The sequence below is a fragment of the Marmota flaviventris genome, chromosome 7 (genome assembly GCF_047511675.1).
Source record: "Marmota flaviventris isolate mMarFla1 chromosome 7, mMarFla1.hap1, whole genome shotgun sequence".
In the NCBI taxonomy this organism is placed as follows: Eukaryota; Metazoa; Chordata; class Mammalia; order Rodentia; family Sciuridae; genus Marmota; species Marmota flaviventris.
In genome coordinates, this window is record NC_092504.1 from 59288037 (window position 1) to 59432215 (window position 144179).

The 144179-nt window shown below is 37.9% G+C and overlaps 1 protein-coding gene and 1 pseudogene across 1 annotated transcript; both read right to left on the reverse strand.

Annotated features, from left to right (window-relative positions):
* Positions 1-40550: 40550 nt before the first annotated feature.
* On the reverse strand, positions 40551-40801 carry LOC114096265 (small ribosomal subunit protein bS21m pseudogene; annotated as a pseudogene).
* Positions 40802-53247: 12446 nt separating this feature from the next.
* Positions 53248-106717, reverse strand: Btc (betacellulin). Its single transcript, XM_027939777.2, has 6 exons — positions 106654-106717; positions 78092-78190; positions 61758-61875; positions 56113-56259; positions 54562-54672; positions 53248-53322 (listed from the first exon to the last, which is right to left on the reverse strand). Exons 1-5 carry the CDS (start codon positions 106715-106717, stop codon positions 54564-54566), a joined length of 537 nt encoding a protein of 178 aa, XP_027795578.1. The 3' UTR covers positions 53248-53322; positions 54562-54563.
* Positions 106718-144179: the final 37462 nt, after the last annotated feature.

Here is a 144179-nt window from a genome sequence, read left to right on the forward strand (position 1 = left end):
GTTAGAAACAATGAGCCCTATGCTAACATGAAAAGAATTAAGTCTCACACCTACTCATCCCAAATCACCCGAGAAGCAAATACTCCATGGCACTCCAATAATTCCTCATTCAAATCTGATGGACAGATGAGAAATTTTCAAGTAGGAGTACCCAAGATAAATACATTCTTTTATGAAGTTTTCCAGAAGATTCTACAGTAAGCTTGTTGAAATTCATTGACAATTTCCTTTCTATCAAAACTCTAAATTAAAAGCTCTAAATAGTCAAGATCATAGCCTCTTTCCACCCATTGTCATCTGGCTGACTCCTGTTCATCCCATACCAGTCGACTAAGAGAGTGCTTACCTGACTTCTCTGCTGTTTAGAAGCCTCTCTGGTTCTCCTGTGTGGACCCCTATAGAGACTTAAACCTGCCCCAGTATAACCACAGCCTGTGTTGCCTACCTGTCCAGACTTCAAGGTCCCTTAAGGCAAAGACTTTCTTATTCTACTTTAATTCCTCAGACTCCAACACAGAATCTAACACAGAAAAAGTGCTGAGTAACTCTTAGTGCAATGAATAAATAGTTGAAAGAAGGAAGAAAGGAAAGGACAGTGGGAGGATAGGAAGAGAAGGAGAAAGAAAGGAAAGAAGATAGAAGGAAACTAGAAATGTCCTCCAGAGATCACTCTCAACATGTCTCTTCAATTTCAATCCCTTGGGCAGAAAGATACACAGTATAGTAAAAGCAGTTACTTCTTTGCTAAAAATAAAGAAGAAATGAGTAAATCTATTACTTTGTGTCCCTAGGATTATAATGAAGTTGAAATTTTCCACACTTTTCCTTTTATTTATTTATATTCCAAATAAATTACCTTTTGTTCCAGTTAAACAATTTACTTACAGAAGAGATGGCTAGGAAAGGGTAGCAATGCCCCCCAGAGGCTAACAGCAGTAGCCTGGGAAGCAGCCAATCCTTAGTTCCTGCCCACAGAGTGGTCCGAAAGATTATCATGAGGGAATGGCCAAAGCAGATGGTGGACTTGTGTACAGAATGGTATTTTGAGGGGACAGGGCAGAGGGCAGGGAATCAAGCAGCACACATGAGGCTACTCTTTGCACTTGGCTTGTGCTAAATGCAGCTTTGTAACTTGTGAAATATAGTCTTAGTGGTTTTCAATTAAGCAGTAGAACAAAAGATGTTACAGAAGAGAAGCCTAAATAAACTGAATTGAAATTAAATTAAAATATTCCACATGGGATACACTTGAGGTATTTAATTTCAATATTAGACATTCATCAGATGTTTTGGATAGACCCCTAGGTCCACATCCACAAAAGTTTTCACACCTTCCAGATGAAGACTGGGTTTCCTATTTCTGAGTCCTCATTGACTACCAGAGTGCCTGACATACAGTAGGTGATAAACAAATGCTTGGTGAATGAACGCATGCATATGCCTATATATATATCATTAAGAAGAAATTAAGCAATATAGATAAGTGCACCCGCTTACCTGACAGGTAAGGTGCTTCAGCTGACTAATGTGCATCCAGACCTTCTTGATTGGGACACTATATGCTGAGCCTTCTGTTCTCAGCATCACTGTTTATTATGCTTTCTTATTAGGAAGTTAAAACAGCAAAAGAATATTAACAATAATTAGCCTTAGAAATAAGACTAAGCCTACGCACAATTTAATGCTTACAGCAGCCTATGATAAAGACAGAGATCATCAAAAAGTAACCCATTAGGTTGAGAGTATAATTGGCCACAGAAACACTATCTCTTTATCTGAGGGCATGAGTCAGCCAAAGGACTTCAGGGGTAGCATTCATGTGTGGAGGCCATTCCAGTGTCTCACGGCCTCAGCTCTCCTACCCATCTTTGCTCCCTTCAGCTCAGCACATGACCTTCACATTTACTTCACCAACAAAGTACAGGTTGTGGGTGATTTTTGCCTCCCACCTGTGCTGAAGAAATACCCAGAGATGGCCTGTCTTCCTTCCCTTGTCCCTGTGGTTCCTAAGGAAGATGAGTCCCATCCCTGTGCTGCACTCTGGATCTCTTTCCCCTGCAGCCTCCTTTCAAGAGGCATAAGCTCTCACACTGCTCCATCTTCCTTCCCAAATCTAGCTCTTCTCTGGCTCTCCTGGTTCTTTCCCCAACAATGCCTATGCTTTTCCCATCCTTAAAATCTCCTTGACTTCTCTTCCTTCCTGGTTTTCTCTTCTTTCCTGAACATCCCAGAAGGAAACTCATGCAACAGGTCTGCTGTTCCACCCTTTCCAAATTCCTCCTCAATGTACTGCACTCTGCTCCTGCATGCACCTGTCCACCCAAACTACCATGACTGATACTGCTGAGACTATTAAAGTAGTAGCCCGGTGAACTGGTGGTTCTGCATTCATCTTTCTGGACATAGTCCTCTATGTCTACACTGCTTCCCTCTCTTTCCCCTGAATATTGCAGGATTCAGAGAAGATACTTCACACAGTCTCTCCCTCTCTCACTCTGCTCTGGGCTCCCAGACTGTGAATTCACCTTATATTTGAAAAACATTTCTGTTTATGCATTTTTCAAACTATATTCTAATTCATTTGTTTATACTTCTGCCTTCCTTTTCAGGTTGTAAGTTTCTTGCAAGAAGAGAAAATGTTTGAATTACTGTCTCATGACCACCTTGCCTAGCACCTGGCACATAAAAGTAGATGATAAAACTTAGAAAGAAAGAAAGAGAACTAAAGAGAGAAAGCCTGACAGATAAATTGTACCCAAAAGAGGCATAAGAATGTGTTGATTCATAATACTTGCATATATAATGCAAAAAAAATGTATCATCCTATCTCCCAGATAGTTCTCTTAAAATTTAGGCTTACAGGACTTCGAGTTACCTTCAGGATTATCACTAAAGTGAAGAAAGTGAAGGACAGAAAGTATTTGTTCAAACTCGTACAACTAAATGGTGGAAAAAAATAAATCTAGAACCCATGACTCCAAATCCAATGCTTTGCTTATTATACTACATATCGACTTTCTAAAAATTAATTGCTTAATTAACAAATTAATAAATACATAAAATATTATTTTAGTACTTTTAAGTGTTAAGGTTGTTCCACTTGCTCAAAACATAAAACAATCTTGGTTCCTGTTCTCATGGGGTGAACAGATGATAATACAAGTAATGAAATGTCAGATAGCAACTTGTACAAAGAAAAATAAAATAGTCTAAAAAGACATCTAGTAAGGAAGAGTGTGTTTTTCTATAAGGGTTAGTGCTATAGTTTGGATCTTGAAAGTTTTTCAAAGGTCCAGGTGTTGAAGGCTTGTTTCCAAAGCCCATAACATGATAGGGAGGTGGTAGAACCTTTAGGAGGTGGGGTCTGGTGGGAATTCTAGTCCCTCTTCTTCCATTCTTTCACTTCGCCACCATGATGTGTGCAGTTTCCTTTGCTATTATGTGCTGTGCCATCATGGTACCAAAGCAACAGGGCCAATTGATCATTGATCCAAAACTGTGAGCCAAAATTACTATTTCCTCATTATAATTTAATTATCTCGGGTATATTGTCATAGTGAAGTAACATTTACTAACAAAATAAAAATCTTTGAGGATATGAAACTGAACAGAATATTGAACCCTTTTGATAATTCAAGGAAAACACCATGAAAAGATGTAGGGGAAATGATCTTGGTGCAAATGATCTTGGTGTGATCACAAGAGGTCCACGAAGGACAGACATGAATCATGATGTCCATGATTCTGGCAGTGGTCAGATCACAGGAGCTCTTAGCAGAATACAGATTTTGGTGTTCCATTGACATTGCAGGCTTTTAAAGATTAGTTCTATCTACTAGGAGAATGTATTGTAAGGGGGCAAGAGATGAAGTACACAGATCAGTTAAGAGGCATTTGCAAAAAGAGCTCATCTGAGAGATCAGGGGTGGTCCAGGATATAGAGCTTGGGAGGCTGGATATTGTCAGTTGTAGGATTCATTTCAAAGGCAGAGATGACTGATGTCTCTTAGATTGGTTGAATGGTGGGTGTAGGAAAGGAGGAGACCAAGAAGAATTTCTAAGTGTTTATCCAGAGAAGTCAAATGAATGGTGGTATCATTTCCTGAGATGAGGAAGACCAAAGCAACAATGGGTTTGGTGGTCACAGAAGTAATTCAGGAATTCTTTTTGGGACATGTAAAGGTTGAGACTCTTTCTGTACTTTTTTCTGTGCTTTTATTTGTTGCTACAAACAGGGCTTCAGTTTTTTGTCATTGTAACTTTATCTTATTGGCTCATTGACTCCATAAATCAAAAGTTAAGAAGCTAGCTTTTCAGAAGCACTCTCCAACAGCCAAGAAAACTATGCACTCAAGGCCATGGACAAAAGCAACACATAAGAGATAGCTTATCCCCCAGTCACATAACAAGAGGTTAACCACAGTACAAAATACTTGTTAACATTTGTTTCTGCGGTCCTTTAAACTCCATTTACAGGGTAATTTTCCCCTCTCCCTGAATGAAAACTTGGGCAAGTCCACCACTTTTCTAGTGACTCTTAGACAAGATTTCAGAACAATTTTCATGTAAAACAACTTCAATTCAGAAAACAAAAGGTCCAGAGTTGTGCAATAATCAAAATTCTGAACCCAGATTTGAATCTCCTCCCATTTTCCCACTGAGACCTGGTTGTGACTACTCAACACCAGGGACCCAGCAGGGGAAGGGAAGATGTAAGGAGGTTAGGAGGTTCTCATTTGGCTGAAGGCTGTAGACTCCTTGGAGCTAGCTGGAAGCTAAGCTCTCTCTCTCATGGGAGGGTTTGCAGGTGTTCTTCAAAACTTTCCCACACTTTCCATAACCAAGGTAAATGCTCCTCCTGGTGGGCTGGGCACTTGCAACCCCTTCCTCAGCCCTTGGGCATCCAGCAGCCACCCTCCTTCTCCCTCTGGATTTCCTGGTGGGAAGGAGTCTGTTTAGTTTGTTTCCACATTCTAAGCACCAGACCTCTGTGTCATCTGACTGAGAAACCCATTTCAGAGTTCTCCTGGAAGCCTCCCCAGGTCCATTCCAGGCTAAGGTTTGGATGATAGTCTAAATCCATTAGATAAATCTTTCCCATGGAAAAGAGGATGAGAACTCAGAGCAGAAATTCTTAGTAAATAAGAATTCTATTTACTAATCTCAGGGCCGCATCCCTCACCAGTATCTCCTCTCTCATCTCTGACCCCTTTGTACAACCCTGATCTAAAAGAAGAGGCCAAAGGTTTTGGAGTTAGTTCTCTTTGAGATCATTTTACTTGTAAATCTTGTGCATTTGCCTACTGAGCATGGGAAGTCAGTCTCACATTTAACTGGATCTGATACCTTCTTGTGGGGATGTTCTCACAGTACTTGGGGATGCATAAGCTGATGTAGGAAGAATGAATTCACAGGAAGTGAAGGTAAGGTCTCTTACTCTGACTCTTCAGACTTCCTCTTGCATGTTTCATCACCTGCTTGCCCTCCCTTGATTTGCCCAGTAATTATCAATTTTCATCACCCAATTTTGAGTTCTTAGGAAGGGGAAAAAAAACACTAAGTACTTAATTTAAAAGACTTAACTTATCTCCATATTATTCCACCCTTCTCCAGGTTTTCTACCTTCCCTTCTGCCCAGTAATATCTGGAATAGTGGCGCCCTCATGTGGTCACATGTAAGTCCTGCAGAGGAGGACACCATGACCCTAGGAGTCTTTGAATCATTTATTTCCCTTTCCAATTTCACTCCCTAAAGGGTGTTTGAGTTTCACTTATTCATCCTAGGTTTAAACTTTAATGATAGGAGCCTTCTTTTTTTAAAGATGTATTTGGAATTAAACTCAAGAATGCTCTACCCCTGAGCTACATCCCCACCCTTTTTAGTTTTTATTTTGACACAGATTACTATTTTGCCCAGGCTGGTTTCCAACTTGGAATCCCCCTGCTTCTTCTCCCAAGTTTTGAGGATTACAGACATGCACCACCATTGCTGGCTTGATATGAGCATTTTTAGTAACTCTATTTAAGTCTCTGTGCTTCAAATAATTTCTACCATATAAAACAAACATTTACTTATCTCTTGCTTCTGGCATTAAAAAGTAAGTCATTTTTTTATTTTCTAATGACTTTACCTATTTTAATTAAACTGTTTATTCTGAGACCATTATAAATTAATATGCATTTGTAAGAAATAATAGAGATCTTGTATACTCTTTACCCAGTAGCAGCAGATGATGATGTCTTGCAAAACTATAGTACAATATTAAAACCAGGGTGTTGAGATTACTATAGTAAAGATACAGAAAATTTCTACCACATCAAGAACCCTTCATTCCCGCCCGCCTCATAGCCACCCCTGATGCTCCCCTGCCCTCATCCACTCCTTAACCCCTGGCAATCACAAATCCTTTCTGTTTCTATAATTTTGTCATTTCAAAAATACTATTATAAAATGTAATCATGCAGTGTGTAACCTTTTTAGATTAGCTTATTTCATTCAGCATAATTCTCAGATGAATCACCCAGGTTGTTGTATATGCCTGTCGGTTCTTCTTTATTGCTGAGAAGTATTCCACGACATGGATAAAACACAATTTTGAACCATTTAATCGGTGAAGGATGTCTAGATTGTTTCTACTTGGAGATATTACAAATGAAAACTTCCATGGACATCTGTGTACAGGTGTTTGTGTGAACATAAGTTATTTTTCTAGAATAAGTGCCCAGGAGTTCAACTGCTAGTTTGCATGATAGGCTCATATTTAGTTTTTTTATATTTCCACTACAGTGTGTGAGGGATCCAGGCTATAAATCCTCCACAGCATTTGGTGATTTTTTACTTTATCCATGCTGATAGTTAGCTAGTAATATCACACCTTGGTTTTAATTTGCAGCTCACTGAGAGCTAATGATATTGAATATTGTTAATGGGATTATTTCTCATCTATATAGCCTCTCCAGTGAAATGTCTCCTTGTCTTTTTCCATGGTCTAGTTGAGTGGTGTGCGGTTGTCCTTTAACTGTTGAGTTCTGAGAATTGCATATGTTTTACATGCTAGTCTTTTGTCAGAAATGTGGTTGGAAAATATTTTATCCTAATCTATAGCTTGTTTTATATCTTTTTAACAGGGTTTTTAAATTTTAATGAAGTCCAATTTATCCGTTTCTCGTTGGAGATGTCCTGCTTTGGGTGTCAAGTCTTAGAATTGTTTGCCTATCTATAAAACCCAAAGATCTTCCTGTTTCTTCCTAAAAGTTTTACAGTTTTATATTTAAGCTTGCAATCTTCTTTGAGTAATTTTTTAATAAGGTGTGAGAATAAGGTTGAGATTCATTTTTTTGGTGGGGGGGCAGTCTGTGAATGTTGAATTGTTCCACTACTATTTGTAGAAAAGGCTATCTTCCTCCATTCAATCACTCTTTGTCAAAAAACAAAACAACAACAACAAAAAGAAAACATTTGAGCAAGGAAACAATCAACAAAATGAAAAGGGAACCCATGGAATGGAATTTATAAATCCTGTGTATCTGATAAAGGATTAATATCCAGAATACATAAAGGACTCTGACAACTCAATAACAACAAAAATCAATTTAAAAATGGGCAACAGGATTATATAGACATCTCTCCAAAGAAGGTGTACAAATGTCAAAAAATCATGAAAATGTGTTCAATATATTTTTAATTGTTAGGGAAATTAGATGCAATCACAATGAGGTAGAACTTCAAAACCATGAAAATGGTTATTATATGTTCTAAAAATAAAAGAAAAAGAAAACAAGTTTTGGAGAGGATATGTAAAACTTGGAACCCTTGTGCACTGTGAATGGTAGTATAAAATGGTGTAGCTGCTATGCAAACAGTATAATATTTCTTGAGAAAATTAGAAACAGAATTGCCACATGGTCCAGCAATTCCTCTTCCAGGTATGTAACTTAAAAAAAAATTGAAAGCAAGAACTCAAACAGATATTTGTGTATGCATATTCATACCAACATATTTACAAAAGTCAATAGGTTGAAACAACCCAAATGCCCTTCAACAGATGAATGGATAAACCAAACACAGTGTGTGTGTGTGTGTGTGTGTGTGTGTGTGTGTGTGTGTATAATAGAAAACTACTCAGTTTGTATAAGGAAAAACAGATGGACATAGAGGATGTTATGCCAGGTGAAATAAGCCAGTCAAAATGGGACAAATACTGTATGATTCCATTTATCTAAGTACCTAGCGTAGGTACTTGCTATCTTCCTGTCTCAGCCTCCTGAGCTGCAGGGATCCCAGGCATGTACCACTATGTCTGGCCATCTCTTCCTTTTTAAAATGGAGAACATATCAGTATTGAGAGAATTAAGTGCCACATCCCAATCTTAGTTCTTTCCCTCTCTCCAAAAGCTACCATTATCCTGAATTCTGTAGGAATCCCTTCCTTGTTTTTTTTTTTTTTTTTTTTTTTTTTTTTTTTTTTAACACTCAGGGCAACAAAAGTATATACATCAGCACTATAGTTTAATTTTAGCCATTTGAAAATTATTTTCTTGTAAGTATCTTTTATAAATAAACATTTTGTTTTGGAATAGTTTGGGTTGTACATATATTTGCAGAGATGATGGAGTTCTCATGAACTCACTGAACTTTTCCTCATTGTTAACGTCATATATTAGCGTGACACCTTCCTGGTGGCTATGGAGCCCACACTGGAGCATTGCTATTAACTGAGGTCCATGGTTTATTCAGACTTCCTTAGCTTTAACCTACCATCCTGGAGATCAGACTCAGCAACATACTACCAAGTGCTCTAAAATATTTTAATGTCTCAGCCAGGATGCCCTATTACATTGCTATCATGTGTCATTAGGCTCCTCTCAACTGTGGCAGTTTCTCAGACTTTTCCATATTGTTGGTGACCTTGACCATTTTGAGATCTGTTCAGGTATTTTGTAGAACATTCCTTATTGGAGTATCCTGATGTTTGTCTTACAATTGAACTGGAATTGTGGGCTTGGAGGAGGAAGACCATGAGGTGAAATTCCATTCTCCTGGCATCACACAGAGCGTACATACAGTTCCTATTACTTCCCACTGTTGAGGTCGACTGGATTGCCTGACTAAGGTGGTGCTCCTATGGTTTCTCCACAGTAGTTTCTCCCATCCCTTTCCATATGTGTTCTTTGAAGAAAGTTGTTCATGTTCACAGTTAAGGAGTGGGGAGTTATGCTTCCTAACATGAGGGTAGAGATCTGCATAATTTATTTAGAACTCTTTTCCATAGAATTTGTATCTTTTATCTCTCACTTATTTATTCATCCAATCATTTATTCATATCTGTATGGACTCACAGTGGCTTAAATTATTCCATATTTTTAAAATATTTTTGCTGTGTCTTATAATTGTACATAATGGTGGAATTCATTGAATTATTCCAGATTTGACCAGTGGGTATTGGTTCCTGTGTCCCGTTGACATCCCCATTGTAGGGTTTTGTTTGCTTTGTTTTGACTTTTTTTTTTTTAGTTTCTGGCATTAAAAGGTACTTCAGGCTAATACTGTATATTTCCTACTACAGTCCTAGAATCTTTCTTTTTTTGTAAGAATCCTGTTTCCTTATACTGTAAAATGCTCCTAGAAACCAAGATCTGGGTGCTTCTTTCTCAAAGTTATTTCTCATTGTTATTCTGTGGTGTTGTTTCAAGGATATCTAAGCTTGGGCATCAGGTAATATATGTGTCTATACTAATCCCTGTATGTCCATATGTCTATGAATATTTCCATATGTAGCCACCTGTATCAATATAAATGTAAACAAGAGTTCATATGATGTCTCCAACTCCAATCCATTACCACATCAATTATTCTAGCCTTCACCCTCCCATGTCTATAACCTTCTACTCCCATAGGGAAACAACTCATACTGCATTGATTTAGTAAATAATTTTGACTGCCTAGTATATGCTGTGATTGCTCACTATCTGTTCTCAGGACAGAAGATAGAACAATTAAGAATTAACAGACACCATTTCTGCCCTTGTGAAACTTATGTTCTAGTAGCCACTAGAAATAAATGCAAACCCAGGCCTCATATTTTGCATTTCTTCCTTGCATTGTAGCTCAGTAATATATTTTAAAAGCTCATTATTTTTGTATTAATCCAGTACTGTTTTCAGCAAGAGGCTTGCTCAAAGTATCTAACTTGACACATTACCAGAAATAGAAATTAGCAAATTCTAAAAAGTGAATTCTTTTTTGAGGCTCAAATTTCCAATATAATACCTGGATTTTCAGATCAGCCCTCCCCACATAAAAATTTAAGTGTATTTACCAACCTAGCATGATATACTAACTCTTATGCATTTCCTATCATTAATTCCACAAATTAAGTCTTTCTGTTACTCTGCAAAAGATACTCAGTGAAAAAACAGAAGCAACATTAGTGGAATAAAAATGGACAAAAGAAAAACCTATGTGTTAAGGGGAGGAGATGCGTAGTTTTATACTAAAACAGACTTTCAGTAAGCAAAATGGAAAGTCTTTAGGAAAGTTAGACCAATTGGGCCATAATAAAAAAAAATGGGGAAAAGAATAAGGAGAGAATCTAACCATCTCACCCTCTCTGTCCCTCTGAACCATTAAAAGAGGAAAAGAGAGACACCCCAGGAGGTGGGGGAGATGTCAGGGATTCACTGAGCAAGGAGCAGAGGCAGCACTAGGAGCCCACCCTGCTGGCGGCTCAGGCCAGTGAGCCCTGTGGACACCAACCACTGTGGGCTCTTGGTTCTTCAGAGGAGAACCAAAGCTCTTATCCCTCGCCCTGGGGAAGGGGCTTCTGCTGGGACGTTATCTACATGATGCTTGTGTATCATCTTCTAGTACCCAGACCCCAGGCTTTACTAAAGCCCATCACACGGGGTCTGGGTACTAGAAGGGTGGATACCACCACCCTTCTCTCAACCTCACAGGACATACAGAGCAAAACAAAGGACAAGGCCCTTGATACCTAAATGAACAGTGGGAGTGTGGGAATGGAAGGAAGCCCAGCATGTGTCTGGAAGGAACTGCACATGTACCTGTATATGTTACATTTGCATGTGCCAATGAGCACACACACACACACACACATATACATATATACCTTCTTCGCTTAGGCGTACAATAGAGACATACACCATTTAACTATATCTATTTTACCTTATTTTAAGTAAGAAAACTTTAAAACAAGATTGCAGCCATTTATTATTTGGATGAGAGTGGAGAATGGCCCTGAGAGAGGGAAACTAGTATGCATTCTACCCCACACTCTGAGCCCACTGTAGCTAGCTAAGTCCTGTAGCAAGCACTTCCTAAGATGGACAAAATTCCTCATACTTTAGAAAAACGTTTAACTAAATTACTTATGATTATAGTCTTTAAGATTTAGTCTCATGACAGACTACACACCAAGCCTTTTAAGGAGTAGGAAGGCTCCAAGCAACAGCGAGACCCATGACATCAGATGCCAGGACTCAGGCAGAAATCCCCACAGCAGGGCCAGAGTCGGCCGCTGTAGCTGTTGACTAAAATGGGTTCTCCTGGAGAAAGGGACTTTCACAGCAGATGTGAAGCTTCATATTCAATAAAAGCCATCCTGCTGCTCTTTACTTTTGCTAACCATGGGCTAAAAATACCCAGCGAATATCAACAAGCCCACACACCTCATCCATCTCTGTCCCCACAGGAATGCCTGCAAATCTACAACCAGCCCAGGGAAACATCTGACCAAGGAAGGGAGAACTCTAGGATGCCAAGAGCAGGAGAAGGCACTTTGGAAATCAGCTCTGGACAAAGATTTTTTACAGAGAAAAGATTTCACCAAAAATTCCCTCCTTTTTAAAAATATCTTTTTGTTTGTTATTTTAAAATTTCAATAATGGACACATGGCAAAACACATGCACAAACAATTGTGCACATATTTTTACAATGTGGCATTGCAGTGCATGTATATAGGGTGTAATGATCAGATCAGGGTAACTGGCATCTATTCCATCACCTCAGACAAATGTCATTTATTTTCTAGATGCGTTTTTAGCCACTGATATATTAATGCTTATAAATAAGGAATCTCTGCAGAATCTTTCCATCAACAACAGATGGAAGTTTGTGGGCAATTTTTAGAAGTATTTCACCTCCAGAGCTCACAGCTCACCAGGTAAAACAATCACTTTGGGGCATTCAGGTATGTGTGGTGAAGAGATAGTAGAAAGAGCTTTCCCACAGGCAGGACCCAGGAGACCACAGAGATCTGCGGTGGACAAACTAGTTGTCACTGTCCTTTTTATTTATGAAGTACTTACCTCATGCAGTGCTCTCTTTCAGTAACTATATTGTTATTCCCTGTTCATGAAGAGAAACCTTTATACATAAACAACAGATGATAGTATACCCAAAGAAATGCAATAATAGACCTTTATCCCCATTATAATCAGAGCAGTGGAGGTGAGCTATGGTTTGAATATGTGTCCCCCAAAGGCCCATATGTTACAGGTGCAGTCCCAGGGTAGCCCATTACAAGGTGGTGGGGCCCTGTGGGAGATCATTAGGTCATTAGAGGCATGCCCTCAAAGGGACTGCCTTAACCTAAGAGATGAGCACTATAGATGTTCTTAGATGTTGTAGTTCAGCTAATCCAAACATACTCTATATCCCAAGAATGTTCCTCTGATTAAACCAAATGTGGATGTGAATCACTACTCCTATACTTTATTTAAAGATATATCTCAGAGCCAGGCATGCTTATCACTGCCAAGCACTCTACCCCGTGAGAGTTGTTCTCATTAAAACCCACTTTGTCCCATCCTTCCAGATGGGGAACACCTAGACAAACTGAGCAAAAAATAATGACCTATTTTAATGGATCTGTGTGACTAAAATATTTGCAGAATTAAAAACTTGGGACTCCATGGGCTATGATGAAAATAAAGAAAGAAAAAATTTCCTTATCATATATAGTTACAATTCAGTTTCTCCCAAAATTGGGGGAGCAAAGCAGGCTTACTTTTGCCCTTTGTGTTCCACTCCCTCTGAACACTGGATACCCCCTTTCATCCCATCGCCTGTGCATCACAAGCCACATCACCCTGACTCTTGAACTTCATAATGAATTTCATGAGAAAATTCAAGAACTGAGTTGTGGCGTGCCGAAAGCTTGCACTGCTTCAGGTGCCTTTTCAATGACAGACAATACAACAGATCAATATGAAATTAGATACAGGGGCCTAGGAGGGGCTCATGCAAATGAGGTGCCCCAGACTCTAGACTTCTTCAACTTCCCTCACTCCTTGTCCATTTCCACATTGCTCTGACACTGTTCTTCAGTCTCTCCCAGCTACCAGCTCTCAACACTGCATTTGGTGGTGTTTTTCCTAAGACAGACACCATTAACCATTAACATAAAAATTGGAGAATGTAATTTTCTAGTTACATTTTTATTAAAATATTTGAAAACCTATGGGTTTTAAATGAGCCTAATTTAATTCCATGGTATTTTGTGCAGGAATTCTAAGATCTGGTTTCTCTGCTTCTTCTCTCTTCATCCTTTCTCTACATATTTGCATCGCCACCTCCCCAGCCAGGACATATCAGTTTTAGACTTCACCTAGAATATAGCTCTCTAGATTAAAGGAGCTGGGATGTATTGCTAGCTGGTACTGGCAGCAATTGCATGCTCATGGGCATGAGCAAACTGAGTGACAATTGATATGTGCTTTAGTCTTTGTTTGAACAAATGGGAGCCCAACTCACTAGACAGAAAAATTTTTAAAACATCAGGTTGGGGTGATCAAGACCTAATCAAACAGTTATAACAGTGTTTCTCAGAATCCTGTATTTAAGGGAGAAAGTTAAATCTCACTTAGTAGGGAAGGTCACCATTCTCCATGTACCCACCACCATCCCAGCCAAGATACATCAAGGCATGTAACTTGGCCAATCAAGGCCAGGCCTCCAGATCTCATGAAGGTTCGCTGATCTATACCTTCTCACTAATGATAATAACAGTCATTTTTTAAAAGACAGGATATCAATCATGAACAGCTCACTTTCAGTAGAAACTATGTTAAGTACGCTGTACAAATTTGTCTCATGACAAATTTGACAGGAAGGTATTAGCTATTCTATATTTTATAGGAAAGGAAACAGAGATTTGGGGAAAGCCACATATCTCATAAGTGAAGGACACTGAATTCAAACCCTATATCTCTTTCACTTGAAAACTATATATTGTTTTGGCTAAAACACATGAAATTGCCATTTTTGTATTTCAGAAATAGATATTGGTGATTTCATAGGGTTCTCAGCATGACACATACTCAACTATCAGTTTAGCATTATTAAAAGTCTGAGAATCATTGCTCAACTCACATAAGGTGTTTCTAGGTTTTTACAATTAATATCCATAATGACCATGGAGTAGCTACGACCCTGAATAGCTCAAGAGCAGCCACCTGAATGGCGTGTCGAAGGTGAGTTACAAAGTTGGAGTCAACTTCCTGAGTCATTTAGGGCAAGCAATGTTTTCAGCCTGCAGAACATACTGTCTCTGTTGCCCAGCTCAACTTGACATCACTTGGGAAAGCAGCCACAGACAGTACACAGACAGACAGGCCATGGTGGTGTTCCTGTTAGACCTTCTTCCCCTAAACAGGTCATCTCCTGATCTGGAGTGATGGTTTCCCTGGGTTTTCTTAGCGAGACTAGAGCAGGAAAAGTATCCCTTGTACTAAGGGAGAAACAAGGAGGCAAAGGGCTTTTAACAGGAGAGACAAAACAGCATGGTGGTTTATGGTCTTGGCTCTAGGGTGAACTGCTGAACTTCTGAATTTCAGTTAAGATGCTTGTTAGCCATATGCCTTTGGGTGAGGCATTCAACCAAGCTTCATTTTTCTTATCTGTACAATGGACTGATAATTATTTACTTCATAGGATTGTGAGAAATAAATGAAAGCATCTATGCAATGTCTTATTTGATGCCTGATTTACAGAAAACTTAGTAAATGTTGGTTGGGTATTCAAGACTTTCAATATCTTGGAATTTTTGTCTAAATTCCTCCACCAAAGACCCTAGTTATTAGAACCTACACTCTCTGAAGAGGTCTTCTCTTGACAATGTCTATGCATGTTATTCAAAGATAGCCAAACCAGTGCTAAGACCATCATTTGTCTCCCTAGGCTTTCTCAGAATAAGCAGGGCTGTTGAGAAGTGAATTCATAGAGGTAGAGTGGGAGAGCATTGTTTTGGGTGGGAGGTCTTACCTCCTTCTAAGTCTTCTAAGGGAAGACTTCTAGGACCCCTGTAAGAGAGGGAAGAGGAGGTGGACACCTCACCCTCTGTTCGCCAACTCTGAAATGCAAGTCTGGGTGCTTCCATTAGAAGAGACAGATGAAAAAGTAGGTGAGAGAGTTGTTGGAGGGAAAATCAGATAGATCCCCTTGAGTTTAGGAGTTACAAGAACATGGAGGTCAATACCTATTGTTTACATGAGAAAAATTGAAAACAGAAGAAGCACCACAATATTAGAGGAAAGCAGGACAACAAGAAAGGGGTGAGCATTTGGGCCAGTCACATTTCTACCCCTTTAAGGGCATGCATTTCTCCTGGGTAAGTGGTGGTCAAGACATAGCTGCTATGAGGGGACATGATTCAGAAACACCTGTGCTAAGACAGGTGAGGTGTACCTAACTGTCAGGAACGATGGGGAGTGGTAGTGTAGTAATAGTTCAGCCTGTGTGTTGCCCACGGTAAGCAGTAAAAGAAGACACCAAATGTGTTGCAGATGGATATGACCCCATACCTCTTCCTTTAACTCCTTCTTCTGCTAAATCTGGGGAAATCCAGAAGTAGGAAAATGTATGGATGAAAGAAGAGAGAAAATCTGTCAAGGGTCAGGCTTTAATTATTGGGGAGAGGGAAAGATTTTAATTAGATGTAAGACCAAAATTTTGATTACACTGTACTTTTAATATCTGAACATGAGTCACCCAAAATGACTACTTTTTAAGAGCCTAAACCAATTGAAAAGATGCTAGAGCTGCTCAAAATGTCATGTAGAGTACAGAAGGGAGATCAGAAACAGAATAGTTGAAGAGGGAGAAAACTTGAGCTATTTTCTGTCTGTGAGCCAATGACTTCAGCCTACTTAATGAGCTGGTCACTTTTGCTTTTATTATTGATATGGAATATGTGAAACAGAAAACAAATTTTAGAAAAATAATGGGATGTTTAATCAGGGTATGAGTATACATGTGATAAAAGAGAGTACAGTAAGCATGGGCAAATGAACTCCTAAGTTCATTTAAGAGCTGAGAAAATACAGAGTGGATCTGGAGAGATGAATAGGAGGTGGTAGTGCTCTGGTAGCTACTGTTCCCTGCTGTCCAGGGGTGATGGATATCTTACCTTATCTAAGGGGAAAGAGAATGGGTATATCACAGAGTTCTTCCATCAGGGGATGGCTTTGTAGCTGTGGATTTTTATACATGGAATTAAGCCCCCCCACCAAAAAAAAAAAACAGATAAGAAATCTAAATTTTTTAAAAACTGTCTGTGGTGGCAAAAGAATCTCATGCCTGGCTGACAGTTATCTTGAGGTGTATTCCTATCAAGCAAGATCAGGGTTCTTAAACTTGTATATGTGTGGGAATAGGCCAAAATGGGTTTGCAGTCTCCAGGAAGGGCATCATCCTCTTATTCGTGCAGAATAATGAATACTGAGGATCCTCAGTGAGGCAGAGCCTGGGGGTCACATGGGGTTATTCAGGAAGTACAGTCCTGGCCAGGTCAGATAGTAGTTCGATATTCAAAACCAGAAGGATTTGGTATATTTTCTATAGATCAGACCCTACTCTTTGTTTGCTATTTTCTCCCTTTGTTATATGAAAATTCTTGCTCTGTCATTGCGCGATGTCTATTTGTATAGGTCACTAGCACATGAGATGCATTCAGACTTGACCCAGAAGACAGCATGGATCTTGGGCTTAAAGCTTGATATGGTAACTCTATGATACCTTGGTATGATCTCCCCAGAGGAAAGGGAGAATGATGAGGCAGGGCCTCTGTTGATGTTGAGCTACCAAGGGAAGAGAAAGAGGCAAGTATTATGGTTTTTCTATCTTGAGGTTATTCACTATGCCCTTCCCCATGACTCCTTCTATCACAGAAACTGGAAAGCTGAATTACCCAACTTCTCAAACATGCTTATGGGTCAAGGCAGCCAAATGAACCAGGGTTGTCCAGTGAGGCTTAGGTAGAAAATACTGCTGAGATGTACAAGAAATATGATTGTATTTTAAGGAACAGACTTTGCTGCCATTCCATCTTCCTTGCTTCCCCTCTTTTCCCACTTATACAAAGTGGACAATACCTGGAAGTGTAGTGGCCATTTTGCAATTATGAAGATGAAACTTAGGTTGGTGGGACAAGAAGACAGCAGGGGCTCCAGGGCCTTGCTTATATATGAGAAAAATGAATTCCTGCCTGGTAAAACTACAGTGATTGAATCTTCTGCCATTTGGATTTAAATTTATTTTAACTGATATGATTACATGCCTGATAGCTATTAAAACATGTTATTTATTGAAACATTCTAGTAGATTTTAATAAAAATCAGTCCTGCTGTCAGTGATTTGGAAACACCAATTTAAGCAAGATTAAATAGCTTACTTTAATTAAGGAGGTGGAGTGCCCTGCATTTCCTAAACTTATATCATTATTCATCTAAATGCCTAGTTTTGCTGGAATTAATTTTGGAAAATTCTGTTTTATAAAATATCAATAATATAGGAAATAGTTAATGATTGTTCTCTTAAAAAGGATTATAAACGCTTGTGAATATTTTCATCTATGTACTTGTCTTGCTTTTCTATTCTCTTTAACTAAAATACCACTACTGTCCATCATTTATGTAATCAGAAAAACTCAATTAATACTGTTTTATCACTAGAATTCTGCTTGTCTGAGAAGAATGAACAGAAATGTCTTAAGTTCTTGCACATTGTAAATTAAATAAACAACCAAATTGCATTCCTATAATTTATCTGCCTGGATAGCACAACTATTCTAAGATATATGCATTATTTCCCTCTAATTCTCAGATTACATTCATATTTATAATGTCTGGCAAAGAACAATTGTTTGATAATCATTTTTTTAAAATTTCCTTTTGCATTTGCTGAAAGACCTAGGAAAACCAACCATTGTCCAAATAAATTACAGTGAATAATTGATATGTTTCATGACAAAATAGTTTTTTGACTGTATTGTGAACACACATAGGCACTTAGATTCATGTAGAAGGAATAATGTACTAGTGCTTTTAGTATTCCCTAATTTTTTCCTGATCTATTTTTACCATTTTGACAAAGCTAAGAGTCTTTACTCACCATGAGGTTGTTTGATTGGAGCTCACATAAGAACCTTCTTCAGAATACTATTAATGGAAGAGCTCCTATATTCTTCTTGGGACTATTTGTTGATGCCACAGGCTTGTCTGAGCTGAGGGTCCTCATTTTCTCAGGGACAACCAGAGCACCTGGGCCCCATATATTCCTCCCTCACAAGCCTACCTCCAAGTGCTGTTTTAGGCATGAGAGACAGAGCTGTGACCTATAAATGTGATCCCTGCTGTTACATGCACAGTCTAGTGGGAGTAAGGATAGAGAAGACCATCAAATGGTGATGTCACACAGTGACAAGGTAAAGAGTGATTTCAGGTAAAGGCAGTTACGGTAAACTTCTCTAACCAGAGTTGAAACTTCAGTAATGATAAGTAACTATGCCAGAACCTGCATGATTTGGTCCCATAGAGGTACTCAACCTATTGTCTTCAGATGGGGAAGGCTGTTCTGTGAAAATGAGAGTAGATCAAGCACTTCCTGTCAGTGCCCTGATCTCAGTGACAGGCTTCAGAGCATGTGAACACACCAGAGTCCCTTCAACTCCCTGCTCCTGTGGTTTATTCATGGAGATAAACAGAAGTCCCCCCAATTCAAGTACCCCACCTTCAAACTCAAGTAGAAGAGCTCAGGAAAGCATGACCTTGTGCTTCTTCGGGGTATTTTTTAAAGCTAGTTTGTGTGTGTGTGTGTGTGTGTGTATGCCTGTGCATGTGCGTGTGCGTGTGTGTGTGTGTGTGTGATCACTAGATTTTTATATAATAATGTTTCATAAGAATATTGCTATTTATATAATATATATATATAATTTATATATTTATATAATATAGTTATTTCATGCTCTCCTAACTAAAAAATTACAGTTCCTTTTACAGGCTCTATTAGGGCAATTATTCCGAAGTATAATTAAGGAGATAAAATCAGAGCAAAGGAAGTCCTCTGACCACAAATAGGCAGACTGCATTGCAATTGAATTGTCATGCCCCAAATAAAAGAAGAAAAGTGAAGTGATTCCAACTCTGATGACTTTTCTAACTACCCCCTCTGATGGTCATGAATTGTCCACTAATGTAAACTGTTCATTTTATTGCCATTTACTTTGAATATTTACATCAGCAAAGTTTTTTCACATGATTAATGCCTCAAAATTGCTTGATTGCAAGGTTTTCATGACTTAAAAATGGAAAAGTCCTAAGTTAGAAAGACTTGCTCACATTTATGTGTCTGTCTATTTGTGCTATAAATGATTTATCAAGTCTATATTTACATTCCAATCTCGGATTGCTTGCTGAGAATTTCCAAGTAGTTTCTATATTTGGTAGAATTGCATCAGACACCAAAATATGCACATTTAATTTTAAAAGGACATACCCTGTTTTACATATAATTATAGCTCTCTGTTCCCTTCCATTTTACTTCCACAGAATATCTGTAGCTATAAAGTTATAGGTGGCACAGTCCATCTGGCCTCAGACCAAATATCACTTGTGGCTTCCTGGAAAGACAGAATATTGGCTGCAGAAGGCTGATCCAGGAGCCTAGGACACAAAATCTGGTACAGAAGGGTATAATCAGCTCTGAAATCTCTTCCTTTCCCTCCCCATCTCATCTCTGGTTAAGGAACACAAAAGAAATGTCAAGTAAATATTCCACAATTAATAAGTATTCAAAGACTAATGATTTCTCAGTGTCATTCTTCCCTTCATCCTTTATATTCCTAGGTACTAGCTGAGCAAATGGCTTTCCATATATAGAGTATTTCTCTCTGCTTGGTGAGGCCATGTAAGGTGTTGGCCAAGGGGGTCTGAGTATATCCTATTCCTCAAAGAATCAAAGGGTGCTGCATGTCCTCCATAGCTCTGTCTCTCATCCCTTGGAATCAAACAATCTTTTTAAAATTTTTCCCTTGTGGTGCTGGGGATTAAACTTGGGGCTTTGTGTATGCTAGGCCAGCACTCTACCAGTGAGCCACATCCCCAGCTGAACCCAATAATCTTGACCTCATAGATGAAGACAAATTTCTAATAGTTGATAAAGCCAAGACAAAGTGTCCTGCCTCCTTAAATGACATTATGGAAGAAAGCCACCTACTTCCTATGTGAATACACCACATCATGAATCTCCACATCATGTACATCCGTAGTACTAGGAACCTAACTAGAATAAGACATAATTCAAGTTTGTGTAAATATGTCAAAATATACTCTACTGTCAAGTAAACTAAAAAGAACAAATTTTAAAAGTCACCTACTTTGAGGCTGTTACCTGATAAATAAACTACTTTGTTTGACCACTGTGCTTTTAAATTCTTTGTGATTACAGTTCCATTTGTATTCATACTAGCACCCAAAACAATTAATCCAACACAGTTTCAATGATTTTCACTCTTTGCACCAAGCACTGTACAACTCTTAGAAGGAATTATAAAGATAAGAAAGTACAATTCTTGCCCTCAAGCTGATTAAAAACTAGTACAAAAAGATAGATGCAGAAATCACTACAAAGCAAGGGAGCATACAGTAGAGCTTCAGAGAAGGAAGAGCTCAATAACCTGTCAACCTCTCAAACTGCCAACCAATAGCATTTCTCAAGCATCCATGTGTGAGTGATCAGCTGTCCTCCATAAAAAATGTAAGAGTGAAGGGCATCTGCACCCCTCTTTGCCACCTGTTCTTATTCCTTCTTCCCTCACCATGTATCCAGAGCCTTCATTCTCTTGTGGAGCCCCATCAGCTTTGGATGGATGACACCTTATGCCCATATTCCCATCAAAAGATATGCGTCAAGTATTCTTGTTCCTTGGGTTCTTACTGCCTGATGATTTAAAAAGAATTAATGTTAATCCACATGATAAGATACTCTGTTTTTCTTCTTTAATAATAATAACTAGCATTCATTACACATTTACTACAAATGTACCAGGTACTGCTTTATGTCCTCCCTGTGTAACTCACTTAGTATTCACTGCTGTCCCATGAGAAAGGAAACTGAGGGTGAGGTTCAGAAATTTACTCAAGCTCATGCAGCAAATTTGCGGTCATTGTTTGAACCTAGACAGTCAGATTCCTGAGATTCTAGAGACTGTGCTGTGAGCCACACATCGCACAACTTTTATCCTTTTGGAAAGTAAATCTTTTCTTTTTTTTAATTAGTTGCTCAAGACAATACAATGATCTTGACATATCATACATTTGATTCAAATGGGGTATGAATTCTTATTTTTCCACGTGTACAGACTGCAGGATCACATTGGTTATACAGCCACATTTATACATATAGCAATACTAGTGTCTGTTGCATTATGACTTCTATTACGTGTAATTTACTAAATGGAAAGTAAATCTTGAACGCTAAGTGGGGTGAGGGTAGCATTACAGCTGCCCTGACAGACCATTCAGAAAAGAGATCAGATAAGAACCTCCAAGGAGGGGCCACCACTGAGTCCAGGATCCTCTTCATAGGGTTAAATGAAGACTGAAAGGAAATAAAAGACACATTTCCTCATGTTAAGAACTTGCTACCTAGAAGTCACTTGCAGCAGTCAAGCTGTTCTGGAGATGGCTGGGACCCCTTAAGGACTGAGTGGGCTCATGTAAATAGGAAGAGCATCTATTTGGCCACCACGGTTTTGTAGGACAGCAGTTTTTCCCCAAATGAGGAGTGTTCTCATCACTTCCTCTTCCTCCGTTGAGGAGGGATCTGCACCTTGGAGGCAGGATACACAATAGCCATCAGTGGATGATTAGATCAGTTTTGAGTCACATGTGCTCAAAGTCTGGGAGGAAGACACCATGCCCCTCGGGGGCGTTGCTCATGGGAGCACAGTGAACATGCAGGAGCTGTGGGAGGCAGCTCTGTAGAACCAAGAGGGCAAAGTGACCCTCAGTTCCTATAAAAGGATGTGACTATTTGTTTAATAATCCTGCAGGCAGACGGGGAACTGAAGCCAGCCAGCGAGGGATGGCCAGGCGCTGTGTCTGGCTAATGTGAGGACAGTTACCTGGGTAGGGTCTTTATCCTCAGGAGTAGAGCTGGGGAGAGGAGACTGGGTATCTGTCATTCAAGTCCCTCTGAGTTTACATTGTCTAGGAGGCACATAACCTTGACTCTTAATTCTAGCCCATTGGCTACAAGGAAAGAGGGGGAGGCACAGGGGTGGAAAGGTATGTTCAAGGGAATAATAGCTACACCGATAAGCCCACTGAATCATCTGGTGGGAAGGTGACTCCCTTTTCAGGTCTTAAAATCCTCAGATTTTGTCAAGAAGGATGCTCTGGGGTCAATGCCAAAGTGCTTTCACCACCTATTGCAAATCTCCATTTCTCATGATAATATAGCAAGTCTGAAACCTATTCTGTGGGCAGTTACACCCTCTAGTCAGAATTTTAAATCCCTTTGCATTAATAGGGGTTATTTACCTTTTATTTATGTTTGGTAACACTCATTTTCTAATTATGATAATGATACAGTTGACTTTTAGAATAAATACAAATTTTAAAAAGGAATTAAAGGAAAATTGAGTAAATCATACTACAGATAAGAGTATGGAAAGAAGTAGAATGATTAAACAAGCATTCACACTTGGGAAATACTTCTGTAAGGGTATCAGTTTTTCTGGCCCTTCTACTGTGGAAACAGTTGTGACTCTTAACACTAATTGAATTGATCATGTCTGGATGTTTACACTAGCTGGGGAAGTTCTTTTTAATTTAAGATATCCAGCTGGTGTGGTGGCACATACCTGTAATCCTAGCACCCCTGGAGGCTGAGGCAGGAAGATTGTAAGTCTGAAACCAACCTCAGCAAATTAACAAGGCCCTAAGCAACTTAGTGAGACTCTGTCTCAAAATTTTAAAAAATATTAAGAAGGCTAGGGATGTGGGTCAGTGGTAAAGATTCCCCAGGATCAATTAATTCCAAGTGCAAAAAAAAAAAAAAAAAGACTAAAGATCTTAAACACTTGAATTACAAAGATCAGAACTCATGCAATGGAATCAATTATATATAGTTTACCAAAAAAGCAAACAAACACACAAATTGACACAGCAGTAATTTAATTAACGATGTCAACTGTTTTGGCCATCCTAGGACAGAAATGGATATGAATTTAGAGTGACAGGTCAAGTCACTGCCCTAGTTCTAATGCTTTTATTTTTTAGGCTACACTTTTTACTTCTTTGTCATATATTTACTTGTCAACTTCATTATACATTGATTATATATTCATTTCCTTTTAAAAAAAATTATACAGCATAGTTTATAAAAAAGAACATGGGCTCAGTGGCTAGAAAGACCTTGAGTCCAATAGTTGGGTATTTGATATCTCTGTGCTCGGTGACTTTGGGAAAATTACTTAGCCTATCTGGACCTGAACTCCTCACCTAGGAACTGAGGATTAGGTCAAATATTGAAATATTCTATAAATACTAAAGCCAGCACTTTAAAAGGATGGTGCATAGTACCTGCAGCCCAGTAAGTCCCCCAAAACCAGCAAATGCAGCAATTGCTCAAAGTTTGGGATTTAAGGTACAATGATTCTCTATATGAACAGTAGGTGACATCAAGCTTCTCTGGATTTCTATTTGCTGCCACAGAAATATGAACCCCAAGGGCTCTGGAGACATGGATATCCTTCCATGTTGATGCAGCTTAGCAATTTCCTTTGCAAAATGTCTCTTAGAAAACTACCTATCTCCGCCATAGGAAATGAGACGAGTTCTTTCACCCCACTGGATTTACACAGGGATAAAAAATTTTGTCTGGGCTTTTATCCATCATGAGCAATGCACTAGAGCTGGAACCTTTGGAAGGGTCCACAAGAAAGTTTGAGATCTGAAAAAAGAATCAATACTGACATATGCAAATAAAAATAGTAGTAAATCAAAATTAATAAAGGTTTAATTAAATAACTACAAAATATATCCTGTTGCAGTGGTCTGAATGATGGCCCCAGAGATATCAAGTCCTCATCTCTAGAAGCTATTAATGTTACTTTACTTATTAAATAAAGTATCTTTGCAGATATGATGAAAGTTTAAAAATTTGGAAAGAGGAGATAATCCTGGATCATCTGGGTGGGCCCTAACTGCTGTCAAAAGTATCTATATAGGAAATTATACACATGTAGAAAAAGGCAACCTGGAGATGGAAGCAAAGATTGGGGAGATGAGACCACAAGCCAAGCAATGTGGGACCTTCCAAAAGCCGGAAGAGGAGAGAAACATTCTCCCCTGGAGCCACCAGAGGGAGCGCAACTCTGCCAACACCTGAGTATAATCCTGGGAAATCGATTTTGCACTTCTGCCCCATTCATTGTGAGAGAATAAACAATAATAATTTAAACCACCCATTTGTTGTGGAAGCGATAAGAAACTAATACATATGCCAAGGTGACATCTGCAACTCAACTATCATATATACACAATAATAGAACAAGCTCTTATCATAAGACCATAAATTTTTAATAATTCCCAACTTTTCAAAAATCCTTTCATGAATTCTACAGTCAAAAATGATACGTAATGTGCAAAGCAGGTATACTTTAATATATTTGATAGGATGAGGAATGGAGCCTCCAAGTATAAGAGTTCCTAGGAATGTGAACATCTTAACATGTTCCTGGGCCTGTGGATCCCGAGAGGCTCCCTGCTCACTCAGAAACACTCCAGTGGCATCTCTCAGCAGAAGGCATTTGGATTAAAGATGATTCCCCTGTTTAACTACAGATCTATCCCCCACCCCACATACCAAAATAGGGAAGTTAAACACATGGCTAGAGAGAAAAATAATTGTACTTCTGATAAAAATAACTTTTTCCCCCAGCTTTATCCATTAATTAGTGTTTTCACAAGAATTCTGTCCAAGTTAAAAAATGCATTTAGATAATCACAAATAGAACAATTTGGTCTTTGTATGCAATTCAGAATGTGTTTTTGGTCCCTGCAAGCTGTTGTTCTCTGAGAAATCTTAAGAATTGAAGAAATAGAAAGACAAAATAATTGAACTCAAGAGGCAAAGTGATGTGAGGCTAAACGTCCTGGACCAGCAGTCTTTGAACTTGGATGCATTTGGCCCCATGAGCTCAGGAACAGACTCAGGCTGCCTGGAGACTTGGCATCCAAGGGGCTATCAAATAACCTTTAACAGTCTCTTTCACATCCAAAAGTCTAACTTTTAACATCAGAAAAAAGGTCAAAAGCTATTTGACATTACCTGACTTGTGATAATGAATGTCTTTTCTTTCCCTTATACTTTTCTGTGTGTCTTGAAATTTTTGAGCGAAAGCAATAATCTCAATCAAAATCAAGAAATAAGAGGAAAAAAGAAGCATCCTAAATTGCATTTGCCTTGCATGTATGTGCTAAAATGGAAGCCTGTACCTCGTTTCCCTTGCTTTGGTGCTTAACCTGCCATCAGAGTAGCTGCCTTTGCATGGACTGAGCCTCAGACCAGCTCTGGAGTTTGCTGCCCAGAACTTGCCTGCAGGAAGCAAGCTCTCTTTGTCTATCTTGCCCCTCTGGAGGGACATATGTGGACTCCAAAGGGCATCGTCCAGTCTGGCTTATTAAATTCTTACTGTGGTGAAGCCCAGCAAGACACCTTTGAAACATCTTTTAATAAAACATATCATGTATATACAGCACAATGTTTTTAACTGAGACTAGTTTTTTTTTTTTTTTGCCTCCTTTTGACTTGTGAGAAAGCCCAAGAAACTTTATTTTGACTTGCTTAATTTTAAGTACAAATTTTGAGTATTCTTATCATGACTTTGCATGTGGTCTCCTATTGATGTAGAGATTAATTCAAGAAGTTGTAGCTTATATAATAAAAAGAAATGATTTACCTTTATTACAGTTTTATCATCATGAGCATCATTAGGTCTCATCTCCAAATGCAATTAATGGAAGGCTCACTCAGCCAAAGCCACACATGCTAATGATTCAAAATCCACATATTCAGCTTGTGTCCTTTCTGATTTTTTTTCTCACCTACCTAGGTAGTTATGAAATGCAAACCCCAAAACATCTTCAGAAGCTGTCACAGATCATTGCTGAAGTGTAAACTACTCCTAAAATCACCGTTGCCATGGAGAGAGATTCCCACCTTATCTTTCTTTTCAACTAAAACCTGTCTGGAATATTTTGAGCAGCGGACCATAAAGTCTGTGTATTAAAAATTGTTACTAATTTGTGCACACAAGTTTGTGTGGGTTTCAAGCAACTGTGAATTACACACATTCTTGTGGGATAGGATTTTTTTTTAATGAGACTGTTTAGATCATTTTCACTATGTGAGTTATTTTCTTCCAAAGCTAATTACTAAAGGAAGAAAGGAAAAGTGAGAACAAAAAGGACCAAGCTAAGCAAGAGCAAACCAGAAAAGGCTAAACCGTTTTGTTAAGATGGGAGAAATTTCAGTCTTGTAGCAAATCTGTTTGTTTATTTATTTGTTTCTTTTAATCTGCTGAGAAGCTACTTTCACTGATTGGAGAGGTGATCCAGAATAAAACTGCAGTTCTCAGTCACTAAATTGTGATCACTTCTGATCCTCACAAGCCATAGTTGGGCCTGGGACCCTGCTCAGTGGTTTCCACACTGTATCAAGTGGAGTTTTGAGGGCTCTGGGCTTGTGCTTAAAGGCAACCCAAGTACCCACCCTTCAGCCTTCATCTGTGATATAATCACCTAAGATTATACTAGAAACAAGTCCTTTTTTTGTTTCTTTGTTCAAGAAAATTGAAAAATGGGACTAGTTTATGGTAACTATGATATATAGTAAAATATAAGGCGCATTTACATTTTGTGTTGTCTGACCCAGTAAATTCTTCACATCAACATCTATCGCTTCTAATCCTTGTGGCAATGCTGCAAAAGAGACAGTATTATTTCTTTCTTGCAGATAAGATTGATGACCCCAGACAATGTGCAGTCCCTTCCCCTTCTTTCAAATTCTAGCAGAATATCACAAGTTATAGATGAATGAATTGCAAAGAATGCACTTAAATCACCATCACTCCTATTTTTTTTTCTTTTCTCAACTCTAAACTCCTCCCATGTCTGTCTGCCTCCCCCCCCCCTTTCTCTCCCTCTCCCCCCCCCCTCTCTCTCCTGAGCTATACTTCTTCAGGACTGGCCCAATGAACCATTCCCCAGAAAATCCAGCCTCACTAACTATGAATCAGTGACCCAAAATAGACACTGTATATACAGACTCTCTTCTTTATTCAATACTCATTCATTCTAGAATGAGACATTGTGCCTTCAATATACCATAGCAATTACAGTAGATTAAAGTCTCCTTCCTCCTGGAATTTCTCAATCTTGAGCCCAAGGCAGTATATATGCCTGCCTTTGTAACATCATATCAAGAGCCTTCATGCTGAGTCCCATGAGCAAAGTGAAATCTTCTCCACAATATTTTCCCCAGGAGACCCTTTGGTTTTCCTGGTAAAGAGTTAATTAAAATGTTGTGATGTGTGTGGAACCATTAACTGTGTGGTTTGGTCACCAAACACTGTCATCCAAAAACAGAGTCCATAACAAAAAGGAGTTTAGATGTCACTGGATTTCTCAAGTTAAGGGAAAGGACACAGGGACCAGGACGATGTTTCTCAGCACCCTCTCATATGTTGAGTGATGTGCTGGTTTTACCGGAGCTCTCTGGAAAAACTCTTCTCTGGCTCTAGCTCATCTTTTCCTCCTTCTCCTGTCCCATGTCCTCCAGATTCTACATCACAAAAGCCCCAACAACCAGCATAGAAAGGTAGAAACCACCTCCTCAGGGAGTGGGAGAGAAGAAACTGGGGAGGCTAAGCCAGGCAGAAAGAGGGAGGGAGAGGCCATGCCCATCTACCAGGTAATCATGTTGCCACATCACAAGGGTACCAAGAATTCCTGCCCACCTGCCCCAAAGTGACACATTCTGGAAAGGGGGAATCCTTGCATTCTGAAAGTCATCACAAAGTTCCAGAATACAAAAAAAAAAAAAAAAATCTAAAACAAGATAACCAAATTGACACTTTTTGTGATATTTAGAAGCAATGGTCCAGAAATGTCAGTTATATATTCATAGCTATTCATAGCTCTTTTAAATCTGGAAGGATTATTAATGATATTAAAACAAGCCCCCTCAACTTACAGATAGGGAAACTGAGGACAAGAGACAAAAATACCTTGCGAAAGGACACTTACTAGTAAGCTAGTAAGGGGTAAAGCCAAGATTCGATCTAGTCCAGTGTTCTTTGGATAACCACAAAAGTACAAACTCCCAGCTCCAGGCTCATGTGGAGTTAGTGCAGCCCTTCGCTCTGTGAAACATTCAGTCAAGGTGGTCTTTCTTTTGTCAGTTGGTTGAATTTTATGAAACATCCTACGTGGAAATGAGTTGTGTCTACTTGTTAGTCATCAGTAGCCCTGCCTAAACTTAATTCAGGAAGGGTTTTCCCCGGGAACACACTTGTCACAATGCCTTGCCCAACCTGTTCTTCCAAACCCTAAACCTTTAATAGCTAGTTGCCTGTATTGTGGTGGAAGCAAACTTTCATGATTAAACTCAGATTAAACTCGCACAAGTCAAGAGCTCTGTTTCAGATGTAGTATTTTTCATGGTAAACTTAAAAATAGTTTTAATGCAGACCTTCAAATGGGACACACTAACATTTTACAGTATCTGCTTTTATAGACAAAAGACACAATTTAGAGACTCAAGGACAATTATACCTTGATGTAAAAATATGAAATTAGAAAGAAACTAAAATAGTATATTTCACGAAAATCTATTAGGAAAACTTCTTTTAGACCTAGCTCCACCTTCAATATGCATGTGAATTTGGACAATCCAGTCCTCTTAAGACTCTTAATTTCTTTTCTATACATCAAGGGAAAGGAAAACTAGAGCTGATGATTCCTTAGTTTCCTTCCAGCCTTAAAATATGAAGTGTTTGTGGTCATTGGCAGTCCAAGCCATGTAAGGAAAAGGTGGATGTGTACTCAAATATGTACTCAAAGTCTAAATTGTCAAAACTAACTTTGACCCTAAATGTGTATTTTTTTCCTGTGGTATAGCAGTTGTTTTGTTGGCAAATCCTAAAATCTATACCATTTTGCTACAAACTATAGATTTGTGCTTCAACAGTATAATAAGTCACTGGAGGGGAAAGTGTGTATCTGCTGTCCAGAAACAGCATGGCCAAGGTCATGCCTCCACTGTTAGACTCAATGCTCTTCAAAGCAAAGCCCTCCAAGAATGTTATGAACCTCTGCTGAGGTGCCCCCTCAAGTGCAGAATCCCAGCCCTTTATTTTGTCCATTCTATCAAAATGTCAGGAGAACCACAAAAAGAAGATAGCTTAGCTTAGCTGGAGCAATCGTAACAAAACACCACAGACTGGGTGGCTTCAAAACAGAAATTATTTTTTTCATGTTTCTGGAAGCTGGAAGTCCAATATCAAGGGCTGGTTTCTGATGAAGGCTTCTTCTTGGCTTGCAGATGGATGTCATCTTGCTATGTCTTCATGTGCCCTTTCTTCAATTGGAATTCATGGATATATATATATATATATATATATATATATATATATATATATATCTTTCCTCTTCCTATACAATGAGGAATCTACCCTTCTAACTTCATTTAACATTAATAAATTTCTAAGAGCTCTCTCCAAATGCAGACATATTGAGGGTTGGAGTTTCAACATATGAATTTGGAGATAGGGATGCATTTCAGTCCATAGGAGAGGAAGAATTGGCAATTTTAACAAACTGTCCTGGTGACTCTTTTGTACAGGCATTTAAGAATTCCTGTCTGGGCTCCAAGGAAAATTAATTTATCTTCAAGCAGAAAAATTTGAGATCACTTATCTTCTCCTATTTTCATATCATAATGAATAAGAGAAATGGAAAGAGAGAGAAACATACCTAGTTAAAATGAGATTGATATAAAGCCTGTCTTTCAAAAACTTATAAATAAACAAAAAACTCCATGATGAGAGGAGTATGTTAAAGGGACACAGGTGTCAACTGAAAGAGCTCTCAAAGCTCTACAATTTAAACAACAAAAGAGAGAAGTATTGGATTATAAATCTAAGTGGAAAATAAACATCCATGAATCCATATTGATATAAATAAATTATTAAATAAGTAAATGTAAGAAAATAAACAAAATTTTCATATACCTTACTGTAGATTCTCCACCCTCCAGGAGCTGGGGCATAGTTGTACATCCTTGTTATGGTTTAGATATGAGGTGTCCCTCAAAAATTCATATGTGAGACAATGCAAAAAGGTTCAGAGGAGAAATGATTGGGTTGTGAGTCTTAACCCAATCAGTGAATTACTCCCCTGTTAGGGACTAACTGAGGGCTAACTGAAGTGGTAGGGTGTGGCTGGAGGAGGTGAGAATTGGGGCATACCTTTGGGGCATATATTTGTATCTGGCAAGTGGAGGGAGACCTCTGCCTGCTTCCTGATCATTATGTGAGCCACTTCTGCCACAGTTTTCTGCCATGATGTTCAGCCTCACCTGGACCCCTGAGGAATGGAGCCTGCTGTCTATGGATTGAGACCTTTGAAACCATGAGCCCCTAAATAAACCTTTCCTCCTCTACAGTTGTTCTGGTCAAGTTCTTTCATCACAGAAGCAAAAATGCTGGCTAAAACAATCTTTTATGTGTGGAATAACATAGTGACTTCCATCCAAACCATACAGTATGGAAAACAGGAACAAAAGAATGACTATACCAAGGAGAAGACTTACAAGAATCACCTCAGCCATATGATGAAGATCCATATCTACACGGATAAGCCATGTTGGTACCTTTGATGAGACAGGATGAAAATGAAATGTGGTTCCTGAATAGGAACCTGGAACTGAAAGAGAACCCTAGGCAAACACTAGGGAAGGCTGAATAATATGTGGACTTCAGTTAATACCATGAGTGTTGGTTCACTAATTGTAACAACTGCATCACATCAATATAAGACATTAATGACAGGAGACACTGGGAGCCATGGCATGAGTGAATGTCTCTGCACTATCATCACAATTTTTCTGTGACTCTGCAACTATTCTTAAAAATAAAGTTTATTTTTTAAATGATTTAAATGAGCAAGACTAAATGCAAACAAATTTTAAGAATAATTTGGGGCTATGTCTTTTCAGTAATTTCAATAGTAATAAGGTAAGAATTCTATATCATGAAACATAAAGAAATTTAAAAACCTTATGAACAACTATAATTCCTTTTCAACCTGAAAAGCAATAAAGGACAATAAATCACAAAAATAAGGAAAAGTCTTCCTTTTTTATTGGACATCATATTGGAAGTGAATCTGTTTTCCAAAGAGTTCTATTTCTTAAGAGGCAATTAAAAATAATTTATGTGAAATTTTTCTTAGACTAAATTTGCTGTGAAACTATGGCTCAGATACAGCTTTATTTCTGTTTTCTCGAGTTCTTTCTTATCAGCCTTTTATTGGAGCTTCAAAGCATGGCAAATCCTTAGAAAGTAAAATTTAAAGTTTCTGTTACAGTACCCTAATGGAATCACATATTGTTTTGGCACAGATATGGTACAGGGTAAATGTTCAGTGAACTAACACAATTGCTTCTACTGCTTAATTCAGTACACTTCCTCTCTGACAATTTCATGAGTATAATTATCAGTTGTCTGATGCCTTAGCTTTCTTCTACATGCATTATCTCACAGCCTAATCCTCGCTGGAAGCCTGAATTATTGCAGATACAAATCTCTGTATCTTCTGGACTTATGTAGTTATTTATTTGGGTGTGTTAGTTAAATCCAGAAGATGGAAAAAGAAACTGCTACAGCCCATAGCTATTCCTGCAATATCACCGAATAATGTAGTATTCAAAGACATTTAGGGAACTTTCTCTTCTCTATTTGCTCTCTCTCTCTGTACAAACCCAACAAATATTGGTTAGCTTTTGCTGCATAACAAACTGTCTCAAAAACTTAGTGATTTAAAACGAAACCATTTCTCTCTAAGTTGTCTGAAATCAGTGGGACTTTCTTTACATTAAATCCCATCCCATGGTAAAATAGTTCATTCTTCTTCACATGGAAGATTCTCAGAGCAAGAGAGTGAATTCCAAAGCAGAAGAACTTTTCAAACCTCTGCTTGTATGTTTGCTAGTGTACAAGTGGCCAAAGCAAGTCACCTAGTGATTTGATTCAGTGTGTAGAAGTTTCCTTAGCCAGATCCATAGGTTCATTAGGTAATTCTATGGGTAGCACAGAATTTTGCCACCATAATGCTACTATTCATTTTTCCATCTAGTTACAACAGTTTCCACTTAGAAAGTGTTTTCAATGCTTCCAATAGTTTTCCTTCCCGATTTTTCAACCTTTACTAGCCACCTAGTCTCAAAGCCAATGCATGATATTTTTTATATTTTTTTTAGATTTGTATAATTGAAGCATTTCATTCTATAACCCCTTGTAGTCATTAATTTCTGCTGTGTAACAAGCCACCCCATGTACTAAACAAAATAGTGCTTGTTTTATGTAACCTGGTGACATAAAACAAGCAGCATTTCATTTAGCTCATAATTCTTAAAGTAGCTTATTTGGCTAGAATGACTGGGAAAATGCTCAATTCATTTTCTATCCTCACTTAAATAGCCCAGGTGGCTTTCCATGGTACAGTCTCAGGATCTCCAGCAGCAAAAGACATCAAGTTCCAATGTGCAAGCACTTCTCAGGTCTCATTGGATAAAGGAAACATATGGCTAGGCTCAGATTCAAGGGGTGGAGTAACAGACTCCACCCTTAGAGGGGGCGTGTCTGTAAATGATTGTGGTTATTTGATTTCAATCTACACACAGCCTATCCTCTAAGATGTCACATCCTGTAAAGAATAATTTCTAGTTTGTCTCTCTCTTTCTTTTTCTCCCTTCCACCCTCCCTTCCTGAGACCTTCGGATCTTCCACCAAGACACCTCGATCCTGGGTCTGCCTCCACCATCAAAATGCAACCATGGGTAAAATCATTGTATAGTTCAGAGCCATGACTTCCTCAATTATAAAAAGAAATGTTTTGACTGAGAACTAAAATCTTTCTACCTTTCAAAGATATTTTACCTACACCTTCATCACTATAGATGAGGCTTGAAATAGAAGGGAAACATACAGCTACCCCAAAATCAAACCATGTAGAAAAATATCCCTTTTGTTCCTGATCCTGGAATCAAGTCAGTTTTCTTCCCACTTAAAATGCTCTGGTTACCCATCTTCATTTTCCTAGTATTAAATCTTTCTATACAAGTGGCCTGACTTTCACTTGCTTTCATCTCATTTCTGTTTTTTTCTTGAGATTCACATCACTATTCTTGCAGAAATAGAGAATGGAACTTTTTGTCCATTTTAGATTCTAATGTTTATCAGCATCAACCTAAAAAAAGTTTGGAGTGCATTAATTTATTAAATACTTGGTGCACACCAACTATGTGCTAAGTGCTAGGGATAAAATTTTGAACAGGAAGAGGTGTAGTCCCTGTTTCCATGTGATGATATGCTGGTGTGAGAGGCAGGTGCTAATTAAGTGTGAATAAAGACAATAACTTAGTGACCAATAAACTTATGGTAGTGACCAATAAATTTATGGTCACTACTACAAAGGAAATGCACAAATTTCTAAAACTTCATCTAAAAGGAGGTCTAGCCTAGGATAGGGATTTCAGGGAAGACTGCTAGAAAAATCAACATTTAAATGGAGAGTGGAAGAATGATGAGAATTTAGCGAGACAAAGAAGCAGGTGAGCTCTGGCTAGAGATTAAAAGCAAAAGGGATAATGCACCTATGATTGTAGGACCACTGGCAAGTTCCTGAGGTTCAGACTCTGAGCTTGTTTCCTTCTCTGTACAGCAGGAGAAATACTCATACCACAGGGTTCTTATGAGGAATGAATTAGAGCGTATTCATAAAGTGCTTAACACAGTAGCCTGTACATGAAAAAGCACTTATTACATATTTTCTAGTACTGGTAACAATCTGGAGATGGACTTCCTGAGTTTGAATCCTGGATCTGCCACTCAATTAGCTGTCTGATCCTGGGCAAGTCAGTCACTTTGTGTCCTTTTGTTTTCTTAGGATCACACTGGGTTAATCTCAAGCATCTGCTCATAGGGTGGCTAGGAGGATACAGAATTCCTATGAGAAATTCCTGGCACATAGTAGGTGTTACATGAGTGTTGGTTTATATTAGGAATAAAGAATTGTCCCAATGTTCAATTAGGCATTTAGAAATTATTCTATGGCTTTTAAGGAAATTGAAACTCAAATAAGTATTTACCTATGTTTAATTAGCTAATAGATTGCATGATCTGAAATTCAAACACATAGTCTTTGATTCCAGGCTCACTCATGAGATCTCCCCAAACCCCAATAAAAATCAACTTCTGAGAATCTCAAGAAAGGGCCATTGGTTAATTGCCATTGACAAAAAATACCCCGTGGTCCTTTCCAAATCAGTTAAAGACAATTTTCTTGAGACATTTCTGAGCTGTGGAGAAATCTGAGAATTTGTCACTCTGAATTTTGTTTTGTCAGAATACTTTATAACACTAAGAAAATTATTTTTATTAACAGGAAATAAGTCTCAGATCTGAATATGAACACGAAATGTGCAGAGAAAATTACAATGGTCCTTGAAGCTCTCTTCGCCTTTTAAAGACATACTGAAAGCTTTTCCACTTACCAAACACATTGTCAAGATGACCTTATGTAAGAAGAGTTTGCAGGCTCAAAAGCTGATGGGAAAATATCTAAGCTTGACACACACACCCAGCTCTGTCTGACCCCAGATCTCTCATCCTGTGCACCATATGCCTGCCACCCCCAGGGATCATTTGCAATGGCAATTTTATGAGCTCCTGGAAGATGGAAAAGAGGTCAAGGAGGACTGGTGAGAAAACACTAAAATGTGCAGAAACTTACAGTGAGGGATGGCTGTAAAATTTCAGAGATGGAAGAAAATGTCACCAAACTCAAACAAATCCTTAATATTCAGACTTAACTTTCTATTGTCTTTTTGCTTGGTTTCCATGGTAACCTATATTTATGGAGAATTCCTCTCATATGTGCTGAAGGCAGGTGATTGCTTTCTGTCAGCCTTGGGTTGACAGAGAGAAGAGAAGCAGTCCAGGGATGATGTTTAGGAGAAGAAATATCATTCTATTTTGTGGGAATTATTTAAAAATAACTATTCATTTCTTAAACTTCTTAGTAGGTATTATCTGAAAGAGGAACTATTATCAATTATAAGAAGAGGAATTGGAGGAGGAAAAGGAGGAGAAGGAGAGAGAAGATGGAGGGGAAAACACACACAAGCAGGGTGTGCAGGTTTTTCCTGACCACCCGAGCTGAGTTCTAGCGGTTTTCACTGCTCACCTTCATAGCCACAGGGCATCTTGTCAGCTTTAACCTCTCTCCACCACGATCAGCTTTCTGCACTCTGATGTCTGCCTCTGCCACTGTATAGAAGTAGAGGAAAGATGCTGGCCGACTTGCAGGGAGGTCACATGCCGATGGCAACACTGTGGCCTGGACATCAGTTCTGCAGGTTTAGAAATTCACCTGCCTCTGATTTTGCGCTTCTCTGCCTGAAGGCTTTCTCCAGCATAGAAGGGGATTGCTTTTACCTGTGAGCAAGACAGCCCACAGGTGGGGGAATTTAACCCTGCCATTCAAAGTAACCCTCAACCAGTGAGAAGCAGGTGTCTGTGGAAAACACGCGCCATCTTGACACAACCCTGGTGGAACCCTCTGGGGTTGTTCCACTCCCTCAGACACACCCAAGCGGGATTAAGCTCAGTTACTCACAACAGTACCTCTCCCACCAACACACCCCTCAGGGTTCTCTAGCTTGTCCTCCTCAGCTTCCCCACTGCCTCATGTGCATTCTGGAACTAGTTACCAAAAAAATAATGGGTGCTGGAAGTTCATCATAAATTGAGGAAAATTCAAACTATAACATTAGTGTATCCCTTTCTTGGCATCAATGTATTTGAAATAATATTCATAATTATTAATATTGATACTGAAGTAAAAGGAAGCTGATATTCTGGGGGGCTCACCCTGCCCAATGCCTCACTCTGGGTTTCACTGGGGAAACAGAATCTCCCTAGGTCTCCAGGTAAAAGAGTTTTACTGCAGGGCATTAAAGTTTTAAGCAGCCATTGCAACACTGGGAATCAAAGGTCAGGAAAGCTATAATTAGAAACATGTGACACTCTGCACACTCCTGGAAACCATTGCCAACTTTAAGGCTGCCCTCTGTGTGGAAATTGGCTTCCAGTTGTCCCTGGAGACCTATGGCTTCTTTTCCCTCCCACCTTCCAAATTTTGTGTGGATTAGAAGATTCTAATCTAGAAGAAAAAGAGGAAAGGATTCTATGACTCCTGGTTTCTGCCTTGCAATGCAGAAAGGAATGCAGAAAAGGTAATGTTACAGCTTTAACAGAAAATGCTGCTCACTCAGGTAGAGTGCACCAGGAGAGGCTGCAATCCTGACCTTAGACTGCTAAATAAACACTGATGAATTCTTGCTAATCCATCTTCCTCCCAATCACAAACTCTATTATTTGCCATAATTGTGCAAAGAAGTCCCACTTGAGTTAAGAAAACCAGAGATTTCTTTATCAAGTCTGTGCTAAACTTGTAAACCTAGTCAACTTGACAGGTCAGGGATCCCATCCAAGCTTTCCAGTCAAACAGTCGCAAAACATCATAGTGCCTTCCGATCTTAGACCTTAAATAATTTTCACTACCCTCATCCCACTATGGCCACGGTGACTGCCAAATCCTGCTTCTCCTCCTAAGTTCTCTATTGAAGTTATGTCACTGTAATCAGTATATATTTATGGATATACTTGAAGTCATATATGAAGACTTGACTCTTAAAGCTTTACTCCAAGTGTGGCTGTATGCAAATGGATGAAAATCTGCAACTTTCTAATCCTTCTGCAGAATCCATCATAGCTTCTGACTAGGTGAATCCTTTGACTTTTCCTCAGTTTCATCTCTGTGTCAGATGCCACCACAGGACACCCTCTCCTGCTTGTCTCTTTCCATTTGTTCCTTGGTTTTCTTACATTGCACTTTTTTTGTTCTCTTCCCATCTCTGGGCTTTCTTTCTATTCCAAGGCTGGCCCCGTTTTCTCCTCGGTTGGGTGCTTCCTCCAAGGCCATATTTGAACTCTTCTACCTTTATCTCTATGGAGGTTCTGAACACTTAAGGGCATAACTAATCACTTTGAGATTCTGATAAACTCTCAAGTTAGAAAAATCCACATGGGCATGTATTAGGTGGAGATTAATTTTTCATTTTAATTTTCTCATTTTGCCTCACTGAGTATAAAATCCCATGTGAGTTTTCCTAGGCCATAATAGTCAGCTACTGCCGACTAGGAATCTTTGCTTTCCATTAGTGTGTGGAACGGGTGCTGCATTGAGAACTAGACATCCTGTCATGCAACCTGCCAAGGCAGGGTGCAATAATATTTCAAGGGATGTGATAGCCAGAGACAAGATAAGAGATAAGATAGAGGCCAACAAGATAGCAGAAATCAAATCAGCAGGGATGGGATGGTCACTGATCCCTGAGATCATGCCTGTGCCAAGAGATAGAACCATAAGGTCACCTGCCTCCAAATACAGTATTCAAAAAAAAAAAAAAAAAAATTGAAACACATGGCAGTCAGGTGGGCCAGGTACTGTGTCCCTAGATAACAATGGATGCCCTACCAAAATAATTTGGAAACCCATGGAGTTCTAAGCCCCTTTGCTCAGCCCCTGCACACTACCTTATTGAGAGACACAGAATTAAATAGAGACTCTGAGAGCCTGAGCTTTGTATTCCAAGCAAGCCAGGAAATTTTTGCAAGGAATGCTTTATGTTACTAAGTTGGGCTAAATTTAAACCAGATTGGATGTTTACTTTGTTTTTCCCTTAATGGCAATAAACATTCAGAAGAGAAAAAAGAACAGATTAGAAATGGACTAAATTAATTTATTAGATTCTTTTTCTACTGAGCTTATTTGGAATGTGAGTTCCATTTTTTTAAACCAAACACACACAAAAATTTGCAATTCGTTTCAATGTGTTCACAGCACCTCTGAGGGTTAATATTCTTATTCTATATTCATACCCTCAGAAATATTATTGACTTGTCATGATTTCCTCCCTTTGCAAAATCTATATTTTTAACTCTGATGTATAATTCATGCTAGCAAGATGTCTTAACTTTGATATTATATAGACAAACTGATAGTCAGTGAATGCACAGTGGAATCCTTCCTCCATCCCTAAAATCAACTCTGCCTCACCTTATTCTTGTTGGCTCATCTTTCTACGTCACAGTCTTCCTTGCTAACAGCACCAAAAGTACCTATGTCTCCTCCTTTTCTCCTTTGTTTCCGATTACACCTATGTCAAGTTCTGCCAGTTCTTTTCTTTGGAAGTCTATCTAGTGTCTCTGCTTAGCCCTCCATTCCCACATTCACTATCACTGTTGCACATCAAGGTACTGCCAATCCTCTCATCTTTCCATGAACCCCATATGGGTGCCCTTCAGTTCATCCTTCATACAATAGTTCTTTTTGTGTATAAGTGTGTACACCAGTGATTGAACCCAGGGGCACTTAACCACTGAGTCACATCCCCAGCCCTTTTTAATATTTTATTTAGAGATAGCATATTGCTGATTTGCTCAGGGCCTCGACAATTTGCTGAGGCTGGCTTTGAACTCACAAACCTCCTGTGTCAGCCTCCCAAGCTGCTGGGATACAGGAATGCACCACCATGCCCAGCTATTTCCTTCTTGTTTCAAAATTGTTTATATCTGTTGTTTTTAGACATACATGACAGTAGATTGTATTTGGACATATCATACATACATGGAGTAAAAATTTTTCTAATTAGGATTCTTGTGGTTATACATGAGTGGAGTTACACTAGTTGTGTATTCATATAGGAGCATAGGGAAGTATGTCCGATTCACTCGTCTTTCCTATTCTCATTCCCCCTCCCTTTCTTTCATTCCCTTTTGTCTAATCCAATGAACTTCTATTCTTCTGCTCCCCACCTTCCTTGTTGTGGGTTAGTATTTACATATCAGAGAGAACATTCGGCCTTTGGTTTTTTGGGGATTGGCTCATATCACTTAGTATGATAGTCTCATTTACCTGCAAATGCCATAATTTTGTTCTTCTTTATGACTGGGTAATAATCCATTGTGTATATACCACATTTTCTTTATCTATTTATCTGTTGAAGGGCACCTAATTAGGTTCCATAGTTTGGCTGTTATGAATTGAGCTGCTATAAATATTGATGGGGTGCATGTCTGTAGTATGCTGATTTTAAGACCTTTGGGTACAAACAGGAGAATGGGATAACTGGGTCAAATGGTGGTTCCTTTTCAAGTTTTCTAAGGAATCTCTACACTGATTTCTGTAGTGGTTGCACCAATTTGAAGTCCCACCTTCAATGTATAAGTGTACCTATTTCCCCATATCTTTGCAAACATTTATTGTTACTTGTATTCTTTTTTAAGGTATTTTGGAAGCAGAATTTATTCCAAATACACACATAATTCCTCTCCTCTTTGTTCAACGCTTGCACAGGAATGGAAGGAGTAGCTCAGTAAAAAGTAACAGATGTTTTTTCCCAAAAGATTTTGCTTTAGGGTTTATAAAAGTGGGTAGAAAATGGTAGGTATATGTCCCACCACAGTTTGGAAATTTTCCTCACCTATCCTAGACTTAAACATATTTATTGTAAATACTTTTATAAAAATTACCATTTTTACTTTTTTTTGCAGCCATCTCTGTCTATCTTCAGAATGTATTCAGATTTGCAAACTGACACTCTATGCCCATTAAACAATTCCTGATTGTCCCCTTCCCTATCCTTTGACAACCAACATTCTTCTCCTAGACTACTTTTGGACTCAGTTTCTCTTTCACTTAATAAGAAGGAGGGTCTGTCTACTGCTGACCAGTGGGTTTGCTTCTTTACATACAAGTTATCTTGCATATGGGTGATTTGCGTTTATTTTAGAAAAAGAGGTGTAGACAAACTAGATGTGGGCCTCCTATCCACATCTCAGCAGCCCTGTGATGGATCTGCCCAATTCTTTCACATCAAAAAGTTGATGTTTCAAGCCATTTGCATGTTGTAGATCTGCCAGCAGGTTTCATAGATTTCCTGCTGTGGTTTGAGGCAAGTTTCTCATAGTATCTTCGTTGTTTAATGTCCTCACTGGGCCCATCTATGCTGAAGATTCTGTTCAGGGTCTTGTATGCACCTTCCACATTCCCTTCCTGTATTATCACAATCCTGGCAATGAACTTCATGGTGTTTTGCCATGACCCTGGATTTAAGTCTTCACTCTTCAGGACCGGGCAGCCTCAGAACAGGTTCAATCACAACCCGAAGCCATTACTTGTATTCTTGATAATTGCCATTCTGACAGGAGTGAGATGGAATTTGAGTGTAGCTTTTAATTTGCATTTATCTAATTGCTAGAGATTTGAACATTTTCTCATGTATTTGTTGACCATTAGTATTTCTTTTTCTCTGAAGTACCTGTTCTGTTCCTTAGCCCATAGTGGGTTATTTCTTTTTTGCTAGTTCCTTCCTATCTGAGGGGAATTTCATGTTCCAAGATCTCCAGCAGATGCCTAAAACTGTGGATAACACAAAGCCCTACATATACTATTTTCTTCTATTTATGTTTATACAAATTTTAGACCTTTTCCATCCTAACTGAACACTTATATGCACTGTGCTGAAACTTTTGCAGTTTGAGGTACAACATCAGAACTAGAATAACTTTCTTTTTCCTTCCTCACAATTTCACAAGCAGATTCCTTCTTACCATAGATCTTAGCAACCTCAGCACACAATATTTTCCCCTTCTTTATTACATAAAAAACTTTCACATTTTCACTGAAAGGAAGTATGCTAGAGCTTCTCTTTGACACGCCCAAATTGCCATTTTCACTACTTTTGCAATTTGGGGCCATTATTAAATGTAAAATAAGAGTAAAATAAGAGTTACTTGAGCACAAGCACAACGAAACTACAACTTCCAATCTAATCATCCAGATTGCTGCTAAGATGAGTGGGCAAGCAGTGTACACATTGTAAATGCAAGAGACAATGACTCACACCTGCGCTGGCTGAAGTGGGACAGAGCAAGAATTCCTCATACTACATAGAAAGAGTGAACAATTTTAGATGTATACATTGTTGATTTCTGTAATTTTCCATTTGATGCTTGGACTGTGGTTGATAAGGGAACTGAAACCATAAAAAGTGGGACTGAGAATGAGGGATTGCTGTACTACACTCCAAATTACTTGCTGAATTTCTCTATAAAGATGTTTCTGGAGAGCTCAAATCCAATATTTTGAAAGCAAAGTCAATATCTGTATGACTTCACCAAGCCTCCATCCCTGGCCAGCTCTTCGTCCTCCAATTCATATCCCAATTCTTCACAGCAGTGCTCCCTGGTCACTTGTGGGGAGCTATCATTCTTGGGAACCCTTGCTTCTCTTCCATTTAGCAAATCATAAAATTATGTATTCCCTCTCCAAAATGTCTTGACTATATCACAGTCTTTACATTTTTACCTTCTAATTCCAGCTCCTATAATTTCTCCTGCCCCTTACCTCTCCACTTTCTAGTTTACCTTGCACAATGCCTGCAGAATCTTCTTCCTAAATTACACATCTGAGCATGTCACTTTCCTGCTGAAAACCTTTTATCTGTTCCATCTAGTAAAGTGCGAAATCTTAGCATGACATAACAGGTGCATGATTATCTTGTTTGCCCAATCCAACAGCCTCATTTTAAGCATATTCCTCTTTACAACCCATGCTCTGCTATTCCATGAGAGAGTTGTCAATTTAGCAAATAAAACTACTAGATGTCCAAGAAAACAGCACCATTTGGAACATACTTATAATACCATGCCATTTGTTGTTTACCTGAAATTCAAATTTAACCAGCTGTTTTTTTTTTTTTTTTTTTTGGGGGGGGGGTTGTTTTGTTTTGTTTTTAAATCCGGAAGCACTGATCTGTACTGCACATTTAGAAACCCATATGATCTTGTTTGTAATGGTTGTTCTCTAAAAATGGAATTTTTCACTTTACTCTCTCACCTATTGACTCCTATCCATCCCACAGAGCTCTTAGCAATATGCAAGATACAGCAGCTTTCCTCCTGGGACTTGCTTTATCTAAACCCCTGTAGTGATGTGAACAACAACAAAACAAAACAAAAACTCCCCCCTGCCTTCTCCTGGAGTGCCCTTTATTACAGACAGAATTCTTTGTGATACAACCTAAGGAGATGGGGTGGAAGGAGGCATAAATTCTTGCCTACCACGATAATGCCAGGGTATTCGTTTTCATGAACTAGATTTTAAAAACTCACTGATGCAAGAGGTCCAGATTTATCTTTGAGGGACATCACAGAGAGTGAATCTTCTCAGGGACAATGTTTGCTTGATCAAATGCTTAATGAGAGGGGGTCTAGCAGAAGCATCCTAGTTCCCCATCTTGCCTAGGAGAGAGTAAGGAAGAAGTCAGCAGAAACCAAGAGAAAGTCCACCCCTTCTCTGAAAAGACAGGGGCATTCCGTGGGGGAAGCTGCTCTACCTTGAGATACCAGAAGTACTGGACGCAGCTGAGTGTGGAGGAGGAAAGAGCCAGGTGACAAGGATGTAATGATTAAAGGAAGAGGCTTGGAGCGGGAAGCAGAGGGGCAGAGCCAGGGAGCTGAATCCCTCTGAAGGCCTGGAATGACCCAGTGTGCTCACATTTCTCGCTTCCTACTCTTTTTTTTTTTTTTAGAATTTTTTAAAAATATTTTTATTTTATTTATTTAGTGCTGAGGATCGAACCCAGGGCCTTACACATGTGAGGCAAGCACTCTACCGCTGAGCCATAACCCCAGCCTCTTCCTTCCTATTCTTAACTGGAATAGTTTGGGAGTAGTCACAAAACCTCAGAGCAGAAACAGGTACGTCCCATAAATGTAGAACACACACTTGGTACATAGAAAAGTGGGTGCGGCAGCATCTGAAACAAGAATAAAAAGACAATTTCCTTGTCCTGGTCATAATCTGACCTCCTTGAGGTAGGCTCTAGGGAAACTCAAAACATCTCTACACAGCAGGGCTGCAGCAGGAAAAGGGTTAATTTGATTCCAGTTCACACCTCCTCAGAAGAAGCTAAAAACACACCCAAAAAATCAGAAAACATGAAAACTGTCAGCCAGGCAACCCAATACAAATACTTATTACCCCCTGCCTCATTCTACATAGAAAGATAACTTGTTGAGGATTTCACAGGCCCACTGTGGAGAAAAACAACTGCATTAATGCATTAACCCATATTGGGCACATATTGCTACTAGAGATAACAGAAATGTGTTTCTCTTCCCTCCTAGGAGCAGGCAGGTTTTTGTGTTCCTACACTTAATAGAACTTTGGGGCAGAAAGCAGGTTATCAGATTTTGTTTTACCACTGAAGAGGGTAAGTTGCTAGAGGAATAAGAGACCAAACTGATGAAATCATCAGCAAGCTTTGCATCTTAAGTCTGTTCTGTTTGTATTGCCTAAAAGAAGAAAATGAAAGAAATGAATGTTGCGTGTGCAGGATGTCGAAAAAGTGAGAACAACACTATCAGCTGATTGCCAGGAATCAAGAAGACAGTCAGGCAAAAGGGGACTCAAACCTGGTGAAATGTGACCCCTCTAACACTTCGAGACCTCACCCATGCTCACTGGTGGGTGTCCAGAAGGATGGGCCGAGACTGGAAGCTTAAGAAAGGCTGTTCATGGCTGTCCATGCCAGAGGAGAGGAGGTGCTACAGAAGCTACCTTCTTAGAGCACACCTCCTGGCCTCAGCAGAGAAGATCCAACTCTAGTGGATAATGGTATGGCTCTGAGCCCTGAAGACCTCTTTTCTAGAGAAGGTCTTGTTCCAGGTTGGACAATTCAAAAGGGAGGAAGAAGCCTTTTCTTCTCTGAAATATAGTTGCATTCACAGCCAACATAGGTCTGTTAACCCCTAGCTGTTCTCCATGGTATTTTTCCACTCTATCCTGGTTTGCCTTCATAGAAGGCAAGGACCATAACAAACATAGTGCGTTTTTGAAACCCTTGCATCCATGTGTGCTGAGCACAAGGCAAACACTCTGTGAACATTGCATCCACAAACCAACTGCAATACAGCTGGTTTCCCTAGTGCTTCCTGAGTGCCTACTGTATCACAAGTACTCTGCTATGGTTAGGACAGCTATGTAAACTGTGTAGTCTAGTGCTAGGTGAGAAATCTGGGCACTTTGTTCAAAAATTAAGAATTTCAAGTGTGTGGCCATTCTAAGTACCAGGCCCTGTGTGCAACCAATTGCACACCCATGAAGCCAGCCCTGGCCAGGAGCTTTACTGAGCTCACCACTAGTGCATGGGTAGGTAGTATTATATCAAGTTTACAGATTAAGAAACTGAGGCTGCGCAAATTTATGTAATTTACCAGAAATCATATCGTTGGTAAGGAATGGAGTTCATATTAAAACTCAATTCAGGGCTGGGGTTGTGGCTCAGTGGCTTAGTGCTTGCCTTGCATATGTGAGGCACTGTGTTCTAGCCTCAGCACCACATAAAAATAAATAAGCAATAGCTAAACTGTGGAACCAACTTAGATGCCCTTCAGTTGATGAATGGATAACGATATGTATATAAATGTGGTATATATACACAATGAAATATTATTCAGCATTAAAAGAGAATAAAATCATAGCATTTGCAGGTAAATGGGTGGAGTTGGAGAATATAATGCTAAGTGAAGGAAGCCAATCCCAAAAAACCAAATGCTGAATGTTTTCTCTGATATAAGGAGGTTGATTCATAATGGGATTGAGGGGGAGGAGCATGGGTGGATTAGATGAACTCTAGATAGAGCAAAGGGGAGGGAGGGAAAGGAGGGATCATGGGGGTAGGAAAGATGGTGGAATGAGATGGATCATTACTCTAAGTACATGTATGAAGATACGAATGATGTGACTTTACTTTGTGTATAACCAGAGATATGAAAATTTGTGCTCTATATGTGTAATATGAATTGTAATACATTCTGATGTCATACATAACAAATTAGAATTTTAAAAAAGAAAATCTAATTTTAAAATAAACAAAATAAAAATATTGTGTCCATGGTTAACTTTTATATATATATATATATATATATATATATATATATATATATGTGTGTGTGTGTGTGTGTGTGTGTGTGTGTGTGTGTATACTCAATTCAAAGGTCTTTTAATTAAATCTCTAGAATATTGGTGAGGATTGCAAAAATGCAAAATTCCTTTGGTTCTAGTGGAGATTTTGTTAGTTTATGAAAAATTAATTAGAAATTCTGCTAAGTTTAGTCTCCTGTTGTCTTTGGTGAACAACCAGGGCTGGGATAAGAGTGACAAGAATGAGGCACTCACTTGCTCTGTCCCCTGATTTAAGGGGACACCAAAAACCTCAGGAACCAAAATAAATAATCAAACTTCATACAAAAATCTATGATGAACAAAATGTCAAAATTATAAATGAAAACAAGCTGGGATGACTTTTGCATTCTTTCGCAATGGGAACAGTCTATTTGCAATCCACCTGCAATTCCCTGTCCTGGGACCATTGGGTCCCTGCAGGACAGGTTTGTGAGGGTTGACAAAGGTGTGTGAACAGAGTGGTCAATGCAAAGTTTTACATACAACATGTTCTTTGATTATAGAACTTTTTATTAATTTTTTTCTACTTGGTTCAAAATATAGGAGGATATTTCAAGGAGCATATAGAGGCACATACTCTTCCTTTTGCCTTCCGCTCTAATATGACTTGGCCCAGGGCTATTGACAATTAATTGTAACCTTGAATATCAATTTACATAATGTCCCTGATTTATCGTAGACTCCACATAGGATCAAATTGGTGACATACTCCCACCCTACCATAGGATTTCGATTTCAACCCACTAGGCAGAATACATTACATTTGAAAGCACATATTCCATTTGAATAACAAAATGTACATGTGTCTCATCATTATTATTTATATAAACGTTACATTAGAGCATCATCTTAGGTACCTTCTTTAAACCAGTAATAGTTGTCACTTTTCAAACAGTTCAAGACCTCTTACTTAAGCTGCCTGAACCTCAGGTTTATCATCTAGGTATAATCAAATGGCATGATAATTTGAATAACAAAGTGTCCTGCCCAAGTTATTTTTTAAACAAATAAAGAGACATCAAAAGTACCTAACTTACCTCTGCCTCAACAAAATTTTAAACATGATTGGGTCTTTGATCATTTTCAATGGGATTATTATATTTTTCTTAATTTTTTCTCATTGGGTATGCTTAAGGAAGGAGTAAGAAAGAGAAGAAGGAAAAGTGTAGGGAGATAAATGGGTCCCTGAGCTGGAATTCCTCACCTAGAGGTGATGTGTTCCAATAGAAATAGAAACATTCCTTTCCATAGAGATCATGAGTCCATAAAAACACAAGACTTTCCACTGTACCAGTGCAATGACTCCATTTCAAAGGGGAATTTGTCCTTTTCCATAAGTGATTAAAGAGCATCATTATCAGTAGCACCATCATTCCCTATTACCACTGATCTTAGTGATGATATCTAACATTAATTGGACTTGTACCTAGAGAGAACTTAAAATATTTCAGGTACCAGGCCAAGAAATTTATTGGCATAATCTCATTTAATCCTCTTAGCTCACCTTAAGTTATTTAAACTCTGTAGATGAAAACATTAATAGGTTAAGTAATTTTTCCCAGGGCTTCACAGTTAAGTAGCATATCTGAGATTGAAGCCCAGATCTGTCTGAATACACTATGTTCATAATGTTTGCATTGTGATAGTTCAGATATAAGTTCTCTCCAACCCTATGGCATTTATGTTATGATCAGGAAAATTGGTTTGGTAAAGAGTTCAGATATTTTGAAGTTCAGTTGTCATTAGGAGGCAGAGTAGTGGTGACACAATTCACAATAATAGATGATGATGATGATTTTTATTATTATTATTTTGGTACTAGGATTGAACCTAGGGTGCTTAGCTACTGAGCCACATCCCCAGTCTTTTTCTTTTTATTTTGAGACAGGGTCATACTCAATTGCTTAGGACTTCGCTAAATAGCTGAGGCTGGCTTTGAACTTGTAATCCTCCTGTCTTAGACTCCAGAGCCTCTGGGATAACAGGTGTGTGCTACTGTGCTTGGCAAGAATAGATTATCTTTACTTTAGAATAAGCAGATAAAAACCAATTAACCAGACACAAAACATTATGTAAATGATGTTTTTTAATTACTAGCTCTGATCCTTTGAGTAAACAAAAATGTTCATAGGATATTACAAAAGAATATACGTAACATAGGTTCATTTTAATGTTTTCACATTGAATAATTTCAAAAAAATATTTTTCAAGAGCAAACCAGACACAAGTTCTTCTCCCCATTCTTACTATAAACCAAAACACTGAACATCTCTGTTAAGCTTGGATCACAGACTCTCAATATACTTTATTATTCTGCACACATCTTATAAGACTAATTATACTTGCCATAGCAAAAAATATTAAAGAGTTCTGTATCTGTAAAGATTTGGTGGGGTGTACTGGGGATTGAACCCTGGGGGGCTTAACTATCAGCCACATATCCAGCCCTTTTTATTTTGAGGCAGGCTCTCACTAAATAGCTTAGGACTTTGCTATGTTACTGAGGTTGACTTTGAATTTGTGATCCTCCTGCCTCAGCCTCCTGAGTTCCTGGATTACAGGTTTGTGCCACTGTGCACAGATTGTGAAGAATTTTATTTGTTTGACTCTTTTTAAGTTTAATTAAATTTTATTTGTTTAACTAACAAGAGAAGATGAAGAAAACAAGCCTCTTGAAGTACTTCTGTGGCATATTTATTATATTTAGCTTTGTAATTTAAACGTTAAGTGAGAATTTAAAAGCATGGAAGGAAAGCCCTTTAAATCATGTTTGGTTAACATGTCTTACAGAATACAAGTACTGATAGAATTGTGGATTAAACATACTTCAAAATCCACATTTGGAAATTTCCAGAAACAACCTTAATTATTTTCCTTTTGAAAATAATTACTGATACAGTTTTTGGAATTCTGTAGTATATATTGTTTCCTAATAAAGAATTTCAGACTACTCCAACCACCAAGAGTTGACAGGTCCTGGGGAAGAATGCGGAGCTTACAGAAGTGCCAACTAGATGTTATTATAATACACATTCCTAGGCTCCAGTAACACTTGCAAATAGGCAAGAGTGGACTATTCGCACATCATGTTCTGACATCAATGCTTAGCTGCCAAGGATGATCACATGCAAACAGGTTCCTTTGCAGAAAAAAAAATGCTTGGAAGCATAGAGGATTCATTGAAGAAGAGCAGATGCCCAATGGCAGTGCCAATATTCATCAAGCATAGAAAAAAATATGTAAACAGACATTGTTGCATTAAAAAAGCATGACTATATTTTTCTGCTCTTAATATTCATTATTAAAATATGTAGATTACTCAGGATAAGGGAAATCTGCAAATCCTATCATATTCTTCTGTGAGAGCTCATCTTGAGTTTCATGATCCAGGATAATTCTTTAGGTTAAAAGTCCGTACCCGTGTTCTTTGGGTAACAGAACTTCTTGGAGAAGACTTATTTTAAATTCATGACATGAAAGATTGGATCCACTGGAAGAAAAGCTTTATGAGGTCAGAAAGCTGTTTTTTTTTTTTCTTTTTAACTGTTTAAGGTAAATGGTATAGTCCCAGCCCCTAAGGTACTTGGTACAGAATAAATAATTTTGGAGGAATGAATGAAATGATATCACTGTTTTAATAATGAGATGCAGAATATAATAATAGGAAGAACTTTTTAAGTCATAGTTTGATCTTGAAGCCATGGGCACTGAAATATGTCCTTGATTTTCTTCACAAAATTTTGCACAATGCAGGTCTTATCTGAACAGCAGTTATTTGACTCAGAATTTTAATCTCTATTACATGATGGTCAATGAAATTGGATACAAAATGTGAAAGGCCTACATAATTTACTGCAGGAAAGAAATGAAAACCTGTCTTCTAACACAGGCCATCATTTAATCACATAAGATAATTCAAACCGGCAACATCTCACCTTGCAACTCACATGCCCACATACTCTCACTTGCAGTGCCCAGGGCAGCCTGGAACAAGGAGTGAAGCTCTAGATTACTGCTCTCCCCCCACTGGTTCCCTATTGCTTTTAAAGGAATTCTGTAGAATCTGACAAGAATGCAAGAAATATTTGAGGTTTCTCAGAATTTAGGGCAGAGAGGATGATTTCTCAGAGCCAATCATCAACTTAGATGTCATTTCCTCCAGGAACTTTCTGGATTCTTTCCAAGCTGGCCACAGCATCTTGCTGTCTGTTTCCATAATGCTTCCAGTTTCTCTCAAAGCACGTATATTAGTCAGGGTTTTCTGAAGACACAGAACTGGCAGGGTATGTACACAGATGTATGAGAGGGGATTTACTAGGGGAATTGGCTCATGCAATTATTGTGTCTGAAGAGTTCACAGCAAGCCACATGCAGGCTGGAGATCCTGCATTGCCGGTAGCATGGCTCAACCCAAGACAAAGGCCTTAGAACCAGAGAAACCAGTGGTGTGTCTCCCAGTCTAAGGCTGAGGGCTGGAGGCCACTGGTGTTATGTTCTGGAGTTCAAAGATTAGGTAGCCTGGAGTTCTGACATCCAAGGCAGCAGGAAAAGAAAACAAAAAGTCTATATCCCCTCTCAGAGCAGAGACCAGCTCACCTTCTGTATTTGCTCTCTCTGGGCCCCTGGCCAAGTAGATGGTATGATTCCCAACCACTCGTCTACTCCCAACTAGTCACTCAGACTCCCACGCTAATTTCCTCTGGAAACAGAAAATAATACTTTGCCAAGTTTCTAGGTATTCCTTAATTCAGTCAAGTTGACACTAAAAATAAACCACTCTAGCACTAAGTTTATATTGAGATTATCAGAGCAAACCGAACACCATCGCTCAGTTCAAAGCTTCTCAAAAATCCTTTCCTATTCCTCTTTAGCATTCCTCACAGTGGGTGGCACACCTGTAATACAGTGGTGCCCAATCAATGTTCACTCAATTCCCTGCTCCTTCTCCATAGTCTTCTGAATGTCTGGATGGAGAAAAATTCAGTGTTTTTGCTAGAAATATCCCTAATACAGTAGCAGGTACTCCTTAAAAATGATTATTCAAAATTCTGTTTCACAGAGGACACAATTACTGCATTAAAGGAAACTTCTCTGCAATCTTCCTTCAAAGCTCCTGAGTTGGTGAGGTTACTGAAACCTAAACAGACCTAGCTTAAGGCAAATGAGGAATTTATTACAAAGATACTAACATGCCTCATGGAGCTCACATGAGCTAAAATTCCACAGTATGTACAACCAGCATCTAACTCTGTCAGGAAAATTATATCTCAGCTCTGTTCTTTATTTAGTCTTCTCTTTGCTGACCAGTGTCCTTTGTTTTTCTTGTTCAGATGAAGCAAAACATAACTGTCAAAGCTTCAGAATGCACATTGTTTTTACTCCAAGGACCCAAAACAGACTGATATTGAGTTCCTAACTCCCATGGGAATGACTAATTGTTCTGATTTGAATGAGTACCCACCTTATACTGACCAAATACAGCTGGAGGTGGAGTTCAAAGATGGGGTCTGGGTATTGGGCAGACAGTCCCATGGGTGCCCAACACACTTCAAATAATGCTCACTTCTAAAGAAAACCCATTGTCTAACTTCACTATATAAATGCATTAATGAATAATTCTCTAAAGTATAAAGTTTTTAAAACAGTAATGTTCAAGTTTATTTCTATTAATATTCCATGCTATCAATAGAAATTTTCCAAGTAGAAATGTTTGCTTTGTTTTAAAAATAAATGTATTTTATTACATGATATTATTGACAGTTTACATAAACAAAGTCATTTAATATATGCAAAAATAATCATAAAACACATTTTTAAAAGACAGGAAAGTACTTGAAATTCATCTTGACATCAGAATTCCAAAACACACCTTTAAAATTTTTAGTATCAAAGTGGAATTCCCAAGCCTGAGTTGGCTTGAGAGATTTATTGGTCAGACAACCTTGGTTCAGTAAAGAAGATACATTTATAGAATTGTCTTGTGTTTTAATTCAATAAGGGACATTTTTCCCAAACTCTTTTAGTATCAAAGAAGACTGGGGAAGAAAGAGGGTATGAATGACCCCTTTGGAGACTTTTGAAAATGTAGCACATATAACATGAGCAAATCGGATGTAAGCATGTGTCAAGGACAAAAATTAAGTCAGAAGAAAAAAATCAATTGTGAACATTGTCAGTTGTTTGAATTGGCTCTTATCCATAGGTGAACTATTTATGTGTAATACATAGTCTCTGCCTTCCCTCACTCAAAACACTAGAAAAATATATACAATTTCAGCTTTTGTCTGAATTCTCTGCTTTACCTTGGCTTTCGGATTTACATTGTAAAGTAAAATTTAAAAAGATTCTGGAAAAGAAGCTACTTGGCTGACAGTCACAAAATGCAGAAATTTGGAGACATTTTTCATTGGTTTTTGTAAGTGATTCTCCTAATTAATGTAGGAAGTTCCATGTTCTATGGAATATTGACTCAATGTTGATTTCTACTATTTGGAATTTAATGCAGTCTTTAGTAAAGCTATCATGGAGTTGAAGGAGCATTTGCAAGATAGTAATAGATGCTACGTTCATGCACCAAAATTCACCTGAGAGCATTCACAGATGCTGTTGCTTAGAAGGACACAGAATGAGGGGGGTGTTCATCACTAATGTCTTCCGGGGGTCTGCAGTGCTGTCACTGATATTGACAGCCTCTTCTGGTGCTTTATATTTTATTGAGCATAAATACTTTTTTCAGGGCTTAAAGAATGTCAGGAATTTACTCTTCCACCTCTATTCATTATTCTAACTATGGGGTAAATCTGTTTGTTTTAATAATGTAAGAATTTATTCATGTCATTGACACTTTATAAAGGAGCAAAGAAACATAGTAAAATTCAACTCCACAGAAAGCATGATGATAACAGCAACATTAGCTGGGACTCAGCCTTCTGTGTTCCTGCAGGAAAATGGCCTTGACATCTCAGAATCATAGCAAAATGCAGTGCAATATGAAATCTTATATCATTGAGTGAGGTCACCGATGCAAAGTGACAAAAATGATCATTAAGAGCACCAACTTTAAATCTGGGTAAAGCTTGGTTCAAATCCAAGCTCCACCAATTCCTAACTCTAAATTTAGGTTAAATTTTTTAACTTCTTTTGGCTTCTTTCCACATCTGGGAAATAAGGATCTTATGTGTCTCACAGATTATTGAAAGGATTAAATAAAATAACATATTTCAAATTCTTAGCACACAATAAGTATATGAAAATAGTAGCTTTATTAATTCAGTCCCTAAGATCTAAACTCCTTCCCACTTTTTTACGTAACTAATAATCCAGGTGACAAAACTTATGTGAAAATTTATTCAAATTCCTTTCTTATTGTTGTTATCTACCCAGGTGTTTTTCTCCCCAATTATAGACTATAATAAAATTATTATTATTAAAAACAATAATAAACAACACAAACTGAAGATACAAATAAAAAGTAAATACAATATTTAAAATTCATTTCAACTAGCTGTTTTCCTGAGACATGTTCTGTCCATTTTCAAAGGAGCAAGGCTTTTTATAACTTGCCACCAGCCATCAGCCTGTGAAAATAAAGAAAATAAGAGCAGCCATTTAAAAAAAATACACTATGTAATAATGACAATAATTACAAATATAAAGGTAGTCTTTGTGGATTCAATTCACTAGGGTGGTCTTTGTATTAGATTAGCAGAACATTATAATTTCTCAACAGGCATTTATTGCATCCCATTGAGCATCTGGGATAGTAAGAGAAAGGAGATTCTTTGTACAGTTGAGAGGGCCATGGAAAGACTCCGCTCTCCTGCTGAAGGTGACTGAGAAAACATGTGGCCCGATTGCTGCTGGTCTTTCCTGTGATCCAGAAGAACTGGCCAAGGATGAAGCCAACTCTTTGAACAGTGAGTGAAAGGGGAAAAATAATCTGTTTTCTTAGCGTGAGTCTCCGGTTTGACCAAGTGCAAAGCCTACCTTCCTCTGGGCTTCCATTCAAGTGAGTCAACACATGGCCTCAGTTTTAAGCCAGTCTGAGTCAGGTTTGATGTTATCCCACTAAAACTGTCTTGCTGAATTCTGCCAGTCCTGCTCCGTGTGCCCCCTAGCAGCTTTCTCTGTCTTGCTGCATATCCAGGGGGCTGGTCAGTACAGATTGCTCTCTGGATTCTGGTTGGACTCAGCTAATAGAAAGCGCCAGTGACAGATCTGAAGGCAGGAAGAAGTCTTGGATATTTAATTTGATGTTTCCTCTTCCATTGTTAAGGTCCCAGCAGTGGCTGTTCCTGCTGGATGGGTACTCCTCCAGCAAGCCTCTGGCTCTAGAGTAATTCTTACCCTAGCCTTACCAGGAAGGAGAAGAGCTCCCTGCCACCACCAGACTCAGGCAGCCTCCACACCCCTTGGCGATCGCTTTCAACCTGCCCTCACAGCCCCCTCCACAAAATTTCCTGGGATTATTCAAGTGGATTTGTGATTCCTACTGAAATCCTGACTGATACATATAAAGGGCACTGGCATATGGTAAATGTTTAGTAAATATAAGTTAAAGATACCTCTTCCTTATGCCCCCCAATGAGGAAGAAAACGTATAATCACTACGACCAAGCAGAATTAGAATGCCTGTCTCTTTGAGTGGTAACATTCAAAAGAAAACTATGACAGAGTATTTTATTTGCCTTCAGGTTTTAAGGGGAAAAAAGAATCCAAATACTTTTAGGTGTTTTTAAAAATAATCAAATTCCAACCACTGATTATTTGACATCTCACCACTTATACATCACTGGAATAGTTTCCCATCTACTTACTCTTAAGCAATATTAGTCTCTTGAATATCTTCATTTATAGGAGTTATATCTTTATCCAGAGCTTCCATTTCTTCTTCCTTCTTCTTTCTTTTACGGTGTTTCCGAAGAGGACTTAGAAAATAATATGTTAGAAATTAATATGGGCCTGTTAGTTCATGTGAACACAAAATGATTCAACAAAAGTGTATGGTTTTGTTTCTAGACTGTTAAAGGTGGGTAAGGTGCTTTTTTTCTTAAATATATTGGATTTTCTTTTAAACTACAATAGGCAACAGGATGGGTTGAGTATAGTTGTCTAAACAGGAAGAATATGGCTCATTAGTGTTGGTGAAGAATAGTTGGCACAAGAAAACTTTTCAGGGAGCATTATTTAGTGTACAGAGAAGAAACAGTCGAAACTCGGAACAGACATAAGAAAACAAGAGAGTGAACATAGCCTCTGAATTATTATTTAAGCTTCTAGACAGTCCACCTTCCTGAAAGTACATTTCAAAATTCATGTTACAAAATAGGCTATTTCCAAGGCCTGCATAATTCTTTCTCTGCCCCAAACTTGGCATTATGAATATTTCTTCCTATCATAAAGTATATAAGCTCAAAAGTATTTTTTCAATTTTATAATAGAAGGAATTCTACATATCAACTGATTTAATATTTTTGTTTCACAGAAAACTAAAGTTCAAAGGTATTAAGAAATTTGCCTGAAGTCTCAAAGATACACAATGACAGAACCAGGACAAAAAGTCAGACTCTGCTGCTGTTTTTCTCCCAAGAACTTTGTGAGGAAAGGAATCATGAGACATGCACTTTGAGAGGGGAACACAACACAGAAGTAGATGCAACCATTTAGGGAAGCTGGCTAGCTCCTCAAGACAAGAAGAGGACACTTATACAGAACACCTTTTCACCATTCTATGTGGTGGTGCTGCTGTGGCTAAAAAAATACAATAAAATAAAATAATTCAGTGCTAAGTACAGTGGCACACACACCTGTAATTCCAATGACTCTGAACGCTGAGGCAGGAGGATTGCAAATTCAAGGCCAACCTTGGCCATTTAGGGAGATCTTGTCTCAAAACAAAAATTAAAAAGGGCTGGGAATGTAGCTCACTGGTGGAGCACCCTTGGGTTCAGTCAATGCCCAGTACGAAATAAACAAACAAAAATCCTTACAGCAAGCCACTGTGCATCAAAGAAAAAGCATGCTGGTTCTTGACTCTCAAATTTGGGATTTAAAATGAAAAGTAGGGGAAAGAATGTAATCATTATTTGCACATAAAATAAATAATTACACATATCTTAATGTGGCCAACCTAAAAATTTTAAAATAAAATTTGTTTCAAATTATAATACTTGTTTCCAATAAAATGATAAAAAATGTGTATCAGGGCTTCAATGTAAATAAATACTTCAATATTAATGATGGCAAGCATCAAAAATAGATTTATTTCAATTGAAGCAAAAGGGAAAGAGAAGGTAATAAAGAAGGAAGAAAAGAAGAAAAGAAAACAAAGAGCAAGATAATTAAAATTAAACTTAAAAAATACTTACTGACAGCATGTGCAGACACCAATGACTAAAATGATAAAAATGACCATAACTGCTATCAAACAAATCACCAAAATCTGTCCTCTATCTCCTCTTAGGTAAAACAAGTCAACTCTCTCACACCTTGCCCCAGTGTAGCCTTCATTGCAGCTGTCAAGATAAAACAAGAGGGTGACAAGGTAAAAATGCAAGACTTAGGAGTCTCCCCTTCTTCTTTGAAGAAACTAATATTGTTTTCATTACTTGAAATTCATAAGAACACAGTTCTTTTAAAAAATAAGAATAAAAAGTTGTCCTCCACTGTGTTCATGAGTAATTCTAACTTCTTCCCTTTACTGAAACCCTGTCACTTGAACATGATTAACATGTCTCATATACATAAGCAAAGATACTTGTGATTAGGACTTGTTTTTGAAGTTTTAATCTCTGCGTTTGGAGAAGTAGGAGATGATAAAATTCCCTCCATAGTATTCACTGTGCTTAAAAACCTCATGACAAGGAATTTTTAAAAATCCCCAGGATTTCCCATTTCATCCAAGGGCAATATACATAATGAATAGTTTCAGTGTGCCAAAGCACTCTTTAAAATAATTTAAAAATTACATTGTTTCATACAATCAAAGTGTGAAAGCTCCCAACCCAGGGTCCAAAAAAAGAAAGTTCCATACATACTACTTCTACAGAATCTCCCCTTCTCTCCGCCCCCTGTCCTCTCCTCCTCTTCCTCCCCCTCCCCCTCCCCCTCCGTCTCCTCCTCCTCTTCTTCTTCTTCTTGTCTAGGGAATATTCTTCTATTATTCCTTTTTTTTTTTTTTTTTTTGAGATGGGGACCAGGGATTGAGTTCAGGGGCACTTAATCATTAAACCACATCCCCAGCCCTATTTTTTGTTGTTGTTGTTTTTCATTTAGAGACAGAGTCTCACTGAGTTGCTTAGGGCCTTGCTAAATTGTTGAGACTGGCTTTGAACTCACAATCCTCCTGTTTCAGCTTCCCAAGCTGCTGGGATTACAGGCATGTGCCACTGCACCCAGCTTCTTCTTTACTCTTGCATTCACCATCTCCCCAACTACTTCTCCCCTCCCAAAAAACACAACATGGCCTGTCCTGTCCTGTTCCTTCATCTGTTTTTCTGTGGCCATGGTTCCAGATCTGTTCACCACTCCTTCCCCTCCCAAAGTGGCCTCCTTTTATTCCATGGCCTTCTTAAAGTGGAATAACCAAAGTCAACTAGCTCTCTAAGTGGGGCTAGCCCCCTTCAATCTTGCAAGTCTCTATCAATATAATCTTCATATGGTGTCAACTCAGCAAATGCACTAAGTCTGAGGTAACAGTTATGAATCTTTTACCCAGCTGGGACTCAACTAAGCAACACTAGATGAGAAACAGCTCAGTGATTTGTGGGTTACCCATAGAATTCTCTGACTTGTGACAGAAACTTAAAAATTATATAGAAATTTGTCTAAGGACATTTGAACCAAACTTATCTGTTATAATATCAGTACCTTTCCATTAATAAATATTTCACTTTTATTCTCAGATGCATTGGAACACAATATGAAGAATTACTTAAGTGTCAAAAAGATTAACTCTGCACCTTGAAAAGATTTCTGTGCAACTTAAATTTTCCTTAAGAAAGGATTTATTGCCAGGCTATTCTAGAGCCTATGCTTGACAAGAGCTGAGGCAGTTAATTCCTGCAAAGCCTGTATTTCTCAAGTAAAGAGATCCCTTAATGCCAATCTTGTAACTGATACAGTGTTTCCAAATAAAACAAAAACACAAGCTCAGAAACAACCATTGATTGAAAGTTAAACTATGATGCAAGCAAAGGAGAAATATGTAATGTCACCTATGGCTGAAGGACGTAAAATTAGTGGGGGAGAATGGCCTCCTGCAGGATAGGTAGGTGACTTTACTCCAAGGTCCAAATACAAGGACAGCACTTAGAAATATCTTGAAATATCAAAAATATGTAGCACATAGGATTGAAAAGGTGTGGAATTTCACTTTCATTTGCATGTAAGAGGAAGTTTTTAGTTTGAAGAATGTAATTAAATTTTGCAAATATGTATAGTCTCTTCCCAGTTAAATATTTCTTTAATAAATTTACTAAATATGGCATGTTTGTTTTTTGTTTGTTTGTTTGTTTGTTGGTACCAGGGATTGAACTCAGGGGCACTTGAACACTGAGCCACATCCCCAGCCCTATTTTGTATTGTATTTAGAGACAGGGTCTCACTGAGTTGCTTAGTGCCTCGCCATTGCTGAGGCTGGCTTTTAAATTCACGATCCTCCTGCCTCAGCCTCCCAAGCCACGGGGATTACAGGCGTGTGCCCTCATACTCGGTAAATATGGCATTTTAAAACAATAATCTTGCCTATAAAAGGCCCAACAATGACTTCCTTATCTATTACAATGTTTTTCTAATTATGAGCTCTGGGTTCAGTGGCTGAACAAGCTTGAACTGAATTTCTCAGTAAGTAGTGCTTCAGTATGTTGTAAGCCAATGAAGCCATGCTGGAAGGTCAAACTTTAACATACTTATAATTGCTCTCATATCATGTCAGTCTTCAGCTGACCAGTGACCTATTAGCTGATGGTCATTTTTAGCAAGAGTATTTCCCATATGGGAGGGGAAGAAGCCAAGGGAGCAAGATCTTAATGTTTACTAAGTCATGAATAAATGTTTATCAAATAAACACCTTATAAAATAAAATTGGAAAACTGAGAATAATTTTTAAAGATTCCACAACTCTCTAGAGGGACTGTAAAACCAGGCTTAGGGGGTCACTGTTCTGAAATAATCACCAGACACTGTTCCAAGAGATTGACAAAGTACGTACTAAGTCCATCATTATAACAAGCTCTGAAGTAGGGGTCATTATCAACCCCCTTCTGCAGGTGAAGAAACAGAGGTGCAGAGTCACTGAATGAGTGGGACTGTGATTCCAACACAGGCAGTCGGGCTGCCAAGCTTATGGCCTCAGCAGCATGTAAATTAACTGTGCTGCATTCATAAATGAAAATTATATATCTGGAAACAAATTATCCACATTCCAGGAAAATATGGAGAAACTAATAGGGCATTTGAATTATTTGAAACACAACTTGTTTTTTGTTTTTTTTTTTTGTGCATGTAAAAACTAGAGTCCATGATCTATGTCCATGATCACAAGTGAAAGGAGATATTTCTGGTTTCCCAAGATGATGCTGTCACCAATGGTAAGACCATTTTTGTCTGAATTCATGCTATACCAAACCATGAAAGGTCAGTCCTAGGTTGGATATCTGTCCACTCATCTCAATGATTACGGAACGTTGACTCCACAATGTCGGAAACCACATAAGTGATTTTATGTATATTACTTGGCTTAATCTTCAACCCTTGAGAGGAAGGTATTTTTATCCCTTTTAATAAAAACTGAGGGGCTGGGGGGGGGGAATGACTCAGTGGTATAGCACTTGCCTAGCATGTGTGAGGCACTGGGTTCGATCCTTAGTACCACATAAAAATAAATAAATAAAGGTATTCTCTCTCTCTCTCTCTCTCTCTCTATATATATATATATATATATATATATATATATATGTGTGTGTGTGTGTGTGTGTGTGTGTGTACGTATATATGTATATATGTGTGTGTATATATACATATATATATTTATCTATTTATTTATATAAAATAAAAACCAAGGTTTAGGAAAGGTAATTGACCCACTGTTTACATTGCTAATAATGGGTAAAAAACAAAATCTCACCTTAGGTCTATCTGACTCTAAAATCTGTCCCCTAACCTGGTGCTCTTCTGCCTCCCATTGGTTCCGTATCATTCTACACTAAGAAGAGCTTCTGGTTCTGATTGAGGCCTTGGTTTTGAAATTTAGCATCGCATTAGATGGGCTCAGGTAGAGACACGTATTCATTCCTTCATCAGTCATTTTTTGCACACCTATTAAATTTAGGCTCCATGCTTACCACTGGAACACGAAAGTGAGTAAGCCACAAGCCCCGCTCTCTAGGAATTTACAGCCACAGAGAGGTCATTCAAAGTCTACTGACAGCTATGCTCTAGTGGATAAGTGCCTCCATTGAAGTGTGACTAGATGGCAGAGGAAGGGCATCTACTTGACACCTGGCCATGTGCCTGGGAAGGAGGAAGTCAGTGAGGAGGTCCAGGAGGAGCTGGCATTTGAGTTGTATCTTAAACCATCATCAGGAATAAGCTCTCAAGCCTATGGGAAGAACTTGTATAATAAACCATGACTAGGGAGGTAGGACTTTAGGGGAACATTTGGGAATATGGTGAGAGGTATAGCCAGAAGTTAAGTCAGAATCAGAGGAGCCATAGAGGTCAAGGAAATATGTTTTAGCCTCAAAGTGAGTGGGACGAGCTGTGTGTTGATCCTAGGAAAGTAAATGACATATGGTGATTTACATTTTAGAAAACAGCAATATTAAAAAAACAATAAATCTGCAGACATAGGGATAAGTTAGAAAAATGTTCTGGGTTAAAGGACATTGATATTTTAAAAACCCAATGTATGCCTCCAAGCCAGTAAATAATGAAATGAAATTTCAAAGAGTCAGCTCTGCCCTTCTTAGCACACCTCCAACACACTTTCCTTAATATTTTGCATTAGCAATTTTTATCCTTGCTAAGGATTATTCATGCATATTTCTTTTTAAAATTGAACATAATTATAATTAATTTTTTGATTAGAATGTTTCTTTTTCATTATTTTTAATTTTTATGTGTTTTAATTTGTTATACATGACAATAGGACACATTTATGGACTCTGATATATCATACATAGATGGGGGAATCATTTCTCATTTTTCTGATGCTATATCCATGACCTTTAAACTCCCCTACAAAATCAGAATCACTATTCTGAGATTCTTATGGAAAAAACAAAAACTCTGTACTGGGAAAACTGTGAAAAATAACAAACACTCTGTGAACTTCAGGTCAAAATTAGAAAGAATCACTATAAAGAAAATATCCCAGACAGCACTTCAGAGGGATACCTCGTTAGAAGAAAATGAATATTTAAAAGATGCAAAAACTTTTGCATGTGCTTAGACTCTTAAATTTCCTAAAAGTTGGAAAGAGAGCTCCTCTCCCAGTCCCCAACTGTACTTAACCCTGCTTTGCTGATCTCTATTTATAAATAAGACTGACTTCTTCACACTTAACTGACACCTTGCAAAAGGAGCTTTTAATTTGGCAGGAATTCCTTCATATTTACATTAACTACAAACCACCTAACACATGCCAGAAGGATCTGTTTCCATCTGAACCACCCAGGAGATTATTTGAGCTGAAAAGCATCCTAACACTGGACAGAATCAGTTTTGCTTGCGCAAGGGAGCAGAGGACACTGCCCAGCCTGGAAGCAGATCTGCGCTCTCACACGCTCATATTTCAGGAGGAAAGTCTGTGTCAGTCTCTCCATAAGTGGCTGCCTAGAGAGCCCTAAACAAGTGGCTGAGGGCAGGACCAGGCGGAACCATGTCTGCACAGATGGCATGGTTAGCTCAGACTTTCCAGCCCTGTCAAGCCCCAGGCTGTGCAGCCCTTTCTGTACCCCAGGTGCAGCTTGTTCTGCACCCCTTTGCTTGCTGGCTACAGAGCTTCACTTACACACAGGAGGGTGTCTGCTCAGCCACCACGAAGCGGCATCTCCCTTTGATGCAGTAATGCTTGTATTGCTTGGGGCACCGAGAGAAGTGGCCTTTCCGCCTTGATTGTGTGGTGGTAGCTGGAAAACAAGAAAAAGTTCATTTGTAAATTGAATTTTATTCTCATCTCATTTCTGATGTTTCTGGAGAATATGTTCCAAACTCTCATTTGCCCTGTCCACACTGGGATAAAAACTTTTGCAGCCCTCAAACAGCACTAGAGATTGGGTAATAGGGATTGTGGTTGGAATTTTCATATTGTAGTTAAGACTTGTGTCCAACCTGTCTATCAGAAACGTTGGTATCTTCAGTGGGTAAAAGAGAGATATGATAATAAACAAGGCTTTCTTGTCATGAATGTTTTGAGAACCGCACTATAGAAAGGAGTTGGTTGCTTGGTTTCTGTTTTTGTTGCTGCTGAGCTGGGTTGTTTTTTTTTTTTTTTTAACTGAAACACATAGTGTTTACTGACTCTGATATATTTATTTTTCATATATCATCTATTGAACAATCACGACAGCCTTATAAGGTGAGAACCATGCAAATCCTAACTTATAGGTGATCAAAGCACAATACAGATTAAGATTAAGTCACTGTCCGAGATCACGGTTAAGAGTGATAGAAATGGGACACAGCCCAGGCTGTCTTGCCCCAGAGCTCATGCTCTTGACCACTACCCTCCTGCACTGTCAAGCCAGCTTGCTCGGCAGGTGTCCTCCACTCTCAGCCTGGGGCATCCAGAGGTCATGCTTGCCTCAGTGGGAGTGTGTGCCACTCATTGGGCCCATGGAGGCTTTCTCTGAAGGAGGAAGAAAATACTGGATGCTTCCTGTCCTGGATTTCAATCCTGCACTGACCTGCCTGATTTTTCAACTAAAAATACTAATATGTAACAATCCCCCTATCCCTCACATGTGAAGTTTCAGTACATATTGACTGTCCAGAAAAACAGTATAGAAATAACTCACTAGCTGTTTCATCTGTTGGTTCCCAATTAACATCTGCTTACACCAAATAACACACAAGCCAGATCCAACACAGGATCAAACTGTCCAAGTTCACAGGATGACCAACAGCTTGAAGGAGTCGGACATCTGAAGACCATTCAGGGTTCACTTCAGAAGGACATTTCACACTAGGTTTGATAAGGCACCTGGCATCCCAGTGACATTTAATCATTCTTTTATTTAGTAGCAATGACTACCAGACTTCTTAATATATGAAATCAATACATGTAATTACACAGGACCACGAGAAATAAGAATTTCAAATGACTTTGAATCACCTATATGCTGCAAATTTTTGTGATGTTCAAACACAGTACAGTCATCCCTTAGTATCTATCAGGTATTGGTTCCAGGACCCCGGGCAGATACCAAAATCTAAGGATGTTTAAACCCATTATATAAAATGGTGTAGTATATGTACACATATGCTCTATCCCCTCATATATTTAAAAATATCTCCAGATTAATATCTAATATCTAATCTAATATAAATGTAATATCTAGTATAAATTCATTGTAAATAGTTGTTATAGTGTGTTAGAAAATAATGAAAAGAAAAAAAGTCTTGTCAAGACAGAAACAATTTATGCAGGGTATTTTTAATCCACGGTTGACTGAATCTGTGGATGAGGAACCCACAGATACAGAAGGCTGCCTGCTCAGAGTTTCAGGGGATGGCAGAATGTTGCTGAAGAACTGGCTGACCTGGTTTTGTTTGTTGACTTGGTTACCACCCAACTGCTGCTTGTGCCAGATATTTGCTCCCATGAACGTTAGTCCATGGGAATCTTATCAGAAGGACTGAAAATTCTAGAAATAACTGCACAGTGTGTCAAAGGCAAATAAGTCATTTTGACAAATAACTTGATAAGTGAACTTCCATCCATTAAATGCTTTCTAACACTATAAAGAGGAACTGGAAAAATAAAGGATGTCCTACCTAGCCATCTTAATTGGTGCAATACAGGAAATTAAAAACAATGCAATCAACCAAAAAACCACCATTGTAATTGCATAAGCAACTGTAGTACACTGGAAATGATGGAAAGAACACTGGATTAGCTGAAGGAAAAATTGTGTTTACTTCTCAATTCTGCCTTTCACTAGCTGCAATTAAAATGTCTGACTTTCAGTGACCTGATTTATAAATTAAGGATGATAACTGCTATCTTAAAGAGCTATTAAAAGATAATATGCTATGTGTGTGTGTATAATTACATAGATCATATATATGTATATAGATAGATAGATATTCATATATATGTGGAAGTTCCTAATGGAGTTTCTAAAACATTGAATCCCCAGCAATGAGGTGTTTCTAGAAGATTGAAAATATTGGTAATCTTAAGAAAAATCTTATGTAACCATTTGCTTTCCTAATCAGAGAAAATTTTCTATAAAGTATAGATTTTAGGAGGCAGTAAGCAATTGATTTAGTTAAGAAGAATGTTAAGAGCAAAGAAAGTCACAGAATCAGGAATACGCAGGTTGAATACCATGGGTAGAAGGCAGAGGTAAATGAAATGGAAGGGTCCTGAAGGGGAGGAGCCCAGAACAGCTGTGAATAGATTTAGAGACCTGGATGTCAGCAGGCTGAAATGAAATACAGGGTGAGAGAGAGCTGAAGATGGTTCTTATGAATTAAATTAAATTAATTTTTAAAAAATACTTTAAACTATAAAGTGTTCTATTGATGCATCAGATAAGTCAGTGAAGAGTGGATGAGAGCAAGAAGATAGAGGGGGCTAGAACACCAGGGCATGCCTGAGCCAGGCAGACAAGTGTGATACAGGCCTGGAACATGGCAATGGAGGGCAAAGAAATGAATTCAAGAAGCAGCAAGACTTACAGACAGATCTGGCCTGCTGCAGAAAGGCTTCTTTGATTGGCCAGGCATACTTGCCTTTAAGTATAAGCCATTTGGCTCTGTATCCCAAACTTTACTGATGCTGCTAGTTGCTGTGCCCCTTTAAATGCACCCAATTTTTTAATAAACACCACACAGAGTATAATTCCAAAAGCAAATTAACCAGCAGCTGCTGGATGCAGTGATTTGATCAGTCTCGGCCCATCCAAGCAGCACAGATCCATGCCAGCAACATGGTTGCCAGGTCCTGTTTTGATCACTCACAGAACTCCCTCCTTTGCCAAAGAAGCATGCTCTGAAGTATTCCCAGCATTATTTGAATTTAAAACCTTTCCATGCCACCAGGCAGAAAATGTCCAGTGATTTCTCTATGGAACTTTCAAACCTGAAAGAAAAACAAATCATTAATACTGCATCTAAAACCAAACCAGACCAAACCCAAATGGGATCCTTTTTTCCTCTCCTGGAAATGAGAAAGTTGATCAGCCTTCTCCCTTAAGAACTGCACCTAAAATTCCAGTTGCTCCTCATCAGAATACATCAAGGTCATGCTAACTGAGAATTGAGCAACTGTGAAGCCAAATGTTTTCTGCTTATCATGAGACCTGATGATAGAGACACAGGAGTGCAAAACCAGTCCTTTCATTCCAGAATATTCATTGAGAAGAAGGAAAAGTTACTTCTATGACAAAATAATGATTATTTTTTTGGGGGGGTGGTGGTGGTTACTGGGGATTTTACTCAGGGGCACTCGACCACTGAGCCACATCCCCCGCCCTAGTTTTTGTATTTTATTTAGAGACAGGGTCTCACTGAATTGCTTAGTGCCTCGCTTTTACTGAAGCTGGCTTTGAACTTGCAATCCTCCTGTCTCAGCCTCCCAAGCCACTGGGATTATAGGCATGGGCCACCACACCCAGCCAAGTGTTACTTTTATTCTTGAAAACTCAAGGAAATCTCCTATGACCTTGGGATGGTGAAACGTAATTGGTGATTTTTCTTTCCACCTTACCTTGCCCTTTCCAACACACATTCCCTAAACTGATGCGTTCCCCTTGGGAGTGAGATGATGCTTCAAATTTTCACTGAAACCTATATTTACGGTTTGGCTAGTCCACAATGAAACCCGAAGAGTACTACAGGTGATGGATTGCAATCTCTTCATCATACAATATTTTCCAAAGATTCTAAAGCAATTAAAACAAGCATTAGGGTTACTGCAGGTTGATATAAATAAAAATCTGACTTTAAGAGTTTGCAAAAAGAATCAGAAGCAAGGACATTTTTTTTTAAATCAGAGAAGTGGTCATCTTCCTTGGGTCTGTGAATAGTGAGATGAGCTGTAATAGATCCCCTTGGGCTAAGCCAACATGGAAGAATATAGAAGACCCCCAAGTGACTTATTTCCAATATGGAATTTTCCTCAATTTGATGGATGTTTGATTAAATATAGCATGATTTCTTTGTCCTTCTGTGTATGATTCTAATTCTTATAAGGAAAGAAGATTTGTGACACCTTTGTGACTAAAACTCTTTAGAACGAATACATTAGGTCTATTTTTTCCTAAAACCCTCACTTAATGTCAAGACAGTGCTTATTACAAATCTATATGATGATTCTGTAAATGACAAATCAATTCTAAGGGCAATTAATACTATAATTATTATTACCACACTTTTTATAATACATGTTACAAAGGTTATAATTTCATAGTATTTCTAGCCACTTATTTAGATACATAGTTAAAATTCTATGTAAGAGAGTTATAAGGGATGCTAGATTTTGAAGTAGAAGTCCCACAGGTGTTAATAAGGAGAGAGGGAAAGGAAAATGAATAAGTCCTAGTCCATCCTTCCACACAGGTATATGACCTACAAAAGGTAGAAGTGCACAGAAGAGAACCTAAGAATTTAGAGAAACGTCCTCTGAGCCTATGAAGTAGAGCCAAAGGCTTTGATATTATACTCCTTGGCTTCCAGGCATCTTCCCAATAGGGTTTTCCCTCATTTTACAACCTGCTTAAGCCAAAAGGTGAGATAGAAAGTTTTCTATTTTTTAAGTTAATTTTCCTTCTTATCTTGCCAACTAACTGTGATTTTAGAGAATGGGAATTCATGGTGTCCTTGAAGAAAAGCAAAATTTGAAATTTTATTATAATATAGGATTCCCGCTTGTCCTATATCTAATGAATTTGCAATAGAAAAGTAAAAGAGGAAGTTGTGTCTCACACATTCACTCTTACCCCTTTCTAAGTTACTGGGAATGCATGGGTTGGGGAGGGCAGCAATAAAGGCAGATCAGCAAGTCATCTTTTAACCAGGTTGGCCTGTGGGAGGTCTCAGGACATTAAAGGCATGCTTTCAAAGGGGTTGAGAGACAACAATCTCTTCCTCTCTCTTTGCTTCCTGGCCACTATGAGATGAGCAGCATCCTCCCCCAACAAGGCTGATGCACAGCCTTGCCACAGACCAAAAGCAATGGGGCCAACCCATAGACGGAATCCTCCAAAACTAGGAGCCAAAATTAACCTTTCTCATTAATAAGCTGATCATATCAGTTATTTGTTACAGTAACAGAAAGCTGACTCATGTGTTGAAGGGTGAGTATATCTGTATGCATTTAAAATTGCTCAAGGCTGGGAGCCAATAAAGATCAATGGACAGACAGAAAGCTTGTATTCCTTTTGTATGTCAGGAATACACACTGTGCAATTCTAATGTATATGATGGATCCTTTGCTGATTCTCCCTTGCTGGTTCTTCCTCATTTCACTCTCTCTCTACAGTTTTACAGTACAAGGGTGCTCCATGTTTACTCATCTATTCTCTCCACACTCCTTCCCTGACTGGTTTCATCATCTCCTTTCTGTAAATACATCTTTAGGGCCACAATTCCCAAATGTAGTTTCCATCCCAAGTATCTTTCCTCAATGCCGACAACACAACTAGATCCAGTTGGACTCCAACTAGCATTTCAACTTAACCCTTCCAAAATGTGATCCTTGATTTTTCCTTCAAACATGGTCTTTCCTTAACTCAGTAAATAATAGCCATTATTTCTGTTATTTAGATCAAATATTTTGGCAATATCTTAACTTCTTTCTCTCTTGCTCTACATCCAATTCCTCAGCAGAACCTATTGACTGCATTAAGAATACATGTAGAATTACCCAATTATCTCCTCAACCCTGGTCTAAGCCATTTCTAGGCTGCAAAAAGTCTCCATGGCAACATGTAACTCATCTCCCTGCTTCCATTGAGGCCCTCTTCACTGCCTAGACTGTGTAAGAAATCAGAGGATGCTGTTAAATTGACTCAGAGTAAAAGTTGATGTCCTCTTAGTCCCTGGCAAGGCCTCGTGGGACCTACCTGCTGACCATCTCTCCACTGCCTTTCTGACCTTATCTTTACCCATGTGAACTCTTCATCCAGGGCACTTAGAAGAGCACATTCTGCTTAGGTGCAGGTGATCATGAGTATTAGTGGAATGAATAAACGCCTTACTCGGGTTGCAAAATGGCAAATTAAAAATGGAATTCTTCCTTAGCTAGTAAAAATTAAATCATAGACAAAATTGGACACAGAAAAGATTCCTGAAGATCACCCAATTCACTTTTTCATTTTACAGGTTACAAGCTCAGTCTTTGAAAGTTTAAGTGACTTACTAAAGGTCACATAGCCAGTTATTAGAAAAGACCCGCTCCAGCTCCATATTAATTCCTCTCTCAAGAATCTTTTGTCCATTTAGACTTTACTTCCAAGCAATGTTCCTTTTAAGTATGTCCCTCATGTTTCACATTTTTATATTCCCACATGATTCTAAGCAGTTTAGGAGATGGTTTCTCCAAAGTCACGTTAACTGTGTGACCTGAAACAAATTACTTAGTCTCTCTGTGCCTTGACTTTTTTTATCTAAAAAATGGATAACAAAGACAAAATTATAAATTAAGTGAATTTATATATGTAAAATAGTAGAAAGGTATTTGGCAATTAGCAGAAGTTTGATAGATGATGGGTGCTATTGTTTTCTTTTAAGTATTATTGGTATGATGTGTGGACCCTAGATACATGTTAATGTAATATAATAAACACAGCAAAAAAGGGAAGAAAACAAAATAAGGAAGGAAATAAAGACAGAAGGAAAGAGGAAGAGAGGGAGGAGAAGGGAAAGAAAAGGAAGATGGTTTATTTAAAGTCAGTTAATTATAACGTGAGAACAGGCCAATCCAGTTTCAATCCTGAAAGATCACTAAAGCGTATTCACCATAGCATATGTATTGCTTTTAGGTGATATTTTAAGGCAATGCAGTGAATTAGCTTGCTAATATGAAAGGATAATGATAATATCAGATAATAGCACTTCTGATGACACAAAAATTTGGAAGCCCATTTTCTGGTTAGCATTTTCAAATTCAAATCCATTGATTTTCATCATGTTTAGAATCATCCTTTGGGAGGGGTTTTGCTGTTTTCTGAGTAGATTAAAAATAGACTATTATGAAAAGGAGAGTAAACTACAGAAATACTGAATATTTCTGGTTTATATTTCTAGTTTCTCATTTGATTCATCAATACTGTCCAAAATACAGCCAAGCTAGAATCCTTTCTTTCTCCATTTCCTGGACATATTCCTCAAATAACAAAAGATATTATTATATTTTCAAGAAGAACAATATCTTATCCAGAAAAATCCAAAATTGTCTTTCTGACATCAAATTGTGGTAAACAAACTCTAGTCCTCTACCAAGCTACTAATCTATTTGTGCTTTAATTGTGCTAATAATGTTACTTGGGTATCATAAGATCTAGAAATGCCAACCTGAACTCTTAAAAAGGAGTAAAATGGATAGAAGCAAAAAATGATGGTGAGACACAAGAATCAAGGATTCTTCAATTTGGAAGCTGTAGGAAGAAAGCAGGATATGACCAAAAAAAATTATTTGGGCATTTTTTGCAGATCACCTCTGAGAAATTATGACTAAGGGAAATTCCTTGAGCAAAATCCAGAGAAAGGTATGGATTTTAAGAGGGGAACCAACTTCCTCACTGATCTTCCTAAGTAGAAGGGAAGAGGAATCTAAAAGTCCAAATATTATGCAAGTAATACAAAATTAATGCAATTTTAATTTTTAAAATTTGAATTTAAAAAGGTAAAGATATAGACCATATTCCACAGTTTCTACCCTCTGAGCAATTGGCTTTTGTACAATGGGGACCACGCCAGTATACTAGGATCATGCAAGAGGTCAAGTATCACTGATTACTGGGGGAATATGACAGAGGGAAGATTTGCATCTATGGGACAGTCTTTAAAGGAAGACAGTTTGGTGCTAGAAGAAGAAAGACACCTGAGATAACAAAATGGCTGTGAAAGACTGAGGATTACTCTGTTTACCAGGTTTCCTTAGCCCCTCTTTCGTTAAAGGTTATTGGAGGAAAATACAAAAACAACATCTATTTGTATTCCATAGAAAATTAGAAAACAGGGAGTAACAGCAGAAAGACAGCAGAATAAAGAGGCTTCAACTCTCCTCCCCTTCACTGAGTCATCAACAACATCAGACAAATTCCCTTTGTGAGCAATGCAGAAATTCATTGAAAAGCTCCTGTACTCGAGATGAGTACAGAAACACCCCCATGGAAGCCAGCAAGGAAAGTCATCAGAGCCTCTCACCTCAGTCTCTACCCAGAGTACAGTGCCATGTGATTAGAATTACCTGCTCCCTGCCTCCCAACTCCATATCCTAGCTTCTCCTTTGAAAGAGAAAGATTCAGACTGCATATCCAATACCCCAGCACTTACAGGGGCTTCCCAGAAGATTGGTTTCTGTCTTGCTTGTTTTGGAGCATACTCTACCCACATGGGACCAGTGATATCAGAGACAGCAGTTTACATTGGCAATTCCCTGGCTCATCCTCTGGCTCAGCACAGAGTAAGCAGAGGAAGAATACCAGTGCCCACCTTCTCCCCAGGGAGTAAAAGAGTTGAACTTCACATTCAATATATGACTTGTCCTATTTCATCTGAGGGTTGACAAATGACATGTTTCTGTCTTGCCTCTTTTGGAACACTGACAGGACCCAGCATACTCTAGCCGCCTGGGAGCCAGAAAGAACAGAGACCATGGTTTGAACTAGCAGCAATCATGCACCCTCCACTAAGTATCACAGAATGAAAGCACCAAAAGACCTTTTCTCAGATTCTCCCTGTGGAGAGAAAACGTCAGGAAGACTATGTAAAGACCCAATTCTTCCCAAAGCTGTCAAGAGACTGACTTTGGTCTAATTTGTCTCAGAGCACTGATGAGACTTGGCATTCTCTTGAGTCCAAGGGCCATTAAGAACAAAGGAGTCAGAGTAACTAGCATGGAAATTTGAAAGGTCCTGACAATATCTAACTGGATTGATTGATGAGGGTCTCGTCTCATATAAGACCAACCTGCAAAAACTGTGAGCAGTAGGCATTTTCTTCAATATTCAAATACCAGCAAAAAGAGTCAAGGGAAATGAAGAAAGAGTGAAAACTGTCACAAAGAAAGGGTCAAAATAAACTAATCCCAATGATATGAAGAAATATACCTGACAGAGAATTCAAAATAAATGATCATAAGGATACTGAACAAAGTCAGGAGAACAATGCAAGTACAAAGTAAAAATTTCAACAAAGAGAGAGAAATGCTTAAAAATATTAAACATAAATGTTGTTGCTGAATAATAATGGAACTGAAAATTCACTAGAAGGTCAAAAGCAGACTATGTCAAGCAAAAAAAAAGTATCAGTGAACTTGAAGAAGTCATTGGAAATTGTACGGTTAAAAAAGAGCAAAAAGAGAAAAAGAAGCTTAAAGGATGATTTAGTCAACTTTTTTTTTTTTTCTGCTATGAACAAAAGGTCTGAGAAGAACATTTTTAGAGGAGGAAAAGTTTATTTGGCCCTCACAGTTTCAGAGGTCTCAGTCCATAGACTGGGATCCATTGTTCTGGGCACTAGGTAAGACAGAACATCAGGGTAGAAGAATGTTGTGGAGAAAAGAAACTCAGTACATGGCACCAGGAAGTAGAGAGAGATAGTTCCACTCTCCAGGGACAAAATGTATATCCCAAAGGCACACTTCCAATGACCCACTTCTGCCAGCCACACTGCCACTTGCCTATGGTTATCACCCAGTTAATACATATCAGGGGATTAATACCTGATTAGGTTAAGGCTCTCATAATCCGATCATTTCACCACTAAACTCTCTTGCATTGTCCCACACATGAGCTTTTGGTGGACACCCCATATCTAAACAATAACAAGGGACCTACAGATCACCATCAAGAAGCTCAATATATAGTTTATGTGAGTATGAGGGAATCAAAATAGAGAAAGGGCAGAAAGCTTATTCAAATAAATAATGGACAAAATTTTCCAAATCAAGGGAAATAAATGGATATCCATACCCAGGAGGTCCAGTGTATCCCAAATAATAGGAACCCAAAGAAATCCACACCAAATCTCATTATAATCAAATGGTCAAAAGTCTAAGATGACGAGAAAATATTTGGCAGGAAGACTTTTCATGTACAAAGGAATCTCCATTAAACTGTAGGTGGATTTCTCAGTAGAAATCTTATAGACCATAAAGGAGTGAGATGACATAGTCAAACCACTGAAAGAAATAATCTGCCAACCAAGAATACTACATCCAGCAAAATTGACCTTCACAATCTAAGAAAAAGTACAGACTTTCCCAGATGAAGTCAGAGATTTTACCACCTCCAATGCTACCTTACAAGCAAAGTAATGTGGAAGTCAAAGAATGCTAAATAGTTATAAAAATCCCAAGAAAATATAAAACTTATTGGTAAATGTGAAATATATAGACAAATACAAAACCTTCTATTACTATAATGAGAAAGATATATTACTTTTAATTTTAGTTTAAAGTTAAAAGACAAAAGTATAAAATGGTTATAAATATAAAATATATTAATGGATATACAATAGTGTAAAAGTATAAACTGTGATATCAGTCACAAGGTGTAGAATGAAAGGAAGTATTTTTTATTGATTGAAGTTAAGCTGTTTCCAGCTTTATATACTCAATTGTATTTTATGAAAGCCCCACGGTGACCACAAATAAGATATCTAAAGGAGACACGTAAAAGAAAAAGAGAAAATAATCAAAGCATATCAATAAAAAAAAACCCTCAACAGATCATAAAGGAAAACAGCAGGAGAGGAAAAAGACTACAGGATATAAAATAATTAACAAAATAGCAATAGGAATTTCTTCCCTATCAATAATTACTTTAAATGTAAATAAGTTAAACTTCCCAATCCTATGCTATAGAATGGCTGAATGGATACAAAAACACAAGATTCAAGTCTATGTCTTGCATGGCATGGAAATGAATCACTTTAGATTCAAGAATATATGGAGGCCAAAATTGAAGGGATGGACAGAGCCCACACAAAGGGTAAACAAAAGAGATCAGAGGTGACTATACATATATTAGACAAAAACCATTAATTCAAAATCTGCCACAAGAGATCAAATGAGAAAGATAGACGTTGTACTATGATAAAGTTTTTATTTTACCAGAATGATAAAACTATTGTAAATATATATGCATTCAACATTATAATATCTAAATATATGAAGCAAATATTGACAGACATGAAAGAAAGAGATAATTCTCACCATGCATTAGTTAGCAATTGATTTGCACAAGTCCAGTAGACAGAACACTCATACAACAAGCAAAACAACATTATTTTCACAGGCAACAAGGAGCAATAAAATACTAAGATTTGTGGTGACCACCAAAGCTCCGGAAAACTACACGGGGAGAAAGGAATCTAATCTGCATGTGTTCCATGTGGTACTGCAGTTGAGGAATCCTGAAAAGCAGCTTTCCCTGAGATTTACACAACGGGTAAATGAGACTCACTAGGATAAAACTATGTAGGATCTCTTCTTCTAGCAGGGACAGGAACAGAGTCCAGGCTATTCCTGTCAGTAACTCCTGATGTGATATGAGTGTTCTGATGATGATTCCTAGTACATTCTACAGTTTTTCCTGGGAACTAATTACAGGTAAGAAAAGGAAGATATCTAGGATGGTCCAAGATCATCTGGGAAACTTTCCTGTAGATAGCAATACTATAATATTAGAAGACTCAAATAGTCCACTTCCAATAATAGAGAGACCATCCAGACAGAACATTAATAAGGTGATTAATGGTGGACTAAACAACATTATAGACCAAACAGACCTACCTGATAATTAACAAAACAGCAGCAGAATACACATTTTTCTCAAGTGTGTTCTTCGGTACGGATCACATGTTATAGTACCAAAATGTCTTAACAAATTTAAGTAGATTAAAATCATACCAATTATCTTTTCTGATCACATTGAAATGAAATTAGAATTCAATAGTAGCAGAAGGAAAACTGGAATATTCACAAGTATGTGAAAGTCAAACAATACACTCCTGAAAAATCAATATGGCAAAGACAAATTAAGAGGAAAATTAGAAAATACTTTGAAACAAACACAACATATCAAAACTTAGGATATGTAACGAAGCAGACTAATAAGGAAGTTTATGATGGTAAATATCTACATTAAAGAATGAAGTAAGATCTCAAATAACTAGGTAAATTTACACTTTAAGAAACTAGAAAAAGAGGAACAAACCAAGCCTGAAGTTCGTAGAAGGGAGGAAATAGTAGAGATTAGATTAAGAATAAATGAAACAGACAAGAAAATCAATAGGAAAAAAATTAAAAGAATTAAGAGTTGATTTTTTGAAAAGGCAAATAAAATTGATGAATATTTAGCAAAACAGTGAGAAGTAAAGAATAAATAAAGAACAAAATGAAAAAGATATTACAATTGATGGTACAGAGATGAAAGGCATCACATGAGACTATGAAAAACTATACACCAACAAATGGAATGATCTAGAAGAAATGGATAAATTCCTAGAAACATAAAACCTACCATAACCATATCATAAGGAGAAGAATATCTCAACTCTTGTAACTAATGAGATTGAATCGAATCAAAAATTTTCTAAAACAAGGGGCTGGGGATACAGCTCTGTTGATAGAATGCTTGCCTCGCATGCACAAGGCACTGGGTTCAAAACCCAGCACCACACACACACAATTACATACAAAAAGAGGTATTAAAACCCTTCCAAAACAGAAAAGTTCAAGACTAGATGGCTTCTCTGGTAAATTCTATCAAATATTTAAATAACTAATGCTAAATCTTCTCAAGCTATTCCCAAAAGTTGAAGCAGAGAGAACACTTCCAAACTCATTTTGTAAGTGCAGCATTGTGTGACCTCAAAGCCAAACAAAATCACTTCAAGAAAATCAAATTACAGGCTAATGCCTCAGATGAACATAGTTGTAAAACTCCTCAATAAAATACTAGAAAACAAAATCCTACAGCAAAATAGAAGAATGAGACATCATGAGAAAATTAGATTCATCCCTAAGATGTGAGGGTGGTTCCATAGGAAAACCAATCAATGTGATTTCAAAATATATTACAAAGATAGATATAGTGTTTGCAACAAGTGTGGTAGCCAGGCATGGTGACACAGGACTCTATCCCAGTGGCTCAGAAGACTAAGGGTAGGATTGTGAGTTCAAAACCAGCCTCAGCAACTTAGCAAGGCCCTAAGCAACTCAGTGAGACCTTATCTCTAAATAAAATACAAAAACAAAAAGGCTGGGGATGTGGCTCAGTGGTTAAATGGCTCTGAGTTCAATTTACCCCACCCCCCAAAACAAAACAGTGTGGGACTGGCATAAAAACAGACATAATGCAGACCATGGAACAAAATAGCACAGAAATAAACTCATGTATATATGGTCAACTAATCTTCAGCAACGGTGCAAAGAATACAAAATGAAACAGGATTGTTTCTCCAATAAATTATGTTTTAAAACTTGATATTCATATGTAAAAGAATGAAATTGGGCGCCTTTCTCACACCATACACAAAAGTCAACTCAGAACAGATTGGAGACTTCAATATAAGACCTGAAACTGTAAAATTACTATAATCATTGGTAATAATTTCTTGAATTTGATATCCAAAACACAGTCAACAAAAGCCAAAATCAAGTAGAATGGCACCAAATTAAAAATTTATTCACAGTAAAGGAAACAACAGAGTGGAAAGGTACCTATAGAATAGGGGAAAGTGTTTTCAAATTATATATGAGATAAGGAAATAATATCCAAAGCATATAAGGAGCTCTTACATCTCAATCCAAGAAAACAAATACTCTGAGTTCTCAACTGGACTAAGGAATTGAATACATATTTCTCCAAAGACTTACAAATGGCCAACATGTAAGGTATTCACACCATAAATCATCAGAGAAGTGCAAATCAAAACCATAATAAGATCACCTCACATCTGTTAGCATTGCCATTATCAAAGACAGAAAAAATGTTGGCAAATATGTGGAGAAATTGGAACCCTTGTAAACTCTTGGTCAGAATGTAAAATGGCACAGCTACTATGGGAAACAATATGTAGGCTCCTCAAAAAAAATGAAAAATAGAATTTCCATATAATCCAAAAATCCCACTTCTGGGTATTAATTCAAAAGAACTGAAATCAGAAACTCAAAGAGAGATTTGCACTTCCATGCTCATTGCAGCACTATTCACAAGAATCCAAAACTGGACATAAGCCATGTGTCCACTGACTGAGGAATAGATAAAGAAAATGTGGCATAGAAATTCAAGGAAATGATATTCAGCCTTTTAAAAGAAGAAAACCCTACAATGCATGAAAATGTGACTTAACTTGGATGATACTGTACTAAATGAAATAAGCCAGTCACATAAGGACAAACATTATTTGAATTCACTTTTATGAAGTATCTAAAACAACAAAATTTATAGAAGCAGAGAGTGGAAAGGTGGTTGCCAGGAGTTTGAGGAGGGAGGAGATGGTAAGTTTCTACTCAACAGGTATGAAGTTGTAGTTATGAAAAGGAAATAAATTCAAGAGATCTTCTGTATTGTCCACCTTAAAATTGATTAAAAATGAAGATCTCATGTTAAATGTCTTGCTGCAATAAAAGTAAAATTAGAAAACACATTTAGGGACTGGCAATGTGGCTGAGTGATAATTGCTTGCCTGGCATACACAAGGCTCTGGGTTCAATTCCCAGCACTGCAAAACAAAACAAAAACAAAAACACATCTAGGAGTAGATTTTTGAACATTGTCAGTCATCAGATGATGTATAATTTCCCAAGGGAAATGTGAAAATGTCATCATTGAAGACATCTGAAGCCAGACTGAAGAAAAACACACAATCACATAAAGTTGGCCTTGTTCTCCCTACATGGGTGACAAGGCCAGGCCCACACAAGCATGACCTAAGACACCAGTGGATGCCACAGCCTATGCACACCCTCCAGCCCACCCACTGCTCTACAGGATGAAAGACGAAGACTGGGCTGGAGCTAATGACTCAGCTCAGGAAGAGTTGCTCAGCATGTTCCTGGCTCAGCCACAAAGTTCCCAGGGTGCTAGGAAAGGGACACTCACATCAAGTCACCATACTCCCAGCCCAGAAAAATTTCCAGGGAACCTAGAGGCTCTTCTCCACTCCACCCTACTCTTGTAAATTGGCTTGTATTTTGTTTTTGTTATTTTTTTAAAATCAGACAATACCTTATAGAAGACAAGATCACATAATCTAAACAAAATAAACAGCACCTTAGACTGGGGGTCAGCAAATTATGTTCCAAGGGTCACATTTGGCCCATGACCTGTTTCTCTAAATAAAGTTTTGTTGGAACACAGCCAAGCCTATTAATTTGCATAGCATGAATGGCTGTTTTCATGGTATTTCAGCAAGGTTAAGTACTTCAGCAAGGGCCAGATGGTCCATAAACCCTTACTAAGGAAAAACTCTGCCTTAGAATGATAACTTTGAGAAAACTAACTCAAGCATCTCCTTTACCTTTTTCTCTTTTTCCAAGCAGAGAAAAGAAAAGAATTAAATTTAAACAGTATGTTTATGAATCTAGTGCGAGATATCACAGGTTATGGTTCATGTCTGGTACATCCAATATAGTAGTTAAGAATGAAGGTACTGGAAGTCAGAAAGACCTGAGTTCAAATCCCAGATTTTCTATTTACTAGCTGTGTCACCTGGGGAAATTTGCTTAGCCTTTCTAAACTTTATCCTAAAATAAAATTTTAAAAAATATAACTTTACTCAGAGGGCTGTTTTAAGGAATGAATGAATTATTGCATGTAAACCACTTAGTACAAAACCTTGTACATTACTCTGTGCTTAAAGAACTGCCTATTATTATGACTTCTATTATCAAAAGATTAAAACAGGGAGATCAACTTTCCAAGATTGAATATGAAGTATTACCTGTGCAGTTTCCCCCAAGATCTCCACAGAGAGGGCCATTCGTTTCAGGACTTCTGGTTGAATTTCCATCAGCCACCACACAGTGGAGGATCACTAGGCCTTTAAGCACAAAACAGAACCAAAAAAATAAGCATGAGAACTCAAGAATTTGCTTAATGTGAAATACCATCTCCAAGTCATAATCCACTTAGGAGAATAGCAAGCCTGTGGCTCTGTACCTCTCTCCCAGCCAGGCAGGGGAACAGAGGCCAGAATGTCTCATATTTTCAGCTAAAGATGGTATTTTCAAGCCAGAGTTCTTATACCTGACTATGCATCTTAAGGGAGGAGACTTGGACATATCTTAGGAAGGAGCCTGAGATTTGCTTTAAAATAATCCAACATGGAAATAAGGGTACAAAGTAATGAGGAAAAGACAGAGGAAACAAGACTGGCTTCATGGTGGTAATTGTTGAAACTGGATGATGGTGTGTCGAGGTTCATTATGCTGTTCTCTCTAGTAAGTATATATCCAAAATGTCTACAAGGAAAAGAGGAGAGGATAGAAAAGGAGAAAAGGGGAATATAAAGATGGCTTAGGAAGTAGCTAGTCCTGAGTTTAAGACCTGTTTATCAGTGTTAAAAGTATGCTAATTTGGTGTGTTTAAGTCAGTTTCACTGCTGTGACCAAAAGACCTGACAAAAACAAAACATACTTAGTATAAATAGTCATTTAATAAAAGTTTATCTTGGCTTATAGTTTCAAAGGTTCAGTCCATGGTTGGCTGACTCCACAGCTCTGGGCTCAAAATGAGGCAGACCATCATGGTGGAAGACCATGGCCAAGAATAGCTCAAGATGCGGTAAAAAGGAAACACAGAGAGAATGCGCTCCATTCACCAGGGACAAAATATAAACCCCAATGAATGCCCCCAGGAAACTATTTTCTCTAACCCCACCCTACCAGCTTACAATTACCACCTAGTTAGTCCAAATCAGTGAATTAATCCACAGATTAGGTTAAGGCCCTCATACTCTAATCATTTCACCTCTGAATATTCTTGTATTGTTTCACACATATGCTTTTGGGAGATACCTTATACTTAAACCATAGCAATGTGTTAAGAATTCAAAGCACTGAAGATAGTGTTGGCATATAATCAGTGATCAGTAAAACTTACTCATTATTATGCAAGATGTAACTTAACCTCTCACTGGTTATATTGAAAATTATACAGTTGGCTAACAATTTCTAAACAGCACATCTTCCCCAATTCATTTCAATTCAACCAACATTGCTCAGAATGTTCAAATCTGGGATTTGAACTCAGGTCTTTCTAAACATACTGTTTAATTTCTGTTTAGAAATTGTTAGCCAACTGTATAATTTAGAACACACAGGTGAATAGGACGTTCCTGACCCTCAACTTGCTCTAAAGCAGATAACTAAAGCAGATAAACAGCCAACCAATTCTTTACAACACAAAATAATAGTCCTACAGCAGAAAACTGCAGTAGCCAAGAAGTTCAAATGTCAGATTATTCAAAAGGGTCTTTATAAAGACAGGCTTTTTTTTCCATTTTTAAAATTAGAAAAGATTTTTCTTAAAGAAAGATATGCTACTTGATGTTGGCAAAAGTAAAGAGAAATGGCAACTCAAATCCACTTGTGATGGATAAACTCATACTGCTTATCTATAGTTTTAATCTGTAATCTTAAATGTGTAGATTTAATTCTACAGAAGTTAAATCAAAAAATAACTTAAAAAATGTACAAACCCTTAAATCCAATAGCTACATTGCTAGTAATTTTTCCCAAGGAAATAATTCAGAACACATAAAAAAGATTTAGCTAGCTTTAGAAACTTTATATATGGTGTAAGTCAGAAAAAAATAGAAATTACCTAAATAGTTAACAATAGAGGATTGATTAAATACATTTTATTTATCTTCATGTAATAAGTTTTAAGCCATAAAAATTGATGTTCAAACAACAACAGCACATTTTAATATATTTCTAAACAAGAAAGCAGACTATAGGATAATCATTTAGTGTGATTTGTGTGCTTGGGTTTCTTTGTGTATAAAGTGTAAAAAAACAATTTGTATAAATAGTTACTTAATAAATAAATACAGAGTTGCTCACACTGGCTAAGAGGGGATTTTTTTCTTAATCTTGCTTATTTGTGCTTTCCAATTTTTTACCAGCACATTTTGTTTATTGCAACAAGAGAAAAAGGAATGACTCACTTTTTTTGTCACAGTTTGGCCACCAAATTTCTCAATTATTTACACGTTTTCCCCCCAACATTTGTCTCTCCCTTTACACTTAGAACAAACAGAAGCAAACAATCACTTAGGGTTTCTCAAACACAGAAACTATGTATTACTCATCTTCATAATCTCGGCAAATGATACAGAGCATAAAGGATGAAGAATGACTCAGTCAATCTATAAACAAACAAAAACCTCAAAATCAAAAATCGTAGTAGCAATTTCTAGTGGAAGATAATAAAAGACATTTAATCCATTTCCAAAATTCCACACATGAACTTTCTTTATGGGGCAAAATGAGGACACCTTAATTTTACAGTTAATCTGTTCTAATAATGGAAACTCAAAAGAAAGGTAAATGTCAACATCTACAAACTGGGGGTAGCAATATCTGCTCAGGGTTTGCAAAATTAAGTTTTATCAGAAAAAAAACACATGAATTGGCACATCTTATGCAATTTTTAGTCTAGTTGCATTCCTTCCGCTATCATTTATAATTTAACCCATTATTCTCCACCTCCATCTGATGGAAGGGACCCCGATCTCATAAAAACCTTACCTAAGCCCTTTCAGCTGGACCTCACTCCACATGCTGGCTTCACTTGGCAAAAGGAGGCCACCATCATCAGGTAGACGCAGAGCCCCTGGGGAGGAGTCATCTTCAGCCAAACCAGCACCCAAACCAAGCAGAGAACCTGGAACAACATGCACTCTACCTACCACTTCCCACCCACAATCTTCAGTCTAGCAACTGATGACCATGAACAGAATTATTCCTGAAGAATCATTTCCTTGACCTGCATAGTTTTTCAAAACTGAATTAAGGCAGTTCATATTAGACCTGAAGTTTGTGCTTCTCTCAAAATTACAGGAGGTCTGGCAATGAAGGATTTTTTCCTCTAATAACTGGCTGGGACTAAGAATCAGGTAACTCCTTTAAGTGCCACAAACTATGTGAGACTTGCTGATCTCATTTATTTTAACAGTCAGGATCCTAGTGGACATTTGAGTTTGCGATCTGAAAGAAGTGATGCAGAAAACAGAAAAATGCTCTCAAACCCATCTACCAAATAGTGAAGTCTATTACAAAAAGACTGTTCCATCCTCTCAACAGATATTTATTAAGCACTATGTATTTGGCACTGGTGCAAGATGCTGAAGTCTCAAAGATATTATCACTGACCTCAAGGAGATCAAATACTAGAAAACACAGATACACAAATATTCAAGTAAAGTGTGATCAGCATAGCAACAAAGATAACACAGGAGTTACACCAGGTGAAGAATCAACTCGGCCCAGTGGCAAAGACTTCATAGAGAAATTGAGGTTTATAATGAATTTTTAATGAGAAATAAATGATTTTTAAAGCATCAATGAATACTTGTGAAAAACAAAAATATGTAAGCAATATAATCACAGTTTATCATTTGTTTCAGCAGTGGATAATAACTATGCAGTTATAATAATATCAATAGTGATAATTGAACAAAAGATTATCATAAAATTAGGGCCACTTGCTAGCACACGTACACCACCTGGGAGACTGGTAGTAATTAATCAGTGCCTGTGCTGTACCAGTTCTTAAGTTTTGAGTATCATCCTGAACTTAATGGTTCTAAAATTATGAAAAAGAAAGAACTCAATAGCAAAGATCTAAAGCTGACAAGTCAAGAAGTAGCATCATAAACAAAGTATTTCATAATACAGAGGCGAATAGCAGAAGAAACTCCTAAAAGAGGCAACAGGTGCTGCCTCTAGGGAGGTGGAAAGGCAAGAAGGTGTGGTGTACAAAGATCTTCTTATTATTTTAAATCTATTTCTACCTACTTCTTTATTAAGAAGAAAACTTTTTACAAGATAATAAATAACATGTTAGTTAACTAGGGCATGCTAAACAAAAAGGACAACTGTATAAAGACATGTCATGAAATAACATGACTTGTCCATCTTGTTTTCAGGGTGGGGATTGTGAAGGAATAGGAAGTTAGGAAGAAAGTGGGTAACAAAAGATCTACATGCCATGGTACGTTGAATTCTATGATGCAGCTAAGATGTGACCAGTGAAAAGTCTAAAGCAAAAACCATAATGATCCTTTTCCTTTTTCAAATTTGAAAAAAAAATATGTTAATGTCAATATTTAATATTTCAGACATTCCTAAATCAAGATGGTAGTACTGGTTATGGAGAAGAATAAATGAATATGAGAGATTCACAAGGTTAAATCTGAAACATTTGGCGGGGATTGATCATAAAGGAGTTGGAGATGACTCAGAGTTTGCAACTTAAGTAACCGCTTAATTCATTAGCAGATCTCAGGTATATGGGAAGATTGTACCTGAAGAGTAATCCAGTTTTAGACACTAAATTCGAGATATCTGTAGATCATCCAGGGGACAATTTATGGATATATAAATCCAGAACTGTAGAATGAAGTCAGAACTACAGGTTCTATATTTGGGAGTCATGAAGATTCATTCTCCTGGTATTAAATTCCATGGGAAGGGATCTCTCAGAAAAAGCTGTGTGAAAAGAGAAAGCTGATTAAGGATTGCTGGGAGCCATTAGCCAAGTAGGTATGACAATTTCCTTGCCAGCGTACCCCATGTTGCTGACATGTTGCAGCGACATTGAATGTAGGTGACCTTGCTCAAGGACCAAGGCAGATTAGGGTGTTCCCGGTTTAAGATAGTCGTGTTTAGGGCGTTCCCAGTTTAGGTTCCAGGTTTAAGGTTTAAGATTATTCCTGCTGGGAATAGGGCATATCCTGCTGCCTGAGTTCCCCTTGAGTTCTCACGGGATTCAGACAGTATATTTTGGAGATAGAAGCCCAGAGAACGTGGATTTGGGCAGAGAACGTGGATTTGGGCAGAAAACGTGGATTTCCCCAGAACGTGATTGTAGACGGCTGGTGTGAGTTCGGGAATAAAGAGTTGCTGTTTGAATCTACAAGCTGTGTGGTGGCTCGTGATTGTGTGCCCAGCCAGACTGTGGCATTTGGTGGCCCGTACGGGGAACTTCTGAAGCTTAAAGGTAAGTGAAATTTCTCACCCCTGAGGAAGAGCGAAAGAATGGGTGACCAATTCAAAAAACAATGTGTTATTGTTTTGATTTATTTTGTTTTTATTTCAAGTTGCCTGTTCCTAGAACTTTCTCAGGCAAACTGGGGAAAATGGTTGACTCAAGGTTTGAAGTTGTTCGCCTCCGAGCAAGAGAAATTGTTAGAGGAAGGAGGCACCCCAGTAAGACCAAGAACAGTTAGGACATATGTTGATACAATACAAAAATGTAGCCCATGGCTTTTTAAAGACAAGTTATTAAGCATATCAATGGGACCATCATGGTATCCTGTAGAAGGATTTTTCTTCAAGAAAAAGAGGGCTAGTTCTGTTTGCTACACTTGTCTAAGATCTTGGTTTCTACAAAGTTCTGATTAATTTACAAAGCTAAAATGTTGAAACAGCAACCACTCTTTACTTATTAAGTTCCATAAGGTAATATATTTAAACATTATGTGTGTTTTCATAAATTGGTAAATGGAAAAATGTTTAATATTGCTTTGTGTCTGTGTCTTTGCTAAAACAAGGTTACTAAGAGTTAAGATTCTATTATGTGTAATTTATATACAAAGAGTAGAAAAATTTTCAGTTGGGTTTCAATTATAGTATCATAGTATCATAAAAACATAAAAGTCTTTCATCTTATTAGTAATTTGTCTAAATCAGAAATTTTATAAGAGTTGTTTCAAAATGTGAATAAAAAGGGTTAATGGTTAAAAAAAGAGATAGAAAAAGATTCAAGATGTGGAAATATATTTTAATATAAAAGGTTAAAGGAGAAAGAAATGTTTCTAGATGAGATAATCTCTGTGTGGTAAAGTAAAAAGTTGTAAAATGTCATTTAAAGAGATTTTGAGGAAACTAGACTTACTTTATAAGCTTGAGAAAGGAAAAAAGAAGAAAAAAGGTATTTGTACATGGCAGATTGAGACAAAGCTTCTCAATGGAGTTAAAAAAAAAAAGCCTTTGGTTGAAGGGCAGCCATGTAAACTAACATTGAAGCGATTTAAGCAAAATCTAAGCCTCGTTTAAAAGAGTGAAGTTGTAGATGGTGAAAAAGTACATTTAAAAGTACAGTATAGATGATAATTAAAAGGCTTTAAAAGGTTAAATTGAAGGTGGTCGAGATACCTTCATGGCGGAAAAAAGATTGCTTTATTGCATCATTCGAAGCCTAGTTAATCGTAAAGGCATTACTTTAAAAAAAATGGGAAGATAATAGGATAAAAGATATTTAGATGAAGAAGATTAAAAATTTAAAGTGAAAAACTTTAAAGACTGAAGTATAGAAAGTTAAAAAGAGAAAAGATAAAGAAGATGTAGAAAGATAAAAAAGATGTAGGGAGACAATAATTTTAAACCCACAAAATAGGAAAAAAAATAGGAGGAAAAAAGGCAACTAAGGGTAAATATACAAACCTTAGAAAAAAAACTAGAAGATAGAAATAAGATAGAAAATGGTTGAAAATGTCAAGTAAAGGTATTTCAGATAGAAAATGCAAGAAGCTAAGACAACTATTAGATACAGACATATACTTATTAAAGCAAAAAGAGGGAATTGGAAAGGGGTATATATCCCCCATAGATAAACTTAAAATAACCCTTTTTACTCTAAACTTTTTAAATTTGGATTCATCAGGACTTAGTGCTGCGGAAAGACATATGTATCCAAAAAATGTACATAAGCCTAAGGTACTTTGGAAAGATATTCTAACAGGACAATGGAAAGGTCCTGACCCAGTGATTGTCTGGAGTCGGGGTTTTGTTTGTGTGTTTCCACAGGGAGAACAGCAGCCGATTTGGATTCCAGAGAGATTAACTAAAACAATTTCTACAGATCGAAAAGAAGATGATTTGACTCAAATCCATAACAGCTGATATCCAGAGCTCCAGCTTGGCCATTCTTACATCTGCGACAGTGATTAACCAGTGATATAATTTTTATTTCCTTGCCAGCGCACCCCATGTTAATTGTGGTAGTGCTGACATATCTTTGCTGATGGTGTCACCAGTGATGCAATTTTTTCCCAAGGAGCCGTCAATTGGCTTGGTGTCGTGGCATTTCTGTATTCTCCTCCCTTCTGCTAGTGATGGTCTAAAATTTGGGGGCCAATGGCTGTATGCTGGACCGGTAGTCAGTGACGGGTATGATCCAATTGCAGTGGTATCAACCTAAGACAGGAGGCTGACGCCTAAAGGTCAGTTTTCCGATGACGGGTAAGAACCATATGTTGAATTGGACAACCTACCAGGCACGGTCCTTAAGCCACATTGCTTGTTGTTTAATTAATCAGAAGGGGGGAGATGCTGGGAGCCATTAGCCAAGTAGGTATGACAATTTCCTTGCCAGCGTACCCCATGTTGCTGACATGTTGCAGCGACATTGAATGTAGGTGACCTTGCTCAAGGACCAAGGCAGATTAGGGTGTTCCCGGTTTAAGATAGTCGTGTTTAGGGCGTTCCCAGTTTAGGTTCCAGGTTTAAGGTTTAAGATTATTCCTGCTGGGAATAGGGCGTATCCTGCTGCCTGAGTTCCCCTTGAGTTCTCACGGGATTCAGACAGTATATTTTGGAGATAGAAGCCCAGAGAACGTGGATTTGGGCAGAGAACGTGGATTTGGGCAGAAAACGTGGATTTCCCCAGAACGTGATTGTAGACGGCTGGTGTGAGTTCGGGAATAAAGAGTTGCTGTTTGAATCTACAAGCTGTGTGGTGGCTCGTGATTGTGTGCCCAGCCAGACTGCGGCATTTGTGCCCAGCCAGACTGTGGCAAAGGATAGAATTCTGAAGACTATCAATAAGATAGGGTGGCAGAAAGAGAAGGGCCCTTCTGAGACTGAGAAGAGGCTACAGAGCTAGAAAAAAAAAACTTCTTCAGAAGAAATTGAACAAAATACAAATTGTCAGAGATATAAATATAAGAAATGAAAAGCATGCATTAGATTTGCACTAGTAATATGTTTCTAGAGAAATCTCAGTAGCATGAAGAATGTGTAAATAATTGTAGATTACTCTTCAAATACATTGAACTTAAAGAGAGAGATTAGTCAACATATACCCAAACAAGAGAGTTTTTTGTTTTGTTTTTTTAATGTGAGATACTTGACAAGAACAAGTCAGTGATAAGAGAAACAAAGATGGGTTACCAATACAAGTAGAAAAACTAGGAAATTGTAGCCTGAGAGCCAGAGCCTCTTCTGCAATGTTTAGTCTCATGTTGTCAAAGTTAGCCATTCTGTCAAATATAACTTCAATTTGAGTAAATGGAAAATCTTTGGAAGATAAGAACTAAAATATATTTTATATTCTATACATCTCATTTCATTGTTCAAAGAAATCCCATGTCTGGTTTTAAATGAATGAGAAGCATCAAATGGTTTTCTCAACCCTCACACTATTGACATTTTGGGTTGGATACTTGTTTGTTGTAGGATACTGTATACTGCAAGTTGATTAGATGCCAATAGCATCCACCCCTGACTCAGTTGTCACAATAAAAAATGTGCAGATATTGCTAGATTTCCCCTGTGGTTGTAGAATGGGTGGAAGATTGCCTCATCTGAGAACCACTGTAATTCTCTTCAACCAAATTTATTTTAATCCAAAAGGTAGCTTTCATTTTAAATATACCCCTTTATTCTGAATCAATTGTGCAGACTTCAAAGTCTTGAATTTTAACTTTAAAATTTTTTTTTATGGAAAACACCATTATCTTATAAAAAGATCACCAACCAGACGCAATCATTTTTAATTCACTATATGACTTGAAAGTACTCAACAAACTGTCTTGATCATTTTTCCTAGGAAAACCTAGGATCATAGTTTCCTTTCCCATCCCATAATCTGGTTTATAAATATCAATAAAGTAAGAATTTTTAAAGAGACCATACATTATTAAAATTATATTCTTTATCATCAGGGAAAACACAAATTGTATTTTATGGAAAGTGTGGTGTTTATGAAAAATAAAAGATTTCTAATAAAGAGAGTTGCAAATTACATTCAACTTAAGAATTAGTAAGATTCTAAGAATTTTCAAATATCCCACAAACCAACTCTCACCTCTCTGGAAATTGTTCCCTGGAAGAATTCATCAATTCCACATTTAAAATTCAATAGAGAGACTTCAGTCTCTTCCATAGTATTCCACTTCTGGGAGACCAGGTGTCCATGCTTTCAATCACACCCATTCATTCTTTCAAAAAATATATTAAGCACCTATTTCCAAAGCTCTGTAGGTGCTTCTACATGTTGAGCTAGGGTTTTCCTGTTTGAAGTCACCTAAAATAAGTCTAATCTCTCTTTCCCATAACAGATCCTCATTTTCTAGAAGCCAGCTATCAAGGTTCCAGAAATGGATTTCCCTTCTTCAGGCTAACCTTGCTGGTTCTTTCAGCCATATTTTATTGGACATGATGAAGATTCCTCAAAAACCATCCATCCTCCCTAATTACATTCAAATTTTCAAATATGTAATGCATTGAAAATTAGGGAGGATGGATGGGCTTTTGAGGAATCTTCATCATGTCCAACGAAAATGTAATGCATTTAAACAAAGTGTTATCCCCCATGGCCTAGCAAGAACAGAACAGAGTGGGGCTCTCAGCTCCACACTTGCAGTAAGGCAGCCCAGAGTACATCAGCCCTTATGGATGTCACATTAAATGTTAGGGTTTATTCTGCTTATCATAAAATAAAGCTTTTAAATTTCTTATGCTGCTGGGAAGCAATTGTATTGAAATTTTTTTCTTTGTTGCTGTGTTTTGTTCTATGTTTGGTTTTCACCTGCGCCAATGATTTTATACTTGACTCCTTTCATCCATACCTCCCTGCTTCACAAGGTCTGCAGAATTTCTCAAATGTGTTAAAGCAATAAAACTAGGATTAGACAAAATAATATAGTTAGCTATGCTTGCTAAGTGACTACAAGTTGAGTCCTTTTTTCTAGGACGAGTTTTAAAATATCAACTTCACTCGTAAAATTAAAGAAAAAAGGGAAAGAAATCCATCTCTATTTTAGTGAGCCAAAGCTCCATTTACTTTTATGCACTTTGAGATTTTCAAGTTAAAAATTACAGAGTGTAGTAAAAGTATTATCCCTGTCAGTCAGCATGGGCAGTGAAGTCAGTGGGAACAATGCGAGCATTCAAACAGGGGCAGACTGACAAGGCACATGACACTCAGTCTCAAAGCCACTGCTAATGCTGAGGTAAGTAGTGCACCAGCTGGGTCAACTATTTAAAAAGATCATATGTGACCAACTTAAACAGCCATGTATGTTACATTTGCCTCATCTCTGAGCTGAATTTTCCATTTTTAAAGCCAAGTACATTTTGTATTTAAAAATATATGTATAACATGATCACAAAATGTCCATTTGTTTCTATTTTCATGATTTAGGACATTGACATCTTAGGTACATTGAAAACTTCTACTCGTGTATACCAAATCCAATGATTTGTTGCCTCCATATCAATTTCATGATTGGAATCACATCCTAGGATCTATTGGAAAATCCAGTTGTAAACCAAAGGAGCCCAAAGGAGAATTAATCAATCTATTGGTTCAAACAGAAATTGAAAGAATATTTCACAGTCAAATCCCTGGAATTTCATTTATATTAAAAGGAAGCAGAATAGAGTAACAGGAAAAGAAAAGTTTTGGGGTCAAATGGAGCTGCATTTGAATCCTCAATCTGCATTTTAATTGTCAGATTTGTGATTTTGATGGTTACAAAATCACCGAGTTTCAGGGTTTCCTTCTGTAAAGTGAGGCCCAGTATACCTAACGCACATGGATGTGGTAAAGATTTAACTATGTGCTTAAAGACAGAGGACGGAGAAAGGAAATTAAGAATATTTAACCTTCATAGGTAATGTTTTGCAGAGAAAGCAAAAGAAGGGGAATTATAATTATTCTGGTAAAAACTAGGTCCTCACGCTCATAAATGTTTAGTGTCAAATATCTTCATTTAGAGTAAAATTTGACTTATGTATATGGTTGTGACATAAACTGCAAAAGCTAAATGTATGTGCATACACATACCACTACATTTAAGCAGTGTGTTTATATAGATGTACTTAATGAGACAAAAGTGCATTCTGGTCTCTCCACATGCTGTTTCTCCCTAGTAGTTTTTAAAGAGGTTAGTATTCCTCAGCTGATTAATGGAAATGTCGCATCTTCTACATGTGTGGCTGGTTGTATTCTCAGTACAGTTCTGTCTGTGATTCAGCATGCCATTCATGACATTTAGGGTTGATGATGCAGTTGGTTGGTTAAGTGATTCAATGATACAAATATAGTTGATAAAGTCAGATCTGAGACAGTACTATTTCACAACCCAGTGGATATTAAATCATATTAATTTCCAAAGAAATACAGTTAATTATATTTTTGAAGTTAAAATCAACGCTAGGGTGAAAAAATTGTAAGCATTTGGAAATTTCCCATTGCACACACATTGTTAAGAAGAAAAACAGAATTTCAAATGTACATACCATATGAGAGTATTTCCCAAGTCCAAACTGGGGCCGTATCTAATGAGGAATTGGGGGAAAAAATAGGGCGTGGAAATGATACTTAATTATTTTTGGCTTGCTATTGGCTGAGACTAAAAAAAAGTTTAAAAAGTGAAGTGGCTCAAGTTTGACATTAGTGTTCTTCTTGTTTTGTTATCTCCTTTTATACCTTTTTGTTGTTGTCTTGTGCCCTGTGATAAACTAATATCCTCATTCTGGTTTAATGAAGCAAACCATATTCTTTAAGACCTTTTCCTTCCTGAATTTATTGTTTTCAAAGCAGACTCACAAGGAGAGAAATTATTTCACTCAAAAGAACTATTCTAGCGTCTAGAGTGTCTCAACCTGGCCCTTTTAGGAAGCAGAGACTAAGGCATAGATGAATAGGTTTTCACTTCATTTGAGAGGTACAATCCCAAGGCCTTGAGAATAAGGAGAAAAGGAAATGAAGCAAAGAAAGGGGCAAAGCAATAAAATATGCAGCCCCCTCATGCTGGGCACACCTCCAAAATGAGCCACAGTTTCACAGCAATGTTCCCAGGTGGCCTGTTCATTCATGAACAGGTCACATAAACGGGTTCAAAAATGAACTTCATCTTGAACTAGTTACAGAAGAAAGAAGGAGAAACTGCACCGGATCCAGTCACTATCATCAAGAATTTCCCACTAGATACAATCCATCCCACAGGGTGTCCACTCCCTCAAAGACTATCCAGGGCCCAGAGGGTGTGGGCAGAAAGCTGACCAACAGGCTAAGGAGGCAGTTAAAGGCCACATTATTTTCGTCTCAATTCAATGTGGAATTGGGGCTTCAGAACAAAGTTTGACAAAGAGGGATTTTTCAAGTTCTCTCAAGTCATATCACTCAGAGAACTTCCTGTTCTATCATACTAAAAGACAGCCTTCAGAATTCTCAGGGCCACCTGGAGTGGGAGAGAGGAAGGCAAAGAAAAAAAATTATCTTCACAAAATAGATTTCTGTTCATTCAAAAGCAAGAAAGAAAATTTTGAACTCTTTTTTTTTTCAATATTAAACTCTACCCCAAATGGAAGAGACAATATCCTGATGTTTAATAAAGGCTAAGAATGATAGATAACACTGTTTTTCAACTTATAAAATTACAGTCTTATGTTTTTAAATCCCACAGAGGGAAACAATTTAATAATCTGTTACATTTAAACTAACTCAGATATCTGAAAACTGTCAACACTGCAAGCATAGCTTTACTAGAAAATTGACCTCATCTTTTTTTGTTCTATCATTACCATTATTAAATGCAAGACAAGAGTGACTAAACTGACTGGAAATCCCATAATAACCTAGACTTAGTTTATTGGAAATCATCAGTTATCAGAAGTGATAACTAAATTTGATTCCTATTAGCTTTATGATAAGACTAGGCAAGTCAGATTTTATAACACTTTAAATAAAAAGCTCTGAGCTCACTGAATTTTCATAAGAGTTTAAAGAGAGGAGGCAAAGGAACCAAGGAGAGAGGATGATTTGTTTTCAAGGGGGATTATCTATGTGCACAGTGAGAAGGATTCATGAGTTGGCCTCCGGATCCTGTGATAACACAGTCTCTGACCCATGAGGAAACAGTCATCAAACTTTAATAATGGTGAAGAAAAGAAGACAGGGTTTAGGATGGTTGCTTACCCAACCTGAAAATGCCCCAGAATTTATGCTCTTTAATTGAATCAGAGTAAGCCGACCCAGTTGAATATCAATCCATGAATCATTAAAACTATTCACAAAGATCAGAAAATAAATAAGTAAATATTTTAAGTGTCAGGTGTATAGAAAATAAATTCTACTGCAATTACAAAAGAGGCAATGTGTTAAGTTGGAGAAATCATAAAGAAAATTCCACCAAGAAGTAGGGAACGGAACTGGACCAAAGGCAATGACATTGAAATGATTTTGGTATGTTTGAGGGACAATGAGCAAAGCTGTCCAGCTGGAGTGAGAATTATACAAAGAAGAATTAAGAAGGGCCTTCTTGATGTGGATTGTGTGACTGTGAAATAATTCAATTGATTTTCTTGTGTGACCTATGAAAATAAGACTCATTAAGCAAGAGTCACAGCACATATTTGCAGTTGAAGCTTCGTAATGTCTGCTCACCACATCCTGAAACACAGATTCCTAATTAAGAATCTGACTATGTTAGAAAACCACTCAATAAGTACTTAACAATGATGACTGCTATTGGATAGAAACCATCAAGAAAGAGGGGAAGTGAAGTTTATTATTCTGCATGTGGTCTCATCTCACATTTAGGTCAAACTTACTCTTCTTACCCCCCACTACAGGATGCTTGTCATTTATCTAAAGAAAGTGACTAGAGATTTTTCTCACAGAAGTATTCTAACACTGGATGACAATGTTAGAAATAAGTGTCTCCTGATATTACAATATATGAAAATTTTTGTCAACATGATTTATCAATTATAATTGTGTTATTTTCCCTTGATGATAAGATCATGTTAATAATTATTATCCAAATGTATGGTAAAATATAAAGTATGCAGTGTCTTCAAGGCATAAATCGAGCCTGGGGGATGTGAATGGTATTATAGCCCGAGATGAGGAGTGGCAGAAGAAATAATCAAGTAATTTTTTTTTTCAAAACTCTTCTCTACTGGTCTCCCAGGTCTCCAAGGATCCTGCCTGTCTGTCCTTCCCATAGGAGTCTGTCTACTAACAGTTTCACTGAAACTATTGTCCAACTTACATTCTCAAAGTGCAATAGCATCAGGCTACATTCCTGAAGATATAACAAAACTAAAAGTCATTTGGTCTACCACCTGTCTCACCTAGGAACCCCTCTACACAAACCCAAAGCTCCAGGCATAGGAAGCTCACTACAACCCAAGGCAGCTGAGTCTGTTGCCTTCAAAACTCCATTTGGGAAAAACTTTCTCCCAAATGAGGGGGAGAACTGTCTTCTTCCTGGAATTTTAGTTGGTTAGTCCAAGAAGTGCTCTCTGAATCATACAGAGAAAAATCTTCATAGAAACAGCTTTTCAAATCTGTATAGTTGGATCTCATTAACAAAAATTTATTTTTTTCTACCCACCACCCCAATCTCTCTGTCCTCTTGGTTATGTGTGTGAGTGTGTGTGTGTGCGCGCACGTGTGTGTATTCGTTTGGTTTTGTCACTTATCACAGTCTCTGGTCCCTCATCTTTGAAAAGCACCAGTGATTTCTTCATAACCCACTCACCAGCAGCCTCTTCCTAAGCCCCAGTCTTCTCCACATCCACAGTATTTAATATGGCTGACCCTCCCAAACTTTCCATCTAAAATCTGGCCCCTCTTGGCTTCCTGAGTCCCTTTTCACTCATTTCTGCCATGTTTCTGACTCCTACACCATAAATACAAGTGCCACCAATACTTCACTTCAGGCTTCCTTTTTCCCAATTTTTGAAAAAAAATTTGGAAAAATAAACATCACATAGAATTTATTATCTTAACTTTTTTAAGGTATACCATTTGGTGTGATTAAGTGCGTTCACATGGTTGTGCAACCATCACTACCACATATCTCCAGAATTATTTTCAATTTGAAAAATTAAAACTACACACATCACATTCTCTCCCCATAGGCTCCTCTGCCCAGCCCCTGGCCATACCCATACTACCTTCTGTCTCTATGATGGTACACTCAGTCTTCTTTTTTACAATGTTATCCAAAATGCTCAGGGATTCAGTATTTGAATAAATATTTACTGAGGATTTATTGTGTGCCAGGCACTATGCCAGGTCCTGAAGTTAATAAACATAAATAGGAGTCTGACCAATTCATTTATATTTCTAGCTCTACTTTCTCAACAGTAGATGCTTCAAACTAGGCAGTAATTAGAATTTCCCCCAGAGTCCTTTTTGGAAATGATTTTTCAAATCTCATAATAATTTCATATTTACAAAAATGCAAATACATAGCATTTATAGCTCCCCATTCCCCATTTTCAGCTTCCTCTAATGTTGTCAACTTACATCACTGCAGTATATTTATCAAAACTAAGAAAAAACATGGGCACATTACTATTTACTAAACTCAGACTTTATTCTGATTTCACCAGTTTTTCCACATATCTCCTTTTTGTGTGTTAAAGTTCTTAATCTTCTCTGGTCTTTGACAGTTTCTTAGTCTTTCCTTGGTTTTTGTGACCTCATTGACATTTAATAACTACTATTCAAGCCCTTTACAGATTGTCCTTTTCTTTTGATATATTCCTCATGATCAGACTGGGGTTATAGATTTTTGAAAAGAATACCATGATGAAGTGTTGTTATTACATTGGAAGGGAATACATGATATCTTCAGGATATCATTGGTGATGTTAACCTTGATCACCTGATTAGAGTAGTGATTACCAGATTTCTCCACTATAACATTACTGTATTTCCCCTCTTATTAGTTATCGTGTATGTATGTTAAGAACATTTAACATTAGAATCAATTGGGGTATAATTTCTCATTTTTCTGATTGTACAGATTGCAGAATCACACTAGTCACACAGTCACCTATATACATGCAGCAATCACAATGTCTATTCTATTCTTCTGTCCTTCCTAATTGATTCTAATGTATGAATTGCCAAGATCATTGTAATGTCATGTGTAGCTAATAAAAAAAATGAAACGCTACTTAACCATCCAGCAATAAGTCAGAGGAACAAGCTTATCATCTGAGAGACTATGTGTACAGTCCAATAAAGTTTACTGGCTCAATATTTGCATTAAAAAAAAAGAACATTTAACATAAGATCTACCTTCTCAGCATAATTTTAAATCTAAAATAAAATATGATCAAGCATAGGCAGTATGGTAGATCTCTATGATTTATTCATCTTTAATAACTGATCTTTATATCTTTTGACCAATATTTCACCACTTCCCATTCTCCTCAGTCTCTGGAAACCTTCATTCTGTTCTCTACTTCTCTGAGTTTGACTATTTTAGGATACTCACATAAGTACAGTAATCTCACCTCTGGGATCAGGTCTTCTATGTTCATTGCAGTTTTTATTTTTAATAGCAAAGACAGAAACAAGGTAAATATTCATCAACATATATGTGAATAAAGAAATGTATGCATACAATGGAATATTATTCATCTTTTAAAAATAAGGTAACTATGTTATTTGTAGCATCATATTCCATTCTTTGAAAGCATGTCTTTAACTACAACCTACACTCAAATAAGTCAAGAGACTAAGCTCCATCTCCTAGAGGGAGGTGGATCTACATAAAATATTTATAATTATTCCATAAGGAAAATTTGTTTCTTCTCCTTTATTTTCAAATGTAGATTCCTAGGGTCATGTTAAACCATATCTTGTAGGTGTAGAGAGCCATGGTAATTTCTACTTTTTATAGTTCTGGGAAAATAAACACATTTGGCTTCAACTTGATGTCAACTTCCATATTTCCAAAAGTTCATAGGGTATTTATCTTAAAAGAAGTTCATATCCCTGCAACAAAAGCAGTTCTTTTTCACATATGTTACCATAAAATCATTTTTCCACTCATAATAGCAGCCTTGGAGACCTCTTTAATTCTTCTTTCCCCTTCCTTACCAACACTCGACTTGTCATATATTTTACAAATTCTTGCTTTCAACTATTTATTGAATTTGCTCTTCTCAATTCAGAAGTGCCAAGTTCAGTAAGTCCCTTCCTTTTATTTTCTTCTGATTGATTTTTCCTCATCTGACTCATTCTGCACACTAAGATCAATCTTACAACGCTGCACTGTGTTGCTGCCCCTCTTGAAAATATCAAAACAACTACCCATTATCATTATTATCCCATTCCCAAGGAGGCTCTCTGACATGATGAGCTAGGGACAAAAGTATGTACTTGATGTTATAGAATGGAGCTTGCATAGAATATAGTAGAGTTTGGGGAGGAAAAGAAAGAAGTGCCTTCTGTTCTTGTTTCCTCTAAATGTTTTGTGGTCATGAGTCAATTTTCTTAATTGGTTATTAAAATTTTAATCATTACAAATTTTAATCATTTCCATTTTTGTCACTAAAAAAATGACAAAAAGAGTCTGTCTTTTTTACAGGCTCTTTTCTACTCTAAAATGGACCTGGAGCTACATCCTGAGTATGAGCCTTCCCCAACCTTAGAAAGCCTAGCCATGCATGGTTAGGGACTAGGGGAAAAGAACCATGAAGCAGACCATTCATCTGGACCTTAGGCAAAAGGTGGGGTCAGATTTTCTCTAAATTGTAGAGAATATGACCAAAGGCAATCTCAGTATTTCCACAGTGTTTGAACAAATTTCTCAGGCAATAAACCATAGAACATTTCAAGATAAAGCCTTAATTTATCATGAAAAGTATGAATTTATCAACAAATCCCTCACTCCATTCCAAGGAAATCCTAGAGATTGATTGCATCAAGAATTTAGGATCCTGACTAATGTCTTTATTTTGGGAACCTTGTCATTATCCAGTCAGTATTTCCCTCAGCACCACAAAAAGGTGATCCTTTGTTGTAGGCATTTGGATTTCCTAACTTTCTGCTACACCAGAATAGTAACTATTAATTTTTCCACCTTCTAATCCTTCCCCACATTTTCTTCCACCACTAATATGGAAGAATTAACTCAAGTCACTACTTTGTTAGTGAATTTTCCCAATCACTCCAGCCCTTAATAAATTTTCCTTCTATGAGATCATATTTAATCTGTGCTATGCAATTTAAACTTTGCTAAGGATTGAAATATTCTACAGTGTTTCTTTTGTGATGAATATTTTTATCCAATGTATTACAAGCTCTTTTTTTTAGAAAGACAATGGTTTATAATTAGACTATTCTGATTAATTCTTTACTATTTTAGACATACTTTACAATAGTGTTATGTACACTTTAAAATAAAAGAATTACATAAGAAAAGTATTTAGATCTTTTCATGTTTTAGAAATAACAATAATACTATCAGACCAACCCTACTATGCCATGGGCAAGAGAGTCACACTTTTGGATAAATTAATGTCTTCATGATGCTGATAGTCAATACTTAAATTTCATGAACAACTCTGATTCTGTAGGGTCTACTGGGCAAACTGTGTTCAGCTGCCATCATGGTAAAGAACTGTCTAATAAAAGTAAGCCATTATTAACTGATCTGAAGACATAAAAGAATACAAAGTTATGTAAGAAGTTTATGGGTTTTCTGTTTTCTGGTTACTGAAGGTAGGACTATGTGTGTGTGTGTGTGTATATGTGTGTGTAAACTGCAAAGTATACATCAAGCTCTTTGTGGTACACTACGAGAAGCTACTGGTCTAAGAGGACTTCTTGCACTCTTCCCTCAGATTTATTTTTTCAGCAAATACTTATTGGGCATTTGTTATATGTGGATGCTGCTCTGGGCACTGAAATAAAACTGAACAGAACAGACAACACCCCTGCCATGATGAAGCTGACATTCAAACAGAAGCATTAAAAACAATTCTGAAAATATGGTCATGGGAAGCAGATTCTTGCTATTTTATCTTTGCTTGCCTGCGGCAGTGAATTTTTTTCATTGATCAAAGTACAAACTCTAATACTCCAATTGGCTTAATGAACACAGCATTTCTGTTTATCCTTTTTAGATCATACCTATGAAATAATTTAAGCATTATCTGCATATTCATAAATATTTACAATGTCAAGAATATTAATATTATGCTGAACATTTATTTCCCAATTATTGCACTAAAATCTTTTCCTGCATTATCTCATTTTATCCTCAAAGCAATCCTGAGTCTCTAGATGACATTTACCATTTTTTTTTCTTTAGGTAAGAGAATGAGGCATAGAGAGGTCAAGTAACTATCTCAATTTTACAAATCAATCATTGTGAAACAACTTAATATTTATGCATGGCTGTTCACTCTTAAAATTTTGAAAAAATTAGTTTATCCCCCAAAATGTCTAAAGCAATTTATTTTCCATTTTCCTGATTTTGACATTGCATCATCATTCTTCCAAAATGTCAGTTTCATTTCTTTTTAATTGAGGTAATTATTTGTATAATTAAAATAAATGAGAGAACCCCACTTTGATGAGATTATCTCAAATATTAAAATCCCCTTTTAAATATATTATTTTACTCTGCCACTACAGTCTGATTTTTGTGTTCAATATCCATATCAGGCAAGTAGCATCAAATTCTTTGTTGCACAAAATTATGATCAAAATTTGCAAGGGAAGAAGAATCTATGAAATCATTTATTTTTAGAAAGTAAATATGTATTTTACTTTTGCAGCTTTATTTTTCATATGTGTTCCTTTTTAACAAAATGAGTTAAAATGAGGCTCTTGAGAATTCTTATCTATTTCCTATTTCATAACTAGTAGGAGCAGTCATTCTAGACATAAATAGAAAATTTGTCCATCAGTGAGTAGACCCAGATTAAATTCATAAAATGCCTATAATCAAAATATCAAAAACAAATCAAAGTATTGATTATAATTAATGATTTCTTCTGTATTTTCCTATTTTCTACTACAGTAGCCCTTGCTTATCTAAAGCTTACTCTGTTCCAGGCACATTTTAAGTGCTTTATACAGTGATACATTTAAGCCACATAATAGGTTTGGTTTTATTACTGTCAGTTTTCATAGATGAAGGAACGGAGACCTTATGAGACTTGCCCAAGATTTCAGAGGTAGCAAGTCTCTGCACTGGCATGACTCAGTCTGGCTCAGGGTTTACCTCTTGACTATCTCACTGCCCTGTCTCAGAATAGGTTCCTTTTACCCATTCTCAGTAATAGGCATGTGGGTTCAATCCAGAAGAATGTAAAGTAATATCACCCCACTCTATCTGCCCACAGGAGCACTCCCCAGGTGTTGTGATGGTGAAGCAGATGAGGAAGGTACAGTAGTCACCACACAAGTTCAGGTTGATTTAAGAATAGAGTCAGAGTGGGCTGCCCAGAATGACGCTGGGCAGAATGAAGTCAAACACTTGGTCTGCTCAATGTCAAGTGAATATTATCAACAGCATGGCCCAAGTTAGGGTTCTAAGCAGGGAGTATTTCTTAGGTAGAATGAAGAGCCAGGGGTCTAATATGTGAGAGAGAGAGAGTGTAGAAAACAGCTAGGATGAATATAAATGGCTTTTAAATAAGTCTGGAGAACTGGTTCCCAGTGGTGGGTTTCCACTTAAATGCAATGTAATATCTCTGAATTTTAGTGTCTAATCCCCTCCTATTTACTATATTCAACAATGAATGTTTATCTGTTATGATCCAGGCACTCATCTTGCACTTAGAGTTCATATTCATCAAGCCAGAACCTTGTAGTATTTACATAACCTCTCTGTTTCATATCTTCCTCTATAAATGGAAATAATAATGATATCTAGCTCTGGTGTACAACTTTATTCACCTAGCACAGGAGCTAGATAGCATTACTATGTGAATAAAATGGGTTATTAAGCTCTTAGAACAGTGCCTAGCTCACACACTGCATAACTACTCTGCTATTATTTTTGTTGTTCAGATAAAATGAGATAATGGGGATGAAAACACTTTTTCAATTCTAAATGTCCCCCAAAATGTAAAGAGTTACTCTATTGAGATTCCATAGTGAAGGTCAAGTAGATCCCCAAGTGCAGAGCAACATTCTGTGTCAGTCTCCCTAGGAGGTAAGAGCTCTCTCGATTTCCAGAACCCAGGTGACATTGCAATAGGAAGGTGGTCACAAACAAGTCAGATCCAGATCTCATAAAAATGATTAATTCAGCTCTGATGACATTTTTTCTGGCCTTGCTACTGAGCTTGCTGCACTAGAAGGCAAAGGCAAGTGGTCATTTCCTATTCTAGAAAGGCCTGGACCACACAGCTCACCTCAAAGAATAGAGAACAAGAATTTATATGTCATGTACTTACATCTAACCATTAGGAAACTCAGACAATTGATGGATATGAAAACTTCATATATAATGTAAAATAACTTAGAAATTCCACACTGACAAATCAAATATCAAGTCTATCTCTAAAGCATATCTAGCTCAACTTCTACATGAACCACCAAAAGTTCTTTTCTATTTAATATTAAACAGAAACCTATGACTAGAACAACTTGATTATTCACCACTAATGAAAAACATGTGTCCAAAAAGTTCTAATCAAAGAGAAAAAAAATCACCTAACACCACACAGAATTCAAAGAACATTTTTAATAAACCATTGGAAAGTACCCTAGTCCACTGATCTTCTCTTCTTCACTTAAATACTTATTTTGTCTTATTTAATTTAATGAATTAGTTAATTAATTATTGGGGCTGGAACCGAACTCTGGAACCTTTTGTATGTTATACCCTCAACCCCCAACACTTATATTAAAAGCCTATATTTTTACCAATGAACTATGCCATTGAACCAATCATGTGAAGGATGTAGCAGCCTGACTTTCTAATATGAAACATAAGAAATGGAAGAAATAATCTTACTTCTTGAAAAACAAGAATGGATGAATGGATCACCAGCACAGCCAATTGCAAGTTCCGTGTAACAAGAGGTGAAGAAACATGCCCTTCTACAACATCTCTGAACCATGGGCTAATGTTTGGCAAAAGCATAATAGAAATGCTTTATTTGCTGCCTTTTTTAGTGGATGGGCACATTCCACCAATAACCACTTGAATTCATTCATTCATTAATTTAGCTGATATGTTTTGCATATTTGCTATCTGCCAGACACTCTATACAATCTCCCCAAAGTAAATAATAAGTCCAAACAAATAAATAAATGCATACCTTTTTTTGCAAAGAGGAAAATGTTACATTAATAATTCTTTCTGTTATATAGGTAACTTAGAACCTTGAAATAAGATTAAATATGAACATTGTTATAAATGTTCCACCTCCCTTTTATAAATAATAACTAGCCTATAAGTCAGTAAATAATATACCATATATCTTCAGGAAAAAATGTAAAGAATGCAGGAAAGTATTTCATGGTTACTTGACTTTGCTGATAATCAAAGTAGGCAGTTGCTTAATTGATGTGAATTAAGATTAAATACTCCATCTCTCTCCAACCATCCAAAACAGTTTCTCCTCTTCCTTTATATGCTCACAATTACAGATTCATTTGAGCTACTGAGATTCCTTTTTTGTTAAGATACAAATATCCCCATGAATGCTAGCAGTCTTTAGCTATAAAAAGGATACCCATTTTAATCAGATTACTTTCCTCTTAAATTTGACTTGAGAGTATTCCTGACCAACTAGCCTAAGAATTCTTTGTGGGTCCATAATCAACTAGGATCTTAGCTTAAGAAGCATTAATAGTACATAAAACATGAAGGTAGCATGGGGCAGGGCTGAGAATTCAAATCTTGAAATCATATAGACAAGAATTTGATTCCACCTTATGGTGTATTTTAGGGAGTCACTTAATTTCTCAGAGTGTTAGGCTCCAGGTCTATAAAGTTGGGTCATTTGTAATAGCATCTACCTTTCGGAGATATAGTGAGTGTTAGAGAAAATCTGACCTTCCTATAGCCAGCTCTCTGAAAGAGAATTAATTTTGAATGTCCTAAAGCATCTATTGTCTGATGATTTAACTTCTTTGTTGTGCATCTAGACTAGGATTAGCTATGTATCCTCTGTAGGACAACTATGAGTCACTCAAAATAAGTATATGGTTTAAGGGGCTGGGGATATGGCTCAAGTAGTATGGCGCTCACCTGGCATGTGTGAGGCACTGGATTTAATCCTCAGCACCACACAAAAATAAAATAAAGACATTGTGTTCACCTAAAGCTAAAAAATAAATATTAAAAAAAATAAGTATATGGTTTAAAACTCTTGTGGACTTGCCTCGCATGCACAAAGCCCTGGTTCAATCCCTAGCACCACAAAAAAAAAAAAAAAAAACTCTTGTGGAATCCAGACTGAGAAAGCCAAAATGGATCCACACCTTGTATGTGGCCAAAACTAACAGCATGACTGTTATTATTACACACAAGGTGAGTTTAGCTGTAGGGACAGTATAAAAGAATGAGGAAATCAACTCACTGTATGATGTTTGAATCACTATAAACCTTTAGCACTCCACAACTTGGTTGTGCATTAAGTTTTCCACAGAAACATGGAAAGTTGCTCATTTAAAGGACATTGGGGGCTACTCCATTTGAAGCATTCTACAATTGTCTAAATAGGTAACTTAAGAATAATTAAACTTGTATAAATGAATGGTGGTATTAAATACTTGCCACTTCAGTGTCTGACTTGCAAATCTTAGAAGGTATAAGTCAAAACCTATACTCCTCCACAAAAGATTCTTGCTTTTGTCCCTGGTGTTAGTCAGCTTTTTATCTCTGTGACCAAAACACCTGACATAAACAACTTAAAGGAGGAAAAGTTTATTTTGGCTCAGATTTCAGTCCATGACTAGCTGGCTTCATTGCTTTGGTCCTGAGGTGAGACAGAACGTCTTGGAGGAAGGTTATGGAAGAGGAAAGATGCTCAGCTCATGGCAGCCAGGAAACAGTCACACAAGACAGAAAGGAAGGGGCCAGGAACAAGATAAACATTTCTAGGGCAAACCTCCAGAGACCTCTTCCTTCAACTAGATTCTACCTTCTAATAATCTATTCAAATTAATAATCCATAAAATGAATTCATCCACTGATGAGATTAGAGCCCTTGTGGTCCAATCATTTCCTAAAACCTTTACCTCTGGAGACCACTTCATTGTGGTTGGAGCCTTAAGCACATGAGCCTTTGGGGGACATTGCAGGTCTAAACCATAGCAATCCCTTTTTGAGAAATAAATGCCCTGAATTGCAAGATGTCTTTTTAATGCAAATGTATGAGAGAGAGAGAGAGAGAGAGAGAGAGAGAGAGAGAGAGAGAGAGAACCCTCTAAAGTCCTTGCAGATGAAGAGAAATCCATTGCTATGAAGATATAATAATAAAACCAGTCACATCTCTTCGAACTTAATGCTTACTACAGACTTTAATATAAGATTATTCCAATTAGTTCTATCCTTTAAGTACCCTTTTAATTCAAAGTTTTATATGAACTGGCCTGGGAAGGTAATCCTAACCACTGTTTAGACAGGATGTTTTGTGATAATTTGTGATTCAAATCATCCAATATTAACACTAACTTTAAAAACACAGAAACTGCCCTCACAGACAAAATGTAAGAGTTACTGGAACCAGACTCCAATTTTCGTAGCATGTCTTGAAAAAGCAAGCAAATGCAAATATGGCTCAGAATGAAGTCACTACAGGGTGTTCCCCTCTTTTGGCAAGGAAGAAGTTATGGATTGGCATCTTCGTCATCTAAGGAATCATAACCAGTTACAAATTAAGGCTATCGCCCATCACCCATAATGCTTAGAATGAAAATAATCTTAATGGGATTATTTCTCATACAAAATAACAAAGCTGAAAACAAAGTATTCAATATCTCTTCTTCAACAGTTTCCTCTGAATCACTGGAATTGGTATACTATTAATAAATGGATTTGTTAGCAAATAAGATAATACAGTTGAGAAATGGAAGGGTTTTTTGGAAATTCTATTTATAGAAAAATTAAGTTGTTCAAGATTTCTACTGACTATGAAAATTCCTTTAGCTTTAGTAAAATATAATCAATTAATATGTACAAAGAATTTAATTACATATAAAAATATGTACAGATCTACATATATAAGTATATACATTATTACATATATAAATAGAAAATTTATATCTATGTTAAATTTATATGTACCATATTAATTCAGTTTTCCTAGGTATGACTCTTTTCTATATCACCTTACTTTTCTGTTCATAAAATTTCCCAAAGGGAATAGTCTATCATTTGCATATGTTATAATAAAAACTCCCCTGTCTAAATCCATCTGCTAAGTCCCAGGTGTATTTAAGGAGCATCTGCATTTATAATACATATAAGTCATCCATAATTTGTCACAAGTTATTTTACTTTTTTAAAGCATATGAGAAAGGAAAGTGTATAGTCATCTGAGAAACCCCTTCATTCTACAAATGAAGAAAACAATGCCAGAAAGTTGTGACTTACAGATATCTTAGTCACAGAATGGCAGAGCAAGAACCAGATCTCATGTCTGCTCAATGCCAGCTCTCTGGTCTTTCCACTGTCCACCCCCCCCAACACATTTCTCACATTCTTTTCAAAAAGTAAATAAAATAACATGTCCCTTAAATTAGGAATGGAACTTAAAAGTAAAGTGTGTATGATAGAAATAGAAATGCTTAATGGAAACAGTGATGCCAACAAATTATATCCTTTGGCATTTTGCAAAAAAAAAGAGAGAGAGCTCTTAGTGGATGCAGACGCAGAATTCAACTTCCTAAGTCAATCATTCTGAAGGTGGTTGTACATTTCGGTTACCCTGAGTGTATAGAAGTCTGTACAATTCTGCCTTTTGACAAGTTTTCAAAAAAAAAAAAAGTTAAAGCACAGTATGACAGTAAAGTGGGGGAGAATGTCCATCAACACTCAACAGTTATTTCTACCCTGGCATTTCTCTTGGCCCAGCACCCTAATTTGAGCTCTAATTAGCTCATGCCTGGATCATACCTATGAAACAATCAGACCCTCTGATCTGCAGTTTTTCTCCCCTCTTCCCACAGTGCACCCCAGTGCCAGATTCATTCATCTCCTGTAAATCATTGTTCACATTATACATCCTTCATCCAAGCCTTGTGATAGTGTGCATTTTACTACTAATTGATTCGTGTCCAAATATTTTACAGTCTTTTTTTCAATTCGTCATAATCTGTCTGCATTTTATGAATTCTGTCTTACAAGCTGTTGCTTGTCTTTCCAGTAGAACATTCTCAATCCCATCATCAACCTTTACTAAGTGCTTTTTCCCTTATCTATTTCTCACTTTCTTCTCTGCTATTTGAAATCCTACCCAAGCTTCCATTACCTACTCAGGTCCCTTAAACAGTTTCTCCCCACTATTCCTTTCCTCACTACTGAGCTCTCCCTTCTTTGGTTTCCTAAGTGTTTCTCTAATTGTTTCATATTGGCAGTCTTGCATTCCCCAATGTTCTTTTTGGGGCAAGAATTGTGGTCTAGGAATCTCTCCAATACTCTTCTCACCCCCTACCCATACCTACATACTTCAGCATCTTGCTGACTACAGCAGATACTGAGTACCTAGACTGCCAGACTGTGCAGGTAAGGCAAAGGAGGAGGATGCCACCTACATCCCAGTGATCCTGGTGAAAGTCCTAAATCTCAGGTGCATCACTCTTCTTGATGCTCCTCATTACTCTTCACTACACTAATACTGACTTCTCCCTCTGCAGGATTTGTTAAATCCATCCCTTCTTTCTAACCATGAATCTATGTCTGATCCACCTGCAACCAAGTTACATTACCCGCTTTCTCACTCCAAGGACAGAACAAAAATGAAAACATTGATTTAGATTCCACTTATTTTTCCTCCATAAGAAAAAAATTCCACCCCTTTATTCACATGTGTTTCCAGGGTTGAAGATAGGAGTGATACCATGACAATGTTTAGGCTAGGGAGACCTCCCCATGTACCATCCAAGATGCCCATACTCTCCAGTTAAGACTAGAAAATATCACTAGGGTCCCTTTCCTTCTGACATCCAAAATAACCACAATGCAAGAGGGTGTTTCCAGGTGGTGGACTTTTCCCACCTACATGACTTCCTGCTCCCCTCCTACTTTGGAGGCAAGGAGAGCCTTACTTCCAGTCATTTGAAGTTCCAGCTCTCCATCCTAAGCACAGACTTCCAAGGTCATAGGGATGGCTCCAGAAAGTTCAAGGCACCTGTTCCTTCCACCTGTCCTCTTCCCTCACCCAGGTGATTCATGTCCAGTGGTCTTTAAAGTAACAACTTTTCTCCCACTGAAGAAAAGTTTTCCCTCCCAGAGTTTCGTCTTAAAATAGGAAATAACAGATTACAAGTGAAGTGTTCTTGAATTTCATCAAAGGTTTCCTCAATAAAATGTGTCATTTCCCTTTCCTTTCTTCCCTGTCAGCAACAGGAGAGTCAGGTCCCCGAAGGTGAGTTTTTGCCTTTCCCAGTTCCTTCCAGCTGCCCCAGCAAAAATAAGGCATATTAATTCATTCTTAGATCATGACAGTTTCTCCAGGAGCCGTCCCCTTCCTTTCTCACACTGCCGGACACACACACACACACACACAGAGAGAGAGAGAGAGAGAGAGAGAGAGAGAGAGAGAGGGAGAAATTCTCTCCACCAGGTTGCTCCACACTCCCTGCCAGCATCTTGGGTCACTGAGTTGCTCCTGTGGGTACCCTTCGGGGTACAGACGTCTATTCTCCTTCTTTAGTGAGTTTTCCTCCCACCACTCCGCACTCGAGGGCACTCTGTCCCCAGAGCCCTAAGGCACCCCCTCGGGTCGCTGTAGGGCCCTCTGTTCTGTGCACTGCTCCCGTTGGCAACCTGAGCATAGCACCGGCAGCGCGGCCCGCGCGATCCCTTCCGCCTTCGGGCCTCCCTCCACGCCTAGGGGCAGCCTCCAACAGGTGCAGCCCCAAGTGCCCAATTGCCAGATCCTCAACTTCGTCCTCTCTCAGTCATCAAAGTTCTCTGACCCGCGCTCGCCAGCCCGAGAGCGCCCTCGTGCCCAGATGTCTGCGCGATTCAGAGTTTGCCCTCCCTGTGACTCCAGCCCCGGTCTTTCCTCCTGCTCTCAAGTGCCCAGCGTGGCCACTTACCCAGGGCAAGGGCCAGGAGCAGTGGCAGGGAGCTGGCGCCGCTGCCCGGGGCGGCCCGGTCCATCAACCCCGCTCTGCGGGGCCGGGCAGCCCCTAGACGAGTCTCCCTCCTCCTTCTTCGCCCCCTTCCCGGGACCCGGGCGCTCGAGAGGGTGCTTGGAAACTAATCCTGGAGCCAGGAGGAAACGAAACTACTCTTCTGGCTGGCACCCTGGCTACAGGGCAAGGAAACACCCAGGGAGGACGGCCGGCCGGCTCTGTGAGTGTCGGGAGAGGAGGGAGCCTCCTATTTATCCTCACTCCTGCGCACACACCCCACTAAAAAGGCGCAGAAATTGGTGGTAGCGGCCACGATGCTCCCACCCAAATTGCCCCACACCCATACCCACACCCAAGGATACATTTGGGCGGCCCTCGGGCCAGCTCACCCACTCCCCCTGCTGGGTCGCACCTGACTGTTCATTTCCCTCCCCCTGGAGGAGTAAACAAGGTAGGAAGGGAGATGTGAGAGACCACGTAGAGGACTGTAAGGCGCTGACCCCGCCCGCGCGCAGCCGTCAACTCTTGAAACCTGCTGACACAGAATCAAACGTGTTCTGGAACTCTAACTTTCCTCATTTCAGTTGTCATAGAGTGACCAGAGTCAAGGATCACTGAGAACAACCTCAGGCATTTGACAATAGCAAGCCTCTCTGTGAGTGCACGCAGGCAACTGCAAGTCTCATTATTATCTATCATAGTCCTAAAGCTAGTATCTTGGTTTTCAGTAAGCATTATCTTCTAATAATTTTTGAGAATTTTGTCTTATCAAAATCTACTTTAGAAATTTCATTTGCAATTTATTTATACCTTTGCTCATTTTTAATTTTATTTGCATTTATTTATTTTATTTATTTACTGTATTATTCTGTTAATTTTTGTTGGATCTATGAAAATAACAAGAATGCTTTTTGCTTCTGGCTTACCAAGCCCTCTCCCTATTTTATCATACCGTGTTATGAAGAAATGGTGGGATCCATTGGTTGTGCACCAAATAATTTCTGGAACACAGAGACATACAGCTTTCAAGGACAGAAAGGAGAATACAATTTTCTTTATATTATTTATATATTTGCTTTCAAAAATAACCAAAGAGTAAAGGTGTTCTGTGCTATGTCCTATGTTTCTATTGCAAGAGCAATAAGTATAACCATGCCCCATCAGTTCAGAAGTTGTATATCTATTGCCTCCAAACATCTGATAAACATTATTTTATGTATAAAATGCAAATCAGATGTCTGCTGCTCTCTCCCCAATTCATTGTTTAAATTAAGCAAATTATTATACAATTTTACTCCATAAGTGACATTTCATTTCAAAACCAATTCAAATTATTTTAGTGCCCAAGGCAACCAAGATATCAGAGGAATAAAAATCAGCTCTTAATTTTCCAAATTCCATTCTAGCCCCACATGATAGCTCATAAAGAATTGTAGAGAGGGCAGGCATGGGGGTTGAAGAAATCCAAGGGGGATACAAGGGGCACAGAAGGTCACTGTGCCTTAGATTAAAAGGACAGAAGAAGCACAGGAAACCAAGGGATTTTGTAATCATTTTTCTCCCTTCCTTTTTCCTTTCTGGTATTCTCTCCATCTCTATCAGGGCTCTAGGTTAAAGCATCTCTCATTCTGAAATGGTACCCTATCCAAAACGTGTCCTGTTATCCCCTACAGAATGTTACAGTTCCCATTTCTTTCCCATAGATGCTAATAAAAAAATAAAGCACACTTAAGCAAAAGGTACTAAATGTTTGTTGAGTATTGTAAAGTGCCAGTACCTGATGTAAGCATTCATCATTCACGCCATTCAAATGGCAAATTAACTTTTTTAGGTCACTAGAGTATGAAATAGTGTCATTTAATATACTAAATAGGCCAGATAAATTAATAACCTTCCCTGAGGGTTTTATTTACTGGCAGAAACAAAATAAGCATTCCCAATATATGCCTTCAAATTTTCCTAGTATTAGAGATCCAAACTCTTCAAGGTCAAGAGACTTTTGCTTTCCTATATTTCTCTTTCTTTTCTCTCCTTCTCCCTCTCCTCCTTCCCCTTCTTCCTCTGATTTTTCCTTCCTTCTTTCTCCTCTTCTTCACCTCTCCTTCTCTTTCCCCTACTCCTCCTCCTTCCCTACCTCTGTCTTCCCTTGCATATAGGAGAAGTTAATTCTCAAATCCAACAATCAACTTTGGAAAGGTTGAAGGTCAGATTTGACCATGCTGGGTCCACATTCATGTAGCAAAGCTAAGTCTCAATGCTTTAGGTTGTAATCTGGACTTCCAAAAGAAGAATAGATCGAAGTTACACAGAGTCCTAAGGCAGAACTTGTATCCATGGTATCCCCAAGCTGGAGATTGCTTGAATGGTACCTTTCCTGGACCAGCATCAGGCAGGTATAACCGGCCCTACCCAATCTGGTATGAGGCTCAAGTAGATTCCATCAGAGGGCCTTTAAGCATCAGCCTTGTTCTCTTCCCACACAAAGCAGCCTCCAACAAGGACATTCCTCCCCCTCCTCTGGACAGGACAACATAAGCTGATAATTATTTGTGTAACACAGCACATAAACAGACACACAGCATAATGAAAAGGAAAATTTTAGAATACATTCATTCTAGGTCAACATAGATTTTCCACATTATAAGATAAAAGTTCAGTAGAATACAAAGGTTGCCTACTGGTCATGGATATTACTTAATTTAATAAGAGCAATTGAATGAAAATGATAACTTTTAAAAGATATAATGTTAAAGTAATAATAAAAATCATTTAAAGCATATTATCACATAGTTACAAATCAAAAGTATAGTATATATGGAGAACTTTAAAAATTGTAATGAAGCTATTGAAATACCAATGAAAAATCAGCACTCAACATCTATATTTACTTGATTCTACTTTAAAATCATTTTCTGCAGCAGAGGAGTTATTGTTTTTTTATCCTCCCTCTCTTGCCCACTTGGTGGTACCTTCCTCTTCAGGTTTTCAGGGTCCACCTTTTTATATCCATGCTGTTTTTTGTATTTAGTGATTTATTTGGTTGCTTATTTTCTATTATTAAATTATTTCTTCATTCTAATGTGTTATACACGATGGCAGAATGCAACTCATTTCATATTACACATATAGAGCACAATTTTTCAACTCACTGGTTGTAACACTATTTGTGTCTTCATACATGTACTTATGGTAATGATGTCTAACTCATTCCACCATCATTCCTACACGCTTCCCCCGTCCCTTCCCCTCCCTCCCCTTTGCCCTATCCTCCATTCTTCCCATGTTCCCCCCACCCCATCTCCATTATGAGTCAGCATCCTCATATCAAAGAAAAAATTTGGCCTTTTGGCCTTTGGTTTTTTACTTCACTTATCATTATATTCTCCAACTCCATCCATTTACCTGCAAATGCCATGATTTTATTTTCTTTTATTGCTGAGTAATATTCCATTTTATATATATATATATATATATATATATATATATATATATACACATACATATATCAAAGTTTCCATATACATTCATCTACTGAAGGACATCTGGATTGGTTCCACAATTTAGCTATTGTGAATTGTGCTACTATAAACATTAATGTGGCTATGTCCCTGTAGTATGCTGTTTTTAAGTCCCTTCCATATAAACGGAGGAGTGAGATAGTTGGGTCAAATGGTTGTTCCATTCCAAGTTTTCCAAGGAATCTCCATACTGCTTTCCAGATTGGTTGTACCAATTTGCAGTCCCATCAGCAATGTATGAGTGTGCCTTTTCCCCCACATCCTTGTCAACACTTCTTGTTTGTATTCATAATAGCTGCCATTCTGACTGGAGTGAGATGAAATCTTAGAGTAATTATGATTTGCATTTCTCTAATTGCTAGAGATGTTGAACATTTTTTCATGTTTGTTGATTGGTTGTATATCTTCTTCTTAGAAGTGTCTGTTCAGTTCCTTGGCCCATTAATTGATTGGGTTATTTGTTTTTTTGGTGTTAAGTTTTTTGAGTGCTTTGTATATCCCAGAGATTAGTGCTCTATCTGATGTGCTTGTGGTACAGATTTGCTAATCTGTTTGACCATCTATCTTTTTAAAATGACAACTGAATACAGGTTAATATAATCTCAACCATCATTGTCTCTGTGATATTATGTCTGATAGTTTCAGTTAACCATTATGATTCTTTTACCATATTCATACAAACCTCAAAAATAAACTCTGGTCTAAAAAAATTCTGGGCTTTTGTACTGGCTTAAGTTGCATGCTAATGAAGGAAGCACCTAAGCAACATAACTTTCATGCTGGAATATGGCAAGGCCCCAAACATCCTCCCTAATACACTTGCTACAGTAGCTTCATATCCTCCTACCCGGACCTAGATTCTCAGCACTCTAGACACTCTGCTAGGAGGTCAAAACATAGGTGGATAATTATGTAAAATTGGTTCAGAAGTCTTTTCAGTACATTCAAATTGGTTCTGTGTCAATGAGTGGTTGAATCACAAATTACTCACTTCTCTCAGCCTCAGTTTCCTCATCTATAGAATGTTATGGTAATGAATTGCACAGTTTTATGACTCACAAGGATAGATATCTCCAAGGAAGAAATCTGACATATTAGAAATCCTTCAGTGGATTATTATTGTTATATTATTAAAATGTACAGGGTACATTTTTTGATTAACCCTCATTACTAAAGAGTTGAGATGGAGGGAAAGAAATAACACATAGTAAAACTATGTTAGGAAGGCAATATTGAGCTAAAATTTCATGAATTGGGGCACTATTTGTGACTCCTTATAACCCTCTGACCTACTCCTCCTTCCCTTCCTTTCCTCCTTCCTCCTTCAACTCTCTTTGAAGATCAAGACAGCATATAACTCAGGGTACAATAATTTATTGAACAATGTTTTGGTTAGTTTTCTGTTGCTGAATATCATAAGTAAATTTATAAATTTTTAAAGAACAGAGGTTTATTTGACTCGTGGTTCTGGAGGCATCTGATAAGGGCTTAACTCGCTGCACCACAACATAGTAATGTGGAAAGACAGAGCAAGTATGCTAGCTCAGGAATATTTTCCTCTTCTTATAAAGCCATAAATGCCATCATGGGGGTCCTAACCTCATGTCCTCATCTAATTCTAATTACCTCCCAAAAGGACCCACCTCCAAATACCATACACACAGAAATTTGAGAAGTAATTTTCCAACGTTTGAACTTTTTTTTATTGGACACATCCATATCAGTTTCCTTCTGGCCCCCAAAGTTCATGTCATTCTCACATGAGAAATACATTCATTCTCTCTCAATAGATCTAAAGTCTGAACTCAGTCTGGCACCATCTTGAATGTCCAAAGTCTAGAGTCTCATCTAAACCAGATTTGATACTCAAGGCATGTTATGATTTGGATATGTGGGGTCCCCCAAAAGCTCATGTGTGAAACAAATGCAAGAGAGTTTAGAGGTCAAGTGATCAGATTGTGAAAGTTATAACCTAATCAGTGGATTTATGTACTGATGGATTAATTTGGTGGTAATTATAGGAAAATTAGGTGTGGCTGGAAGAGGTAGATCACTGGAGGCATGCCTTGGGGTACATCTTTTGTCCCTTGTGAGCAGAGCTCTCTCTGCTTCCTAATGCCATGTTCTCAGCTGCTCTCTTCTGTCACACATTTCCACCATGATGTTCTTTCTACCTCACCCCAGGTCCAGAGCTGTGGAGTCAGCCATCTACGGCCTGAGAGCTCTGAAACCAAAAGCCACAAATAAACTTCTCCTCCTCTATATTGTTCTTGTCAGGTCTTTTGGTCACAGTGATGAAAAAGGTGACTAAAACAAGGCATGATTAATCTTAGGGCAAATCACTCTAGCTATGAGCCAGTGAAATCAATATAAATCAACTTCCAAAATGCAATGGTGGGACAGGAAGAGCACATACATCCCCATTCCAAGAGAGAGAGGTAGACTAGAGGAAAGGAGTCACATACCCCAAGTAAGTCCAAAACTCAACAGGGAAAACAACATTAAGTTTTAAAGCAAAAGAATAATGTCCTTTGACTCTGTTTCCTTTATCCTGTGCATATTTGTACAAGGGTTGGACCCCAGGGATCCAGACAACCCTACATGAACTGTCTCAGGTTGGACCCTCATGTCTGGTTTTCCCAGGCTGTCATTTCATGTGGGTAGGTCTACAATTCTGGGGTCTCAAAGGGAAGTTCCATTCTCATGGTTCCATTAGGCATTGCACTGGTAAGGATTTCCATCCCTGTGAGAAGGTTCTACATGTGGTCCCAGACCATCCATGACATCCTATGATATCCTTTGAAGTCTAGGTGGAGGAAGGCATGTTCCACAGCTCTTGCATTCCTTGGGCCTTCAGAATTAACACCATGTAGATACTGCATTCAGAGTACTGGATGGAGCCTCACCCGATGCTGCTTTAACTACAGCTAGAGCAGCCAAGGAGCACTGAGTCAGAATTTAGGGAACAGAGATATGGGGCTACCCTAGGTAATGAACCCAGGAGGGTGCCCAAGGCATATGCCCTGAAACCATTCTACCCACTTAGTTATCCCACCTGTGATGGGAGAGATGGCCTTGAAGAATATTTGCCAATTTTCCATCTAACAAAGGATTAATATCCAGGATAGTTAAGGAACTCTAAAAATTTAACCAAAAAACCACAAATAATCCAATTAAAAATGGGAAAATGATCTAAATAGACACATCTCCAAAGAATAGATGTAAAAGGTCAACAAATAAATAAATGCTCACTTTCAGTAGCCATTGGGGAAATATAAATCAAAACCACAATGAGATATCATCTCACCCCAGTTACAATGGTTATTATCAACCTCTGCCCCAAATAATAACAAATGTTGATGAGGATATGGGAAAAAAAAACAATCTTATTGTTGAAGGGGATTCTCATTAGTATACTCATTAGTATAACCACTGTGGAGAATGGTATGAAGATTGCTCAAAAAATAAAAAAATAGATATATTGTATGAATCAGTTATTCCCCTATTGGCTATATATCCAAAGAAAATGAATGTAGCATACCAAAAAAAAAAAAAAAAAGATACCTCCATGCCTATGTTTACTGTGGAACTATTTACAAATGCTAAGATATAGAAACAATCTAGGTGAGCACCAGTGGATCAATGGATAAAGAAAATGTGGTACATATACACAACAAAATGTTATTCAGCCATAAAGAAGGAATCCTGTCATTTGCAGAAAAATGAATGAAACTGAAGGACATTATGATAAATAAGTAAAATAAGCCAGACACAGGCAAACATATACCAACTTCTCTCATATATAGAAGCTTAAAAAATCAACCTGAATGTAGACTAATGACTACTAGAGATTGAGAAGGGGTTGTGGTTTAATAAAAACAGGGTGGATTTAATTAATGCATATTGTATGCATGAGTTGAAATATAACACTAAACCAAATTATTATGTACAATTAGTACACATTAATGTTACCAAAAATAAATGGATAAATAAATAAAATAGTTGCTTAGATAGACAGGTGGTATTGTTACGCCAATTTTAATTAAAAGAAATTGAGTAGACTATACATTCAAGTGATTGGTCCAAATTTCAAAGTAACTGGTTGAACTCTTCCTAGAACCCAGGTCTAAAGTCAGCAAGATTTAATAAAGGGACTGTTTCAGTGAGCTCATGATACCATAACAAAATACCATAGACTCAATGCTTTAAATAACAGAAATTAATTTTTTCCCAGTTTGGGAAGTTAGAAGTCCAAGATCAAAGTGTCAACTGATTTGGTTACTTGTGAGGGCTCTCTTTCTGGCTTATAGATGCCCTTTCTCACTGTGTTCTCATGGCCTTTCCTTGGGGAATGCATGTAAAGAAAAATCTCTCTTTCTTCCTCATCATACAAGGCTATAAATCCTATAGGATTAGATTCCCATCCTTGTGACCTCACTTAACCTTAATATCGTCCCAAAACCATATATTTAAATATAGATGTATAATAGGTTAGGGTTTCAACATAGGACTTTCAAGGGTGTACAAATATTCATCCCATAACAGGGAGTTTTGATTTTTGAATAGACAGACCTAACTCTCACTTTTTTCTTTTGAATAGACTTTTATTTTAAAATAGTTTAGACTAACATAAAAATTATAAGACTATCACAGAGGGTTATTATATATTCTGAATCTAGTTTCTCCTATTATTAATACTTGCCTTTATATGGTAAATTTGTCACAATTAAGGAAAAACATTAGTGCATTGCTATTAACTAAAACTCACGTTTTTTTTTCATACTTCCTTAATTTTTTGTTAATTTTCTTTTTCTATTTTAGAATTTCATCCAGGACACCATAGTACATATAACTGCCATGTCTCCTTAGGATCTTTCTTGGGTGTGACAGTTTTTTGGACTTATTGTCTTTTTGATGATCTTTACAGCTCTAAGAGTACTTGTCAAGTATTTTATAGATTATTCTTAAATTTGGGTTTCCTAAAGCTTTTCTTATGATTAGACAGAGTTATTTACTAAGGAAGTTCCCACTGATGAATTATCATTCATCACATCATATGACAGGTACATGCTATCACATTGATGATGTTGTCCTTGGTCACCTGGCTGAGGTCAATTTGACACACCACAAAGTAAACTCTCCACCTCTACCTGCCTCTGTACTGTACTCTTTGAGGGCAGAGTATCTACATAAGTTTCTTGGAATTCTTTTTTTTTTTTTTTTTTTTGCTGATATTTGTCTATTCTCTCCCATTTCTTTATTTGTTCAAACATTTATTTATATCAGTAAGGACTTGGAGATTTGTTGTAGGATATATTCCAAGACAACTTGAATCTCTGTCACTAGTTGCTGAATGCATTTCCTCCTGCAGTAGAAGTTCCTTCTTTTTGCTCTTGATTGGAGTCTTATATGGAATACAGGGAGGAAAACTTCAACTAGAACCAGTGCATTTGTTAAAGCAAGCTAAGATATGGTTGCAAAAATGTGCCAAGTTGCAGTGGCTTAGGGATCTGTAAGTTTATTATTTTTTTATGTTAACTGCTTAAGGTAGGAATACCAGGAGCTGCATCACTTAGGGTATCAGGATTATGGAAGGAAGTTATGACATCTTCACATGTGTCTTCAAGTCAACTGAAACTCAGAAACCCAAAGGAGAGGAATTAAAGGGCAGTTTTATAGGCTGGACCTGAATGTAGAACAGATTGCATGTGCTCACTTTCCATTGTCATATTGATGCACCTTTCCAGGCAAGTGGCAAATATAGTTCAGTTGTGCCCAAGGAAATGGGAAGAACAGATTTTGGTGGACAGTCTCAGTCAGACCTAGCAAATGAAGTGAAAAGAATAAGTGTAAAGAATATTTAAAGTATAATAACCCTGACTTATCAGTTTTTAAAACATCATCTACTGCCAGAAAAAATGATGCTCTTACTAATATTGGTTCTGGGCTGAAATTTTAAATAGATACTGTGTATGAAAATTCTTTGAAAACTATAAAGTTGTATCTAAGTATGAAGTGTTACAATTATTTCTCATGTTAGCTTCATGCATTTAAAAAATGCATGTTGAAAATATGAATATTGATCCTAACTTGATACTTTTTATCTCTGACATTAGCATACAGCTATTCATCATTGTCAGACAGCAGTTATAGTGGAATTATTATTGTTTTTGCATAGTTCCAAAGGCTGAAAAGAAAATCTTGTAAGCAAAGTGGAACTTTAAGTAACATTATATTATCAATACTTTAGAAGGTATATGCCGCAGTCCGGCTGCAGCAAAATAACCCGGGGGTGACGAACAACTTGTGTACATTGATACAGCAGGAGTGGGAGCCTCTATTGTAGGACAGGAGGGGTATATATACATTCCACACAGCTTATCTTAATTAACATAAACTAGATACAGCAGTCAACCAATAAGGAATCTCCACACTTAATGGCTCGCTGGCGTTACTTCACAAACCACTCCCTCTGGCAAAATGCCAGGCGCCATCCTGACTTGTTTACAGACCCTAACAGGTATAAAGGAAAATATTGTGTGAAAGAGAAAAAACAACAATTATTCAAAGTGAAAGGTGGTTAGAAAAGTAGGAGCTGAAATTGAAAAGTTTCAGAAAATATTATGTATTATATTTATTTGTTGTTAATGTACACATAAACCTACATGTAAAAAAGTTTTAAAAAGACTAAATAATTCTAAAATATTTCCTTCAATTAAGATAAAATTAACTAAAATAAAATTCTAAGAAGCATTAAAAACATTAGTCAAAACTTTTTTAATTAAAAATTTCTTCCTTAATTTTTATTAGATAATGATGCATCTTATAATCTAAGGCCTATTTCATAAAATCTTGCAATTAGGGCTCAAAATTATGAACTCTTTAATAGCCAATAATATGGAGCTATCACTCTTTTGTCAGAGCAGGCTAGTTTCTCAGCTGTATGATTTCAGGAATAAAATAAACCATGCCCCCTGATATACTCAAATGTTTTGCCAAAATTCTCACTACTAAATTATTTTCTTCCTAGGTAAAGTTTTTAGAGACACTTATGCTTTTCTCTGGTGGTAGATAATGTTTTGTAAACCAATGAAAAGTTGTTATCTAAGATAGGAAACTCATTAAAATCCATTAACATCTTAGTATAAATGAACTAGTAAGAGGTAGGCAGCCACTTAGTAAGATATAACAGGTAATTTCTGAGTGCTGCATAAAGCATCACTAAAGACTGTTGGTTGAGACTTTAGACTCAAAGCTCAATTAGCATGCTACAGCAAATGTTTTGAACAGGAGGACAGGAAGGATCATAGGAAAAAGATAAGTGAGGAAGAGCTGAGATAATTGTTGTTCACTCTCTATATTAAGTCAACGTTCCATAACTATAACAAAATTCATGAGGTAATAGCTTAAAGAGAAAAGATTTATTGTGTATGTTCCAATTCATGATCAATTGACTCCATTGCTAAAGCAAAACTACTCACTCTATGGTCAGGAAGTTAAAAAAAAATAAATAAATAAGAAATATACTGGGGGCTAGGGTCCCACAATTCTTTGTGGCCTCAGTTATCTAAGGACCTCCCATCAGGCTTCACTTCTTAAAGGTTCCAGCATCTTTCAGTATTACCAAGTTGGAGGTCAAACCTTTAACATGGGCCTGTGAGTATTTTTTAATATCCTAATTATCACACCCTCCTTTTATTTCTGGCCCACTTTCACCCTTATAATCTTTCTTCCTGTCTTTCACTCTAGCAGAAAGGTCTGCAGAATTGACTTAGAAATAAATATCTATGTGACTTAATGCTGGACTGAGGACCTGGTATAGAATTGAACCAAGGCGGAGCAGACCCTGCCTTTTTTTTTCCTGCTTATGTCCACAAAGGTAAAACCTGACTAGGTATTACAAAGTCACTAATATTAGCTATTAATTATTTTTACAAAAACACTGTTTCTATATTTTCTCATCATAACTCTGTGAGGTTGTATTTAACTGATCTTAAAGATGAAAATCTAAGGCTAAAGTAAATTAAATTACTTGCAGAATGAAATATAGATAGTATCTAGTATAACCAGGCCTCATTCTCAAATCTAGAGATTTATAACACAGGATTAATATAAGATAAGGCCTCTCTTTTGGGAGGTTAACCTGTGGAGATAAAATGCAGTTTTAGAGGATGTAATATAAGTAATTGTATACATGCAATGACCAGTCTGCATTCAAGAAGGGGTGATACATATCCTGAATCCAGGCCCTGAGTATACTTTTCTTCCTCACCTTTATCAGGATGAGGAGTTCTAAATTGGTGGCATGGCCTTCTATACTTCAACCACAACCAAACAGTATTTAGTACCAGCTTTATAGACTGTAGCATAAAGGATAGCAATCAGCAAAGCTAAATGAGTTCTTCTAAATCCAGATGACTGAAATCCAGGAAACCTACTAGAATTGATCACAATGACTATTCTTTCTCCATTAAGAACCAAAATTTCTTTAAAAGTTTTAAGAAAAATTTAGAAAGTTTATTATACACTCCAGGTTCTAGATAAGTTACCAGGAAAAGGAAATGTTACCAGGAAAGTTTATTGTATACTCCAGATTCTAGATAAGTTATCAGGAAAAAATGTTAAAATTGAGTATAGAAATGTAGAAATATGTGATTCTGCAATCTGTATACGTGGTAAAAATGGGAGTTCATAACCCACTTGAATCAAATATATGAAATATGATATGTCAAGAGCATTGTAATGTTTTGAACAACCAATAAAAAAAGAAATGTAGAAATAAACTAAAGAATAGTATATCAACAGACTTCTGCTCAACTGATTTGTCATAGCAGTTAGTTCACCGTTTGATCTCTCTATTCAGTAAATTTTCCTGCAGAACTTATGGTAAGCCAAGCAAAATGACAGCAGAAGGTACCATTCCAGTGCCCAGTGCCTATCCTCCAAGCTATGTTCTGATTCTGTTGTCTGGACTTTATCAGACAGACTTCAAGATGAGGTCATAAGGCCAGACCCAAGGACAAGAGAGTCATTTCATCTAGATTAAATCAAAACTGGCCTATCCTGTCTCTTATTTTGTATCGAAACCTGATCCTATAATGCTTCAAATTCCTCTAAAACAATACACAGTAATGTGAATTTCTGAGGATTCCGTTATGTTCCTGACACATGTCAACATTCTTCCAGTGGCATGAAGTTAAGGAGGAATATATAAAGCATCCCCTACAGATTAATGTATCCACTGATCCAAGAGAACTGTAATGAATCTCATGAGAAAATTGGGAGAAATTTTTGAAGACTACCATTTTATATGTGCTGATATCATAGTTAAGAAAAGCACACTAAAAAGTTAAGTAAGGAGAGCAGCCTATAATAGTCTTGAAATTTAAGGTTTGAGTAAAGACAGTCTTAGTTCAAATCTTGGCACTGTTCTTATCACTTGGGTGAACTGGGCTGGTGACTTAATATTTCCATATCCAAATTTCTTACATTTCTAAATCAAAAATCATAGCAACTATCATCACAAGCATTCAAGCAAGCAGAAATTTAGGTCCAGAAAGTACAAATAATTCAAATTTTCCATGTTCTGGAAAGTAGAGTGCCTAAAGGGGCATCTGCAGAGATCAGGCAGGGCTTGGCCTATATATACCTGGTGAAGGAGTCTGGACTCACCTCTGGTCATAGGGAGATATTACCTGTGGAGATAAAATACAATTTTAGAGGTTGTAATACAACTAATTGTGTACATGCAATGACCAGTCTGTATTCAAGAAGGGGTGATACACAGCAGGATGGTGACATTCATTTATTCATTGTTTCGCAGTATAACATGCTATATGCTAGGCATTCTTCTAGGCATTAGGGACATATCAATAAACAATAGATAAAAATCTCTGCCCCTGTGGAGTTTCTTTCTGATGGAAGGTCAATAACATTATCAGTTAAGTAAGTTACATAGTGTGTTAAAAGACCTTGTATGGTCTGGAAAAAAATATACAGCAGGTTAAGAGGGGATCAGGAGTATTGGGGTGGCAGAGCTCTTGGTATCTGTATATTAAAATTCTGAACCCTAAGCACACTCTTTAGATAGATTCAATGACATGGCCATAAATCATTGACTCTGGCTTTGAGAAGGTCAAATAGTAGTGGGGGTTGAGGACCATCCTTTTACTATGATTTAGTTTTTTTCTGTCAAGAAAAGCAAAAGCTGCAAGAAAAGCACCCGAAGAGGTTAAACAACAACAAAAAGATAATGCAGAGATTTTCAGAGAGTTTCCAAAGCCTTTGATGAATTCAAGTGTTTCAATTTCATTCTAATTGCATTCTAGCACCTTGCAAGGTAGAGGGAAGCTCTTGCTAATCTATGTAATATCAACTTTAAATGACTGAAGATAAATATATTTTCAGTGATCCTAAAAGAAAAGAATATTTATCTTTTAAATGATAAGTTGCTAAATTTCCCCAGACTGGTGAGGGTTCTTATCTCTGCTTCATAAGTAACAACTCTTCCAAGGTGGTTAGGCCTTAAGCAGAGAGGACAGGGGCAAGGAAGGAGGTAAGAAGGTGGCTTGCATAACAGATGTCTTCAAATACTTGAAGAGTTCTAACATGAAATTTGAATTATATTCATACTGATAAATCCAAGTAGTTGTAATAAGAACCTAAAGGTTAGAGGTGAATGAATTTGGATTCATTATGAAAAAAAGACTTCTCTAAAATTCTAGTAACAGAATATTTCCCCTTGGGAAATAGTAAGTTCTCTAGCACTGGGATTAAACCTGCCATGTATTATAAAGGAAACTAAAATAATCTCATATCCCTCTTAACCTGAAGATTACAAGATTTCAAGACTAGATGACATTAAGTAGTTTTTTTTTTTCCAGGCCTTAAAATGCTAATAATACAACATGTCAGGATTTCTTCCTTCAATATAGTTTTAAAATGACCAGATGGTCACTAAGAAACCATAAAATTAGACATTTAAAAAAATAATTAGTAAGAATAAATTAACTTACAAGTGATTGAGAATCGCCCATATTCTACACCATTCTCAAATTGCTACTTAATTTAAAACTAGTACTTTTGGTTTATGGGCCATAATATTCATATGCATACTTGTTCCCATAGAAATAAAAATAAATACTAAAATGCATTTATTACAAATCATGGTCTATTGGTCTCATAAATGACACATTTTAATAATTTCAGCACTCTGTAGTCTATCAACAAGTACAAATTAATGTCAATCATCAAATCATTTCAATGTGAGTTTCTTAAGGTTAAATTTTGACATAGCAGATAAACATCTTTAAGATATGTAGACTATATTTTAAAACGCATGTCCAAGGGCACAAAAGGGAGATTGCACACAGGGACATAAGCATAAGATTGCATTTAAGTGGAGTAAATATACCCATGAACAAAAACAAAAACAAAACCTAAAGGAAGAATTCTTTTTACTACAGATGGTGCCCGAAGAAGATGAAGGGTGAGGTTTGAAATGTAATGTAGACTGAAAAGCTGTTATTGAGAAACTTCTGGCTATGAGGACCAATGATATTTAAGTTAACTTCTAACCTTGATATCCCTTTCTTTGGGCAAACTGACAACATGATAAATTCACAGAAGATTTTCTGGAGTGAGTAAATAACCTTTGAACATTTATAAATTGAGATTTTAGTTTTTCAATATGTACCTTTCATTCATTTCCTACCTTTACCTCAAAAAGCCCTGGAAACATCTGTTGCTATTGCTACCTCTCATATTTGTCTTACAAATAAGGCACAGATAAGTTTTATAGCCTTAGTCTCTGCATGAGAACTAGAATCAAGGATTTGTTTATGACTGAGTCCAAGTCATAATCTAACACACTGTGGTTTTGGTCCCCTAATAGTGACACCTTTATTAATGAAACCCTTTATTAATGATACCCTCCAAGTTGATCCAGACTTACACATTGTCATTGCCTATCATCTCAGGAATAAGAAAGAAATTATACCCTCCTTTAGAAATTTAGTTATTATAAAACCTTTCCTCAACCTTCTTGATTTGTATACTTCTGACCTCTCTCTCAGTTTAAGGATGTGTTGAGACCACAGTCATGTTCACATATCTTCTTAATTAACAACAAAAATACTTTTCTCCATAAATCTAAATGAGAGCACTGCCAATAATAAAGATCTTTCATGGCTTTTTAGAGAAAATGTTTCCTAAAACATTTCTGCCCAGGAAAGAGACTCAAGCTGTCTGCATCATCTTATGGGAGTTTATGAAATATCCTGCTCAGAAAAAGTAAATAAAGTGACTAAAGATGGAAAACATTATCTCCACCCATCCACCTCTTCCCAGCCTGATTTCCTACTTCATTTCCAAAGCTATTGCATTAACTTAAACCCTTATCATTTTGTGCCTTGAATAGACTTCTGTCTGTTTTTTTTCTAACTCCAATATTATTTCTCTGCTCCAGTTCCTTCATTTGTAAAGTGGAGAATAATAATGATACCGCCATTCCTGGGCTGTTGTGAGAAATTTAAGTGAACACAGGGGAAGTGTTTGCATAGCGTCTGGAATATCAGCACATTGTAAGCATTTAACCCCATGTTAATAAACATTAACCCCATAAAAGTTTTATTCTCTATGCTGTTCCAAGGCTTCAAGATTATTCTACAGTGTTTACAGTGGAAACACAAGTATATCTAGAATCCACCACTTTCCATCTTTTCCAAGCCGCCACCATCTTCTGCCATGCTGCCTGGAGTATTGCAATAGATTCCTAACTGGTCTCCCCACTTCTGTTCTTGCCCCCCACAGACTGAGTGGCCAAGTGATCCTTTGGATTTTAAATTGGATCATGTCATTCCTCTCTCTTTCTTTCTCTCTCTCCCTACTCATCTCACTACAATTACACAGCAAGGTCCTTACAAGGCCCTGCATATCCCATGACCCCCTTTCCCTTACCTGACCTCATCTCTACTCTATTCCTGCTGGTTTACATAGTTTGAGCTTCCCAGATTTCTTCAGGGTCCTTCCCACATAGAGCCGACTGCTCCCACCTTAAGGTCTTGGGCACAGTTGGTCCTTCTTCCTGAGATATCTTCTCCCTTCTCCCCAACAATCTGCAGTCCTTTGTCTTCTTCACATCTTTGACTATCCTGTTTAGAGTAGCAAACTCTTCCTTCACCCCAGAACTATTGATTCCCTCTTAGCCTACTGTATATTTTTCCATAACACACACAATAATTACTCACTGATAATGCAAAAAGGAAACTCCAAGGGGCAGAATTTTTTCTCTCTTGTTTATGGATGTGTCCCTAATGCTTAGAAGAATGCCTGGCATATAACATGTTCAATACACATTTATACTATGAAACAATGAACAAATAAATGAATAAACATGTTGCCAGCCTGCAGGATAACTCTGATATTTCCCTATTGCCAAAGGTGAGTCCAGACTCCTTAGCCCTGATCTCTGAGGATGTGCCTACACACTCCACTTTCCAGCACACAGAACTATTTGAACCTTTGGACTTTCCTGTCTATGTAGATAAATATTCCTCTGGCCCAAATGTTCACACTCTCTTATCTACCTAGCAAATACCTCCCACTCTTCAGGATGTCACTTCTACTGTGAAGATTTATTGAGCTTCTAATTGCTGGAAGTAGCTATTCCTCTCTTCTGTGTCCCTGAAGCATTCTTTAAAGATAATTCTAGGTCAGCAGTAAAGTAGCTGTAATGAGTTCCCTCCTGTCTCCCATGACCACATTGCAGGCACCATAATGGCAGAGAACCTACTTGTACATCTAGCATGGTGCACAGTGCAATATGGATCATGTGGATCATAGATACTCCCTAAATACTGTTGAATACGAATGAGAATGAATGAAAGATGTCCATTCAGTTTCTGATCATTCCAATACTGCCTAATAGCTGCAGTGGATTAGGAAGTTTAAAAATGTTCCAGGTCAACAAATCTACTCACGTGGTTCAGGTGAATTCAAGACTAGTGCTAAGTTCCCAAGAAGATAACAGAGGTGAGGCAGAAAGTATTGGCTGTGAGAAAGTTCATGGGTCTGCCTGGGAGAATACAGAGCCATCTTCACACCATCTTCATACTTGTTGATAGAGATGGAGGTCAAGGGAGGGTCACATCTGGAGACTCTGGATGTCCCCTAAATTATCTTCACTCTAGGGAGTCTCTCTTAACTCCTGCCAACAGAGTTGCGGGGGCTGAGGGGGGGGGGGTGATCACAAGTGAGAGGATGATGGGTGCTAATAAAACACTGAAAATGGAATAAGCAGAGAAACCAGAGAAAAAATGAGAAAAGAAAGAAAAAGAAATTGCAGTTGTTTTTTGGTTTGGGGTATTTTTTCCCCTCCACCAGAACTACCCTTCATTGCCCTAGTTATCATTGGGCCAAATTTCAGCCTACTTCCTTTCCATGGGGACAGTATCCAAACACTAGTCCCAGTTGAATTTTTTTCCTTCACTGCCCTTTTAGTCTGCCTCTCAAGAATCCTCCCTTTTCCCACTGATCATAAACCCTTTTCTCGGTGCAGGCATTTTTCCTGGTTTTGTTATCTGCTCCTTTGGCCAGGGTCAACTAATGTACTGACTAAGGTTAATTACTTCATTAATTCCCCTACTTTCCCAATGTGCAGTATTACTTTTATCACCTTCTGTTCAATGAGTTGAATTCATTACTAAGATGTTGTGCGTGAAGGTCAGTTAAACTTCAAATTGTAGGCCAAGAGACAAGAAATAAGAAAAGCTCATAGTATACTGCTGAAAGATTTCTCCCAGATCTGTTCCAGAGCATAGCTCTGCTTCCTCCATCCTGAGTCTTCGAACCATGAATATATCTGCAGTGTGCAGAAACTGGGAGGGTCCTCCGCTCTGCCTTCCCAGGGTACCTCCTTTATGTTCAGATACATTTGATTAATGTATTCAATACTCAGAGGAAAAGCAGCTACTGTGTACCAGGGACATGGCACAGCCTCTGGGAATATCATGTTAAGTAACACTAGTCTGTTCTTGAACATGCAGTGTAATTGAAGAATAGAAAAATAGATCAAAGACTTTTGTAAAGAATCATAAATAGAGTATAGTAATAATAAAGGATAATAAGGATAAAGGATAATAATAATAAAGGATTATAAGAACAGCTGAAATTTACTGAATGCTTAGTATATTCCATCCACATATTACTTTTTCCCTAAGTAATGTTTTAGTTGTAGATGGACACAATACCTTTGTTTTATTTATTTATTTTTATGTGGTGTTGAGGATGGAACCCAGTGCCTCAAACATGCGAGGCAAGTGCTCTGCCACTGAGCCACAATCCCAACCTTACATATTACTTTTTATCTGATAATTCAAGCCTGATTTGAACCCAGGCAACCTTGCACATCCCCTAGGATGTTTAAATCAGCCAAGTGACCCAGTATCCCATTCCTTAACTCTACCTTAGATTCTACCTGGCAATCTGCTCTTGATGTGTTGACAATCTTGTGGCATACACTGAATACTTACTGTGTGCCACACAGAAAACCTGCCCAAAAGAACTCACAGTTTTGGTGAATAAGAGATTCATGTAAAGCTATCATACTAAAATAGTGCACTTATCCCATAAAAAAATGCTATAAATAAGGCACAGAAGAGGCACAGGACAGGATGTAGGCATAGCATTCATGGTGAGGATTATAGAACACAACCCATGAAGGAAGTCTGCCCAACCAAAGTGGGAAGGACTTCTGAGAAGACTTTTAGGACAGAGGTATCCACAATCACTTGACCTTTGGCAATTCTCTTCTCTTTGAAAACCATCCTCAAAATTCTCCTCAAGAAGTCCCTCCTTATGTGATAACCTATGTGATGGTAAATTTTATGAACCAATTTGACTGAGCCACAAGGTGCTGTGGTACTTGGTTAAATATTATTCTGGATATTTCTGTGAAGGGTTCTGGAAGAGAATAGCATTTGGACTGGTAAATAGAATAAAGCTCTTCTCAATGGGGGTGGGCCTCATCCAATCTCCTCTATTGGAGGCCTGAGTAGAACAAATGGCAGAATAAGGGATAATCCACCCTCTCTGCCTAACCACTTCTGGGCTGGGACATTAGACTGAGACATTGTAATAGTTTGAATCTTAAATGTCCCCCAAAGGCTCATTTGCTAAAGGCTGTGTCACCAGCTATGTGCCACTGCTGGGAGGTGGCAGAACGGTTAAGAGGTGGGCCTAGTGGGAAGAAGTTAGGGCATTGGAGGCATGTCTTTGAAGAGTATTTTGGAACCCTGATGCTTTCCTGTCTTTTTGCTTCCTGACACCAGGAGATAAATAGCTTTGTTCTACTACATGCCCCTTGCCATGATATTCTACCTTGCCTCAGGCCCAAAACTAAGGATACCAAGCAACTGTGGACTAAAACCTCTGAAACAATAAGCCAAAATAAATTTTTCCTCCTTTTAAGTTGATTATTTCATCTCAGGTATTTTTGTCAAGGTGATAGACAGTTGACTAACATTGTCATCAATTCTCTTGATTCTCAGGCCTTCAGACTCACCTTAAATTATAATACTGGCTTTCCTGAGATTCCAGTTTACCAATGGAAGATTGGGATTTCTCTGCCTCCATAACTCCTTATGTGAGCAAATTCTTTATGATATCTCCCCCACCCCTTGGGGCACCTTTGTTCATGTGAGTGTATGCATGCGTGTGTGTGTGTGCGTGTGTGTGTGTGTGTGTTTCTTATTTAAATACATTATCCTATCAGTTCTATCTTCCTGGAGAACCCTAACTAATAACCACCTTAATCTCGTCATCTTTTCTCTGTATTTCCTTGGTATTTTTTAGGAGAAGAAAACTGTATTTTAGCTCACAGTTTTAGAGATTCAGTTCACGGTCTGCTGACTCTATAGTTCTGGGCCCGAGAAGAGGCAGAACATCATGAAAAAGGGTGTGGTGGGGGAAAGCAGCTCATGACATGGCAACCACGAAGCAGATTGAGAGGTCTGCTCACTAGGGACAAAATACAAACCCCAAACTCATACTACCAATGACTCCTCTCCTTGAGCAGCACCCCACCTGCCTAGTTAGCATCCAGTTAATCCATATTAGTGGATTAATCCATTTACTAGGCTACACCTCCCACAATCTAATCATTTTATCTCTGAACATTCTTGCATTATCTCACATATAGGCCTTTGAGGGATATCACATATTCAAAACTTAACATTCTACCCCACTCCCCAAAAGCTCATGGTCACCTCACAAAACAAAGTAAATTTAGTCCATTTCCAAGAGTCCCTGTAGTCTTAACAGTTCCCAAAATCCAAGTCCAAAATCTCTTCTGAGATTCAAGGAAAACCCTTAGATATGTTTCCCCTATAAATATCAAAAGCAAGTTACATATATCCAATATAGAATGACACAGGGTAACCATTTCCATTCAAGGGAGAATTAGGGATATAAAAGAAGGGATGGGACCAAAACAGGACTGAAGTTCATCTGGGAGAACAAGTTCTGTAGCTCCCTGTTCAACATCTGGGGCACATGGCATCATGATGTGCTCTCAGAGTTCTTGTGTAGCTCCACCCCTGTGGCTCTGCTGGTTGCGACCCACATGGGGAGATTACAAAGACCTACTCCCTGAGAATTGCTAATGGACAGAGTACCACTAAGGTATGAGGGTGTCTTCAGAAGTCTAAGGAAAGACCCCATTTTTCTCAGGCCCCCTGATGAGTCTTGTCTCTCTTCAGTTACTCCAGCATCTTATGCTATTAATTGAGCACCCACTATGTTCCAGGTCTGGCCCCAGCCCTAGGAAGCTCACAGCCTTGTGGATAAGATTGTTCTTTGGCATTATATGTCTTTGGTTAGATGCAAATGTAGATGCTAGAATATGCCTGTGTCTCCATGGCAGCATAGCAAATTGTCACAAGGAGAATTCATACAACTCAATACTCTTCCCTTTTGATACACCAAGTAGTGACTTAACAGATGTAGCTAATTTGCAGACAGAACTAGGATTTTACAACAGCTGGCAGCAATAGGAAGGAGGCTTATTCTTCTATGGTCACGGGTCCTTTCTGGCAGCATCAAGAGAACTGGGTAACTGTTGTCAAAATGGCTTGCTGCTAGAAGGGCTTGGAAAGTTGCCAGACTCTATAGGTTGATCTTGGTGAGGACATAGTGGGAGTCTTCTTTCTAGAATAGCCTCACCAGGTATGAATGACTACTGAGTCATACTCTGGCCTGATAATATCAGCCAAATGCTGAGTCTACTAGAAGGATCTGATCTCCATCAGGGACCTAAAGTGGCCCCAGATGATTTGGACTCCATGACAGGGAGATCTTGCTCACATGGACTATCTATCATCTTTGTAAGAAAGGAGGCTGAGGTTCACTCAATTTGGAATCCTTGTTGATGAACCCTCAAGTTCCACATTCTCTACACTAACCTCTGGGTGCCTCTCTTTTAATCATCCATTGGGAAGGATGGCTTTCATCACAGTGAAATCTACCCAGTGCAGCCCGTGGAAGGGGATTCTTCTACACTAGTAGAAAATCTCCATTTTTTAATATTCGTAGGGATCATATTAATTTATTTAATCTTCAGGGTACTAAACATCTTTCTAGTTAAATGTGGATACCGACTGAAATGAAATAGTCATTGCCTTTTTGTGAAGCAGATAGTCACTGAAATTGAAGCAATTATTATAATCACAGAACACATTGTGTCATGAAGCCACGAAAGAAACATTAGAGAACAGAGAATGAAATCAGATTGGGGTGTGTGTGTGTGTGTGTGTGTGTGTGTAGTGCGTGTGTGTGTGTTTGAGCTATTATTTTAGATAAAGTATCCATGGAGGCCTCTCTGAAATGTACATTCAGAGACAATCTAAGCAAAGGATATTCCAGGCAGATGAGACAGCAAATGAAAAGGCCCTGGGGTGGGCATGAGTTTGATGGGTTTCAAGAACAACAAGAATGCCAATAGGTTGGGATCGCAGTAAGAGCAATAGCAAGAATGTCAGGGGATAAAGTTAAAACCAAAAACAACAATAACAAAAAACAGCCAGGGGCTGGATCACGTAAGTCTTCATAAAAATAATAACTTTGGACTGTCTTCAAAGTGTGACAAAAATCCATCAGAGGAGCAAAATGATATGAAGATCTCATTTGTAGCTTTACAAGATCACTGTGACTATTGAATGTGTAAGAGAGGACAAAGTTGGACTCCTGAAGAAAAGTTAAAATGACCAAAAACTCCAGGTGAGACATAGTAGTAGTTCAGTGGAGAGTTAAGACATTAATTGTGATGTGACAGGACTTGAGATAGATTCTGAAAGTAGCATCAATAGGATTGGCTGATGGTTTGGCTGGAGGGTAGAGGAGATTCTTTTAGATTTTTAGAGAGGGGTGGATACACCATGAAGCTAAAGAAGCTCAAGCTTCAAGGTCACTTACTTGAAAGGACACTTTCTGAGAAATTGGAACAAGTTCTAACAATGCTGTACTCGTAATTCTATAATCCTTTCCATAAAGAGGAGACCCCCAAGACTTCAGGCTTTACAAAAATCTAGATCCATATTAGTTCCAGATCTTTCAGCCTGTGAAATCAAATTAAAAGGATACTATTCACATGTACAGGTGGCTCTAATTAAACCTGAGGCAAACAGCTTCTGGAGCTGCATTAACTAAATACAACCAATATACCAGTCAAGATCTTCTCATGGGAGGCGATTACAGAACAACCTCATCTTTATCTTTTACTGTCCTTGCTTTTTGTTTATTTTGTTTTGTTATTCCTGGAATAAAATCTCTTTTCTTTCATCCTTTAAATCCCTTTAAAAGATTCCCTGAGTTGCAAACCCAAGACTCAGTTAACGAACAGCACATGTGGTCCTCCTTTAAAAGGGAGACATCTTCCTTTTCCTCTAGACAGGTCCTGCTGCCAGGACAGAGGTGGAAGCTAGAGAAGGGGGTTGTGGTTGTCTTCTTCTCCTTTCCTTACTCCGCTGTCCCTCCATGGCTGGCTGTTGGTTCTGATGCTGATGGGGTTGTAGACAAAGGTTGTAGACAAAGGCACAAACGGGGGCGAAAGGGAGGAAAGAGAAGGGGGAAACAGTGTTCTCTCCCCACTGGCCCTGTCATAAGCTGACCTTGAACTTTCAGAACCTGACAGATCATTGGAGCTGGATTCTTCTCCTTTTCCTCCTGTGGTCAAATTCACTGATTATTCAGAAACCTTTCATTAGGGCGATTTCTCTTGAAGTTCCCTTGATTTTGGAGGGATACACCTCTATTCTACCTAGTGAATTAGGGCTTCAAAATCTTCAGCTTCTCTTTGCTGAGGCCTCTTTGGCCATGAGGGGGTCTTCTGGGTAAGACAACTCTAGTCCAGCATTCCCACTACGTATAGTGCACATCTGGAGCAAGAGAAGCACACAGCTATACTTTCCCAACAACCTGTGCTGACAGGCCCATCCCATACCTTGGAGCATTCACTCAGGCATCAGCAGCTGAGATTTTCACCATTACATCTTCAAATAGGATCCCCAAACAGTCACTGTGAATCTCTCAATGGCTGTAACTTACAACCATCTCAATAAATCTGTGATCTCCTCTGAGCGCCTGTGGATGTCCAAGCTGCTATAACAAAATACCAGAGACTGGGAGGTACATGTACAACAGAAATTGATTTCTTACAACTCCTGACACTGGTAGGCCCTAGATTAGAACACCAGGGTATTCACTGTCTGGGAAGGGCCCTAAATGGCAGTCTTCCTACTCAAATCTTGCAGTGCAAAACATCATTGGGTCTCTTGATTTCTTTTATAAAGACATTAATCCTATCAGGAAAACTTCCCTCTTATTAAATCACTGCTCAAAGGCCCACCTGATGCCATTACCTTAGGAATTAGTGCTTCAATATGCAGATAGGCGGGGGGGGGGGGGGGGGCGGGGGGGCAGACACAAACATTGCAGTACTTTTCTTTTGTATTTGGTTTGGGAGGAAAATACCACTCATCTCTCCTCTTTCAAGTACGGTAGGATTTGCAGCACATAAATAGTTCTCTCCAAAATGTCCTCTTCCGCCCTAAATCCTCCTTACTCTGGTTATAAGTCAACTAGTTCTTGGTCACTTATTAAAATTAGTGTTCTCTCTCACAGCTTAATTATCTGATGCTTCTATTTTAATACCCTGTTGTGCAATCACTACTCAACTGGGTTCAGCTTTAATGAATAGCTCAGCTGACTTTGGACTTAGTGAAGAGGTAAGAATAAGTGCAGTTATCTTATCTAAGCATCACAGATTCAGAGTTGATATTGGCATTTTTACTACATAATTCATCATGTCTTATTTATATTTGTTCCTTTTTCATGTTCATGAGCTTAGTAAATTTCTATAGTTGCTAATTCCTCAAATTCAAAATCAGACATGGTCATGTCAGTAAGGACGTTCAGTCTCCACAGTCAGCTGGCTCATCCAGTGAGGACACACTATGAAAGTCACCTTCCATTCCAGAGAATTTCTGAGTTCACCCCAGACTCTCAGTGTGATTTCATTTCTCACCAAGTCCAACATAAGCTAGAGAACAGATAAAAGGAAATTTATGTTCTTATTCTTTAAGCTAGTAATTCTCAAACTTCATTGTGTTTATGAACTCTCTTGGGGAATTTATCGAAAATTCACATCCTTAGTCCTGACCTTAGAGCTGCTTTTGCTTCAGTAGGTCTCAGGTGGAGCCCAGGAATAAGAGACCACCAGGGCCCAGGTGATGCTGGAGCAGGTGTCTGATTCCTAAATCACACCAGGGGAGATCTCCATTCACTTTCCCATCTCCTTTCCTGGGCAGAAATTGCAAAAATGTGCTTATGTTTATAGCAGAATCAGCCTGTTACATATTCTCCAGGACTGGGAGTGGTGCTCTGATTGTCCCCTTCCTGAAGTCACAACCACAGGGTAGCAATGTAATAAAGCTTCCCCACCCTCTGCCTCACATTTTTATTCTTATTTCTGTTGTTCTCCTGAGCACTTTTTCTCACCTTATTTACCTCATTTCCCCGTTTCTGCTTCTGAAGCAGACAGCTGATGATAGGACCAGCTACTAAGGAAAGAGTGTAGGAACTTCCTTTCCTCTTTAAGTGCCTTATTTTCTACTGAGACATTTATAAAGACCTGAACCCCTGTCCAGACCTTCCTCTTACCTTTTTATTATCAAAGATCTTTTAAAAGGATATTTGAACTCATAAGGCCATAGTTAGCTTGGTCATTTGAATGAGAGGCTTTCAACTCATTAGGAAGTTTAGCCTGAAGTAAGACAGGGGAGAAAGCCCAGGGGGGCAAACTTTCACAAAGCACTTACATTCTCTAAATGAGAAGGACTAGGCTTTAGCTTAAAAAAAATAGTAAAATTCTGACATCCGTCAAATTATCTTACATTTTCCCTTTAAGCAAAAGGCATTCTGATCCTGAATATCTGCAGTTCTCAAAGTGAGCTTTCCGTGTCTGCAGCTGCAGAGACAGCTGGCACTGCCACCTTTGTCATTACCTTCTGTGTCAGCTTTCCATCATTGTCACAAAGCACCTGAGTTAAGCAACTTCAAAGGAAGAAAGATTTATTAGCCCTGTCACTTTGGGTCTGTGGTGGCATAGTAGTATATCATGGCAGAAGTATGTGGTGGAGGAAGCTGCTCTGTTCATGGAGTCCAGGAAGAGGAAAGAGAGCCAGAGGAATGGCTGGGATCCCAACTTCCCCTTCAAGGGACAACCCCCAATGAATCAACTGCCTACCTCTTAAACATTCCAATAGCACCCCTAGCACAGGCTAGGGATCAGGCTTTTGACGCATGACCTTTGGGGGACCTTGAAGATCCAAACTACAGCATCCTCAAAACTCAATGCCCATCTATTTTAAAAAATTTGACAAATTTGACAAATGCTATCATTTTGTACACTATACATCTTATTTTTCTTATATCAAGATTTCTTCTCTTAATTTTCCTTTGGTTATTCTTATCTTTTATCCATGATCACTCCATCTCAATAAGCACACACAGACACACACACACACACAAATGACTACTCCAGTAAAATCTTCCTCAGCCTCTGCCCCCTAGGAATGAGGCCTCCCAGCTCTGCTCAGGCAGCAGTGGTCAGAAGGCCAGCACTACCTGACAGAGGAATGTGGGGAGCTGCCTGAGTGGACACAGTACTGGACTTGTTAAAATGGCTTCCTGCTGGTGGAAAACCAGAAAGAACTTGTAAGAATAAAGTGAGGTAGATAGGGAATAACTCACTTATATTGGGAGGATCCAAGGTGGGGATTCTTTAGAGTTAGAAACAGGTTCCAGCCATGCTACCCCAACAATTGCTAGACTCAGGGAATATCATAAGTTCAAACATTGTAAAAATAGAACTCAAGTTAAAAACTGTAAAATAAAATGTTTTATCTTTCATTAGTAATGAATATACACATTCATAATAACAAAAAAAAAACTTGTATAAAGCTCTGCTTTGTATCCCAAGATGACTGAATTAGTTATTGCCTAAGACAGGGTATTCTGTTGATGACTCAGTGATGTGTGATTGAATTATAAAGTAAAGATATGCATAATTTATAAATTATTTTTTAATCTCTTCTTTGAAATTATTTTTCCTTATTTGCCCTAATTTAAGCAAAATAACTAATCATGTTGTTATAATCAAGATTAGCCACATAATTTGGGTTCTATTGACAGTATCCATTTGAGTGCTTAAAAAGTAAAGCATAATTATATTCCCAGTGGAAACTGTGTGTCTTTCCCTAGTAATTCTAGCCAAAGGCCAAGATTTGACTCTTAGTGACCCTGACTTCAGTCACATGTTTACCCTGAACTTACCACTGTGGCCCAGGGGAAGGAATGCTCTGATGGGTCAGTTCTGTGTCATCTCACAAGCACAGAGCCAAGGAGAATGGCTGAGCCTCTCCCTTACCCACTTCCACTTCTCTCTGCCATCTTTCCTTCACCCTCCCACACACACCACATGAACTCAAGAAACAGATAATTACTAAAAGCATACAGCATTGCTATTTCTCCTTTTCATTTTCAATTTTTACTTCATGGAAGCAAGGAACGAGGCCATTTTCTGAAGAGAGATGTTACTGTGGCTTTTTTTATAGAGTATATTTGTGGTCACATTTTGAAATGGGACATGTAATCATTTCAAATCTTGCTTTCTAGTGACATGTGATTCAAAAATGTTACAAATCTAAAAGTACAAGATTTTACTATTCATACATGGTAAAATACATAAGGAAAAGCAAAGATATGAAAAAAAAAACACAAAATTCTGGTCAGTGATTACTTTTTGAAAAGGAAATAGGAGATTGATTAAATCAGAAAAGGCATAGAAATTGCTGTTAATATTCCATTTCTTAAGCCTGAGCCAGGTTCGTAGTATTCATTTTATTATTCATATATTTTTTCATATGTGTAACAAATATTAGTTTGTATGTAGTTAAATTTTAAAAGAAGAACTGACATAAGTTCAACTTGAAATTTTTGTAAGTAGGAGTTACAGAGTTTAAAAAGAATCTGGTTTGCCTAGAATATCATATTATTTGCAGGAGGAGTTTGGGAGGCCCAGGGATCTGCCTTTCCTTTGCTTTCTCCTTCTATTTAATATCCTTGTATTTACTAGAGCCTGTCCTTATCCCATTAGGAAAACAGAATTGAATTGTACACTGAGGTCATCATCTCCTGCCTAGAAGTCTTATCATTGTCCCTGGCAATGGAACTGCTCATGAAATATTCAGAAAGGGCCCACACTAAACTAGGCATGACTCCAGAATCTGTAAGCTGTGCACTTGCTTTGGATTGAGGGAGAAGAAACAAGACAACTCCAAGCACATCCTCTTCTGCAGGCTTTTTCCAGATGCCCCTATGAGCTGTGTGCCATGTGCAAAACACAGTGCTCCATCAGAGAGAAGTTCACATACTATGGACTAAATGTTTGTGCTCCCAAGATTCATATGCTGAAGACCTTAACCCCACTGTGATGATATTTGGAGATATATCTTTTGGAAATAATGAGGATGAGATGAGGACATAAAGGTAGGGCCCTCATAAGAAGAGAAACCAGAACACCAGAGCATTCTCTCTCTCAGCCTCTTCCCCCTTGATTCTCCATGCATCAAGAAAAGGTCATGTGAGCACACAGCAAGAAGACAACCCCCTATCAGCCAACAACCAAACCCCGCCAGACCTTGATCACAGATGTTGCAACTTCCAGAACTGTAAGAAAATAAATTCCTGCTGTGTCAACCACCCAGTCTATGGTTTTATGCTTTGGCAGTTCCAGCTGACAAATATAATGATGGATTATGTATTAACAAACTATTATTTTAATGTAATGATGAATTTTAAACCTATATAATGACCAATGAAGTCATCATTAGCTAAATAGAAAGAAGAAATATGACCATAGTAAGTAAGAGCACAAGATTTCATAGTCCTGAACATATATAAATCCTACCTCAATAAAAAAGCTGGTTTTTGAATAATAAATTTGAGTGTTGTTTTTTTGTTTGTTTGTTTGTTTTGCATTCCATGTTTTACCACTTTATTTGGTAATTTGAAGCAGTTTTGTCCACAGCATGATTTCAGGGAGTTCACCCTTTCTGAAGGAACACATGGGCTTTGGAGCTATGCAAACTGCCTCCAACAGTTTTCAGTTGTATTTATTTACTTAACCTTTCTAATGATGTGTAGAACTAAAATAATAATTAGTATCTGTACAGAGGTGTTAAGAACCAGAACTAATCACATAAAGCAGCTCATTCAGTACCTGACCCATAGACAATATGAAACACATGGTGTCTCCCATCATGAGCCTTTTAGGGGCAGCGCCCTCAGGGTTTTTCCATACCCCCCATTGTCTATCAATCCTCAGTATAAAGCATGTGTTCAAAAATGTTTGCAGAATGAATAAGTGAATAATAATCAACAAATGAATGTCTATGGGGTATGCAGTAATCTCTCTGGTAAATTATTTGCTAGAATACTGTCATCAATACCTTCTAGCCAAAGACTGCCAAGTACACATTTGTAGCCAAACAAATTGTATTTATTGTCTCCACAGCCCTGAAGAACATATGCTATGGAGAAGTGTGAAAGTAAGTATGTTAGGAATGACCTAAAGGATCCGGTGTGTTAGGAGTCTTTGGAAAGAGGGTTTAAAAAAGCAGCTCTTTGGATTGGGAGCTATCAAGATGTGGGTACAAATACATGATTACAATAAATCCTACCTAGATAGAGGAGAGACAAGAGTCAAGCCAGTACAGTAGTTGGTAAAGAGACCATAGCATTAATGGAGAGAGGAAAATAAAATTCAATGATAATACTGCTTAATCTAGAAAGAAATATCAGTTGAGGATCTTTAGGTAGTAGACACTGAGATTTTTAAATGTAGGAGATTCATGAAGAAGACAGACTGGCAGAAACAGTCTTTCAATCCAGACCTGTGAAAAGAAAGGGAGGAGGAAGTAAGATGGGTCCAGGAGAGCTTCAGATCAAGATTAAGATCTTAGTTCTCTGTTAATCTCTTGGGTCATTTAGAAGCATTGGGCAAATATGGGCACCCCCTATGAGCCTCACTGTCTAGTTATTGAACAGAAAGAGCCTGGCATCAGGTTGAAAACACCAGTGAACTCTAACAGTACTGTAGCTAGAAGCCTCAGTTAACCACCCTCCTGGTAGTTACAAAAGCAAATTCTTTTTGTTGTTATTTGTTTATTGGGAGTACTGGAAATTGAATCCTGGTGTTCAATCTACCACTGAGCGACATCCCTAGTCCTTTTTATTTTACTTTGAAATGGAGTCTTGCTAAGTTGCCAAAGCTGGATTTGAACTCGTGATTCTTCAGCCTCAGTTTCCCAAGTAACTGGGATAACAGGCATCTGCTATAGTTCCTGGCCAAAGCAAATTATTTCATGAAGGGAGATCCAAGTGGTCCAAATCTCATGACTGTCTCAGAAGGTGTGTTCTTTAAGGAGTAGAGGCTCTTCCTCAAGATTTGCTGCAATCAAGATGAAGTGTCTTTCCTTCTTTAGTCCTGGGTTCAGGTTCCTCAAGCAGCATTCAGATGTTCCATTTTGTTTGAGAGTGTTATTAGTCTGTTTTCCATTGTTGTTACAAAATACCTGAAGCTAGGGTTTTTTTTGTTAAATAGTTTTATATAGTTTACAGTCTGGAATGCTGAAAGTCAAAGTTGGAGCAGTTCTAGTCATTCAGCCTCTGGTGAAGACCATGGGTTGGTTGTACCACAATGTGGCAAAGAAATAGGAACGGAAATTGCCATGTGTAGAACTGGGCAAATATGAGGGGTGGCCTCACTTTAGAACAATTCACTCCAATGAGAGCCAACTCACTTCTTGAGACCAACATTCATCTCTTCCAAGAACAATTCCCCTCTGACCTAATTACTTTGCCCCACCTCTTAAAGATTCTACCCCATCAGCACCACAATACTGGGGACCAAGCCTTCAGCATGTGAACCTTTAGTGAGCACACTCAAGCCATATCCAAATCACAGCAAGGAATATCCCAATTATAGAAAAGAAGTATTTGAGGGAGCTGACTCAAAGCATAATAAATACAAGGGAAAAAGATTACCTGTTAAAATTAACAAATAGACCATCATAGCAGTATGCCTACTGGCTCACTTTCTGATTGTACAGATAAGGAAACCAGTCTACAGCAAGATTAACTCACTTACCTACAATCATACAATGATGGGATTGTGGTAGAACTTAGATCCTTTCCACCTATTCACTCTTTTTAATAAACATCTGTACATACTAGATCCATCATCTTTGCATAATCAAATAGAAATTCTGTGTCTAAAACATGAAATGCTAAGTATCTGTTTTGGGTGCAGTTAATCATATCAGAGCTTAACAACCCATAGTTCTGTCCAGAAACTGTGAAGTATTACCCACATCATACCTTGTATTGTGCCCGACATTTTTAATGGCTTTGGATTTTCAGTCCATTAATATTGATGCAGCTGAAAGAGATCTATTGATGTCAAGGTAAAATTTTTGCAAGTATTCTCTTTGACTGAAATTTCCTAGCTTTTACAGGCTTTATATTTTAAAAACTTAGTAGAAAATTCTGTGAATCTAAGTGGAATGTTGATGTCTTGCATGTCTTTGCATCCAACTCTATTTTGGGATCACACCATAGAGCATGTACAGAAAAGTCCATAAGAGAATATAGGAACATATTTAACTTTTAAATAAGTTCTTATGTGTGCTATTTCCTAGAAGCATCAAAGTATCATGGTTATTTTTAAGTGGAAAGTAATCTGTATTTATCATATTGCATAAAAATTATTCATAAATACTGTCATTTTCCAATAATTTTCCCCTTAATAATTCTTGAACAGTTTGCTATGTTAACCAGATTCACTATTCAGACAATAAAGAGACCATCTTTGTTTAAATGAGATGAATGGTACCTCTATGGTGACTCATTTATAGCTTACTCCCAACCTCAAAGAATAATTAAATAATTTGACATTTTGGCAAAATCAATAAACACATTGTAAATGTCTGTACATACTAGATCCATCATCTTTGCATAATCAAATAGAAATTCTGTGTCTAAATGTCGAATGAAATGAAGTGCATGGAGATCCCATTTAACTAGGGACATCTCAAGTTAGACTCTGCTGTATAAATAACACCACTGGGCTCATTTTACCTCTTAGGGCCTCTTCTTAGGCCATCTATCTTAAAATTCCATTCTGTAGATGCATCTAATCCAGACCTACTGAAGAAGGGGGCATGATTTAAAGGTTTCTCTCCTCTCTCTCTTAGGCCACTGCAACCTGTGTCTTTTTGCTATAGCATTTTTCAGAATTTTAATTCAATATTCTTTGCACACTTGTTTGTTAAATGTCTGTCTCCCCACAGAACAATTGGATACTTGAAGGCAGAGGCTGTGTTTTCCTTAGTTTATGCTATATCCCAGGGCCTAGTACTCACAGGATTTTGACAAATACATTTTTTTTTTCTTCAGACTTAAAATTGGGTCAATGTTCCTTAAGCTTCTGGAACACAATCAGTGTGGTCCATGCCAGGCCTTCTTGTAGTTTATCCTACCCATGTTTCCATTCTCATTTCTCTTATCCCCATAGGATTCCTCTCATTACCCACAAGACATAATTTCAGTGTATTTTGTATGTGATCTGCTACTTGATGTCATTGGAAATCATCAATATTTTTTTAAATTCTCACTATACAATGGTTACTTATGTTGATAGATAAACTCAAAAATGATATGATTGTATTTTATATTTAATTATTTCAATATAATTTTTTTTCAAATGCAACATAACACTGAAAAGTTTGCAAATTCCAGGTGTACAAACAACTCAATGAATTCTCCAAAACAAGCAGCCCCATAACCAGTAACTATATATGTCATTACCAGCAACTCCCAGAAGCCCCCCTGTTGCCTCTCTCCAGACACTCTTCTCTCAAGCAAGAGTAACTATTATCTTGATTTTTAATACCATAGATTAGTTTTGCCTTTGAAAATCAAAATGTAGTGCATACTCTTTGAGTCTGAATTTTTTCCCTCAATGTGTTTTTGAGATTATTCTTAGTATTGTCCAAACCATAAACATGATCTTTCCCCATTATTTTACTTTCTACAGTCTTTTTAGGGACTCTTTATATAATAAAATACACTGTTGTAGTACCTACTATGCTACAACAGAAAAATGCAAAGGTGTAAATAATATGTTTTGTGGGGAAATATGGGTATATTTATCATATGTTTGTCCTTGTTCTTTGTAAACTCATAGGAACATAGGAGATGTACAGGTTTGTACTTAGAGAGCTTAGAGGTGGTAGGAGAAAATATGGACTAGATAGTTATGAAGTCAAGCAGACAAGGAGTTAATCTCAGATTTTTTATTCCCTGACTGCGAAAAGTTGAACAAAATTGTTTAATTTTGTGTGTCTCTATTTCCTACCCTCCCAAATAGAAACAATATCCATGTATAAATGAGATGATGTATAACATGCTTGGTACATAGTAGATATTCAAAAAATGTCTCTGTCCTTCCTTTTGCTTGGATTTTTCTCCCTGGAATCAATCTTACACAAAGACTTTAACTGTTTCATTTCCAGCATCTTTGATAAGCTCCAACCCCTACAGTTAGCCCTTAATCTAAGAGTGAGATAATTCATTTGCTCTCAAAAGAAACCACAAGCAGACACCTCCTCTTCCTTATCTGCCTTTATTATTGAAGTACTATGATTTTGTAAGTTATTATACATTGTTTCTGCATATCCACATTTTTAAATCAGGCTCTTTGATTTTTCAAGATATTTAGAGATTTTAAATGACGAAAATACAAAAGGAAACACTAGATACCACAGCTTCAAAATAAATTAATTCTTCTTCTTACCATATTTCATCAATGAAGCGCAACAATAAAGTATAATTCTTACAGAGTTAAAATTCCAGAGCTCTTGTTAAAGTTCAAACCAATTCAGACCAATTATATTATTATTAAAATTTAAGCACTAAAGTTGAGATTATTGTTAGAAAGTAAAGAATACAAAATTAAGAGAAAAAAGAACTTTGGATTTCAGTTGATTGAGTATATAGCAAAAAAAAAAATCGTTATGATTCTAGAAAATGTAGATAAGATGGATGCATGAGCTCCATTCTGCTTTTAAGACATTAATACAAATGCTAGAAAATTCACATGATAAATCCATAATACACATGCATGCACCCCCCTCCCTCCCCCCCCCCACACACTCACACATAACGTGCTTATGTACAAAAACTGTGCTAAGGTTTATTTTGTTGCTGCATGAGGATATCAGGGAACTAAATTTTTAGGGTTCTTAACTGGTAAAACTTATATTTGAAAGCCTATGAATGCCATGTTACAGGGGCCTGGTGCAAGAAATTGAAGTATTCCCCCTGGGAATCCCTAAATTCCCACACCCTCTGAGTTATGGAGGTCACCATAGCAACATCTGTGTATATCACTGGTCCAGTGTGGATAGGCCACAGCTGCTAAGCCCTACCAAGGATCCATCACACCCTGTCTGACTACAAATTAAGTCACAGTCTCATTCCAAGTTTTCTGAGAATCTCTGAGCCTTTGAGCTTGTCCCAGGAGAAATAATTAAAGTCACACTGACTCGGGTAGCATATGGGATAGCAGTATGTCATTAGCTATTTTATAGTTCTAGAGTGACAGTCATTTCAGAAGGCAGCTGACTGCACCTGAGAGGTGTGGCCCCTCTGAGTGGCCCAGAGGAAAATGCACTCAGCAATGATGTCCAAGACTAAGCCACTTTGGCCAAGGAGGCTGGGCAAAGCCCTGCCGTGTCAGGTCATTAACTATACCTTTTGTTAGGGGTCATGGGCCTTAAATTAAGCAATGCAGGTTGTCACTCAGGTACCTGAGATTCTCCAGTTCTGAAAAGGCCAGAACACAATTTAGAAATTATACACTATATAGGTATCCAAGGGCAGAAAAAGAACCCACAGAAAGCTTTAACAACAGTCTGTCAAATCCAATCTATGATATGATCTGACATCACTAAAAAGATGGAAATTAGAATAGCATCATTTCTCAGGTACACACAGTAATCCTCTATGTATCAGACCTAGTATACCTAAAGGCTTACTTGTTTCAATATACCTCTGCTTGGCTATGTTGCAAAACCAGTCACCCCTTCCAGTATATATGTTCAGATTCTGTACTTGCATGAGCATGCAACATGTATGAGGATATCATGCACACCATGGGCACATATCAACATTTGAGAGCATCTAGGCCAATGTACATATTCAGCATTTCAGTGAAGACCTGCGTCCACAGACAAGAACCCCTCTGCATAAACCCGCACTGGCACATGTAGTCATGCACATACACTAGGGAAAGCAAGTGTGTATACACTCACTAGCTCACACACATGTGCACAGATGTCCTATCATAAGGTCACTGGCGGTATTCCCCAAGTTACTTCTCTTGTGCCTTTTTCCCACCAATTCTCACTCTCATTCCCTAGCCAACACTTTGCCAAACTGACCCAGTATTCTCCCCTATAGTGCAGAGGAAGTGTGCAAGCTGGTGGTGTCCAGCATGTGTCATTCAGGAGCCAGGATTATGAGAACCATCCAGAGAGTGTGTACATGTCCATGTGTTCAGGGCTACTGTCTCCAGGGACTCTCTGCCAAGAAGATGTTCAAAAGGTTTTAAAGGACAGAAACCACATATTTTAATGCATAACAATAAAAAAAACTCTTAAAAATGAAGTTCTAAGGATTGAATTGCAAATAATCCTTATCCCAGCCCAAGACTTAGAACGTTTTTTTTAAAAGAATGAAATAAACCAAAGAGTAGAAAAGACAAAAAAAAAAAAAAAAGAAAGAAAGAAAGCGATGGCTTGGTCAGAAACCAAGTGACCCCAACAGTACAACAGTAGCCTGGATTTAAGGGCAAAAGAGGTGTGAGGGGTGTTCAGATCCTGGGTGAATATGGAACAGCAAGAACTTGTATCAGCAGGGTCAGGAGAGTCAGTTGAGGTTTGTGAAAAATCAAAACAGTGACAAAGGAAGCAATGATCCATGGAAGGTGGTATGAAAGCTAAATAACTTGATAAAGATCACAGAGACACAGGTAGTAAGTGGCAGGTCCAGGATTTGAACCAGGTCCTTGCTGCACTGTGGTGACACTGTGCTACAGGTCCTTCTGTACCTCTGCCCTTGCTCAGCTCTCATCCAATAATCACACCCACCCTTCCTGATAAATCTCTGCTTAAATCCCCTCCCCAGGACTCACCTAGACTGGAGTCATCCAAAACTCTGACCATGTCATTCTTCTTCCAGAAAGCCTTCCAGGGCTTCCCACTCACTCCTGGAATGGCATAGCCAGCTCTTTGATTTGAGCTACATCCTCCATAGCTACCTCTCCTGTGCCTCCCCTACTAAGGCTCAACCATGGCAACTGAGCAGCTAAAGGTTTTCAAACTTCTTCATATCTCCCTGCCTTTGCTCACACGGCTCCTCTGACGGGAACATCCTCTCCCTTGCCTCCTTTGCAACGTCCTTCAGAATGTAGCACAAACTCCTCTTCCCGCCCCAGGTACCTTTTCTGACCTCCCAGGACATGGAGGCACCTGCTTGAGTTCACATGGCATCTCATACCCCTCACAGTACTGAAACTACCTCAGTTCCTTGTGGGTGTTTCTTCTTTACTACATCTTTAGCTGCTTAGGGCAGGGAACATCCCTGACTCATTTTCCTCTCCCCAACATCTATACAAGCACACTGGCTGCTCAAGAAATGTTTGTTGAACTCTTAACTACATCAAGTGCGGATTTCTCAACTTGCCTACAGGGTTTTCTATTATTTGGCCATCTAAATTTCCTCCCCATTCTATGGAATGTCCCCTTCCTCCTTTTGCTCACTTATCTCCTCAGTGTCCCAGATAAATTTCTATATTTTCCTCTCCCTAAAACACCCTGCCATTGGCAGTAGAGATGCCACCTTTCCTTCCTCATCCATTTCCATACCTTCCCACTGAAGGCATTGCTGAAGCACTGATCCTCCTTGTTCCTGTACGGCAAAGCCACTAAACACATGGGCAAGCAGAAGTTGGCTGTGCATGAACAGGGCTGATGCTCTAGGACAACCAACAGTGGGCCTGCTTGTTTGTCAGGAGTCCACAAATATCAGTATCCAACAGGTCTTTTTCTCAGACATGGAAGTTTCTTCCAAACACTGATTTTTTCACATTTCTGGCTGGGAATATATATCTGGCTGCAGCTCTTGGGAATCAATGTAGGGAGAAGAGGACAATGGGCCCAACATTCAACTTGTAAACATTAAATTTCCAGTTTTCACACTGGATCTCTGGTATTTCCTGATCCCTCTCAAGTA

Bases quoted from the DNA above. Each gene is read 5' to 3' on its own strand.
- Btc (XM_027939777.2), bottom strand. From the start codon at position 106,717: ATGGACCGGGCCGCCCCGGGCAGCGGCGCCAGCTCCCTGCCACTGCTC. The intron at 78,191-106,653 runs GTAAGTGGCCAC...TTGTGCTTAAAG, and splicing joins GCTCCTGGCCCTTGCCCTGG to GCCTAGTGATCCTCCACTGT. The intron at 56,260-61,757 runs GTAAGTGAAGCT...TTATCTTGACAG, and splicing joins GAGCAGACACCCTCCTGTGT to CTGCAATGAAGGCTACACTG.